Source organism: Podarcis liolepis (assembly GCF_965112155.1).
Source record: "Podarcis liolepis genome assembly, chromosome: 2".
Classification (NCBI taxonomy): domain Eukaryota; kingdom Metazoa; phylum Chordata; class Lepidosauria; order Squamata; family Lacertidae; genus Podarcis; species Podarcis liolepis.
In genome coordinates this window covers 67621149-67765327 of record NC_139555.1, presented here as the reverse complement: position 1 = coordinate 67765327, position 144179 = coordinate 67621149, and the positions used below count along the sequence as shown (strand labels likewise).

Genomic DNA, 144179 nt, shown 5'->3' with positions numbered 1-144179 from the left:
AGAACACTACTGTGAGCACATCAGAGAAGACATGTAGGATTTATTTGCTTGTTCATTTCAGCAGATCAATGTGATCTGGCTTCAACAGGAAACTGTGTTGTTGGGTCTATTTAACAACAACAACAACAACAACAACAACAACAACAACAACAACAACAACAACACCTTCATTGTCAATGTACAAGCTGTGTACAATGTAGTTAACCGAGCCTCCCCCCCTCACAAACACTCAATCTCATTGCGCTCTGTGTGCTTGTCGCACAACACACCAACCCCGAAAGTCAGTTGCACTATATTATTTTCCGTTCAGCAGCCTAACAGCCCACAGATAGAAACTGTTTTTTAACCTGTTGGTACAACTGATTATACTTCTATATCTCCTGCCCGAGGGTAGAAGATTAAAGAGGTGCTGGCCAGGGTGTGAATCATCCCTGAGAATTTTTCTCGCTCTCCTAAGGCAACGATCCCTTGCAATGTCATCTAGCGGGCTCAGGGGACAGCCCATGATATCATGGGCTGTGTTCACCACCCTCTGTAAAGACTTTCTGTCCATGGCTGTCAAGCCAACGTACCACACTGTGATACAATATGAGAGGACACTTTCTATTGTGGACCCGTAGAAGGAGGTCATCAATTGTTGTTTAACATAGTTCTTTTGCAAGACACTGAGAATCTTGCTTAATGTTTACTTTTTTATCCACACATTTGCCACTAACCCAGAGTCTTCACAAACAGATCAGTCACTTGTAAATTTGCATATGCCTGTCCCTTTGGAACTGGGTTTTTCTTAAGAACTTGAAATCAAGACAAATCAATGCACTTACGCAACTGCATTATCTGTGTGCACTGGGGTGTGTGGAATTACACAACCGTTTTTGGAAACCAGAATTGTGATTTCACTTTATAGGAATCTTGCCTTTGCTCATTGAGGCTGAAATTCTAGAATGCAGAGTTAATTGCTAATTAGTCCATGCAAATTGGGGAACATTGTACTGCTAATTCAATGAAAGTTAGAAGGCAAAGAAACAAAGAAAAGAGGTCTTGAGGTGAAAAGGTGGTTAACTCTTTTTCTTATTAAGTTAGACATCTGTCATCCCTTCTGCTGTATCTCTTGGTGGGCAAAGAAACACCAGATGAAGAGGCCACACACACTGGCTGCATGTTCCTAGCTAGGAGCATTCAGTTTTCCCTATCACTAGAGAATGGCAGACTGTTGGTGGATGGACTTTCTTGGCAGCACCTTCCAAAGAGGCAAGATCTTCCACAGGCAACAGCTAACCCTTTTTTGAGGTACATTCATGGAGCCACACAACCCAGGTATTATATATTTGCTCCCTTTTGTATAAAAAGCTTCATGAAAGAAAAGCAGTGGGCTTCACTCCCCCCCTTTTTAGTTAATTTCATTTAACATATCAAAATTTGACTTCCTTCCCCCTTTTTCTGCACTTCCTTAAATTTATTTTTTTCATATCTTCTGCATATCCAAATTCATTTAACTTGCTCATTTAATTGTCTACTGTAAATACATACTCCTATAAAACTGCAGGTTGTTACAATAATCATGCTAATGTTTGTATCTGTTTACAATTTATCTGTAAATATTCAATAAACCATTTCCATTCATTTATAAAAAGTTTGTTATCTTGATTTCTTATTCTTCCGACAAAGCTGCACTTTCCCCAGGGGAGTAAGCAGGGTTTTTTAAAGGCAGAGAAATGGGGAGAAATGCAAAGTTTGCATGGAGATCAGCCCCCTGGATAGATCCACAGGTCCATCTCTCCCTTTGCCTTAAGGAGACTAGTTGTTGTTAGTCAATTTCCTGTTGGCTTGATGCGGTGGTGAACTTTTCACTTAGACAATAGAGACACCTTCTAGCAGCACCCTCCACACATTGGCACCCAAAATCAAGGTGCTCGCTGGCGGAGGGGCAGGCTGTTACAGTGGTGGCGTTGGCTTGGACAACGTGTCTGGGCAAGGTGAGTCCCAAGCAATGAGCCGCCCACACACATAGACACTGCTCATTCCCCACTCACTTGATTCCTTTTGGTTTTGGCATCCTATTTCCCTGGAATAGAGACCAAGAAAAGGTACCTAACTAGGTAAACAAACGAGCAGCACCCAGCCAGCTTCTTGAAATTTATGATGCCTTTGCACACAACTGAAAGCTCATTCGTGCCTCTAATCTCTAGCTAAGTGTGGTGCTAAATGCTAATCTTTTTGAGGCTGCGGGCCAACACTTTTACAAATTATGCCTGTCCAGCTCAGCTTTCTTACTGAGTTCCCATAGTATCACATTCCTTAGATGATCTTTAGAGTGGTGCACTTGTACCCGTTTGGCCTGACTGTGGGAGAGAGCGAAGAATGTTTTTCTCAATTCCCACTTTGGTTCAGGGACTGCATACTGGAAGCCACTTTAAAGGGATTCCCATGCAGGAAATAGACATTCAGAAGGAAATAAGAGAGTCTGCAAGAAAACAAAAATAAGATGGAAGATTTATCGTTTTGGATTCTTTGTCTTTGTTTTTTCAGCCAAGGAGAAAGTATTGCTGCACAGAAGAACAAAATAAATACCAGCTAATTCTGAGATAGGCCCATAGACTCCCCTGCCTGCTCGCCCCAATCCTGCCTGCCCCTCTGCCCATTTTGGAGCACAGAAATCTAAATTTTACACCAGCTAAAATATTATTGGGAAGGAGCCATGCAGATGTTATTCACAAATTAAATTAATATTTGTGGGTGGATGCAGCACCATGGCAATAATATCCACTTCTGATGGACTTAGAGCTTATCCACAGTTACCTTTCCTCCACTCTTTCATTCTCTCTGAAAACCCAATCTTTCGTGGTCAATTGGAGCAAACCCAAAGTGTGGGTGTTTGCTCCAATTGAGCACTAAAGAGCAGGGCACCCACAATTCCTGGATGTAGTAAATGTTAGAATTTAATCAGTGCTTGGAATATTGAGATAGGCTGCCAGATGCTGGGTTTAGCAAAGTGCTAAAAGGCAGGCTGGACCAGTTCTTCTGTGCTCAGGAAGATGCCTGAGAGATAGGCCATTAAATAGCACAGAACAAAGACAGGGAGGTGTGGCATCCATGAGGCAAAGACTGTTTCAGGTGGGGGAAGCCTTCCTTGAGCAGAGTGCAGCATCCTGGCAACTGAAGTATCCTCCCTTCCCTTCATATTGGCATACCTTATGAAAGGCAGGTTTTTTTTCTGAGAGGGGGCGGAATTTAATTTTCTGTGCTGTGTGTCATTTCCAGTAACATTTTGCTCCCCTTCCACCTTCTGAGAAGTTAGGCTTAGGGGTAATGCGCTATGTCTGTAACAGAGTTGATGGGGGCTCATGCCAACAAATTACAAAACATGAGCCACTTTGCAATGATGCGCCAGCACCAGATGCCAACACTGCACAATTAGCCTTAATGCTAGAGCACAAGTTTGTGAAGGTATTTTTAATCCTCTGCCAGATGCTCCTCTTGTCTTGGGATAGATTTATCTCAACAGATGTAAAAGCATTTATCCCCCGTCTGCAGTGATTTATTGTTCTTTAATAAGAGGATCTGCAGTCCAACGTACGCTGCCGTTCTTTAGAGAACTGGAGTGCTGAACAAGTGCTGCTGCAGACTTGGACTTCTGAGTTTCTGTGAGACTTTCACCATGACAGCACAACCCTGTTTTCTTGGAATTAAACCTCACCAGGGCTTACTCCCAGGAAAGTGCACATAGACATGGCTTTCATTTATATCAGCTTCCTTCACTTGGGAGAGAATTCCCTCATTTCTAATGGCATTGCTTGCCTATCTGACACTGGATAGGTGAGAGAGGCCTACTCAAGTTCACTAACGGCAGTTCAGTTAACACATCGGACACTGCACTGTACTTAAAATTAGGAAGGGTAAAAGGGACAACTATAACCACCATTTTGATGCATCCAAACGTTTACCTGCATCAGCACAACCAGACACTTTCACCTGCCCCAGCTGTAACAAAACATCTCTCTCCCATATCAGTCTCTACAACCTCAGCAGGTGCTGTAGCTTCCCAGCAGTTTGACTTCATCCCTGGAAGTGCACTTTTTATTATTATTATTTTTTATGATATTCAGTTTTATATATTTCAGTAATTTTACAATCATTTTAACATTTCAAAACTTGACTTCCTTCCCCCTCTTTCTGCAGTTCCTTAAATTTGTTTTTTATATTTTCTGCATATTCCAGATTAACTTAATTTCCTCATTTATTCCTCTACTTTTAATATATACTCTTATAAAACTGCAGGTTAGGACAATAATCCTGCCAGTTCTTATCTCCTTACATTTTGTTTGTAAATATTCAATAAACAATTTCCATTCTTTTACTTAAAAAGTTTATTATCTTGATTTATTATTTTTTCTGGTAAGTTTTGCCATTTCTACATATTCCACAAGTTTTTGTATCCATTCTTCTTTGGCTGGTACTTTTTCTTCTTTCCATTTTTGGGCAAGTAACATTCTTGCCGCTGCAGTCGTATACATGAATAATTTTTTTTACAGTTTGGGTAGTTCTGTCCCTGTAATTCCCCAAAGGAAAGCTTCTGGGTTTTTGTTTTTTTAAAAAACAAATGTTATTTTAAACATCTTTTTCAATTCATTATAGATCATTTACCAGTAAGCTTTAACCTTACTACAAGACACATATGAATAAAAAGAACCTTCTTTCTCTTTATATTTCTAACACTTATTTGATTTATACATTCTTGCCAATTTACTCGGTGTTAGGTACCATCAGTATAACATTTTCATATAATTTTCTCTTAAGCCATAGCATGCTATAAATTTTACATCCATATTCCCAATCGTTCCCATGCTTTCATATCTATATTATAACCAATATCTATAGCCCAATGTATCATTGAGGATTTTACTTGCTCATCTTTTGTCTCCCAAAGTGCAGGGATAGAATAACTCTAACAGTGTATGGCAAATATGTAAAGGAGATAAAACACGTAACTTTAGAAATGATCTGATACTTACCAATAAAGTGAAGGGAAGTCTGAGGCTCGGTGGAGCCTAAAATAACTGTGTACCATATATATGACTCTTGTAACAGCTATGTTATATGCAACTTATGTAATCTAGATTGTATTTATGTATAATCAATGAAAATTAATAAAAATGTATAAGCAAAGTGCACTTTTCCACTGTCTCCCAAGACAGATGGATACCAACCAATGGATGCTTACCAAGGGTGTGATTTTGTGCATATGACAAGAGATACCAATGTTGACCAAATGGTCCTATTGCCAGAGTGGACCTAAAAATGCCTAGCTTCAGCCAAAAAGCAGTTAGCTAGATGGGGGTGGCTTGTCAAGTCACTGAGCATCAATTCTTACCTTTTCTGTAGCAAGAGGAAGGCCTTGGCTTTTGCCAAACACAGTCTGGACCTGGCAATCAACAAAGGGAGCTTAGGTGGGGAACAACAGATGATTGTTTTTCTCTGCTGTTGTCTTAAAAGGTTCCTTTATATGATGGTTTGTTATTTATGTTTTAATGTTGTTATAATACTGTAAGCTGCTTTCTGTGTCTACGGACAGAAAAGCAGGGGGGAAACCCACTCAAGTCTTCAAGTCAATGACAATAAATGGCACCTTTCACAGAGAATATGAGAGTTCTGAGCTTTCCAGAGCTGCTACTCATTCCTTACTATGCTGACTATCTATCTACTCCCAAGGTACTGTCACACCTTTTCAAACAGCCTTCCTCAGCTTGGTGTTTCATAGTTGCTTTAGTCTACCAGTTCCCAGTGTCCCTAACCATTGGCTTGGCACCAATTTAGGTTGAGTTGTTCTAGAATGACCCAAGCGGGGCATTGCAGGTGAAAGGAGTGAGACATGGGCCTTAAATGCTCTGGTTGAGTTTTCTCTGGTGCCATGTAAATGGACTACTATCTGGGACAAGCTCAGTCACGGCAAAAGAGGCTTAGTTACTTGCTTCCTGGAAAAGGATCCAACTTCCCTCAAGAACCTTGGGCATTGGCCACAACCCAGGACTTACTTAAAATGCAGAGACAGAGTCCTTTTGTGATGACTAAAAAGGGACTGACATCCACAGGCTCAATGGAAAAGTACTGATGCGCAAAATGAAAACCCCATTCCCAGGCCCATCTTCTGAGAATTGAGGAAAATATCCCACTTAAGAGAACAGAAGTCAGCTTTACCATTTGCTTATGGAATAGCTTCTGCTGACTGACTAGCTCCAGGAGGGGTGGGCAACCTTTCTTTATCCTGCCGAGAATAAAATTTCCCACGGGGAAAATTTCTGAGGGGCCCCATACCAACAGCCAGAACTGAGAATGGGCAGTTCCAAAAACAAAATGGTTCTGAATTAACTAACATGAAATAAGGTTTATCCTGCTTCAGTTTTCTTCATATCTACAACATATTAGAATTTAGAGTCTACTCAGAAGTAAGCCCCATTGGATCTTTTGATTGAATTACAAACAAACATACATTGAGTTTTATTTGTATTTGTTTAGTACAACACACCAGTACAGCTGCTGTTCTGGAAATCAAGTTAAAGGAATTCCTTTTTGAGTGTTGTGTACTGCATGCATGCACGCACGCACGCACACACACCATGGAACCCTGCCTCTCAGACAGCTGGGGGTTGGGGAGAAACATATTTTCCCAATGCCATGCAGTCAGAATAAAGGTCCACTCCTATTTTTTTTTAATCAAATACAATACTGCCCCTTCCTATTGTTCTGAAGATACAGAAGAAGAGTTTGGATTTGATACCCTGCTTTATCACTACCCGAAGGGGTCCCAAAGCGGCTAACATTCTCCTTTCCCTTCCTCCCCCACAACAAAGACACTGTGAGGTGAGTGGGGCTGAGAGACTTCAGAGAAGTGCGACTGGCCCAAGGTCACCCAGCAGCTGCATGTGGAGGAGCGGAGACGCGAACCCAGTTCCCCAGATTACAAATCTACCCCTCTTAACCACTACACCACACTATTGAAAGAAGAGAGGGGAAACTCTTAAAAGCCAGGAAAAATGTAAAGCAAAGAAACAGGAAAGAAGGAACTCTGATGTGATGGTATCAGGGATGTTCGGATGAAGCAATTTCTGCTGTGATCTGTTTTTGATAAGAACTAGCTGTTGTTTCTATTCTGCTTCAGTTCATTTCCACCAGATAACACTGGGACTAAGGAGGAGGAGTGGTCAGGTAGCCCATCCTCTGGGACGGTTGTAAGTAGGTAGGTAGGTAGGTAGGCAAGCAGGGAATGGCTGAGGGTGCACTGAAGTTGGTGGGGCAGTGACCCATTTGAACCTCTGTCTACATGGGTGTTGGTTGTCCACCTGTGGCTTGGCTCCTTGTACTGTAACACAGGGATATAAGGATAGCTCTGCTAGAGCTGATCAAGGTTCTGTCTTGTACAGCAACCCTCCAGCGATACTTTGAGGAAGCCACAGGGAAGGCATGAAGGAAACAGTCCTTTGCATTTGCTTGTTTAATCTGTTATTCCGAGACCTAATGCCTCTGGATCCAGAAGTTCCATTGAGCTGCCAAGTCTAACAGTTGCTGCTAACAAGTGGGTTCTGAAATAAAACATTGCAGTGGGGAATGCTCCTGTTTAGGATCCCAGCCAACTAGCCATGCCTGTTTCTAGGATACATTATTCTAATTTTCTGTTTCTCCTCAATCAACATGTCCTCTAAACATGGTCAGTCCTCACTGAGCACTCTTGGAATCGCCCCCTTTAGAATTCTAGTCCTTTCTTTGTACTTCTGCAAATGTTGGCATCCCCTCCCTCTTGTACGTAAGTGGTGTGTGGTTTTCCATCAGGCTGCCTCAGTGAGAGAGATGAGGAGCCAAGCTCATTCCATTCTGTTTGCCAAAAGACCAACTCCACCAGGCACTTCCTGCCCCTGAACTGCTTCTATGGCAGCTGGTTGTTATAAGAACTGTAAGAACTGGTACCTGAGTTTGCGTTCTTCCTCTTCCCTCCCATCCCCTTTTCCTTGTGTGTTGTGTTACTTACTTTATTTTAATTGATTATTTGTATGCCATTCTGACATACTCTTTGGCTAAAGAGTTGGGTAAAAATGCTCTAAATAGAGAGAAAAAAATCCTTGAAGAATAATTTATTTATATAGGCTTCTTTTTAACCTTTGCCGATCTTATCTGTGCTTTATTGACCATTGTTTTATGTGGAAGGGTGTGGTTGTTTTATTTAAGGAGATTTATATTTCCCCCCTAAATAAATAAAAATAAGCAAGAACATGCTATTAGTACATGGAATAGATCAGTCTATCCAACACCCTTTTAAAGATAAGAACGGAAGAGGAGCCAGATGATAAAACTGTTCCTTTCTGGAAGAGAAAGCTTTTCCTTTCCCAGTACCAAAGTGCAGAACATATTTGGATTTCATTGCCTCCGAACCATTAGGTCAGCCTGATTGATGGAGCAGCCGTGCTTTTGTTTATATATGTAAGAGTTGTGTTTATCTTGCATAAGTGCTTCTTATAAACATGGGAGCTCCAACATCTTTAGTCCCTTTTGTGGCTTTTGGATGCATTAGCTACATTGATTGGAAAATGCAAGTCTCTCCAGCTGTACTTTGGACAACTCAGTTTGCGGATGTAGAACTTTCATCCTATCAAGCCTACTGGATTGTATTTTGGCATGCACAAAGTCCCGCCCATCTTGTTTGTTTGCTAAGGAGTGAAAGAGCGAGAGTGTTTGTGAGAGAGAGAAAGAGAAAGAGAAAGAGAGAGAGAACTTGACCTCCCCAAACTTTTCAAAACTTTGAAAAGAGAGACGAAAAGGCCCATTTATTTTGCCAACCTCATTCAAAGGCCAAACTTTTCCATGCTTATTTTTATGTTTATTGTTTTGTAAATCATTGCCACAGCATGCATGCAAACAATTCTTTATCTAGTTGGTCCTTATTCCATCAACCTCATGTCTACTGAAAATTGACAAAGCAGTCAGGGTCCATCTTGGTTTCCAGACACCATGTTGAGCTTACAAGTGCCAGCAGATTCACAAAATCTTGTTTAGTCTTGCATGCTGAATGCATCCGACATGGATGCTGTGGGCAGAAAATAAATGGGAAATGTTGGCAAGAGCTCCCTTCTGCCTGCCTTCCATGACTATAGAGGGGTCATTTGTATTCCAAGCAGCAAGGAATATATATATATATTCCTTTTCTGGGAAAGAGATACTTCAGTACAATGAGATTTGCATTGCAATCCAATTTGCGTACAGCAGTACAGAGATGAAGCCAAGAACGCCAAGTTCTATCCTAATGTCGCTCTTTGAGATTTTTGTTAGTGATGCTTGCTGCCCATTACATTTACTGTGGTTATTGTAAGTAAGGCAATTTTGTTGTGATGCTCAAGATAAAGGGGTCATCTGTATTGGCATTTCTCCACTGCCTTAGGCATGCCCCTTGATTTATTGGCTGACCCATGCCAGAGATATTCCCAAGCTTCCCTTGCAAGCCCACCACAACTCATTCCCATTCCCCACTCCTTCCTGTCCCAAACTTGCCTGGCCATGGCAGGAAGGACAGGAAGGCTTGTGGTAGGTCCTCCGTGACCCACCTCCTTGTGGTGGGGCTCCGTGGCAAGTCCTCTCCACTGCCAGTAGGTAAATCAATAAGAAAGCTCCATCTGCATCATATTTGATCTGCAATGGCTCCTTCATGTATTGCCAAGTCACAACTTAATACCCCTGTGATGGACCGATTAAAACCCCATTGCCGTTTGTTCCAATTCAGCGCTAAAGAGTGGGTTTTCCCGGAGGAAAGTGGCCAGGCAAAGAAAAGTGTGGACGAGCTGTGATTTCAGTAAAGCCTCAAATCCCTTTGTGTGCAGAGGCCCTGTTAAAAGTTTAATTATAGCCCCTCTGTTACAATGCAGATGCTTCTTTTCATGAGTAGTAGCTGAACAAGCGAAAACATTAGAGGGGATAGAGACTGAAGGGTGAAATCTGCTGCTTCCTAAAAGCAGCGGCAGGCTCCTTCACCCCCCTTTCCTAATTGCATCGTTTAAATTGCATTCAAAGCCATCCTACACAGTAATTTTCAGAAGTGCTGCCTGTGGAAGGAAGGCAGGATGAAAGGCTGGGGTGACTCAGACAAAACGAGAGGCAACTTCCATTCCTTCAAGCATAATTCTCCTACTTTTCCCCTCCATTTAATGTGCCAGCTCAGTGACAGTGTGAGTTATATTACACTGACACCGAGAAAGAAGCCCATCCATACAGAAAACAGTAAAGCAAGTTCCTTGCTGGGAGTAGACACTGGGGCTGCAATTACTGAGGACACTTACTAGGAAGGAAGCCCCTCTGAACACACTCAGATTTTCTTTGGAGCAGGGATGGAAAACCCCTAGCCTGGGTACTTAATCTGCTACCCCCCATAACATACTGCTTTGGATGGCAACAAAAGGTGGAGGGAATAGAAAGCCTGCACTTGGTCAGACAGAATATTTTAAGTCTCTCCACTCAGGTCAGCACCCAGATGAATCATTTGCTCATCTGCAGCACAAAGAACCTGAAGAAAGGGGGCGCTGTGCACCTGTGTGTGTCCTGTGCTTGCATGTGCCATAATAATAATAATAATAATAATAATAATAATAATGTTATCTTTCTATTCTTGGCAGCTTCCAGCCAATTAAAATATCAAACAGAGTAAAACATATTAAAAATCAAATAGTTGTTTATTTCCTTGACATCTGATGGGAGGGAGTTCCACAGGGCGGGCGCCACTACCAAGAAGGCCCTCTGCCTCACTTCTTGCAGTGAGGGAACCACCAGAAGACTCTCTGAGAGCTGGACCTCAGTGTCCAGGCTGGAGACGCTCCTGCATGACAGTGTGTTGTAGCCGCACCCATCATTGGTCTGTGCCCTCTGGAGGCTTGGCCAAGACTGAAAGTGGCCTCAGGCCCAAAGGTTTAACCACCTCTGCTTTAGGGTAAGCACACATTAGATGTGCAATTGGTTCTTACACAAAGGGGAAGCCAGCCTGAAGAAAAAGGCAACAGAGTGCCCTTGGGTGTCACTTATTGGGTGTCACTTGTCTTAAGTGTAGGCCCTCTTTGTAGATAATTGTACCCCCCTCGAGACATAATGAATGTCCAGGGTTTCACACCCATCACTCATCACAGCTGGAAACCCCTTTAGTCATTAGTCTTAAGAAGATGTGGAAAAAAAGCAAGGTCTGTGTCCACTGACGCCACCACCCACCATGGTCTTCGCTGACGGAACCAGAGTATACAGCTCACGCACAGAAGGCATGCCTGCCAAGGGGAAGCCTGCCAAATGCACACCAGCTCTTCCAGTCTCCTGAAACCTGTGTTCTGCCACATGGGGAGTGCCTTTACCTGTTCAGCAGGGAGAAGAGCAGGGAAGAAGAGCCATTAGAGAAGGTGATGGGAAAGGGAATGAGAGCAGTAGCTCCATTCTCTCTCTCTCTCTCTCTCTCTCTCTCTCTCTCTCTCTCTCTCTCTCTCTCTGCATGGGCTTCATTGCACAGAGGCTAACGGAAGCTACAGCTTCTGCGTTTTGAGGTTTCATGTGGCAGCATAAGATTCATCCACTTGATTACAGGTGACTGCTTACACTGTTCAGAAAGTCCCTGTGATCCTCTGTAGAGACTTTTCCTTTGGAACAAGGAGCTGGAAAGGAGAGCAGAAAGGAGAAAGATCCATTGTGCCAGTCTCCTTCTCCTTGTGCGACATTGGCCTATTCAGTGCAACCTCTTGTTGTAGCTTGGAAGTTAAGGGCAATGAAGTTGCAGAATGTTAATGATGAATCAGTTATCAGTTGTAGACATCTTGCTTGTGGATAAGATCTGAAATTTTGATTTCTGTGTACCAGTCAAAACAGCATCTCTTGTATGCTTGCCAATACATGACCTTGTTTCTTGGGGCAAGGGGATTTATTCCTGTTGATACATTAGCACATTCTTGCTTGTTTTAAAGTCAAACTTTGAGCCTGAACTTCATTATTTAGTATCTAATTTTTGCAAGCCACCCTTTTAAAATAGTGATAGCAAGAAACGTGGCTGAAGCTAGCTCTCATGCTGGCAAATGCAGAGGATTCCAGAGTTATTTTGGGAATAGTTGCCAGAAACTGGTACAATGCAGACCTTGTGTCAATAACAAGTCTTGACATCATAGAACCTTGTAAGAGAGAAGCTCAGCATCTTCACCACCTGAAGATCATTGGCCATGCAGACTGGGACTGATGGGGTTTTTGTCCAGCAACATCAGGTTGAGCACCAGGCTGTGGAAGGCTGTGCTAAGATGATGGAGGTTTGTTAAAACTCAGCTATATGACTTGGCTTTCAAGGCATTCATTGCAAAAACCATCCTTTGCATGCATCATGGTGCAGCTGTCTCATATATGGTTGTAGTCAATTAAGTCCTACTACGAGTAGACACATTGGAATTAATTAATCAAAGTTAGCCATGTCCATTAACCCCAATGGGTCTACTCTGAGTAGGAGTAGGGATGAATACCACCCATGGTTTTCTGTATGTTAGAATAAAACCTTTGCAATCAAAATATGGATTTCAAAACAACAATGGCCAAGCTTTCTTGTCACAAAATCTGAAATTTCTGTCTAAATGTACAACATGGTTAGTTGAAACATAGGCATTTAAACATTTCACACTCAGTTTGCAGAGTGCTCTTTGCGCATGCTCTTTTGCATTTTCATTTTAGAAATTGTTCAGCCCCATTAGGAAAACAGCACAAGCAAAAATGATGCAGTTTCACCTCGTAAGTCATGGGAGCAACAATGGGAAGAAGGAAAGATTGTGGTCAGTTCAGAGTGGACCTGGCATGCAGGGCTTCCACCCCAATAACAATTTCTTGGAGAAAGTTTGGCAGATGTGTGAATTGGCTGCAGTTCTTTCAAAGGTACATAAATTTAACACACAGCCCTCCAGATGCATTTCAGTATCACCTGTTAAGCACTAACCTGCCTGCTTTTTTGTTGTCATGGGACATTAATGTTTGTTTCCCCCCACTGTGAAGATGCTGGAAGGAACTTCAAATGCTGCTTTCAGGTTTTATCAGCTCTGAAGCTTTGTAATACATGGGCACCACCTGCTGGTCAAACAGTATGTTCCTTTGATTCAGGCTGTTCATTTCCTTTAATTTCCTGCCTTGCAAAAAGATTGTTCATGTTCAAATGCTGAGTGAGTCTGACTCAGCACAATGCATGCAAAGTATATGATATGAAGCATATCAAGTAGTAGGGGATGGCCTGATGAGGTGGCACCTTACCTCCAGTTGGTTGCATTGCTGCTGTGTACAGGGAGATAGAGGGGGAAGGAAGAGGTGGTGACGAAGTTGGTGCAGTGCAAACCAGCTGGCAGGAGAACTGAATGGGCTCTGCCAGTACATTTGCACCACATCAGACTCACTACCATCTCGTTCCTCCCCCTCTTCCTCCCCATAAACAGTGGCGAACCAACTGACCAGAGGTCACCTGAGTGGTGAAGCTCCATCCGCTGCTGATATAAAGACAACCATGTTGCTCCTTGGTTCTGGCTGCCAGGAACCTGTGGGTTTTGTTGAAAATGTGGTGAGGCAGAACTGGGCTGCAAGCCCATCTTTATTTTCTTAAACCATGGGGGAAGCAGCCAGTGTTTCCCCCCCCCTTTTATTCCCAGATGAGACCTGAAGTCTCATCACCTCAGAGGGACTTCGCTTGCAATCTCCATCTTGAAACCCATTCTGTCAGCAAGACCTTATGGCTATAACAACCAGCCTTATTTTATTACTCCCATTTTGTCACATGACTCTCTTCTTTGTGTAACATCTTGCCTAATGAAGAATTCTGGAGAATTTTTGTATTTGGAGAGTGGTTGGGTTTGTCCTAATAAAGGTATTGTCCAACTCCAGGCTTCTCTTCGCAAACTCAACTGACATCAGCTGTGATGGGTTCGGGGCACCAGTTAAAAGCATATTTATTTGCCTAGGCTGTTGGTTAAGCTGGATGTGGAATTGGGCAGCTTCTTGTCTTGTTCAATGACTGTAGATGATGATCTTCTCTTTATTGGTTTTATGTAACTGGTTTTATTGTTTATTATGTGCTTAATTTTTTATATTGTAGCCTGTTCTGGGATTAATGAAGAGCAGGCTATGAATTATTCAAGTGAAGAAACAACAGTTTCTTTTATGGCAGTAAGTAAATGAAAAACATCTCACCAGATGGTGTGGGCAGCCCATTCCAGTTCTGTTGTGATTACAGACAAATGCTATGAAATATAGCCATCTAATTCATACAGTACCTCCTGCATGCAGTTCCATATTCAAAGAGGACTCGGCAGAAAATGTGTGTGCAAACTCTTTGTCATATAGTTCAGTAGAAGAGTGCCAAAAACTACCTATCAAGAATAAATACAATGACCAAACCAGATTGCTGCAATGCTGTTGTTTTACTGACAAAAAAATCTGGAAAATAGTAATAACAAGCAGTTATTAACTCTGTGCATCTTCATCAGAGAAAGCCAGGAAGACCACTCCTAAATTCTTCAGCAAAAAAAGTATGCATGTTCAACACTCTCAGCAAATTCCAGCCTTCTTAATTTTGACTTGTACATTCTTTTGCCTGCAAAAAAGGTATAAAACATACTGAATAGTATCTTTCATTTCCCAGGTCAAAGTTGAGATGTTGCCAAATCATGCCTTGTGAGAATCGGAGCATATGTATTTCAGATAGGCATTGCTAGACTAATGCATTTGTGCGATAATATGTTTTGACACCTGCTAGTGTTCAGGGCATGGACAACTTAAAAGAGATAGAATTTTACAATTTGGGCAGGATCTCACTTGCCAAGTCCTCATGAAAATTCACCATCATTTGCATGCAAGTTATGCATACGTCCCCCTCCCCACACACTTTGGAGCTAGAGAACTTCATTTCAAAATTCAGAGTACTGTGGCTTTCCACAGGAGAACTGTGTTTCCACTTTTGGTTTTTGAGAAATTCAAATAAGGTAGATTCACCTAAAATGTCAACAAAACCAACTTTCTCCCCCATCCTTATCCTTATTACTCACACATACAAATTCCTGTTGAAGTATAAATACTGAAAGTGACATATGCACAGGCATACATGGAGCTACTGCCTGCACAGACTCTGAAACAGTGAAAAGGCTCTTAAGGGAGACTTTCACTTTCTCTGTGTCAAATAAGGCCTGCCAACTGACCGAAAAAAATGAACTTGTTCCTTCAAGAGCAGCTATATGTTCAGAATTCACTAGATGAAATTCACATTCTTGAGAAAGAGGGAAGGGGAGACATTGATTTGTATCCTAAGGTGCCTTTCCATTCATGGAATGAGTCCTTCTGCAGATAGAAGGGATTTGGATTTCGTTCCTGCTAATTCAGGGATGGAGAATACATGCCCCTCCAAATGTTATTGGACTCCATCTCCCATCAACCTCAGTCACCATGGCTAATGGCCAGGGATGATGGGAAGTGCCATCCAATAACATCTGGAGAGCCACTCAATCCTTGTTCTAATAGAAAGAGGGAGACTGTTTTTGTTGATTCCTGCACCTTTGCAGTTCCTGAGTCACCTTCCATACTGCTTTGGAATCTCTCACAACCACCCATACAGATGTGCAGCAGGAAAAGGGAGTGCAAATTTTCAGAAAGTGAGTGTGGAACGTGAAAATTGGGTTTGTAGGTGCCAGCAATACCCTTTCTACTGGGCAGAACCCCAGCTTATTGTCACATGCTAATGTTGTTTCCTTCTCACAGAGAGCTGCCCTTAACAAAGCACAGTTCCCAGGATTCTTTGAAGAGCAAGTCCTCTGCTATAAATATGTGTTCGATATGCATTAAATGTATGGGGTGGATCTGCCTCTGATGTTCCCTTCAATCTCCTATTCTGTTCCTCACGATGCTTCTTCAGAACTAATGTTTCCATCTTGCTGTTGGGACTAAAAATACTAGGAGAACCTAGCCCAGAGATGGAAGGAAGTAGAAGTACCAACAAGAGAATAATGGCAGCCAAAGTGATGGAGTGTGCAGAGATGGTGAAACTGACGGGGAAGATCAGAAACCAGCAAGATCAATTATTTTTAAAAGACTGGAGTAAATTCTTAATTTATTTAAAAGACAGTTAAACAGTTGCAATCATTGGCAGGGATGTAATGACACTTGTAATGTGGAATTAAATATGGTAACTATAGATATCTAACAGATGGATAAAGGAAAAGGATGCAGAAAACTTAAATCTTAAATATGGAACCCATAGAGGGAGGGAAGGCGGTCCGAAGGTTCAAAAGAACCTTTTATTTTAATGTTTGAAATGGTTAAAGTTAAAATGTATAAAATCATGTGAAACCAATACAAAATGTTATATAAAAAAGTACTACAAGAACCTAAGTGAACTAGGCTGTATCTGCCATCAGGCTACATTGGCCAAATAGCCCACCTTTCAGCAGGACCCATTTAAAGAGGATAATCCAGCACTACGCCATATACCAGAGCAAGTAGCAATTTAAAGTATTTGAATTACTTTATGACTGATATATATGTTGCTGCTCTGTTCTGGAGTGTGAGTGTGGGTAATCTTTATGATGTGAGCGTTGTACCTCTTAGGGGATGCTTCTGTTCACAGGAGGGGTGACCACACAGATTGAAAGGAGGGATTTGAAGGTATCTCACTTACTATTTCTTTCCCTGTGGGACCTACTGGCACTCCTATCTACTTAAGAGGCTTGAAAGATGGCCAAAGGCCTAAAGAAAACAGGTTCCCTTGAAGAAACTAAGGGGTAAAGGAAAAACAGACACTTACTGATTTGTACTGCACAAGGTACACTCATTGGGATAGGTCACTTGGTCAGTGCCACAGACGGGATCAAAATTTCTAGGGCATCCTGGTGTTTCATAAAGTTCACAGGCTGGCTGTAGAATAAAAGCTGTACAGTTCAGTATCTGGAACAGCAACAATCGTTTAAATTTATATTCCTCAAAGTTGGTGCAAGACATTTTGCTTACTCGAAACGCAGTTACAAAGGGTGCCACTCTCCCGAAGTCTAGCCTTAGTACCCATGAACAGTACCCGAGGCAAGAAAATCTCACAACCACCTCCTCCCTTTCTGGCAGTAAAAATCCAAGAACAATACATTTGCTCCTCTTTCATGACACCCAAAATCAACTGCCCGAGGCAATTGCCTCACGCTACCTAATGGTAGAGCCGATCCTAGTATTCTTTAATAGAGGATGATATTGAAGAATGAAGATACTGGAGAATGAAGGTTAGGTTGAGGAAGCAGAGTGAAGAATGGCATAGAAATTTAGACATTGGCGTGATAACTACCAAAGCATTGTATGCTATGGCATTTGTTTCCCAGTAAAAGCTGCTGCCTTTTGCAGTTATCAATCCTAGTTTGTTTGGCAAGAGTTTCTATACTGCAGCCTTCCTCAACCTGTTACCGTCAAGATAATGTTGGACCTCAACTCTCATCAGCCCCAGCCAACATGCTTAGTAAAATATCTGTGTAGCTAGTTTATAGCAGCAGTGGGGAATATTTTTCCACTCATAGGACCATATTCATTAATGGGGGGTGTATGCTAGGGGTGCGTAGGGCCAGAGGTAAAAGTGAGCAGGGCAATGGATGAGACTCTTGCATCTGTGCAGTTGAATAATTCCCAAATATGATAAGGGTTCCTGGGCATATTCTGGGGATGGGCCTAGAGTGAGTCCTGGGGGTCAGATATAAAGGCCTGGGGGCCACATCCAACCCCAGGTCTTAGGTTCCCCACTCCTGGTTTATTGGTAAGGAAATACACAGAGAAACATAGCTAGGTGATTTCAGTGCACTCCTCTTGAAGGCAACGACAGAAGGTTTGGGTTGCCTGAATTTCAGCTCAGTACTCAGGGCAGCCATTTTGTGCTGGCATCCATGACTCTTTTATCAATGTATGTGTACCAGCACCTCATTTTCTACCCAAAAAAGGGGGGAAGCACTGTCAGTACATGACACATTGTATTGTTCTGACTTCTTTTATGTGGCAGTAGTGCATTTGCCATATATCGGCGGGGTAAAATTTCACCAAAGCAAGATGCACTGCACTTAAATAATCAAGACAACATTACCTCTCTTGCCTCACCGTTGCCACCATCAGTTTCTGTGTTGCCTAACAATGTGAGAAAAAACATTATTGATTAGAAATCCACTCTACTTCTAGCAGAGCCTGTAACCTCGGCTGGTTGTGTTATAGCTGCATCAAATCAGTCTAATTTTTTTAAACAACAACAACATTTAAATATTTAACAAAAATACATTCATTTGACAAGGGTGCATATTTCAAAGGTGGATCTAGGGGAACGTGACCTGTTCGGTCACACTGGGTGTGGAGCTTTTGGGGGAGCTGCAGCAGATGCCATGATATGAAGTCCAATGCAAAGCGAGAGGCAAGGGGGCAGATTTTGGCTTCACACAGGATGCCACTGAAATTTGAGATGTCAAGGTCTGCTGCTGCATATTTAGACCTTAAAAATAGAATGATCTTTAAATCTTGGATTTTTAAAAAAGAACATTTAATTTTGACTAATATAGATGTTTTGGTGAAGCAATTTCCTGTGATATAATGCATTTTTGTATGTTATTTTCACTAATGCACTTCCTTTAATGGAAACTGTCATAGTATATGAATTTTACACACACCTGGCTGGAGAACTGCAATACAAAATCTGGAGAAGATCTAATACGTAGATCTGGTTCCTTTTTAGTTCTCATCAAAGTCACTCAAATACCTTTTCTCTCTGTTCTTTTTTCCCTCAGCCTCAAAATGAGACTCTATCCCATCATAGAGGTGCATGTTTTCCTATACTCTCCTTTGTCAGGAGCATATAGGAAATCGACTGAACAATTATACTGGGAATTTTAGCATCTGCAAGGAAAAAGACATGAATTCTATGTAGCCCTTACCTGAGGAACAGAAGATCCCCACTGCAAGGAGAAGGAATATGCTAGTTATTTTCATTGTAGAGCTGCTTATTGATGTTAAAAGAATAATCCTTTTGAAGAAGCTATGTCTCAAGATTCCAGAAGAAACATTTTTATACGACCTGTTTGTGGCACCTCAGACTCCCCCTCTTCCTTGACGTCATTGTCCAAACAAGCGTGTGCTATGGGAAAGGTATTTTTGAAGGGAAAGAGGGTGGTGAAGTAATAGCCAACACAGCACAAACCACATGAGATAATTTGTCCGGGTGGGTTCAAAGATCTGTGTTGTAACGGAACTAGATGCTAGAAATCATGAATGCCAGGACACTTTAAGGAGCATATTCATATACAAGCTGCCACTTTTGAATGCCACAATAAGTAATTCAGACTATTATCTGTTGACTCTGCTTCATATCTCTAGCCTTGCCATAAACACATGCTGTAAGATTGAAAGGAACTGTATTTTACTGCTCTGTTTTATTGTCAACAGTTTATATGGCAGCTTTCTATTGACTCACCCAAGGCCATATTAAAACAGAAACAAATGACTAACAGCATTGGCAAGATTAAATATTAAAAGTTCTGATAACCGTGACAAGCCAAGGTGTTCTTTGGCATGTTTACTGTATTTTCATAGGCAGAGAGAATGCTCTTCTCAGGGCCGGTACCACCATGAGACAACCACCTCAGGTGGCAGGTGCAAAAGGCACAAGTAGTGAGCAGAGCTGTGTGTGACATTTGGCCTTCTCTTTGGCCCCTAATTTAGCCTACTGCCCTCAGATGCAGTGGGAGGTGCTGTCCCATTACAAGCGTTGAAAAAAGTGTTTCTCAAACCTGGGTCCTCAGCTGTTCTTGGACTACAACTCCCATCACCCCTAGCTAGCAGGACCAGGGGTTAGGGATAATGGGAGTTGTAGTCCATGAACAGCTGGGAACCCAAGTTTGAGAAATACTGATAGGCCCCACCATCACAATACATTTAAAGCACTATCATACTACTTTACACAGTCACAGCTTCCCCCAAAGAATTCTGGGAACTGTAGTTTGTTAAGCATGCTGTGAGTTGTTAGGAAACATCTATTCCTTCCAGGGAGCTACAATTCTCAAAGTGGTTTAGCAGTCAATTCCTCTTCCCTGGGAAGTCTGTGAGGGGAATAGGGGTCTCCTAACAACTTCCACACCCTTCTTTCACTTCCCAGGATTCATTGAGGGAAGCCATGACTATTTAAAGTAGACATAGTGCTTTAAATGTATGGTGCACATGAGATCTCAGTTTCGGCTACCAGCCTGGTGGACTTTGGAACATGGAAGGGGGGGTGCTGGAAGGCGCCATTTTGTCCTTTGCCTCAGGCAGCAAAAGATCTTGGGCTGTCTCTTTTCAAAGCTTCAGACATTACCACAGAGGAGTGTCTGGCCTGCAAAGGGAACATAGGGTGCCATTGATCTTTTGTTGCACCATGTGAAGCAGCCTTTGTTATCATGTGCCATTCTTCCTTGATGGAGGCAGCTTGGGATGCCATGAGAGAGCCAAGAGGGAAGCATAGACCAAGAGGAAAATATTTTGCGTTTTCCAAAGTATGACTTGAGCATACAAATGGAGAACACGTCCAAGGCTGCTAAGGACAGGAATGATTGAATATGGTTGAACAAGTATGAGAATATCCAAGAAACATATCAAGCCAGCAAGTGAAAAAGAATTGAGAAACAGAAGAAGAAACGGAAGGGTTGCAAGCCAACTGCTTTGCCAAGGCCAGATAAGAAGGAGGGTCTTTGTGCTCCACTGGAAGACCCCCAAAGAAAGGGGCAAAACACACTCCCCTAGGCAAGATTTCCAAAGCTAAGCGGAAGAGAGAAAAAGACATCTCCCATTTTTCCAAACAAAGGTGGGGTTGGGACATTAAGTGGGCCTCTGCAAATGGTAATGACAGGAAGACTTATATGGGAAGAACAGTCCTTCAGATATCCTTGTCATCACTGGCACTTTGAATTGGGCCCAGAAACATGTAGGAAGGAGATGTGGTTGTTGTAGCAGTGGGAGTGGCACGCTCCTGATATGAGCTCCATCTAAAGTTTCAGAACACTTTTCAAATACAGGACAATTGTAGTGAAGTAGTAGTTTCAATAAATAAACAAATCTATTGCTTTTTATAAGAAAAAGTATCAAAGCAGCTTATAACAAGTTAAGAACGCAAAGATATGGTAGAATAACCAGATAGTGGCTTAGGCATCTATCTCCAGGGCTAGATGTACCTTCCCCAGAAACAGGCATAACTAGACCTAGACTAAGCTAGGCAAAGGCACTTTTTGCCATGGCTATCATCCAGGGTTAAAGTTGGGTCTAGGACCCTAGACCAGGGGTCAGCAACCTTTTTCAGCCATGGGCTGGTCTACTGTCCCTCAGACCATGTGGTGGGCCGGACTATATTTTGAAAAGAAATATGAACGAATTCCTATGCGCCACAAATAACCCAGAGATGCATTTTAAATAAAAGGACACATTCTACTCATGTAAAAACAGGCTGATTCCTGGACCGTCCATGGGTCAGATTGGGCCGCATCCGGCCTGCGGGCCTTAGGTTGCCTACCCCTGCCCTAGAGTATGAACCTGTGTTTTCAAAGGGGTTGCTGAGCCACCCAGTACAGGCTAAACCACCTGTTTATAGACTCTGTATCCTCTGGAATAAGTTTCAGTTGATTAGCCCTCCTCCAGCTCCTTATTGATTCCATATACTGGCTCAGAATGCCCACAGCTTCTCTGAACTAGATGGGAAAGAAATATAGACTTGGGTGTCATTCACCTATCAGTCATGGGGGAGAAAATGGATCAAGTGAACCTCTGAATTCACACTTTCAGAAACAAGCTTGTTTTCTCCTGCTCTAGAGGGTAGGACTTAAACCAATGGAACTGCACGGATCGATGCAGCAAGTGGTAGACCCTGGCAATTCTGGAATTGCCCCTTCAAGAAACTCTGGAAGCAGCATTAAACAGTGCGTCCAAGTCCCATCCTGCCCAGGCAATGCAGACTCCTCCTTTCCAGTTTCTAGAGTAGGTCATTAGCTAGGGTTACCAAACCTATCCTTGTCACCAAGGATGAAGCCAGGCTGAAATGAATCCAGATGAGCTGAGAGGCTGCAACCATCAAGAGGTAGCCAGAACCAGGGCCTCTACAAAATAGGGGTTTATGAAGTGTAATCTAGAGTGTGTCATGGTATAGAAAGGACAGGCTAAAAATATTCACAAAGAGCAGGGGCAAATAGATCAAAAGCACACTGGGCCATATAGAATTGTCAAAGGCATTTCACTGATTTTACAATATTCAATCTTGAACTAGTTGCTATAAGACACAAATCATGCATAGACATTTGTAACGAATGCTTAACCACATAAGAACATAAGCAGATCCCAGCTGGATTGGGGCAAGGGCTCCTCATAGTTTGGTATCTGCTCTCACTATGGCCAACAAAATGCCTATGGGGTACCCACAAGCAAGACAAGACCTGAGTCCAGCAGCCCTTGCAGAGGTATTTGGCTTTGTCAACATGGCAGAGATACCACCTGCACATTTCACAGGGCAAAATTTGGAACAGGTAAGATGTAGGCAGAAGGTGGGCAGCCTATAATCCCGGTATAACTCGATTAGTTTATTAAAGTTGGCAAGAGATAAATGTGTCGGTTTGCAGCAGCCACCTAATAATCAAACACCCTATACAAATATTTGCCACCAGGTGTCATGTTATCAGCAGCTTAGCATCTAGAAAGGCTTCGTTCCCTTCCCTTTTTATTTACTATGCACCTGTGAAGTCCCCGTGAGTCCAATATAAGTGCAAGACTTGACAATAACACTTTGTTCTTCCTTTGAGTCTCGCCTTTCCGCATTCCCACCTGTCTTGTAGCTCTACCAGCATTTTAATCAATTTGGTCTAACTACATGGAAAAAGACATGGCAGGCATTTGTCTAGGAAATATTACAACACTTTCATTGTTGCTGTTTTTTAAAAAACCTTTTAGGTGTGCACACAAGGCGGCCAGGTCAGGGAATTAGGATTGCCAATTAGGATAAATGTCAGATTGTAGGATCAGGTCCTGGCGTCTCCAGTTAAAAGGGTCTTAGGATACAGGGGTGGGAAAGATCTAAGGCTTTGAAAGATGCTGTCGCTCACCGTGTAAATATTCCTATGCTAGATGGACTAGTGGCTTGACTATAAGGTATAAAACATTATAAGATAGCTTTGTATGAAAGAATAAAGTGAGGATAGTAGAACACACTTATTCTGAAAATTATCGAACATAAAGTTTCATATTCAAAAAGCCTTGCTTGACAGTAATCCTATTGCTATTATTAATAATGAATATTTTCTTTTTAAAAGTTGGAAACTCCACTTTTGACTAGTTCTGAAACATTATTTGGCTAACAGTATATCTGTGCTGTCTCATCCATGCAACAGGATCATGTTGGTTGGCTAATCAGTTAATTAGCTTTCCTACAGCCCTTTGATTTCTCTCTCATGAATCCCTAGAGAAGTGGAGATCAAAGCGTTAACAACAGGTGCTTGGGAAGACAAGACAGTTATTCTTAATTAGCTGAGCACAGAGCCATAATTGCTAAATTCAATTAGTGAAAGTGTTTGCAGAAAGGGGGTGTTCTCTGAAGCACAAAAGAGTGACTTAATTCTGCACTGAATTTTCACAGGGTTCAGCTTTCAGTGCTAAAATAATTGCTGTTCAGTTTCACAGTTGCTGCTTCAATTCAATTCATTAAAAAAAAAAGTTTCCTTCCTCCTGGAACTAGTGAGGTCATCACCATGTCACCAGTTTGGCTTGGCTGGGTAATGTCATCACTGAATACAAATGAATGAGGTAATTGCCCACAAGATCAGATTGCTGTCATCACCTGGTCCAAACATGATTGGTTGACAGCCTTTAGCAGTCAGCAGAGTGGGCGGAGCTGCATTACTATCCTAGCTTCCCAATGCCACATCTTGTTGCAAGTGACCAAGAGGTGGAGGAGCAAGGTGGTGGGGAGCTTGGTGTGGTGGGTTCAGCATCAGATACCATGGTGCCCAAATGGCACCGTGGTTTAAACCACTGAGCCTCTTGGGCTTGCTGATCAGAAGGTCAGCGGTTCAAATCCCTGCAATGGGGTGAGCTCCCATTGGCTCAGTCCCAGCACCTGCCAACCTAGCAGCTTGAAAGCATGCCAGTGCAAATAGATGAATAGGTACCACTGCGGTGGGAAGGTAAATGGTGTTTCCGTGGGCTCTGGTTTCTGTCACGGTGTTCCGTTGCACCAGAAGCGGTTTAGTCATGCTGGCCACATGACCCGGAAAACTGTCTGTGAACAAACGCTGGCTCCCTCGGCCTGAAAGTGAGATGAGCGCCACAACCCCATTGTTGCCTTTGACTGGACTTAACTGTCCAGGGGTCCCTTATCTTTACCTTGCTTGTAGGATGGAGGAGGCTGTTTTAAAAATAAACAAATAAATGCCACCAAAGCAGGAGGTAATCGTGCTGCAAACAGCTTTTAGAAAGGGCAGAGTTCCAAAGAAAGTGTGGTCATGGGGGGAGGAGAGAGCATACTGAACCTGGAAGGATGGTGGTGCATGGCAGTACCTGGGGGAAAAAACACACGAATAAAACAAGGCAATATATTTCACCGGGCGTGTCTTTGTGCCCCACTTTTGCAGCCAAGAAGCCTATATTAAATAGGAGGTAGTGTGTCCAGCCTTAAGCACACAGTCATTTAAATGATGACTATTTATGCATTTACATTGAGTGTTTACCAGCCAAATGAGATTACATGCCAATTTAGGAATGGAAGCATCATGTATTTACTGTACAGCACTTAACAGCCGGTGCAAAGTAATTGCTCTGAGTGAGGATTGATTTCAGAGAGGCCTCCTGGGATGCTGCTTGCTTGAAATGAAATAAAGCATACCGAGTCAGAGAAAGAATGTGGGATTGTTCAGTACTCCAGACTGCCTTTTTGTGTTATGGTATGAAAATAAGTTCAAAGAGTATCTTATAGGAAGGGAAAACAAGAGCAATGGTCCAGTGATCTATTCTTCACTAATTGATCTCATGTGCTTAAAGGTTTGCTAAATCTTGGTCGCAACAGAGATGGGAGAAGAGCTTCAGTAGCCAACTGTGACCTGTTTTCAGATACTTTACTAATAAAATAATTAGTTTTTCTCCTGACTTGGACCCTTTCAGCATAGGTTCTTTGGATATGCCCTTGGGAACAGTTTCCCCTGTTTCGATGGGTGCATTTCAGTTTGTGCATCTGAAGGAATACTCCCCACTTTATGTCATTTTAAGTGCACACCGTAGACACTTGGCAACTGAAGCTTTACATAGCATTTTCAACATCACAAATAAACTGCAGAGACTGGATTAGAAGGAACAAGATTTCCTTAGCACTGTGCTGCTAGTAACCTATATATAAAACTGGAACTAGTCAGAGTTTCTTCATTTCATTTCCCTGCTGGTGTCACTCAGAATTGTGTGAGGTGTATTGGTTGTTAGGGAAGTGATAGTACTTCTGGTGTTCCTTCTGGGGTAGTTCATCCACCTTTGGTCCCTACCCTGCACCTGTGGCTCCTAGAAGCTATCAGCATGTGACAGTGGCCACACGGGAATGGCTTTGACTGGCCAGCTAAACCAGGTGAGGTAGCCAATGGGTCTCAAACCCTCAGTGAGACAGGGACTTCCTCTGCATGCAAAGATAGACTCAGGTGGGTTAAGCAGATGAAACCAATAGTGGTTCAGTAGTCAAGAAGATGGTTTCTGCAAGGGCTATAGAGGGATATGAGGGGCTTGCCAACCTGGGAAGGGAGCCCATGTAGGAGAAGGAAAACTCTGATCCTAAACTCCTTGCAGGACATCTTCGGGAGAAGAAAAGGCTAGGAAATGGCATCCCAAAGTCAGTTGGGTGACACCACCTTCTGACAACTGCTGCAGCCAATCTGGTGCCAAACATATCACTCTCCTTTCCTTTGGACCATATCAGCAAGGCCAAGAGTGGGGCCTTGTTATCTGGGCAGCACAGGACCTCCATGCACACTGCCCAGTCTTTTCCTCCAGTGAGGTCACATCAGTGCTGCTAACACAGCAGTTTGACTTCACCCACCCACCCACCCACCCCACCAAGGCACACTCCACTGTTTCTCAAGACAGACAGAGGCCAACAATAATCAGATCTTCTTTATTTCCTTTCCCTATTGTTGTCACCCAGAACTAATTCTCCCCATGCTTTTAAATCGCTTTAGTTCCTGCTCACATCACATTTTACTGTTGGCATGTGATTATGCCAAGAAAGGGCTTGTGCAAGCAGGACAGCAGGAAATAATGGTGCACACTAGCTTCTCTTGTAAACAGGAGGTGGGTTTAACCTCATTACTTAAGCCTTCGGATGTATGCAAATGCCTTATACCAGGGGACACCAACCTGACTTCTAAAGGCACTAGTGTCCTTGCCAGTACTCCCTATATCATCTCAGTAAATATATGCTAAGAAATCCACAATGCATGAGAGACTACATTGAACTCACACACCCCTTAAGCATGCCCATATTTCATCAGATGCCAGGACTGGACATCTATCCTCCCTTTTGTTCTGAGCAGAAGCAAGGTGCAAAAAGGTGCAATGAACTTATCTTTATGAACGAGTGTGGCACTAGCTGATGTAGGCACCTCCCCAAGATGGAAGTGGCAAATGGCAGTGGCATACCTGCAACATTTTGTGGTCCTGTCTCTGCTTTGGCTTTTTAAGATGTGGCAGAGATTGGACATTATGCCACACACCTAACCTGAGGGATAGTTGGTAGAACAGCAGTCATTTTGTGACTGGCACCCACGGAGGCAGTAAGTTGTGTGTGCTCTTCTACGGTAATGCTGTGTATTTTCTCTCTGTGTGCATCCACTGGTATCAGCCAGCAACCAGCTGACCCATTTGCTTTATTGCAAGGAAAACAATTAAGTCATACCCTTTACTTTGAAGGGAACAGCTGCGCTGCTGCTTTTGCCCTTAGTATTTCTTTGCCTGTTTGATAAATGCTAAGCCCTTGGTTTTTTTGCAAGTCTCCAGAATCTGCCATTTATCACAATGCAATTTAGATTGTATATTTAGGAGACAAACATATTTCAGATCAGAAAGGAAGTCTAGATCAGGTTTCTCTAAACCTTTAAGATGTTCAGGTATTTCCTTCACTCCCCAAACCTTCAATCTTTCCATTTGTCTGGATATACAAAGGTGGGGGGGGGGAATATGAAGGTTCAGTGAAATCATTGGCCTGCTTCTCCTGGAGTGGAATCCAGCAGTCCCACCTGGCTACATCTATCCTCATTTTATGGAAGATTAAGGTTGCAATCCTGGCCTACACATACTTCCCCTGGGAGTAAGCCCAATTGTACCTCTTAGTAGTCAAGTATAGGATTGCCCTGCCAGAAACAAGGATTTGTTTTTTTTTTTTTAAATATATATTTATTAAAGTTTTTTTCAATACAAAAGCATATTACAAAAACAACATTAATTGTTTAACATCTTTCCATTATTGCTTTGGACTCCCCCACGCCTCCCGCAAACACTTACATCATTATACAATTGTTTCCAAACAAATTATCATTTTATCCAAATCATAATTTTGTTCCTTAACATATAATTTAATCTTAAATCTAATTTAGTGGTAGACAATCATTTCTATTCTGACATCCCGATCAACATTCAGCCAAGTTACAATACTTTTGTAAATAAATCTTAAATTTCTTCCAGTCTTCTTCCGTCCTTTCTTCTCCCAGGTCTCGAATTCTGCCGGTCATCTCAGCTAGTTGCATATAGTCCATCAGCTGCATCTGCCATTCTTCCAGAGTGGGTAGATTTTGAGTCTTCCAATTCTTAGCAATCAGTATTCTTGCTGCCGCTGTTGCGTACATAAAAAATGTTCTGTCTTTTTTTGACACACTCTGGCCGACAATGCCCAAGAGGAAGGCCTCTGGTTGCTTAGTAAAGGTGTACTTAAACACCTTTTTTAACTCATTATATATCATCTCCCAGAAGGCCTTCACTCTAGGACAAGACCACCAGAGGTGAAAAAATGTTCCTTCATTTTCCTTACATTTCCAACATTTATTATCTGACGAATGGTATATTTTGGCCAATTTGACTGGGGTCATGTACCATCTGTATATCATTTTCATTACATTTTCCTTCAAAGCATTACATGCAGTGAAGTTCAACCCAGAGGTCCACAACCTTTCCCAATCTTCAAACATAATATTATGCCCAATATCCTGAGCCCATTTTATCATTGCCGATTTAACCATTTCGTCTTGTGTGTTCCATTTCAGCAGCAAATTATACATCTTTGAGAGTACTTTAGTCTTAGGTTCTAACAGTTCAGTTTCCAACTTTGACTTCTCCACCTGGAATCCTACCTTTTTGTCATTTTTAAACACTTCTTTAATCTGAGCATAGTGTAACCAGTCTCGCACTTTGTCTCTCATTTTCTCTAAACTCTGCAATTTCCAATTGTCACCATCTCTTTCCAATATCTCCCAATATTTTGGCCAATTGGCCTCCATATTGGCTCCTTTTCGGGCCTTAGCCTCTAGGGGTGACAACCACCTCGGAGTTTTATTCTCCAATAAGTCTTTATATTTTGACCAGACATTAAAAACTGATTTTCTGACAATATGGTTCTTAAAAGCCTTGTTTGTCTTAGCCTTATCATACCATAAATATGCATGCCATCCAAATGCATTATTAAAACCTTCCAAATCCAATAGATCCGTATCTTCGAGAAGTAACCAATCTTTCAACCAGCAGAAAGCTGCGGCTTCATAGTACAACTTTAAGTCTGGCAGGGCAAAGCCCCCTCTTTCTTTCGCATCTGTTAATATTTTGAGTTTAATTCTGGGCTTTTTGCCCTGCCAGACAAATTTTGAAATATCTTTCTGCCACTTCCGAAAACATTCTGTCTTATCTACAATCTGTAGTGTCTGAAATAGAAATAACATTTTTGGCAATACATTCATTTTAATGACAGCTATTCGGCCTAACAAGGAAAGTTTTAATCTTGACCAACTATCCAAGTCTCTCTTGATTTCTGACCAACATTTTTCATAATTATCTTTAAATAAACTCAGATTTTTTGCTGTTATGTTCACCCCTAGGTATTTGACTTTTTTAACCACAGTTAATTCTGTCTCTTTCTGAAACCGTTCCAACTCGATATCTGACAAATTTTTCCCCAAAACCTTAGTTTTTTGCTTATTTAATTTGAATCCCGCCACTCGACCAAAGTTTTGAATCAGTTGTAATACTCTTTTCATACTAGATTCTGGCTCCTGTAATGTCAAAACTAGGTCGTCTGCAAATGCCTTAAGTTTATATTGTTTCGCTCCGACCTGGATTCCTTCTACCAACCGGTCCCCCCTGATCATGTTCAACAGCACTTCCAGAACCGAAATAAATAGTAATGGGGAAATCGGGCAGCCTTGTCGTGTACCTTTTTCAATTTTAAGCTCTTCTGTAACCACATTGTTGACTATCAATTTAGCCTTTTGCTCAGAGTATATTGCCTCAATCCCATTCTCAAACCCCCGTCCCACTCCCATTTCTTTTAAGTTCCCCTTCATAAATTTCCAAGATATATTGTCAAAGGCTTTCTCCGCGTCTATAAAAATTAAAACTGCTCTAGTATTTATGTTTGTTTGCAAAAGTTCCAATATGTCTATGATGTTCCTTGTATTCGCAAACATGTGTCTACCCGGGAGAAAGCCTGCTTGGTCTTTATGAATTATCTCACTTAAGACTTTCTTGAATCTACGTGCCAAAACATCTGCAAAAATTTTGTAATCCACATTTAAAAGGGAAATGGGACGGTAGTTCCTAAGTTGTGTCTTTTCAGTTTCCGACTTTGGTATCAATGTGATAAATGCTTCTTTCCACGATTCTGGCGCCTTCTTTCCCTCCATTATTTCATTACTGACCTCCAACAGTGGCTGTATTAAGTAGTCTTTCAGTGTCTTATAATAGTTGGAGGTCAGTCCATCTGGCCCTGGCGATTTGCCCTGTTTCAAACTCTGTATGGCCTGCTCAATCTCTTGTTGTGTTATTTTACCATTCAAAATTGTTCTGTTTTCTTCTGACAGCTTTGCTAGTCCATTTTTCTCCAAAAATTGTTTAATCTCTCTTTCATCTTGTGGCCCTTGAGTGTATAACTTTTTGAAATATCTCTGGAAGCACTTTCTGATCTCTCCAGGGTTCTGGATACTCCTTCCTTCAATCTCTAAATTTGTTACCGTGTTTAGTCTTTGTCTCCTCTTCAACTGCCAAGCTAGCAGTTTTCCACATTTATTGGCCGATTCAAAAGTTTTTTGTTTCATTGTTTTAATCTTCCATTCTATTTCCTGATTTATCAGCTTAGAATATTGGGCTTGATAAAGTTTAATTTCTCGCAGAATCGGCTGAGACTTCGGATTGGATCTTAACTTCTTCTCCAATTCTTTAATTCTTTCCAAAATTTTGTCCTTCTTTTCATTTTGTGATCTTTTCTTTATAGAATTCTGTTGTATCAAGAACCCTCTCATCACAGCCTTACTTGCGTCCCAGATAGTTCTTTTTTCCACCGTAGTGCTCATGTTGACCTCGAAATAGTCCTTTAAAGTTTTTTGGGCCTTCTTTACAATCTTTTGGTCTCTAAACAGGCCATCATTCATCTTCCATCTAAAGGAGCCGGTTGGGATCAGTGTCATGTCCATTCTCAGTGCATTATGGTCGGAGCATGTCTTTGGGCAGATTTCCACCTTTCTGATCTTAGGTGCCAGACTTCTAGTTATCCATATTTGATCGATTCGTGTCCAGGTCAGTTGGGCTTCAGAAAAGAATGTTCCTTCTCTTCCCAAGGGGTTTCTCACTCTCCAGATGTCAATCCAATCCATATTGTCAGTCATTTCAAAAAAAGTCTTAGGTAGTCTTCCTTCTTTAGTGATGTTTTGATTCTGTGACTTATCCATATTCGTTGATACGACCCCATTCATATCTCCCATCATGATGATGTTGTTGTAGTCCAGATAATCCAGCATAGTCTCATGCAGCTTCTTGTAGAAATCCGATTTTCCTTCATTTGGAGCATAAATTCCTAGTATCAAAATTTTTTCTCCTTGGTACTGTATTTCTATTGCCAAAACTCTTCCATTTTCATCTTTAAAAAGAAATTTTGGTGAAAGGCTCTCTTTTGCATAGATCACTACGCCTCTCTTTTTAACTATGTCCGAGGATATAAATTCTTGACCGAGTCTTTTATTTATTAGCACTTTTCTGTGGAGCCTAATCACATGTGTTTCTTGTAAACATATAATGTCCAATTGTTCCTTTTTTAAAATATGAAAAATTTTTGCCCTTTTTTCCGGACTGTTGCAGCCATTTATGTTCCAGCTCAGAAGCTGCAGAGCCATCCTGGATAAGTCTGGTTATTCTTGCTGGGGTGGTATCTTATTCTTTGGTCCTTTAGGGTCCGAGAGGGCAGGTTCCCCTGGAGGTTCGGGCGCTGGAAGTCCTAATCCTTTATGGAGGTCTTCTCCGTATGCTTCAAGAAACTTGTCTCTGTCTTCCACTGTTTTGATTTTAATCTTTCTCTCTCTGTAGGTAAAAGATAATCCTTGAGGAAACTCCCACCTGAAGAAAATTGCGTTACTTCTTAACAATCTTGCAAGTTCCTTGTAGTCAGATCTAAGGTCCAGCAGCTGTTTAGGAATATCCTTGTAGATCTCAATTCTGATACCCAAAATGTCCAGTGACTTTTCGTAGTGCAGGCCCAAAATCTTATCCCTTTCCTCCTTGGATCTCAATATTATCAAACAATCTCTGGGCTTCTCTCTCCTCCTGAGTCTTCCAAGCCTGAAAGCAGATACTATTTTAAAGTCTTTTTCCTCTAACTTCCAGAATTTGGAAAATTCTGGCCCAGACAACCTGCAGCCTATCAAATTGCATCATGGTCACTCAGAGGCGAAGGGCTCACCTTCCTTCTGCTCTTTGTGCCAAAGTGTGCTTACCCTCAGACCATAATAGTTGCTGATGGACGTATGGAGATATGCAAAGAACAGCAAAGGTATTAGCTACTGAGAATTAAGAGAGCCAGGTATTAACATCACCAGGAGATGGCAGCAGGTGAATGAAAAAGAGATTACAGTATTATATTTTGAAAATATACAATGATCCATGCAAGTCAACAATGAAACATGAAACATTTGTACTAAACTGAACACAAGCTATCATAAGTTGTGCTTCTGTTTTTGGAAGTCTTCTACTTTCTTTGTCCCTGTAAATTTTCCTTTCCTATATGCTTATTCTGAAGGAAAGAGTGGAACCATTCAATCCAGCATCTAGTTCTCACAATGACCAACCAGATGTCTTAGGAAACCTGCAAGCAGGATCTGAGCGCAACAGCACACAAATATGTAAGCATTAAGGCCCTCAAATTCTTCTCCAGCCTGGATTTTACTCTGGTACAGTGGTGCCTCGCAAGACGAAATTAATTCGTTCCACAAGTTTTTTCATCTAGCGAATTTTTCGTCTTGCGAAGCACGGTGTAGGAAAAGTTTTGGAAAAGCTTCAAAAATCACCAAAAACCTCAAAAAAGGCTACCACACCGCGTTCTATGAGTTGCTCCTCGAAGTCAAGTCGCAACTGTATTAACGGTGTTAAGAAAAAGGAAACAAACTTGCAAAAAACGCAAGACGTTTTTGTCTTGCGAAGCAAGCCCATAGGGAAATTCGTCTTGCGAAGCAGCTCAAAAACCGCAAAACCCTTTCGTCTAGCGAGTTTTTCATCTTGCGAGGCATTCGTCTTGCGGGGCACCACTGTAATCCTGCTAATGCTGCAGAAGACAGATGACCTTAACAGATTGGAGAACTGGGTCCAAACTAACAAACTGTATTTTATTAGGCACAAATATAAAGTTCTACACTTACGCAGGAATAACCATCTGCACAAATATAAGATAGATTGCCAGTAGTACAAGTGAAAAGGATCTAGAAGCCTTAGTAGATCACAACAGAGTGATGTAGCGGCAAAAAAGCTAATGCTGTGCTAGGCTGTATCAAAAGAAGTGTAGTGTCCAGATCAAGTGAAGTAATAGTACCACTCTATTGTGCCTTTATCAGACCACATGTGGAGTACTGTGTCCAGTTCTGGGCATCATTTAATAAGGATGTTGACAAACTGGAACATGTGCAGAGGAGGGTGACCAAGTTGATCAGGGTTCTGGAAACCAAGCCTTATGAGAAATGGTTGAGGAAGTTGGGTATGTTAGCCTGGAAAAGAGGAGACCAAGAGGAGATATGATAGGTATTTTCAAATATCTCAAGGGTTGTCACATGGAAGATGGAGCAAGCTTGTTTTCTCCTGCTCAGGAGGTTAAGACCCGAACCAATGGATTCAAGTTACAAGAAAGGAAATTGAGACTAAACATCAGAATACCGTCAGACCTTTTTGACAGTAAGAGCTGTTTGAAAGTGGAATGGACTCCCTCAGAAGGTGATAGACTCCTTCCTTGGAGGTTTTAAAGCAGAGGCTGGATGGCCATTTGTCATAGATGCTTTAGATTCCTGCATTGCAGGGGGTTGGACTAGAAGATGCTTGCGTTCTCTTCCAACTTACAGTGATTCTGAACCAGAAAACAATCCCCCATCCTGCTAGTTCCCAAACCCACCCATCTCTCTTGACCCCCAGAAACTGCTTCCCCTTTTGACCCAATCTGACAGTAGCAAGCTGGAGGAGGGGGGTATCTCCTGCCTCATCTCTTCAGGGTCTGGCATGTTGCTGCTACTCAACACACCAAACCACAAACAGCTCTTGGGAAATGTAACTCTCCCAAGGGCTGCTGCCATGTCAGCTGACCTTGGGCAGGGGAAAAACATTGCCCAAGGTGGACTTCTGGCCTGACATGCTGCCATGTATCATGTGAATATCATGTGAATATTCAACATCAATATTAGCAGAAGAGAAGTGTGAGAGTTGTTGAGAGCAAGTTTGCTTCAGCGCTAAAATGTCGCTCTCTGGGTGTTTTAATTAATCAGTTAAAGAAAATAGCCACTTATCTTGCAAAGTGAAGGAAAGAAAATCCCCACATTTCAACAACAGATTACACATAAATTATTATTATTATTACAATTAATTTATTAATTGCCCTATAAACCACCATCTGAAGGCGATTGCCACATAATATAATTTAAAACACAAATATAATAAATGGACATCTGTTTTCCCTTGCATCACCCAGACCCAAAACCACGCTCACATATTGCTGCCTCATGACCCGATGGAAAATGACTAACACTGGTTTATATTAGTCCCTCTGTGTGTTCCTCTGTTGTTACTTTACATCCCAGTTCCCGCCACCACCTGCCAGGAATTGCCTTGCAATCCCACCCTTTCAAGTGGTTGCTTCCCATTCCGAAAGAATCATTTTCCAGTTTCTGCTAGTCAGCTGCAGATTCCTCCATCAAAGCAAACAAGATGGGATAAACAGGATGTGGTGAAAGCATCAGGACCCTTGTCAAGAAGGAAGGATGTTGAATCAGCACCCCCTTGTTTGCGTTCAGCCTTCCAAGGCACACCTAAGCTGGCAGAAAATATGGAGACAATAAATTAATTCATGGCTGTGTAATATCCATGAGAAAACAAACACTGACCTACACCTGCTGTCTCTATGCAAACTGCTGTTGAAATAAATGCTTTAAACTGCCTTTATAAGACTAAGAAAGTGGAAGGGATTCCCCAATGAACCCCATCCACAGAAGTCCCCCTCTCCTTCCCTTGCACCTCCTGAAATTAGCATGGGGAGCTGGGAATATCCCCATCAGAGCATGCAAGGGGAGAGAGATTGTTCTAGCTGGCATTTCTGGCTGAAACGCTTGCACAGGTGGAACATTTGTACCAGGGCAACATTAAATTCCACCCACTGTCCTTTAATATAGAGTAAGAGATGGTTGAGACTTCAGGTTCCCCAGGCCATGATGGTTGCAAAGTTTTAGCACGTTGGTTTCCGTGTCTTTGATTTTCCTAACCCAACACACCCAACACCAACACCTACAGGAAAGGATAGAAATTGCCATTCATTAGGACGCAAGCATTAAGACCCAAACCCACACTTTCTCAGACCCAATAGGATATTGAGCAATGCCTTTCCCAACTGCAATACGGTCGAAACAGTTTTCATCTTATGGTTCTCTGAGCCAATCATGTGGGGTTTACTTTCCAGATATATGATATATGTTGTTCATGATCCCGACCCTTCCAGATTAGAATGGGAGGGAGTGTGGAGGTGCAGGAATGGCACTGTATATGGCACCATTGTCAAGTTTATGCATCTTTATGATATAGGACCATGGAGTTGGAGGGTGGGTGGTTGGCCTTTTCATCATGGGGGTTTCTTTGCCTGGCTAGAGACACACCAGAAGGGATGACTGATTTCTATCTCAGAAAGACTTTTACACAGCCATCTAATTCCTTCCAGTAATGCAGGGTAAAGGGTAACGCAGTTGCACAAGTGCATTATTTTTACTTGATTTCAAGTTCTTATGAAAAACGTAGGAAAACCCCAGTGCCAATGGGACAGGCATATGGCAAATATCTCCTGATGGATTTCTTTGAGCTTATCTGTGGAGGTTCTGGGTGGGTGGCAAATGTATGAATTAAAAAGTAAACATTAAGTAAGATTAATGAGACCTGCCAATACTGCCAGATCACATCAGATCATTGGTCTGATGAAATGATAAAGTAAATAAATAGTACACCACATGCCAGCTGTGCTCATGGTGAAGTCCTTTTGAAACACGAGAGGAAGGAAATTTGTATTATTATTGCTAGTAGAAGTAGCAGTGTCTATACCACTTATATGCCAAAATGGCTTCTAAGCAACTGACAACTATAAAATCGAAACAGAATTAAAATGCACAATAAGCAGTCTGTTAGGTCATTAAAACATCCTTTATTAAAATCTAAACTAAAACAATCAATTAAAAAGCATAACCATTAAAAAGTTTAAAAACAGATAAAACAGATTGTGGAGGAATGTGAAATTCAAAGGAAAATGGCATCCTGATCTATGTGTGAGTTCGTGAGTTGTGGATCAAATCAGTTTTTATCAGAATTCACCCCCAAAATATTAATAAATGAATTCCTCAAGTATCCTTACCAGCTATTTGATTGCTCAAAACTCACCCTTTCTTCCAAAACATACCACCCTAAAGAGAAAAGATGTGTGGTACCTATCTTTTCTATCAACACACTGTTGGCACATATCCCCATGGGTGCAGAAACTAAACCCTTCTAACAATGCATAGAGCATTCCCTCCAACATGTTGAGGTGAAAAACCAGGATGCGTTCCTGCATGAGTCATGTGACCCACGCAAAATTGTGGCCCCCAGAAAAGTGCTTTCTTTGGGGTGAGATGGCAATGCCCCAAATGACTGCCATGCTCTTGCACACAAAAAAGGAAAAAGGAATGTCCCACTTTTGCTGGGATAGCTGAGGGGTATGGTACAGAGACTTGCTAGTCCCAGATTTAGTAGGACTAGCAGAGAGGAAATGGCCTGTAGTCAAAAGAGGCAATCAGAACATTACTATTCTGTGAATGGTTGTTTTTCAATAGCAGGCACTTCCTCTCAGTCGTATGCAAATTGGTTTCCAGCTGCTTTAGCCTAAAAGGAAATACAATGAATAAAGAGTACTTAAGCAATAATACTGGGCAGCAAGGCCCACCCCACATTCCCAACCCAATCCATGATTTAATGGGTATCATTATAATTAGAGTATATTGTTTTCAGTTAAAGTCACAGAAATGTGATGCATATAATGGGTGTTTACTCTTCTTCTCTCATTTGACAAAGCAATTACAAGTGTTTTGAAGCTCAGTGGGTTAGCAATTTTCTCTTAGAATTGACTAGAATAGCTGGTGCACTTGAAAAATAGCCATTAACTCAGGCAATATCCCACCCACAAACTGGGCAGTTATTAAATACTGAGAACTGTGATCAACTGGCAGACAGGTCATAGGGACCTAGATGCCCCTCTTTCCCACAGCCCACCATCACCAGAGATCTGGAAACCATTCCCTATTTGAATGCCTCTTCAGGCATTAAGGCCCAAGTCTGGGGGAGGAGGGTGCCCTATTCCGTGCATAGCTGCTTGACCTATGACCAAGAGTTGGAAGGACCAAACTACAATTTGAGAGTAGTTGGCTGAATGGCTTAAAAGCCACCTCACAATTAGGAGACTCTTGACTTAAAAACTTCCTCACAATCAGGAATCCTGAGAGTGCAGCGTTTCAAATCTTTGGGAACATTTAGCTGAATGCTCTTAGAAGTCTGCTTCTGACCTTCCCAGTCAAGTCGAGAAGGTCAGGATTGAGTGTGCCCTCTGCATACAGGGATCTTGGGTGTAGGGTTGGGGTGTGAACCCCTCCTTGGAGCAACAATAGACTGTTTTTATAGGGTGAAGATAGGGCAGGGATATGGGGGACTTATGGTCCTTCAGTTGTTGCTGGACTACAACAGTTGGCCATGCTCTCTGGGGTTGATAGGAGCTTGAGTCTATCAACATCTAAAGGGCCAGATGTTCTCATCCCTGGATTAATGGATAGGCACAGAAGACCAACTCAAAAGACCAGGGATGTGATTTAGGAAAGCCAGAGAGGGTTATCCAAGGACAGAGGTAGCAATGGCCACAGGGGTTATCAAGTCCATTCCTACCACCATTTAGATAATGTATCCCAAAATAATAATGATAGATATGAATCTAGCTTCCTCTTGGCTCCTACCAGTTATCATTAAACAAGACAGGCAAGAAACTCAAGGGGAAAGCTTGAGCTTCTGGAGCAGAAGGGAGTGTGGATGAGAGGGAAGCAGAGATGCAATTGCTGCATTAAAGACAGCTTCAGTTGTGCCTGATTTCAGTTTTGATGTTTTCAGGGTTGATTAGTACAGTAATGTTAATTACTTGCAAACAGCAACCATGCAAATATAAATAGCAATTCATGACACCTCATTAAGGCCAGTCTCCTAAGTAAGGCCATCCCATTCAAGTTTGGAGATACTGCAAGTGAAGCACAACTGGTTGCCCCCCCAGCCTTTAATAAGAAATGTGAATGGTAAGGGGAAGGTGTGGCCCCATCTGCAGCACTCTGGCACTTGCACTAAGTGATGGTGGCATCAGGCAATGAGCCTGCAGTCCTGCTGCACAGGTGCTGTGCATCCTTGGAGTTTCCACCTGGATGGTATTCGAGTTAAAAGCAGCTTTAACATTCACAAGGTCCTTCAGCAGAATCGAAATTCTCTTAAGAGGTAAGTTGAGGATGATCTAGGCTGCAGCTATTGCAGTTAAGAGGACAGGCTAACCCTGCTAGAAATGATGGTTGGAGGGAACCCCCCGCGAAAGAAAGTGAAGGTGAAAAAAGGCCACTTCCTTCCCCTCCAATGTACCATGCTGTGTGCAGCCTCTCTCTAGCAGTTTCCTCATCAGTGGAACTACGCTTAACTTGCCTGGGGTGTGGAAAGGATTAATTAGTTTGAGTTAGTAAATCACTTTGAAGATTTAAAAGTCTTAACTGCTAAGCATTATTGCTATTAATTATTAGAGATGGGTGGTGTCTGATGACAGTACAGAGCATGCCAGGAATGCACTTCTAAGCCTTTCCTTTCTCTGAAATGTTTGAGGTGAAAAGTTTCATCACAATGAGCTGGATTGTTGCACTTCAGAGAAGCCGTGAGGCTCAAAAGAGTGGGTCCTGGTGGTTGGACGAGGGAAAGTACAAGCTTAGTGTTCCACTCAGTGGGACTGTGCCATTGGACACTTAATGGGTCCTCCCTTTGGAAGAATAGGAATGGCACAGAATTTTATTTATTGATCTTGTTTAATGAAATGTACATGCCACTTCATTGCAAGGAAACCTCTAAGCCAGTGTTTCCCAAACTTGGGTCTCCAACTGTTTTTGAATGACAACTCCCATCATCCCTAGCTAGCAGAACCAGTGGTCAGGGATGATGGGAATTGTAGCTCAAAAACAGCTGGAGCTCAGATCTAAATCAGCGGTTCTCAACCTGTGGGTCCCCAGATGATGTTGGACTACAACTCCCATCATCCCTGAGCTCTGGCCTTGCTAGCTACGGGTGATGGGAGTTGTAGTTCAACAACATCTGGGGACCCACAGGTTGAGAAAGGCTGATAACGAAGTTGAATTAAAGACATGACTTGAGCCTAATTGACTTCAACGGGAATGAAGTTCAACTAACTTAGTCTGGATCCAACCCAATGACACTGAAATAGTATAATGAAAAGTATGTCTGTAAAAATGTGAGCTGTTTGTATTCATGAGCAACTATGAAGGCAGCATTGTTTGAAATGGCATTTATAAGGCAGATACAATGCCATCTTGCACAATGAGGGATTCTCTGTCAGGGGAGGAGTATGTGAATCCATGTGCCCAAAGCTGGAATGTGTTTTGGGATGTGAGTGACACATCGCAGATGGAGGCGGTAGTAGTTAAGAGTTGCAGTTAGCATGGGTGTGTGTCTGCCTACTCGGTCTTACTTAATAGGCTACAACATTAAGCAATATGTGAAGCAGGCTCTCTAAGCAAGTGAGTTGCCACCAATAGAGCTGTGATGTCTTTTAGATAACCTAGAAATGGTCCAAGCTGTAACAAGAGAAAACAACATTTTTTTCAAGGCATGTAGAATTCAAGGCACCACCTTGTTGCATGTGTTGATCTTGCCCATCACAGATGGCTTGACGCTCATCATCAGGTTAGCAACAAAGGAAGGATCATCCAATAATTAGATAGCAACCGCAGAGTCAGGAGACCACAGGCATTTGATGTGGACACACCCTTGAACCTTTATATATCTATAAGTCTATTGCTTATGATGGTTTCACCCAGCAACTATGAGACTAGCTGTGTCCCAATGACTGCTTCATTAGTAACAAAGCTCAGACTCCTTACTTTGGAGAGGTTTCTCTTTGGGAATTAGGTGTATTCTCCGTGGCAGAACACATGTATTGTTTGCAAAGGTCCCAGGTTCAATTCCTGGTGATTCCTGGAAGGGCTGGAAAAGACTCCAGTCTGTAAACCTGAGGAGCTGAAGTCAGTGTAAACCAGTGTAGACTACAAGTCCCATAATCCCTAACCACTGGCTGTGCTTGGTGGTGCTGGTGGGAGTTGAGCAATGTCTGGAGGGCTGCAGGTTCCCCAATTTCGTGGGATCTGTTTTGATAGCAAACATTTGGTTGGGGCGTTTCTCTGAAACTCAAGGCAGCAGAGAGTCTGTCTGAAGTTGGAAGTGGTTCCAAGCATAGTATTTCCCCAATCCCTAATCTCTTGCTCTGCCCTGCCATGCAGGTTTCACTCTCACTTCTTAGCTAGTAACTCAGGAGTCTGGATTTCATCCAGTGTCAGCTGCTTGCAACACAGCAGGTATGCACCTGTGCAGCCTGCTTGCTGCTTTTTGTCATGTCAAACAGACACCTCCGTAGTGATGAACCTCCTAATCCCTCTCTGAAGTGTAGCTCATCTAATTTCCTACAAATTCCTCCTCAGCTTTCCCCCCTCATCTGTCTCAGCCACCATGGGCAATAGTCAGGAAAGATGAGCATTATATAGGGGTGTGCAGCCCACAAGATTAGTCTTGTATCTGTGCTTTAAAAACAAAACAAAACTGATCTCTTTTTGATTCACTCTATGCTGTTTCCATATGGATCTGGAATTTGGGCTCTAAACTGCTGTGTATAAAAATAAACTGTGCCCCCCCCCACCATACATTACAATAGGGAGTCTAAAAATGGCTATAATCGTCTCTCTTTTTGACCAAAGTGAATGAAATTTACAGGCATGGGAAACTCTCCAAGTGGATTAATCCTGACAAATTACAGACAAATGAACCCAGGGGCTTTTTGTGGGTAAGGTAAAAGGGATTCGCTACCCTCCATAATCTTACCTGTCTGGACCCTTCTGGACAGGAAGGGTTATAAAGGGCTTTCTTCTTGGGCCGAGCATTTGTCTGATTAGCAATGATCTTTCTGGTGCATTTCTCTTATTCCTTAATGCTTCCTTGGGCATCTGCCTCCGGCTGAGTCCCATCAAGCTGTAATACTGGCTTTCATACCAGAAGTTAACCTAAGAAATGGGCCTTTCCTTTTCCTTTATCTGGCTCCAATCCCCCCTTTGACTCTTGTTTTCCTTAATAACAGCTTAGAGTTACATCTAAATCTAAATCATGGTTAATGTTAACTGGCTTCCCTCTTGACTGGGGTTTACAAATGCAGCTCAAACCCTCATTTGAAATTGGGGCCAGGATGAGATGCTGGATAACAGTAGCCATAGGTAGCACTGGTATGAAAATAATGCTAAAACTACAGCTCAGGCAAATATCTGTCCATTCTAAGTATTGACACAGGGGTGTTAAAATCAACACAAATATAAAGATATGTAGCTGCCTTGTCCAAGTAGGTCCCTCTAACCTATTAATGTCTGTTCTGAATGACAAAGTTGTGGCAGAGTCTTTCCTTGGGATCTTTTAAAGTGCATTAAACATGAGGCTCCCTGCATCTGTTCTCCAGCTGATCTGAGGTCCCACTTGCAAATTCTGTAACTTTAATATCATTTGCATCAGCTAAGAAGATAAGGAGACAGACACTGACAGGCAGACGGTGAATTGTCTGGGATAAAATGGGAGCAAATTTACATAGGCGGCCTGTTCCTGCTCCCAACCCACTGGAATTTTTAAAAACTAGAACACCAGTGATTGAAATTGAGGTCTTCTGCATGCAAAGCATGTCCTCTAGCTACTGGTCTATGGTCCCACCCAAAGATTTGAACCTGGGGCTTCTCAGTTCACACTCTTAGTAATCTAAAGTAGAGTGAGTAGACAAGGGTGGAAGATTAGTAAGGTGTGGTGGAATGTGTAAGTAGGGAACTGAGATAAGTGAGCAGGTGGCATGATGGGCACAGCTAGGTGGCTGGACGAAGATGACTGATGACTCCATCTCCTTGTGGCTCCTGCTCAGTGGCTTTAAAATCAGCTGCATCAGCTGGAAATGGGGAGACAGGGACTGGGAAACAATGACTCAAGTCTGGACTAAACAAAAGGGAACAAATTTACATAGGCTGCCTACTCCTCCTCCACACCCCCTGCCTGTGTCCAGAGAAAGGAATAAGGGTGGGCGATCAATCAATTAACTTTGTGAGCTATGCAGCAGAGACCAGGAGTCTGCACTTAATGAAAACAAGGAAGTATGTAAAAAGGAAAGAGCATAGAGTCAAGTGTAAGAGACAGACAGGTGGCGTTGTCATGGAATTTTACTTACAGTGAATTTTGAAGATTGCTGCTTGGGTAAAACTTTGGAGGAGTTTCTCTTGCAGTAAAAGATGATTATAAAAAGCTTAGAGCAGGGGTCTGCAACCCGCGGCTCCGGAGCCGCATGTGGCTCTTTTACACCTTTGCGGCGGCTCCGGGGCGGATACTAGTGAGGGGAGGAGGTGCATTGTGCACCCCGACACTCCCCACTGTGGCGGGCGCTGTACTTGCTGTGACGTCGCATGGGGGCGGTGTGTGCGTTAGTCACGCACCGTCCTGACGTCACCTTCCCACCCGCTGTCAGATCGCGGCTCCGGAGATATATTTGTTTTAAATGTTGCAATGGTTTTGCGGCTCCCAGTTTTTTCTCTCTTCGGAAACGGGTCCAAGTGGCTCTTTTTGTCTTAAAGGTTGCAGACCCCTGGCTTAGAGGAATCTTTCCAAGGGTTCTGCACAATTTGGAGATATCTTTAATAGTGAGATGTGGACCCAAGGGCCTGGAAGTACAATGACACACATGTACATACACACAATACAGTAGATCACGGCTGTCAAACATAAGAGCTACATGTCTTTTCAAGTCCTTTGAGGTCCCTTAATGGATGGAAGAGAGGAATCTTGGCTGCTTTCTCATCTCTTCCACCCCAGGCATGTGCAAAACTAAGTGAAAGGAGAGTGTCCCAATGGCAGTGGAAATGGTAGGGCAGGTGGGGCTCCACCTCTTGCACTCTCACCGCTTCAGCCAGCTGCTTTACCCCATCACATGGATGGGTTGGTTCTGATCAAGATATTTTGCAGAGTATCAACAAACAACATACTGTACCGTAAGGGAAATACTGTAAAGGACATAGATCTGCAGCAGTTTCATGGGGGAGATCTGGGGTAGTTTATGGAAAGGACCCACCAGCACAAGCTGAAGACATTTCGCTGCCTAAGGTGAAATACAAGAAGGCACCTGCTTGAAGATCATAAGAATGTAAACGGAGCCCTACTGGATCACACGAAGGCCCATCTAGTCCAACATCCTGTTCCCACACTAGCCAACCAGATGCCTATGAGAAGCCCACAAGGAGCATATGAACACAGCAGCATTCTCCCCAGCAGCTGGTATTCAGATGCTGGAGGGAAGTACATCGCCATTGTGACTAGTAGCCACCGATCACCTTCTCCTCCATAAATTTATCTAACCTATCTTTAAAGCCATTCAAGTTGTTGACCATCACTTGTAGCTCATGTTGTGGCAGTGAATTCCATAGTTTAACTCTGTGTGGTGGAGATAGTCAAGCTAACAAAACTGGTAGTCAAATGGTTCATCACCACTGGAGAGGGAGCAACACCCTCTGTTGCTCCTGAGGAGAGCAGGCTAACTTAAGGGGTACAGAGCAGGTCACAAAGCACACACAGCTCTGCCTCCCAACACCTTGCTACCACTCTCCACCCTTCAGCAACTGCTGCCTGAGGTGGCCGCCTCACTCTGCCAAATAGTAGGTTTGGCCCTGGGACCCACTTTCCTACAGAAAGTCCCGGACACTTCCACTGTCTCTCACAGAATAAAAGGCAGCTTGAGGATTGGAGAGAGTATTAGCTCTTCCACTACCACCTTCTGCCTCCACCTCTTTGGCCCCTTCATTGCCAGTGTGAATGCACACAGTCTGGGGTCCCAGGTTTGTCCCGGGGTACAGTACTCACATGTCTTGTCTCCGACATTGTGCGCTAGACAAACACCACTTTCTTGGACTGCTTACAGATGTGCAAGGAGCAGCTTTGTACTGATGCAATCAGAGTCCATCTAACATGACCGGCAGCCATTACTGAAAGTCCCAGGGGGCAATCTGATATATGCAAGTCATGCTCTTTTCCTGCTGTGCCAATGTTATACCATGCAATTGATCTTGGTTTTGTAAATGTAGATGTTTTAATTATTGTGTCACATTTTATGCTTCCCACTGCCCTGCGCTCTTTAAGGGGGAAGGACAGTATATAAAAATGATTAATTATCATCTTCATCCTTTTCCTTTCAAAAGACTTTCTCAGCCTGGTTTTCTTTGAGGAACCATATTAAACATGAGATGAACACGATTCCTAACATGAAAACCACATCCTTTCCTTTCAAAGACACAACTGGCCTCTTTCAATAACAAGGAAACTGCTGAACTTCTTCCCCCCCCTGCACTTTCTTTCTTTAGAAGACCTACAATATGATAGCTTAAAATCCTCTATTGAGGTATATTGAAATAACTTACAGTGGTGCCCTGCAAGACGAATGCCTTGCAAGTCGGAAAACCCGTTAGACGAAAGGATTTTCCGTTTTAGAGCTGCTTCGCAAGACGATTTTCCCTATGGGCTTGCTTTGCAAGACGAAAACGTCTTGCAAGTGTTCCGATTTTCCCCCGCTTCCCCCCCTTTTTCTAAGCCGTTAATAGCCTTTTAGCCGCTAATCCGCTAAGCCTTTAATAGCCGCTAAGCCTTTAATAGCCGCTAAACCGCTAATAGCGCTAATCCGCTAATCCGCTATTAGGGTTGCTTCGCAAGACGAAAAAACCGCTAGATGAAGAGACTCGCGGAACGGATTAATTTCGTCTTGCGAGGCACCACTGTAATTGGAATCTCTGATATAGCTGGTGTTCACATTTGACACCAGCTGAAAATTACATAAGAAAACCTTTTCTTTCTAGGAAGAAAAGGCCTGGCTAATTTCATCTGATTTCCCCATACTCAAACTCTAATAAATTGTTATGAAATCAAAATTAAAAATTAAAAAATAAAAGAATGCTCTTCATCTGTTTCCACAACACTTTCCCAAACCAAAGCTTTTTCTCCAATGGCTGGCTAACACTGTGAAGAATATTCTGGAAGGCAATGTGAAACCACAACATCTGCAACATATGGTTGCTAGCCACAAACAATATGTATTGTATTAAAATGAATGTGAAGATGAATATTTTAGTTAAACCCATATGATTACTTTCCTCCCTTCATTACTGGGCAGTGAGTGGGCTCGCACAGTGGTTGCCTCAGCACTTGTGATCAAATGAGGCTGTAAAAACTCCACCCCTGAAATGCATGATCTCCATTTTATCTGTCATGAAGGTGACATCCTGGTTAAGCAAAGTCAGTAGGAGGTTTGGCTGTGAATGTAATTAAGTTAGGCTTTCCCCTATAATGTATGTTTCTCCCCCCCCCCCAATGCATTTTCTCATCAGAGCAATAAAGGTTCTTTCACAATGAATAAAAAAGATGAGATGTGAAATTCCCATATTGCAAGGAAGCTCTGAAAATGCTTCCCTTCAATACTGGGACCATGTGACTCATGCGAGCTTCCCAGCAGGTGCATCACCGTTGCTGACCAGGAGGGGTGAGGCAGTGGGCAGGCCAGCATGGTGCAAACGCACCAGCAGAATAACCTCCCACCACCTCACCCCTCTATCTTATGGGAAGCAACCACGAAGCTAGCGTAGCAGTTCCACCCCATCCAGTGAGCTGCTTCTGCTCACCTGCTCATTCTTTTGTGGGAAGTCAGTTGCATATTCCTAATCCATGTCCAATAATAATAATAACTCAGATTCCTTCCCCTGGAAAATTAGGAGGAGAGCAACAGAGGGAGAGGAGAAGGAGGGAGGGAAACACAGAAGATATGGGTTGCATCCGGAAAAGTCATCCCAAGGATGTTTGTCCGCACAACTGGACTGCCTCTCCTCTTCCACTGAACCTCCGCACCCACCCAACCTAATCAACTCTAGAAGGCCTGAGGAAAACCCAGTTCAGTTCCAGCAGGCAGTGAACATAAGAGCCCATCTAGTCCAACATCATGTTCTCACAGTGGCCAACCGGATGCCTGGGGGGAACCCCCCAAGCAGGCTTTGAGCACAAGAGCATTCCCCCCCTGTGGGTTCCAGCAAATACTATTCAGAGACATCACCGCCTCCACGACAACTGTGGTGCGTTTAGTAAATATTAGACTTCAGACTTAATGGATTCTCTTGTGTTTTAATGCCACTCAACATTGAGTCTGCTTTTCACTCTGCATCATTGATTGTCCGTTTCAGTTCTTGCCATTGTTTCAACAGCTTTCACTGTATCGTTCTATTGCGATTGTCCACGCAGCGTCATAAATCTGTATATAAAACATTTTCAATAACTAATTGAATAAATCAAACTGTTGGGATTTCCCAAGGTCTTAGTTTGAGGATCACTGATAGAATGTATGTGACTCACTTTGAAATTTGAATAATACTCTTTAAACCATAATAAAGGGTGAACTATTATTACTACTTATGTAAACATGACAAATGTTACATGAATATACTCTGCACGCAGTTCAATATAAAAGTATGACCAACAGGCTGTGACATGTGTTTGTTACACTGCTCATGGATTTATTAGGACCTCTTGATGAAGATTGTACCTATTCATTTCCGTAAGCCTGATCTTATTTCCTGTCCGCATAAACCTTATTGTAGACTTATGATTCTGTAGGTATATTTTGGTATATTTTTCATAAAGAGTTTTGGCCAGGGCTAGTTTTTGGGGGTGGGGGTGGGAAGGGTAAGCAATTGGCCAGCATTGTATATTATTTTCATAAAATCGCATTCAAGCCATGTATTTCTTCCCAAAACATGTGTTATCCTAGATGTGATCTTGCCCCAGACTGCTGCAAGAGAAGTTAGTCAATAGTACATTCAGAATACAATCACAGCTGGAGAGAGTTATGCAATATGTAACCGTTGGGTATTTCTGGGTCTGAAATAAATTGGTGGCCTTAATCCAGCTTTTAAATTGAGTTACTTCCATTATATCCATTATATCTTGAGCTCTAGATGTAAGATTACATGGCAAGATGTTGTCTTCTTTCTTGAAGAAGGCAGCACCTTCCATTGAGACTAGTTAGTCAGCCAGAGGTTAGTCCCTAAAGCCAACACAAAAAGACAATAGCCTGGGGATCAGAGGGCAATAGTTGTAGCTAAATTAAAATGGTTTAATCTCAGCACTTAATTGCATCTTGCACTGGAGTCAGACACTGGGGGTGAGGATGTCTCGCTTGATAATAGCTCAGGTGTGCCAAAGCTGAGTGTAAGCTGAGGTCAAATAAAGGTAAATAGATACCAGGAAGAAGCAAAGGACCATTACTAAATTGTTCAGACTAGATGAACAATTTATTTTCCAAATAAATATTTACAAACATTCCAAATCTATGGTGTGATTCCTCATGTTGACATTTGGCGCTTTTAATAAAAATTCAAAACATGTTGTTTAAATGTAAAATCATTGACTCAGAAGTAGAATTAAAATGTTTTAGGCTTGTTGATATCTCTTGGTGGTTTTTATTAAATTAGCTATGAAACTGCATGAACTGTCAGCTATCAAATACTGCTCACCATTGCATGTGATCTACTAATACAATTAGTGGCAGATGAAGATGTTGGACTTTCTGGAGCTGGCAGACCTTACTGGAAAAATCTGCGATCAGAAGGAGGAGAAATATCAAGAAGATTGGAAAAAAAATTAAAGATTATCTAGCTAAATATTATAATATTTTATAAGTAGAAATACTTGTAAGTATTAAATTGGCCTAGGATTTAAGATATGTGGAATTGTGTAATATTATGGATTGAGAACATGATGAAAAGTAAGGAAGTTAGTAATTTCAATTAGGTTATTATATTAGAAAATGAATATTGGAAAATTGCTAAAATGAGACTTAATGAAAATCAGTCAGGAAGGATCTGAGGAAGTCACTTAACAATGGATATTAGGTTGGACTTGGATTGGAAGAAATTTTTTATGTTTGTTTGTTTTCTATATGCTTTGTTTTTTCTGTGTTATGTTGTATCTGTTAAAAATATGGAAAATTAATGAAAAGAAATTTTGGGGGGGAAACTAATACAATTAGTTACACGACTGCCCTCAAATATTACCTACTGCTCCATTCTGCTGCAGTAGTCAAATATTGGCAAGTATGATATAGCCATGGTTTTCAAGCGATATCCTGGATAAATTATTTGGAATCTTGTCAGTGGTTCGTTGAAAATAAACAGCTAAGGAAGAGCTTGCCCATAGCTACTGATTTACCTCTATAACATGAAGCCACAAGGGAATATCAGGGGTGTGAACCAGTGTGGTGTAGAGCAGTGGAGTAGCGTGGGTTGTCAGCACCCGGGGCAAGGCAAGTAATTTGCGCCCCCTAACCCGTGGATATGCTCCCCCTAACCCGTGGATTTTCGCCCCCTAACCCTAACCCCCAGATGTTGCGCCCGGTGCGGCCGCCCCCCCCTGCACCCCCCACGCTACGCCACTGGTGTAGAGTGTGGTTGGATTGTTGGTTCAAATCCCCTCTCAGCCATGAAACTCACAGAGTGACTTTGAGCCAGTCTCAATCTCTCAGCCTAAACTACCTCACAGGGTTGTTGTGAAGATAAAATAAGGAAGAGAAGAACCATGTATGTCTTATTGATCTCCTTAGAGGAAAGGTGGGATATAAATGTGATAAATAGATTCTAGCTTGAACACTCAGTTAAAACTTGGCGAGACAGTGAGACCCAACACTGATGCTCATGAAAACCACTGATATACAACTGAAAGGCAGCTATCACAAATAGTAAATAGCAGTGTATGTTGACTACTAAGCACCATTAAGTATCAACTGTCAGATACCAAATATTGAAATAAACATCACTGGCTGTCAAATACAGGCATCAACTATTCAAAGACTTTAATAGTATGCAGACACTAATTTTTTTTTGGGGGGGGAATGATTTGTAAGTATTATTTAACACTTAAAAATGCAAAGCTATACATCTCACATGCATAAAGACTAATCAACTCAACTCTTACAACATGGCTATTATGTTCAATGCTACAATTTCTCTCTATCTAATCTGGTTCCAGTATTGTACAGATTCAAAAGGATCTCTCCTAGCTCCAAGGATGGACATTAAAATAACAAATGCAGTTCAAAGTAAGCAAGTGTAAATTGAAGCAGAATAAGGCAGAATAAATAAACCCCAACTTCTCATTTACATTGAAAGTGATTCACCAGGAAAAGAATCTTGGTTTTGTGGTGGAGAGGTAAATGAAAATGTTGACTCAATATGTGGCTGTTGTGAACAAGATGAATTCAGTGTTGGGAATCATTAGTAAAGGATCTTTTCTAATCCAGGTAGCGTATGGATCTTCTCTTTGCACAGCTGCTTATAACACATGAACTCACCCCCAGACGTGATTTTCCAGATTCTTCTTCCCTCCAAATTTCCATAGGTGGAAAGTGAACTGTTCTCCATGCTTTCTCCCACAAAATCCTGTTTGTTGTTAACATATCAGTAAATAGCCATCATCACACATACGGGGAATACTTAATGTCAAAAAGTATTAAAAACATTTTCCAGGACAAATTTTGTTTGATTCAGCATTAATATTGGTTAGATTGCAATTTGTCTTCCAGAGGTGATGCATACAATCCCATTGACACTGATATGTGGTAAATCAGTCATTGGAAAAATATGTCACACATTACAATTTAAAGCTTACTTTCAGGCAAATTTAGGGAGGGAAATATTTAGGGAAATATAGATGGTTGCTTAGGCTGGACTTGGACACTGCTGAACATGCAGCTCAATACCTCCTCCATCTCTCCTTTTTCTCCTTTCACCTCCTCCATCTCTCCTTTCACCTCTGGCAACATCAGCTATTACAAAATGTGTGATTGATATCATTAGGTAGATAGCACTGGCAGACAATGAAGTTGAACCAGGGGTAGAGGCAAACTGCACCATGTTGATTTCATGCTGCATATTCTGTAATAGTAGGTAGATGTTACAGAGAAGGGAGGGTTGCTGTTTTCGGTGGCAGACACAGAAGCTCTGGAATATCTAGGTCACCAGCACATACAAGATACATTGTCATATTTTGTAGAACCAATCACCTGAACTTCACATTAGGCAATAAAACCTGAGAAACTATTATTACTTTGACCTATTGAATACCCCACCTGTGGTGTATGATCTGATTAATACTTACTCTAATCATGGCCTAGAGCAAGGCTGAAGCCTTACACTAGGGATAGTTAACATGGTACCTTTCAGGTATCGTTGGACTCCAACTCCCATCAGCCCCAGCCAGCATGGCCTATGGCAGGGGTCAGCAACCTAAGCCCCATGGGCCACAAGCAGCCCACTGGGGTCGTTTAACCAGCCCACTAGCCGTCCCTGAACCAAGCTGCCAGCTTGGCGAGTCCCTGCACACTGTGCTAAACTGGCGCAGCATGGTGCGGGGACTCGCTTCCGCGGTGCTGGAAATCGCGCCTGTGCATGCACAGAAGCCGGAAATTGCATCTGTGCAGACGCAAATGGCAGAAATCACAAGCATGCATGCGATTCAGCCCACAGAAGGATCTCCGCTGGAGTGAACCGGCCCAGGTGAGGTAAACCTTGCTGACCCCTGGCCTATGGTCAGGCATAATGGGCTTTGTGTTAACAGAGATGCTGCCTTGGCTGAATACAAAAGCACTGCGACAGAACTGAGCGTCTCTGAGGATGGGTGGGTGGTTACTTGAGATTAAGAATGGCAAATACACCAATTTTGGTTTCTCTCAGTTCATCATTTTTCCAATCTTAAGCACACTTCTCCACATTTGCACATCAGTTTGCAAATCATGGGTGGAATTCAAGGTAGCACTAAGCGCAGGGAATGAGGTCTGCTTGCACAACGGGGCTTTCCACTTCTCCTTCCCCCATGTGTCCTCTAAAGGTGTTGCGTGGTTCACCAAGACTCCAGAGCAGATTTAGGAGTGTGAGGGCACATACAGGGAGGAGGCAGGGAAGTCCCATTGTACAAGCAGACCTCAGTCCAAGCACACAACTTAACTGAATCCTGCCCTCAAAAAAAGTCCTCATAAAATTCATCCAAATTTTAGTGTGACTTCCGCCTAATATACACATATAGGAATTTTGCCTAATATACCCACTTACACAAAACAATTTTCCTTAGTATAGTGCACTTTCATGTGTTATTTTCATTAATATATGCTTTTTATACAAGCTTTGTCCTAGGAAATGCATTTTTGTACACATTACTTACATGGAATATTGCACTTCAAAATTCAGAGAAGTGCGAATTTTGAAGAAAGGCTGTTATGACTTGTTTTGGAAAGTGTGAATTAGATAAATTTGCTTTTAAATACAAACTGATTTGAATTTCTCCACCATACCTACTTGACAAAGGGCCTTTTCAGTGGTTATGATCTTAGGATGGAGCTCCCTCTCTTGGTGCAATCACCTAGAGAGACTATGCGAGACAATATCTGTTACATCTTCCAGGGCCATTTTTTATTGCGGTTTCTACACTAGGCCAGAGGCACAGGGAGTTGCAAGTGGAAGGAAGCAGATCTTTTCTGGATGGTTGAAACAATATGGGAAGTGGCACTGGGGCCTGCGAAAGGAAGGTGGAATCAGCATTTTTTTTAAAAAAAAAAAAAGATCTCCCCACTTCCTCCTGTGAACATTGTTTTCCTACCCACCCTGTTCTGCCATTAGAAGGTTTTGTTGGATCAGAATCCTTTCGCTTTGAGGCAAGGGCTGTTGCTCAGTGGCAGAACATTTGCTTTCCATGTAGAAGGTCCCAAGTCCAATCTCTGGCATTTCCAGGTATGGCTGAGAGAGAACCTTGTCTGGAACTCAGGAAAGTTAGTTTGGACAATACTGAGCTAGATGAAGCAATGGTCCAACTTGATATTTGACAGCTAGTTATGTTCCATGAAGAAAAGGAGAAATATAACTCATAACCCAAGCTAATGAGTCCAGTTTAGAAATAATGTTTCTCCTCCAGTAATCTGAAGTGGGACAATCCATTCTTTCACCTCAGCGCTTTATCCCTTCAGTTTTGTCTCATTCTGTTGTATGCATAGACTCTACCAAAATCTATGTCACATGGTTCTCCAATCACTTTACTACACTGTATATTTTCATTTCATTTCTGTTCTGTTCAGAAACCCAGACCCTTGGTGTGACTTTGCCATGCCTACATTTAAATGGCCCAGTTCTTTGACTAGCTTTGGGAGTTTCTATAAGTAAGTTTCAAAATGGCTGTACAGCACTCCAAGACACTAAGAATAGGGTGTGGTGGCGATACCATTTTCTGAGACTTGCTTATATACAGATTGAATACACCTTGGCTTTCTGCCACTGCTTTAGATATGGTGATTGGCAGCTCAGCCTACACAGAGACCTGCACACAAATGATTGTTTTGTTTAAGGAGGTTTTCCATGGATAAAGCACACATGATTGTGTAGAGAGGCAACCAGCGGAACATTTTCATTTGCCTTAAGGAGTGAATTGATCACACATGATGTTCCACAGCAGGACATGGAAGGGGAGAGGAAGAACAGTCAGTTTCTTATCTTTTAGCTTGTTATTCACAACACTTCTTCCCAACACCATGACGTTAAGTTAAGAGTCAAGGGTAGGCCATGAGAAGCAGAAGTAAAAAGGAAGAGTCATCAGCACTTCAGAAAAGTTGCACTAATAAAAAGGAAGAGTCATCAGCACTTCAGAAAAGTTGCACTAATTCACACACACAAAAACTTATCTCCTTGTCAGACTGTGCCAAGTGGCTCCAACCTCACAAGAAATGTTCAGCTAAAATTCTCCCCGTTGATGAAAGCCTGTCATTTTAGCCAATAGGTGATACACTTTTCATTTCCTTGAGGGGAAGGGGATAAGATCTAAAAAGGATCAAGATCAAGAATGGCAGAATGTTTATATTCTGGCCAGTTACCACTTCTCAGAAGTGCCCTCTACCTGATGTTCTGTGCATCATGCGTAAAATACCCCAAAGCGCTGGGAGGATTGTGCAATGCCATGAATGGAATGCAATCCCTTCTTAACCCCCACAGGCGATCAGTTTACGCCCTGAATTATGAGATTTTGATTACTCTTATCTAAGATACAGATGCTGTAAGATGCAATGAAATTAACCCACTCTTGCAAATGAGTCGGTAGTCTCCTGAGGCAGTGAATATTGCACACTGTCTAGATATTGCACTGATTTTTCTCAGAAACACTTATGTTTCATTCAAAGCTGTGGCTGACTTTTATTCACAGGCATGTTCCAAAATTAGAGTGCCCCTAAACATTTTTAAAGAAAAAAAACTGGTTCCTCAACAAGCTAGGAATACACACTTTATTTCTGCTTCAACAGATATTGTCTCCCAGCTGAATCAGAACAATATTGTATATATATATTATTTTCCTGCATGGGTTTAGAATTAGTATGGATTTCTTTGGTATCCTATAAATATGATGTAAATGTAAATATGAAAACAAACTATTTGGGCATCTTTGTCTCATCTCCATAGAATTTTGTGGAAGAATAGCATAGGGATGTATCATCCTAGTCTAGTTCTCACTGTTAGCCATTAGTACCTTGTAAAATATAATGTTACAGGATGTCCCTGGCATGTTTAAAGCCCATAATAATGCTGACTTACATATTTTCCTGAACATCACCCCATCTCTGTCTCCATCAAAAATTGCATCACTCTGAACCAATAAAGTTGCAAATGACTGTTGTGAATTAGAACATGACAGTAGCCAAACCAAAATTAAAGTAGCATGAATGAACACTAATCAGTGGTTTTGCCTTTATTGGAAAGCTATTTTTTGCATGAAATCTGGATAGTAGGGGGCATACTCCTTAAGGCAAACCAGATTTTGGAGTGGTTCGCCACAACTGTAAGGTTGCTTCTGAACCTGAGTTGAGCTGATATACCATATGATTTGAACTTCTGCACATGGTTGCCAATAATCTGTGCTCATCAGATTCACCACCACTGATGATCTCGGAGTTTGACAGACTAGTTCAACCACATTGAAGAGGTTGTGTGATTTAGTTCTAAGAAATTATATTTTACATGTAATAAGGGGACTATCTCAGATCTGGCTATCTGGTCCGCCCCCTACCCTTCAGCACAGAAAGCCTGCTCTTTATAGCTGAAGTGCAGCAAATGACAATTCAGGTTTTCAATGGATAGCTGTTTGCTCCAATTCAGTGGCAAAGAACAAGTTTTTGCAGGGAAAGCTCCGGAGTGAAAAAAAGGAGAACTAGGATAGGGAACTTTAAATTGTAGAGGAAAGTTAAGTGTAAATAAGCCCTTACTGACAGTGGCTCTTGGGGGTTTCAGACTGTTAGAATATGTTACAGCAGGAGCTCCTAAAACAAGGTTAAACACTTTTCAGTTTAGCTAGGTACTGAATGCAATGCCTTGGCATCCACACCTTTGCAAGGGAGGAAGAAAACCAGAACAGCTTGGCCCCACCCATGTGACTCCCCTTTGTTCCACCCATGTGGCCTTATTGGCCCTGCCTATATGACCTCCTTGGCCACAGGCCACCCCACAAAGTCCAGGGGCTACCAGCTGCCACCACAGGTAATGTCTGCAACATGATGGTTGTGTGAAACCATGGGGGGCTGCTTCCCACCATGTGCTTGTTCTCTTCTTTATTATCACAAAGTATTCCCACTAGAAATTTGTGTGGCAGACCACAACTCTCCATGCAGGTGAGTTGCAGTTGATCTATAAAGCACACTGTTGTAGCTGAAACAGATCATTGTGCAGAGCAGCTGCCCCACCAGCGCTATTTTGTTCATGCCTTCAGAATGCCATCACTTTGTTTGATCCTGTGAGGAATGAAAGAAGTAAAGGGAGTGAAATTTGTTGGTGAAAGGAGTGTGCCTCCTTCCAAGCTGGGCAAAAATACAGTATGCGCCAGGGAAGAAAAATAGAAATTCAATTAGCTCTCAGCAATCAGAGAAGAAGAAGAAGAAAAATCAATGCTGGTTGCCAATGCACCTTTTAAAAATACAATTTTTAGATTGATCAGAAAGCATAGAGAGTTGCTATGGACAAAATTATATATAAGGATTTAATAGCCTTACTACTGGCTGCAGTTTGTCTGGAATTAGCCAAGCATTGGTGGTACAAAACTCCATTTTTGTTGCAGTGGTAGACCAAGGTCTAGGGCACAGCACTGGCTGAAAAACTTTAAAACTGAGTGTGTAGGGGAGCCAAACATAAAGATTTGTTTGCAAATATGTGTTATCCCCTATGTCTCTGGACAACATGGACTTTTGAAACTTCCAGAGACACAAAAATCATTTTGGTATTATTTTTATCTGAAGTATTTGTGGTCTTAGCCTTATTCCAAATGAACACTGGACATTGTAATACGAGCTGGCGTGCATCTTTTTCCTATGTCAGTTTGAGCTTCCACTGGATATGTTTCACGATACAGCTGGTGTAGACTAAACTTTGAAACTCACTGGAACAGCAGTTTCTGAATATATTTCCATGCCAATGTTCTTCCACAATGGTATAAAGTATTGTACATTTCAACATAACAGCCCAAATTCTCATTTTTCAGTTATTCACAAGCTTGGACAGCAAAAGAAATGAAAATTGCACAGTGAGCCTCACCAGTTGTGCACTTAGCTGGTATTTCAAAACAGTGGTGATAGCTGTCAGTGTAGGAACCTGGAAGATAAGCAGATGCCATCCAGAAAAACATTTGATCATATTTATCTGTTTTTCAAATGGGAATAATACTTGGAGAGATCCGATATAGATTAGTTAGAACTTGGAAACCAGGAAGCCTTAAGTGCTATTATTATTGCTGTCATCATCCAAAGGCACTTAGACCAAACCTTGAGACATTCATCTGTCACTATTGTTCTCCTGATTCACATTTTCCCCAAACAAAATCAGCCATTCAGGAATCCTGCAAACAGCAGGCTAACTGAAGGGTGTATTGGTAGCTGGGATGAGACTAGCACTGCAATCCTGTCCTCGAGTTATGCCAGCTGGATGAAGATAGGCTTGCTCACTACTAAATCTATTGTACTGGTGGAACAAAAGGTTACAGCTGTATAATAGATTCTGTTTTGTTCCACCAATAATAGGTTATGCCAGAGTAGAGAGACTATTGTGCTGGCAATAGTCCTTTTTTTAGCCTACCTGAAGATGCTGAGAATTGGAACCTGGGAATTTTGTATGCAAAGCATGTAGCTGAACTCTGTGCAGAAGCAATTTGTAAAGTCTGAAAAATACTGTCATGCTACTAGACTCACTATTGTTATATTTGAGAGCTCCCAGGTAGGAATGTAATTCCTTATTAGCAACATTATTAGCTTGGAGTTGTAGCCAACTAAATTCTGCTCAGACTCGCTGAAACTAAGGGCCCCAAGTTAGTCATTTCTACCAACTTAAATGGGTCTACTAGCATTGAATGCAGCCCACAAACTCCAGCAATGCTGAGCTATTCAGATATTGCATCTGGGTGGCTCTGTTTGCTGGTAATAGAAGTATTTTTATACTGCCCTTCAGATACTGTCTCAGGAAGGTCTTTGATTTGAGCATACCTCTTGGATGCAGCATCCTACAGCCAGGATGCTCTGCTGCTGATGAAAAATGAGCTGACCGATTGGTAAATGTCTCATTTTGACAAAATCCAGGGTGTGGCTCCCAGCCAGTCCCATCCTGATGAAAGTTATGTTGAAGGAATCATTAGAATTCAAACCAACCCTCATCAGACTGGTTTTCGTGGCTAATGATGGCTGTTCTGAAGGTTATGTCACAAGGAAGGCGGAGAAACCTGTCTCCTATATGTACATATGCAATCAGAGCTTCATCTGTGTGGCTTCTTGTGAGCAATGAGCTAAGAGAATCAAAACACGTTTACCACCATTATCCTTACCATGAAGGTAGCAGGGGTCTTTGTGGCCCTGGCACTTTTCAGCCACTTTGAAGGTAAGCTACATTTGTTATAACCAGTGTCTGTGGCGGGGGATGTGATCTTTGCCTAAGGAGTGGGCACTATGTTTTCCTTTAAAACTAATGATAACTAAGACATTACCTAACAGGAGAACTAGCTTATTTGAAGAGAAAACTGAGGAAAGCCAAGATGATTTATGGAACTGGTGGTGGGCATACCTTTGTTGTTGTCAAATACCTTGAAGGTTTGCAAGTGAAGAAGGTAGAGAGCTTCCTTGTTTTGGCAAAAGCAATATCTATTTTCATCTATTTTGCCTTTTGGGTGGACAGTTCAAATGGACTGACTGATGAAATGACATTCTTTTGTCAAAACGTGGTTGAGTGTTTGTATCCATGCATAGGGCAGACTTGGAATTCTTCAACTCGTTCAACAGAGTTGACATTAAACAGGAATGAAGATAAAGATAGGGTGATTCTGCAGAGAGAGAGAGAGAGAGAGAGAGAGAGAGAGAGAGAGAGCGCAAATATGGACCAACCAATCAGGGCTCAGTATGGCTGTTATTGTATGTATATATAAATAGAATTCTGCATTCATTGTCATAAAATCTAGAGAATCCTGCCATCTGCAAGTAGTTGAACTTAATGTGTCTGGAATTTCCCCCCTTGCTCTTTGAGTTGTTTATCCCAATGTCTATCAGTGCCTCTTGGGTAAGTTATTATCAGCTGGTTGATTTGCCAGAGGAATTGCAGAAGCAGTGGCTATAAGTAGCAGGATGTAACAATGGACAGCACTGGACAAGTCAGGTAGACTGATAGTGATCCAGTCTGAAGGACCTGTCACTTCCAGTGACATGCAGATTGGACATTCTGTGCTAGTTTTCAGTACAACTTGATTTGCTTTCAGTTCTCATTGGCATCAGGGGGTGTCTGCTGTCTGTGGCCTGTGGAGTCTCCTTATCTAGCAGACTTGTGGTGTGGAGGGGGGCAGCAAATTTCTCAGTGCAACCATTGCATCTTAACCGCTACAGCTTCCCAGGTGGTCCCAAAATTGTGGTAAGTGGCAAGATGTGCCCATCACAAAGTGACTTCAGAAGGAAGATATCTTGACATTATTAACTGGACCAGCATAGGTCACCTCTGCTCCATGGACCAAAGTGGAAACAAGCAGTGGCACCAAAGATTGCTTACTGAGCTGGGGTGTTAAGGAGAGATGGTAATCTTCAGATCTGTGGTTTAGTTAGGGCAGGGATGAGGAACCTGTAGCCCTCCAGATGTGGGTAGACTTCAACTCCCACCATCCCTTATTATTAGCCACACTGGCAGGAAGGCCACAAACTCCCCACCCCTGAGTTAGGGTAATAATATTTCATATAGAGAGCTCCCTGCTTTATATTGACTTATTGCTGTTGGCATCTGTCTGTCTTGATGGACAATGGAGAGAACCTTTGGGGCTGAAGTCAAACTGCTTCATTAGCAGCACCGAAGTGAACGTACAGGGTGCAAACCTGGGCAGTGTGTATAGAGGTCCTGGGCTGCCCAGATGACAAGTCCCCCCTCTTGGCCTCGCTGATGTGTTTCAAAGGAAAGCAGAGTAATATGTTTGGCACCAGCTGCAGGAATTGCCAGAAGGAGGCATACAAGGCCCCATCAAACTGTCTTATGGACTCTACTTTGGATTTGTGTAGGGTTTATGCCTTAGCCTTTTCTTCTTCTGAAGATATCCCACAAGGCAGCAGAAGTTTAGGATCAGAGTTTTCTTCTTCTAGATGGGCTACTTTCCCAGGTTGACAAGCCCCACCTGCCCCTCACTTCCCTCTACATCACATGCAGAAACCGCCTTCTTGACCATTAGACCCTCTATTGGTCTTGTCCACTCAATCCACTGCAGTCTGTCTTTTCATGTAGAGGAAGTCCCTAATTCACTGAGGGTTTGAGACTCAGCAGCTACGCTCACCTGGTTTAGTCAGCCAGTCGAAGCCATTCCTGGGGTGTGGCTTCTGTCGCATGCTGACAGCTTCTAGGAACCACAGTGGAGAGCTAAGTGCAGGGTGGGGACCAAAGGTGGACTAACTATCCCAGAAGGAGCATGATGTGTCCCCCACCACATGCAATACCCCTCCCCAAACACCCCATATATTGACTAGGCTGCTTTATATGAAATACTAGAATAAAACAGTGTAAGTTCCATTAAAAAGAAATGTAAAAGGGGAGAAAGGAAGAAAAAGAAACAAAAAAAGAGGCTGTACGACATGCTGTTCTAAATATCTAAATCAGTTTAGTTAAGGACAGTATTCTAGGCTTGGATTTGGGTTGTAAGATGTTTCTGACAAATGTTACATTAACTAATCCTTGTTAAGAACTTCATATAGCTCAGTCCCAACATTTTGAGAACCACACAGAAATATCGGCTCTGGATCCATTCCAGTCCGGCTTCCGCGCTGGTCATGGGACTGAGACGGCTCTGGTTGCCCTAACAGATGATCTTCGTAGACAGCTGGATCGAGGCGGGTCGGGGCTGCTGATTCTTCTAGATCTGTCAGCAGCTTTTGACATGGTGGATCACGAACTTCTGGACCACCGCCTTGCCGAAGTGGGGATTCAGGGCACAGTCCTTCAATGGCTGCACTCGTTTCTCTCTGCTCGGGGACAGAGGGTGGTGCTTGGGGGGGAATTGTCATCACGCCACTCCTTGGTGTGTGGAGTACCTCAGGGTGCGATACTCTCCCCGATGCTTTTCAACATCTTTATGCGCCCCCTCGCCCAGCTTGTTCAGAGTTTTGGGCTGGGTTGCCATCAGTATGCCGATGACACCCAACTCTATCTGTTGATGGATGGCCATCCTGACTCGGCCCCAGACACACTGACCAGATGTTTGGAAGCTGTGGCTGCATGCTTACGTGGGAGCCGGTTGAAGCTAAATCCTTTGAAGACAGAGGTCCTGTGGCTGGGATGGGGCGATATGGGATTGGGGGGCAACTCCCATCTCTTGCGGGGGCGCAATTAGTGCCAGCACCGTCCGTTAAGAGTTTGGGTGTAATCTTCGACACCTCCCTTTCCATGGAGGCGCAGATTGCAGCTATAACAAAGGCGGCATTTTTCCATCTCCGCCAAGCTAAGCAGTTGGCTCCTTACCTCTCTCGCCCTGACCTAGCCACTGTGATCCATGCGATGGTCACCTCCAGACTGAATTATTGTAACTCGCTCTACGTGGGGCTACCCTTGAGACTGACGCAGAAACTCCAGCGGGTGCAGAATGCTGCAGCGAGACTCCTTACAAGGTCTTCGCTGTGAGATCACATTCACCCGGTGCTATACCAGCTGCACTGGCTCCCGGTGGAGTACAGGATCAGGTTTAAGGTGCTGGTTTTAACCTTTAAAGCCCTATACGGCCTAGGACCCTCGTACCTACGGGACCGCCTCTCCTGGTATGCCCCACAGAGAAACTTACGGTCTTCAAATAAAAACATCTTGAAGGTCCCAGGCCACAGAGAAGTTAGGCTGGCCTCAACTAGAGCCAGGGCTTTCTCGGCTGTGGCTCCGATCTGGTGGAACACTCTGTCACAAGAGACCAGGGCCCTGCGGGACTTGACATCTTTCCGCAGGGCCTGCAAGACAGAGCTGTTCCACCAGGCCTTTGGCCAGGGCACAGCCTGACTCCCTCCCTCGGCAATCTTCGTGGAGCTCTGGCCCAATGGTTGCCAGTGGCTTGAATTAATTAATTTTATAATGAATGATTTTAGAATGTTGTTTATGCTGTACTTTTGTACTGTTTTATTGTTGTTAGCCGCCCTGAGCCCGGCTTCGGCTGGGAAGGGCGGGATATAAATAAAATTTATTATTATTATTATTATGAATCAAGGAATTTGCAGTTAGTAGTATTATATAATTAGCTAGTGGGCAACCAGCCCAATGCACAATCTCATTAAATAAAAGTGCTTACATTTAGCACAGTTCCCATTAAAAGCCATGCTCAGGACTGTGTTTCCATAGGTGCACCATCATCATCACTTGCAGAACGAGGAGAGACCTATATGATCATGATGTGCACAAAGTGTCACTACAAGCGACAATAAGTAACTCAGGCAAGCATGTGCCTCAAAATTATAGAAAGCAGTGAAGGAATGGGTTTCTGTGTAGTAAGTTTTAAAACTGTTTCAACCCCCCCCCCTTGTTCTTTCAAAAGAGAGCACTTTTAAATGCGTAAAACTTGAACTGTTCAGCAAAACCATAATAAGGACACAACTGCATAAACAGTTCTCTCCCTTATCAGTTTGACGGCAAGACTGGCCTTGACTTTACCAGTAGAACAGACACAGACATATCTTATGTCCTGGCCACAAATGACGCAGAGACCCAAGTCTGGGACTAACGCCAGAACATGTTCTCGGAAGTAGTGACCTCTTGCTTCAAGATAGGAGTAGGAACAGGAATATCCTTTTATGGTCAGGAGTGCAGGAAGGAAGATCCTTTTATGGTTGAGAGTACCAGTGCAGGAATATATGTGATGTCAACCTGCGTACGTAGGCCGACGTGGTTGGGCTCCTAGGGGAGGAGTGAGAGGGTGCCTGGAGGATATATAAACTGCACGAAACCTGTCATTTCTTCGGACTTGCTAGGGACTAATCACGCAAGTGCCTTCTGCTATCTGGAGAGCAGAATAAACTCTTTCTTTGAACCAACTCGGTGTCATTTTGACTTCCTTCCTCCTGTCCCGGAGCAACGCAGACCCAATCGGTAAACTCCAATAAGGCTACAGCCGGACTGCAAGCCCAAACCATATTTATTGAGAAATAAGTCCCTCTGATTTCAGTAAGGTTTATTTCTAATACTTAGGATTACAGGGTAATTCAGTGTAAATAATTTTCACATCAACCCAGCAAGTGTGTTTTGTGCAAGCAGCTGGTCTGAGTTTGCATTATGAGGCTCACCTGACCCCCTTTGAAGTCCACTGGTACATTTGGTGTGGATGGCTATGCAGCTCTCTGTCAAGGACCACTAACCTTATGCAAGAAAGCAGAAGGCTATATGGATCAAGGAAATTCAGATTAACTGAAACATCTCCTTTTTAAAAAGTAATTTTTATTAAAGATTTTCTTGGTTTACAAAAGTACATGCATTTGAAACGCTGAAACAAAGAAAATCATCAAACCATTAATTCTAGCATACAACATCTCCATGATTGGTATTATTAATTGTATTATAATTTGGTATTGTTATAATGAGGCTATTATTGGATTGCTGTAACTGAAAACTAATAAAAATTACTATCAAAAGTATGTGCATTGTCTCTTTTTCAGGTTGTAAAGTCTTTTCTATAGATCAGTTACATTTGTTACGAGATGTTAGTGTTGAGTACAGTATAAGGTAGGGGAAAGAGAGGGGGGGAGAGTGCGGTGGTGAAATTTATATTTTTTTAATAGTGGACGTGTGGGGTTTTGTGTCAGTGTCAACTGGATACAGTAGGTTCTCTTTCTATTCGCTTGTTACATTTCCTTTGTAGTGAGAGGGATTGGGGGACAGGGTGTAGTTGGCTGTCTGTGGTTGTCTGTAGTGGGGTTTGTTTGCATTTGTGAGTGGGGAGGGTTTGTTGGGTCACCTAACTGTAACCACCTCTTTGATTGAGTCGTTGTCTTTTTAAAACTTGAATTTGTACAATGACAATGCAAGAATTTACAATCTGTGTATTTTTGTTGCAGGTGTTGCCAGTCAAATGAGATACCAGGTTAGTTCAGACTTTTCTCTTATTTTTCCTAAATCAGGCCGTGTACATTCACTCATACATTTAAAACACCCCACCAAGAATTCTGGGAACTGTAGTTTGTTAAAGGTGCTGAGAATTCACTTGCATTTGGTAATGATTTTTCACGTGTTATTTGTGAAATGAATAACATTGCTGGAGTTTAACTGTTGCAGTTCAGCCAACATCTCTGTTGCCCAATATTTCCAAAAGGCTTGCAACGTAGGACAGGATTCCCCCCCCCAAAAAAAAAGAAGAAGGCAAAAATGCACCTGGAAACTACATAATAGCCTGGTTAATACTGCCTCCTGGCAACCCATCTTCCCCATTGCCCAGTCATTGTGATCATGCTTTCTAATCAATGGAGATCCTTTTGGGATTCTCTGGCTAGATTGCATTAAGAAATCCTGGTGGATTCTTAGTGCTACTCCCCAGTCTCTGACCAATATTAGTAGGTTGGAGGGTGAATTAATGCTCTATGGGGCCTCCCTGCTCTAACCAACATGGAATAGTGGTAGAACTATCCAACATGGTGGCACATGTTTTTTAAGGAGCATATGGCTTAGTAGAAGGGCATACACTTCGCGTGAAGAAGGTCCCAGGTTCCTTCCTGGCATATTCAGGTATGGTTAAGAAAGACTGAAACCCTGGAGAGCTGTTGCCAGTCATTGTCAACAACGAGCAGCAGTAGACAGTGTGGTGGGGCTATGCCATCCACTTGAACTCTATTCAGCTGAGTTGCAGAAGGGAAGAATGTGGTGGTGGTGTGGTGTAAATGCGCTGACATAGCACCAGATTGCTTCTGTTGGTGTGTTTGCAGTGCACCAGTCCCACCATTGCCATACCCAACTCCACCACAACCTTGACTGCTGGTGAAGAATAACCAATGTGATGTGCTGTTGGACTACATCTCCAATGATCTTTGACCATTGGGCATGTGGGCTGGGGATGAAGGGAGTTGGAGTCTAACCACGTTTGGAGGGTATCACTTTGGCTAGTTCTGGTGTAAACGGTACTGAGCTAGGTGGACCAATGGTCCAGCCTGGTCTAAGGTAGCTTCCAGTGTTACACTAGCATTAAACACAAGGCTTACAGAATCCCTGCCTCAGCTACCTATGACCATCATATTGAAATGCCCAGGTAACAGAGGGCTCCATCTATCTGCAAGTTCACCTTCACTCATTTTAATGAGATTGCAGTGCTGAACCTCTTGGTGGATTGTGTCCAGAGTTTGACTATCATCTGAGCTCCATTTTTGTTACCACTCCCCTCCAGAAATGTCTAAAATTTGAGTGGGATTTTCCATTCAAATGAAACAAACATTGAAACTCAGTGACAGAGCAAGCGAAAGCGAAAACTAGAAGAGGGTTACATTCCCCACCTTCATATTACTCACTTCCATTCCATATAAACATACAGAACTGAAGCAATTTAAGGATTGCAGAAGCAGAAAAAGGCAAGCAAGCCTCATTAAGCGTTCCTTTATCCCTTTAGGAGGGCATGTGCCGTGAATTCCAACCATTTTTAGAGGATGGGAATTTATACTGCAACAGAGATATAGACCCTGTTTTCGGTCCTGATGGCAGGAGACATATGAACAAGTGTGTCATGTGCCGTGAAGTCTTGTGAGTATTAGAAACAACCACTTGTTTCAGAGATGCTAATGCCATGATGAGAGCTGTTATACTGGTTGTTTCCCCTATGTCTTCTCCTACAGACAATTTCCTAGTTCCATCTCTATGGCAGAAACCCCTTGGCTGAGGCAAACACTGCAACTTATAACCCCCAGAACAGAGAGGTCAGTTTCATGCCTTGCTGTTCCCCCAGGCCATCAAGATCAACACCAAAAGTGGATCCAAAAATCAAGGCCATCAAGGCAGCAGGGAAGATCTAGCACACATTAGAAATCACACAGGGCTTTAGTTTCAATGCATGCAAGATTCCTTCCATGAAAGAGAAGCTATTCGGATTTAGTGAGCAGGAGTCTGCATCAATATTAAGATGAGACCTGTGCTCATTCCCTAAGATTCATTTCAGATTCGGAAGGTGCTCAGGGATGCGTGGTTTAATCAGTCTCCATGAATATGATTCTCAGCAATACAAATGGGCTCTGAAATATCCTTTTCATACCAGTGGTTTGTGTAAATGGCCATCTAGGCAATATTTCACAGAAGGTTGGCAACACTTCAGTACCATCAAGTTGTATCCAATGCTGCCCATGTACATGTAGAACAGACTTCCTCTTTGTACAATGGGACTTCCTTGCCTCCTGTGCATCCACAAAATCTGCTTGGGAGGACTGAGAAATACTCTGGGGCAAAATTTGGAAGTGTATGGGGAAACTGCAAAGAGAAGGAGAGGAAAATGAAGTCCTGGTACATGAGAGGAAATCTACTGGTGCAACAATGGTTTCTGTCCATTAAAATGAGTAGGACAAATTAGTTATATGAGTAAGACTGATTGATTTTAATGGGATTTCTATGAATTGGGGCTAGAAATGATTGAAGGCACTTGTTATCAGATCCTATTTAACTACATCATGGAAGACTCAATAGAGAAAAGTCCTTAGATTAGAGATTCTAAGCAAATAACATTCCTTACCTACTTTACGTCTTGATTTCTTCTGTTCTCTTTTATGTGAGCAGTTCTCTTGCATTCCAAGAACCTCTTGTGTGAAAAAAGATTGCGGGGTTTGTATTGAACTTTATATCACCCTACACTAAAGTGTTGAACCATTTACATTTTCCATTCATAATTTCTTCTCTGTTTTTGTTTATTATCTTCATTAATAGGAGAAGGAGAGCAATTGCTGGTTGGCCCAAAAATCCTTCTTCAGCAAAGGTGAGGAGAAATTTTAAAGCTATCCAATGGCATCTAATAGCGTTGATTCCATTAGTGTTATAAGGAGGAAAACAATTTTAGATTATTTCAGGAGTTTGAAGGAGATGGAGAATAACTGAAAATTGCTCCTCTTCTTATGTGGCTTTACCATCACCTGAGCAACGTTGTTGGCTACAACCTACAGTTCTTGCTAACAGTGCTATCCTGTGCAAACTTCCCTGGGAGTAAGTCCCAGGATCGTATTTTCATGCTCAGGCACAGAGAGCCCGCCACCTGGTGCCTCACACCATGTATAAAGATACACAGACCTACATTCATGGATCCAAAAAAGGAAAAAGGGGGGAAAGGCCACAACTGTATTGATTACAGATGTAGGTGATTTGTCTCAGGCTCTGGGTGATTTCCCACTTGGTCAGCCTGTCTGCTTCCTGCTTCCTAGGGCATCCATTCCAGGAAAAGATTGCCCTATGGTTTCCATCAAATAGAAGCAGCCCATGGAAATTGCCTGGGGAGTGCTATGGTCCTCAGCCCCCCATCTGGATTTATGGACAGAAACACCTCTCCTAGGGTTCCTTTAATGGGATACCCCAATTCCTGGAAGGGGAAGTTAAAGCAATATACTCCCCTTATGAGTAATTGCTATGAATCTGACCTAATGCTTTAACCACTAAAGTTGTGATGATTGCTGTGAGGCAAAAACCGCAAGACCAGCCAATTTGTCTGGATATAAAATTTCTTCCTGCCCCAAATACAGCAACCAAAAAATTACATAGCAAAGTGATTAACAAGGGTGGGAGACCAAAAGGGTGACTGTAGTGCCAAGGGAGAAGGCGGGCCCCTTTTTATCCTGAAGAAGAGGACCCAAGTGGAAACCAGCACAAAGTTTCCACCTGACTCTGCTCCCCCCTGCTGCCACCTCCTAAAGCCCATCCATGATTGGCCAGTTATTGTGGGTGGGTAAATTTGGATTTCCCCATGGCAGAAAGGTGAGAGGAATTTCTGAGTAGACATGTGCAGGATTGCATGGGAGGCATGAAAAATGGTATACCTGAAATATGAAGATATTATGTGTTTAAGCCCTGCATTTGACCCAGTGGCTTAGCAATTGGTTTTTGCTTTTGTGCTGGAGATATCAGACTTCATTGTCACTTGGATTGTAGCCCAATCTAATTTTACTAAATGAGATTAGAGTTACAATGCTGATACTATATGTAATTATAGTGAACCGACTTCTGGAACAGAAATTGCACAAGTGGAGACCTGCTACATTTCATGGAAATTCGGGATGGTGTCCTCCTCCACAGCACATTGCTGGTTCACTAGAAATATGGTTCAGGAAGAGTTGATTTTCATCATACACCCTCTGGCTGCTTCTTATATGTACAAATATGCTTCATTACACCAACAGTAGCAGTTTCCATTCTCCTTATGTTTTATCCTTACAACAACCTGGTAGGTTGGCCTAAGAGATTGTGATGGGTCAAAGTCATCCGGTAAAGTTAACCACTCACCAGGAATTTCAACCCAAGCATCCCTGGTCCTAGCTTAACCAAAGTGTGAGGAACTTGGGGATGGGGCCCTCCAGAAGTTGCTGGACTACAACTCCCACGATCATTTAGCCATGATGGCTAGGACTGGTGGGAAATTGAGTCCAACAATATCTAGAAGGCCACAGGCTCACCAGCCCTGCTCTAACCATTGTACCACTCTGATTCTCCAAACCTGTTCCTGCCTGTGAGTATTAATAGCAATCCTAGTTTCCGGTTTGGCTCCAGACATGGAGGGCAGATAGAACAGATAGAACAGTGCCCCCCCCCCAAAAAAAACCACACGTTATCAGGTATGGCTTAAAAGAAGTAAGGCTCATTACTTATCTAAAGAAGGTCTTCATGAGACCATTGAGTCCAGGGTCTAAAATTATCCAAGTTCACCCACTGCAGGGTCTCATTGAAAACCACAATTGAACCGTTACTAGTACTATGTGTTTTGGTTTCTGACAGGCCCAAGTTAGTGTGCCATGGTGAGTTTGTATCTTTTCGTTCTTGTGTTTCCGAGACTGAAATAGTAAACTTTCCAGGGCGGGTCCTGGGCTGCCTTCCCTGTTTGGAACATTCCAAGCACGTTGTTGGCACTCAATTACTGCTTAATGGGGTAATAACACCCAAGAGCGCTCCAGCTAGGGCAAGGTGTGGGACCAGGCATAAGCAAGCCTTAATTGCACCTTGTTTATCTTGGCCAATCCATTTCTTGCACACCTCTTTCTCTAGGCAGCAAATCTTGTCATTGACAGGCTTTTCTTTCCCAAATGATATCTTTGTTTCTTGGTCAAATTGCTTGGCTTAATTCGTCATCATAATGCTTGCTTCTGTGTGACTTACACTTGTGCAGGTTAGACTTCATAAGGTTGTGTCTAGCATTCCAGTTGAGAGGGAAGGGTTCAGAGGGAGAAGCTGCTAAGAGAAAGGGTGGGAGAAGGGTAAAGCACAAACTCTGCTGCTTTTCCCATTAAGTTTGTTTCCTCCCAGGAGCAGAGGAAAAGACGAACACAAGCTGGCAGCGTGGCAAGCAGTTCTGCTGTTAGTGTGTCCACTATATTTTTGAAATCTAATGTGTCTAACATATTTTTAGAATCTTGCTTAATATAAAGTCCAAAATAGACATTACACATCTACAAAGAAAACAGAATCTCAAGTGCTAGACATAATGTATTGGCTATTAAGCACATTTGCTGTATTGATTTATTTACATGGGAAAGAATTCTGGGTGCACAATTCCCCACTGAAACCAATGCTACCATTTGGTTGGTTTTGTGGCACTTTAAAGACTAACACATTTATGACAAACACAAGCTTTCATGGACTGTAGTCCACTTCATCAGATGCATCTGATAAAAGAAACATCTGATAAAGTAGAATGTAGTCTGCAAAAGCTCATAACATCATAAATTTGTTAGTCTTTAAGGTGCTACAAAACTGCTGTATTTGCTGCAACAGATGAACACAGCTACACCTCTGGAAACTTTCAGGTTTGTGCTCATTCTCTTAATTACTTCCAAAGAAGATTACTTCCAGGGGGCTTCATTCCTCATAAAAGACTTATTCCATTGGGTTTGGTTCAGTTAAAAGTGATTGAACATTCTGCTGATCACATGATTTTCTAAGGGACCTTAAACGCTGGATATGGGCATCCTGTTGATGGCTCATGATGAACTTTATCTTCAGCGAGACTTCAAGGAGGAAAATTGATCTTCTTCTTCCACTGTAGGATAACGACTGCAGTGAATATTGGCCTTATTTCAGAGATGGGTCATTTTCCTGCACCAGAGAGAATAATCCAGTTCGCGATGCTTCTGGCAAGCAGCATAGCAATAAATGCATAATGTGTCTACAGAAGTTGTGAGTATGCCGTAATATATTTGCTTTTTAATTATATAGGGCCTCTTTGTCTGCAACAAAGTAAAACTTTATCCATTGTTTCTTGCAGCAAAAATGGAGGTACGATGAATTCTGTTGGAAAGGACCAACCACAAAATGGAAAAAATGAGGTGAAACAAAGCTTTATCCAATTTTTTATCTGGCCATTTACATTCTGCATTTCTTGCCCATGGTGACCAAGAATGAGAAGAATCAGTTTTACTCCAAACAGGTTCCAACTCCGCTCATCCAAGGTTTTGTTGCATCCTGCACAGACATGCAGAGTTTAGCCTCTTGTTCCATATGCAAAAGTCATGTGTGTGGTAGAGTACCGCATTATGCACAGAATTAGGAAGTCCTCCCTGATGTTCCACAGGTACCTCTTATGCAGCACATTGTTAATTATGGAACTCACTGCCACAGAAGGCAACAATGGCCACCAACTTGGATGGCTTTAAAAGAGGATTAGACAAATGCAAGGATGAAAAGGCTTTCAATGGCAACTAGCCATGATGGCTATGCTGTGATTCCATGATCAGAGGCAGTAATGCTCCTGAACACTTGTTGCTGGAAATCACTGGATGGGAGAGTGTTCTTGTGCTTGGGTCCTACTTGTGGGTTTCCCACAGGCAACTGATTAGCCACTGTGAGAACAGGATGCTGGAGTAGAGGGGCCATTGGCCTGATCCAGCAGGTTATTGTTATGTTCTTATATTGACCTGCATTATCTCTGCCCAAATCAGAGAAACTACATTTGCCTGTAATGTCATTTTAAAAAATTGCGTTCAGCATTTCAGTCATTGGATTAGCTTTTAATGATTTCATTCAAAGCTAGAAAGTGGTAGACTTCAAGGTTATATTTCAGGCCTAGCCAAATTCATATCTGCATTAATTGATTATGTTCATCCCTGGATAACAGTTTTAGTCCATAAAGAGGTTATCTTAATATGCATAATGTTTAAAATACTATTTCACATTTGAGGGCAATGTCCATTTTCAAGATTATTTTTATCTGTAAGCTGTCTTGAGTCAGGTATAAATGATGATGATCATGATGAAGTTTTATATTGACTATAATGGAATGTGAATTATGCCCATGCTGTAATTAAGCATGTTGGGGAAAGTGAGAGAGAGAACTTTTCAGATCAGCTGCATCCAGATCAATTGCATACTTAGAATCTACCTTTCAATGACTCATAAAGAAGAAATAGTTCAAGGAGACTTTAATGAAAGGTCCTCTACCTATCTAACTGAACAAGCAAACAAAATAGTAAAGAACCTTCCAGATAAAAGTTGGTTATTGCATGAAACTTTTTTTAAAAAAGAAAACCCTTATACTTACCTTCCTTTTAACCTGTTTTGAATTGGCAAAGTCAGTTCATCCTCATAGATTTATTTATTTATGTTTCATTCACTCACTTTATCCTTGTTCCATCATGTGGACCCAGCTAGGAGAGGATACAGGTTGTCGGTGCACATGTTCACATCATTCTTTTGCCTTCATTAAAGCTAAAGAGAATCTATATGAAAAGTTTCTCGCTGGTGAGATGTCTAAGCAAGACCAGTTCATGAAACAGAATTGAGGAATCAAGGGCAGGCCCTTTCTTGCCAGCATTCCAGCCACCTTTGTTGGCTTTATTCACTATTGATTGAAAGCATGTTGCAACTTTTTAGAAGTTTTCATCATGCTCCACAGCAATTGATGCAGGGACCTGAGTATTCTCTGAATTGTTCTGGTGCAGTTGTCTGCCTGTGATCTGGTAAGGTGTTGACAGTATTTTAAGCACATTGTTGGGAAAAGTGGGGGAGATCGCTTTTATCATCCAGATCAATTGCATGCTTTGAATATCCCTGCTAAAGAATGATAATTAGGCTGGCCGTAGAGGGCAACACCCAACAAATGTTTCTAAGACAGAGGCACTCAGGATTCCTCTGACTAACACCTCCGTCAGACACAAGGTAGTAGGTGACATGGTTCACCCTGTCACACCCTGACACCATCTGTGTCTGTGTGATGCATTTGCTGTGAATGAAGATCCTCCAGAGTTTCCAAAAATCAGACCAGCAAAGCAAACCATGTTCTTTCTCTGCAGAGGAATGATGGATGCGATGAATATCGATCAGAGATGGGACCCAACGGAGAACTCACTTGCACCCGTGAGAATGCTCCAGTGCGGGATGCAACTGGCTACACATACAACAACAAGTGTATCATGTGCTCAGAGAAATTGTGAGTGCTCTAACTCAAAGATGAAATGATGTGCTGTCATGAATAGCAAACTTCGGCATGTAGGGTACTCTCCAAAGTTTATGGGCAGTCATTGAACACAAGAAGAAATGCCTTGTGTTTAATGTATAAAGTTTATGTAATGTTAGCTATTTAGGCCAGGGTTTTATCCCCAGGGCCACATTCCCCAGCGGGCAGCCTTCCGGGGGCCACATGCCAGTGGTGGGTGCAACAACTGGTGTGACTTTTTCCCTAGGCTGTTGACCAGCCATGCAATGTCAGAGGTTTCCACATATACTGTTTTCCATCCAGGCAAGCAAGGGGCATAAGAACAGTCAGCTAAAACCTCTTGAGGAAGATGCACATTTGAAGAAGGTGTATTAGTCCTTCCTCCCTTCACTAAATTTGCATTATAAAAAAATTGGCCAGCCAGCACGACCAATGGTCAGGGATGATGTGTGCCGTAGTCCAGTAGCATATGGAAGGTGACAGGTTCCCCCCCCCCCCAGGATCTAGGGAGTACCAGGTTGGTATAGGTTGCAGTATACCAGGTGTGGTCAACTTTTGTCCTTCCAGGTGTTGCTGAAGTACAACTCCCATCATTCCTGACCATGCTGGCTGGGACTGCGGGGAGTTGTAGTTCAACAACATCTGGAAGACCAAAGGTTCCACATTTCTGATATATTAAAACAAAGCAGCTGCTCACTTCTTTGTATATGCCTGTGGGTTTGTTCTCTCCTTATGTTTTCATTTTTGTTTTACTGTCCTTGGTTTTCTTTTCTTCTTTCAATCTTCTCCTGAATGTTCAAGTTCTAACAAGTGTTTGAACATAAGAACTCCAGTTTCCAATTCCTGTTACTCACGTTGTTCTGCATTCCATGCCTCTTAGCAAAAAAGAAGTCCGAGAAGGCAGGATCGTTGGAGGAGGAAGAGGAGGAGGCGGTGGTGGTGCTGTGGATACTTATGGGAACAGAATCGTTCAAGGGAATTTCAACCCAGGGAACAGCAACGAGGTGAGGAAAAATGTCGGGCAAGCTGCTACCTGAGCACTACTTTCCTACTCAAGAAAGGGGATGCTTTATCCTGTCTCTGATACTGTGCTATAATGTTCATCACCTAGAAAGCATGATTGGGAAGAAAGATAACATTCTCATAGCAAATCAGAAACATGAACGTAAAACATCCAGGCTGAGCTCGTTCCAAAGGCTTTAACAGCCTGGGATAACATAGTAGAAAGCAACATGCAAATAATTTCTGAACACAAGCCACAGCTTCTGTGTGGTGTGGGAGTTGCCTGATAGGTATTGGTAGATCAGAGCCAGGAAGACAGCAAATCCATGATTGCAACATGTCATGGAGATGGCTCAATCACAGAGAGGTCTCTGATGTTAAAGAAGAATGCCATGAGATGGAGAATGAAGGAAGCTCCAGATTTATAGGGTACGATCTAGGCTGCAGTGCCAGTCCTGAGAATCCAGCTGGGCCTCAGAGTTAGCTCCTTGGTTTGAACAACTTGTTAGTGGTCTGAGGAGGATACTTCCCCTGAGTGCTGCCTTAGATCTAGCCCAGCTTTCAGTAATATTACTTACAAATTAAATAGCCAAACAAGTCAAAATTATCCTTCCTTTAAGGAAAACCATTATTAGAACAATAAAAATATCAACGAAAGGAATAACTATAAACCAAACGAGTAAAAACATCCTACAGAGATAACCACACAAGCAATGAAAACTTGCTTTCACACATGACATGTTGGCATTTAGGTTCTAATGTGCCAAATATGTGGGCCCTAGTCCAGCTTTAGTCACACAAAACTAGTGGCCTTTGTTGGGGATGTATTATAAAGAGATGCTTCTGGACAATTCGGTAATGTATTAGCTGGGCTTCCCATTGTTGGGTCAGGCTAGTGGTCTTCACATTGTTTGCTTACTAATTAATTATGCTTCATTTAGAAGCGTTTATATAGTTTCCATGAGACTCCCAGTGGTTTCCTAACCAGGCTCTGATCTGGCCCACATCCAATCATGAACGAGTCATTCCCATCCATGGGGTGGGGAGCTTACACATGTTAAACGTATCCCTAATCATGCCCATCAACAATTCATATAGACCAACCAGAGATATGATTAGGGTGGCCATGCATCTTGCTTTAAAGAGGACAACTCTCTATTTGAAATGCTAACAGAGGATAGCCCTCTATTTGAAGGAGTCCTCTGTTTGAAGGGCTGTCTGGTCCAAGCCTGGTTTAAGGATGAAGAACCCTAAGGGAAAGCAGCAGAGACCTTGAAGTTACCACCAACAGTTAGCAGCAGCTCACCTGTTCACAGCCTTCATCACTATGGTGAGATGTATTTTCATTTGAATTTGCATTAGCCAGCCTGTCTAAATTTGCATTCATACATATAAATCAGTACATGCTAATTTTATTCATATCTTTGTCATATTTTGGGGTGATGCATAAGTGGCCACCCCAGAGAGGTGTCTTAAATTGTAAATAAACAGTTCTCATATTTTTAATATAAGGCTTTCATGATTTGACTAACATCAGCAACTGTTTAAGAATGAAAAGAAAAGATGCAATCTCTCCTCATGGTTTTCAATGGGAAGACCATTCATTAACCTAGCTCTGCAGTAAAAAAAACAAAAAACAAAACAAAACAAAACTCCTTTGTCTCAGGATAAAACTTTCTATTTTGCAGCCAACAGGTTTTTCCGACATGTTAAGACATGTAAGAAAATCCTTTTGAATTCACTGGGGCTTACTTGTGAATAAACAAGGTTAGGCCTGTGTTGTGAAGCTTGAATGGTGGCCCAGAGATTATAGCTGCGAAGCCCTTCCACATGTTAGGGGAGCCAGTACTGTGTGCTACATTAGTCCTGTTCAGACATTCAAACACCTGTGTAATGAAACATGGAAGAGGAGCCACACTCCATAGGCCCACCTCTGACATTGCATGCACTGAGGAGTGACACATGTATAATGCAGATATCTGCAGAGGAAGGGAGGGGTTTGTGTATTCAGCTTTACATACAGAGACCCCCCCTCCTGCAGATGTTCATGCTGCATTCACAGATGCCAGAGGGGTTACCTGGTGTGCATGATGTCAGTGGAAGGGTTTCTTAGCACATTGCTGTACAAGGGACCTCAGAAGACTGGCTGAACAGGGATATTGACATGCAGGCCTGCTTTCTCACTCTTTCTAGGCAGGGACTGATTAAGAAAATTGTTCTTCCATTGCATTATGTGCATTACGTATCACTAGTCTCCACACTCTTTTCTTGTGCTAGCTGCTTTCAATATGGGAGGATTGCCAACAGTTTCGGGGGGGTGGGTGGGGTGGGGCTGCAACGCAGTGGCATTGCTTGGAAGGAGCCACAGAGGCAGTTGCCCTGGGAGCAAAATTCTTCGGGGCGCAAAATTTCAACACCCAGTGCTGCCTCAATACAATTGCATGCTTCCGTCTCTGGGTTCCATTGAAAACGGCTTCTCCAGGAAGTGACCTCTCCAGAGAATGGAATGACTCTTATCACTGTAGCTGTGATCTCCCAGGTGACACGGATGCCGTTAGGCCAGTGGTTTTCAACCAGTATGCCGCGTCACCCTGAGATGCCTTGAATGATGGTCAGGAGTGCAGCTGGCAACACTGGCCTCTGTCCCTCTTTCCTCCCCTCCCTCCTCTGATGCCCTCTTGCATCTCTGCCTCCCCAAGGCTTGTGTGGCTGTTTGTTGCAGCAGCCCTGGCTACAAGCTCCACAGGCGAATGATGCTTCTTGGGCTAGCCAGGGGGGTGCTTCCCAGACCCCTGTGGGGCAGTGTGCGGAGGCACCTCTCTTTGGGGCAGGGTGGGCAGTTCAGAAACCAGGGGTGACAACCCTGGCTGCCCAGAGGACTCCCAAGTGGAGGGGAGAGGAGAGGAGGCTGAGGGGACACTCTACAAGGGAGGGGGTTCAAAAAGTGGTGAGGGGCCACTGGTTGTGTAGGCAAGGGATGACATAGCTGGGCTCCTGAGCCACACAGGGGTGCTGCAGAAAGAATGTACTTGGTCAAGGGAGCTGTGGGCCCCAAAAGATTGAAAACCTCTGTGTTAGGCAGTTGAATGTGCATGTGTACTCAATCCATTTCGCTTGCTCCCACCCCCTGCTCCATGCTGCCCTGAGCTCTGGCAACCCCCGCTATGCCACTGGTGCAGTGCCAAAATCTCTGATGGTGCAGGTTCCAATCAATGCAGTTCCAGCAAGGTGGTTTCAAATACCATGCCTCCTCTGGTCCAAAGAATCACGCATGGTGCCTCTTTTTGTCTTGCACCAACTGGTTCCAGTTTGACAAAATCTGGTGGTTCAAAAAATTGGCCCTCTTCATGTTTTAAAGAATACATCATTATTTTGTAACACCCAAATTACAAGACATTCAAGCATAATGACCCCCCGTTTTCAAAGCACCGTGTTGCATCTCATTGTGATCCTTGCCTGTCACTCAGATGTATCAAAATGTAAGAATGTAAGAAGGCATCATTTCCTATTCTGCCCTGTATGGTCACACGCAGCATTGCTTCTGTCTCACTGCAGTTTGTCTGTCACCAAATACTATGGTACAGTGGTGCCCCGCAAGACGAATGCCTCACAAGACGAAAAACTCGCTAGACGAAAGGGTTTTCTGTTTTTGCGTTGCTTCGCTAGATGAATTTCCCTATGGGCTTGCTTCGCAAGACGAAAAACATCGCAAGACGAAAAGACTCGCGGAACGAATTCTTTTCGTCTTGCGAGGCACCACTGTATTTGTATCACTGTCCACTGTGGTAAAATTATGTAATTTATGTAAATTACATGGTCATTGCATGATTCCACGCCCTTCATTTTGATATGAAGGAAACACAATGCAAATGGAGGGAAAACCTAATCATTTGTGCACTGAAAGCAACAACATCAGCAAATACTGATAGTATTTCCTGGGTGGATTTCTGTTCATATGTGGATGAGTAAATGAACACCAGCAATTTACATATCTCTTTTCATTTCCAACTGAATTTTCTAATATCTCTGCTCAAAGGTCTGTCTCTTTCTCTGACGAGGGCTTGATCCTTTGTCTTCCACAAAGCACATTCCTGACTACATTGATTGTTCCAGAAACTTCTTGTGGTTCCAGACACTTCTCATAGTTCAGCATTGCTGCATCTTTCCTCAGATTTGTCTGCATCACCCAGGACAGGCAATAAGTGGACTGATATCCTCATCAGTACTTGCTGTAACCTCTGCCTTAGGATTAATACTGTGTTTAATTGTTTTGCTCTCCAGTTCCCATCATTTTATTTAATACTGTAATGCTTGTGGTAATTTCTGTCACTGAGCCTTTCTTTAAAATGCTACCAGAAGTGCCAGCTCCAGCTCAGCAAGAGTTTGTGAAAAGAGAAAAGAGTGTGTAAAACCAAAATATGCACACATTCTGGCTATCCCACAATAGTGATCACACTAGAAACAACTGTCATAAAGTTTATTCTCCGCTGCCTCAACGCTGTGAATAGTTCATTATCAAAAAGTGAGGTGCATTCCAGCTCAATAGCATTCTGTGACAAAGTGGGCCTGGTGAGCTGCCTGTCAAGTCGGAGAGCCCTCCTCTTTAATCAAATCTAGAAAGGGATAGTGGGGGGGGGGAGAGAAAGCACACCTTCACTGGCAGTTGGGACTTGTCAGCTGGGAGAGAAGATAGCCTGAGAGAATGGGAGGGTGGGGTGGGATGGGGGGAAGGAGAGGAAGAGGGAGAAGCTAAGCTAGGAGATTCCTTCTAAACCTGTCCTTGTCACACTTGCAATGGATCTAACCCACTTATGATTCTAATGATGGGAATAAGGTAGTTAGAAATGTTAACAAATCTGTTTCTATTGGACTTGAGTTTAAGTACACCATCTGAGCCCTTGTTTTCCATTAGTTCCATTAGAAAGTGTTGTGCCTTCATATTGCAGAAACTTTTTCTTGTGTCCTTCCCCATGACCTTTGACCTAGCCTATTTTGTTCTGATTTATATGAGTTTAAGGGTGCACGATCATCAGTGGCGTAGCGTGGGGGGTGCAGGGGGGCCGGCCGCACCGGGCGCAACATCTGGGGGATAGGGTTAGGGGGCACAAATCCACGGGTTAGGGGGCGCAAATCCACGGGTTAGGGGGTGCAAATTACTTGCCTTGCCCCGGGTGCTGACAACCCACGCCACACCAGTGACGATCACCACTCTCTTGATGGAAAAACTCTTGTGAGCTTAAGGGTCCAAGATCACCACTCTCTTGATGGAAAAGAGTAGATCTCATCTGCACAAACCGTGGTCTCTCTCTCTCTTTTTGTGGTCTCTCTTTTGTGAACAAGAAAAGAAGTCACCCTCTTATCAAACTTGCTTCTTCTCCATTGACAGAAAAACTGCAATCCATATGGAAAAAATGATGTAAATAATCCTTGCCCCGCAGAATATCAGACTGCATCGGGGGATTACAGATCATATACCAATTGTGGAGGGTGAGTATGCTTGACATGCAAAGATCTGTGTGATAGCAGTTATGATGCCAAAGTGGGAGTTTATCAGTGCTTTGCCACAATGAGGTAGTTGGGTTGCAAATGTCTGACCAAATATTCAGGTACCCTGGGCATGATCTGTTGGTTTCTCTTAGGGACAACGGCTTTACTATCTGAAGTGTGGAATCATCAGTCTGTTGCTAATACTCAGCTCTGCCTTTTCTTGGAAGAGATCCAGGAATTTCAGTTCTAAATGAGTGTTTGAAGGCTGTGGTGGGGTAAATGAGGTTGAACAGGTTTAGACTGGATCCACAAAAGCGATACATATAGATGCGTTCTTCCTTTGCCTCTGGGTCAAGTCCGCAGACTTTATTGTGCTCCTGGACCTGAGCTTAATGTTGAAGGCTCAAATAGTGCAGCAGTTAAGACCACATTCTGACAGAAAAAATACTTGTAGAGATGAGATGGGTCAAATTTCATATAATCATAGAATTGTAGAATTGGAGGGGATACTGAGGGTCATCTAGTCCAACCCTCCTGCAATGCAGGAATCTCACTGGACAGATGGCCATCCAACTTCTTCCTGATGATTAGTAAGAATCTGCTTCTAACTTGAATCCATTGGTCAGGTCCTAGCCTCCAGAGTAGGAGAAAACAAATTTGCTCTATCTTCCATGTGATAGCCCTTGAAATATTTGAAGATCCAGGCTTCTGTAATTTGTGACCCTAACTGGCTTTGGATGTGCTCCAACCATGGTTTCCTTTAAACTTATACTTCTAACCATGAGTTCTAGAAACATTCATTTTAAACTACTAACCTTGCAGCAAGAAAGAATTGTTGGATCAAAGAAAACGCCATGTCATCCATGTTCTTGGCAGGATCAGATCCCACAGGAGAGAAGGGCAAGGAAGACCAAGTAATACAGGCAGCAAGTAATATTTGGCGTTCTGAAAAATATGCCATTGTTTTGTATGTAGCAGGTGCTGGATGAGATTGTGCAAGAATGTCCCCAATCAGATCTAACAGAAATTTCAGGTGTCTGTTTGTAGGATCGATTCCAGGGAGCTAGCAATGGAAGGAGACATTTGAGGTTAATGCAAACAGACTGGAATATCTGGGGTGGAAAAGGAGTAGAAAGTGAGATTGAGAAGGGAAGTGAGATTAGGCATATAGCAAATGTCACAGCAGCATTATATAAACCTATGATGTATTCACAATTGGGAGTAACAGCTATAGTCTGGTTATACTGTCAGAATGGATATTGCATAGTGGAAATGGTATAGAAAGAGTAAGTAAATTGATAAAGAGTAAAACATGTCAACAAAGGCTTCAAAAGAAATTGAGGCTTTTTAGTTCAGAAAAGGATAAGAGAAAATATTGTCCATCTCTCAGAATAGTAGATCTTTCAGTTACACTGATCGGCTGGCAGTTCTACACAAACAAAAGGAAGCACTTTGCTTCTTCCTGTGACGCCTAGTAATTAAGTTGTTGAATTTGTTGCCACCGGATGTTGTGGCGGCTACTGACACTTTAATTTTTTTAAGGGTTAGAAAAACTTATGTGACTTTTCTTCTAGGGCAGGACAGTCATCATACTACAATGAAAATTGTAGGAAAGGGCCCTTCCGCAATAGGCAGAAGAAAATTGCTGTTGGGGACAAGAAGGTAAAAATCACCTCCTAATACAGTTCGTTATTGGTTACATTACTTATTAGATTTATATACCACCTTTTCCCTGAGGAGCTCAAGGCAGTTTATATGGTTCTGCCCCTTCTCAATGTAGCCCCACAACAACCCCATGAAGAATCTTAGGCTAAGAGATAATGACTGGCCCAAGTCATCCAATGAGCTTCAAAGCTGAGAGGGGAGTTGATCCCTGGCCTCCTTGGTCCTAGTCCAATCCTCTAACCACTACTCCACAACAACAGAATAAATCCTTGTCACAAAGCAGTAGTGGCTATGTGGGCACTCCAGTAGGGACAGAAGGATATGGTGCCCCATGCTTGTACTGTTGCTAAATAAAAATGGTCTATGTGCCCAAGTACAAAATAAGCTGTGAGGAGTCGTTCTGCATTTAATGCATCACTCACAACCTGGCTGTGGTACTCCATGCTCTGGTAAATCCCAGACTGGATTATTGCAATGCATTCTACATGGAGCTGCCCTCGAAGATGGCTTGGACACTTCAATTGGTCCAAAATGCAGTTGCCAGATTTCTGACTGCGTTCCATCTAGAACTCATATAACCCCTGTTTTAAAACAGCAACAATGGTTACCAGTTCATTTCTAGGCCCAATTCAAGGTGCTCATGCTAATGTTTAAAGCTCTAAATAACTTTGGCCCCAAATATCCGAAATACTGCCTCCTTCCCTACACCTAAGCAAAGAGGCCCTCTTGAGAGTTCCACCTACTTCAGAAGTTGGGGTGGTGGTGATGGCCTGGGAGAGGGTATTCTCTGTACAGCCCATAAGTTGTGGAATTCCCTCTCCACAGAGGTGTTTCTCTCTTCTTCACTATATATTTTTCAGTGAATGTTGCAGATGCACATCTATACCCTGGTCTTTGAAAACTTATATATATTTTAGAACCCACTAAATTTTGTTTTAAACTGTTTTTAATGCTGTACTTTATTTTTCTGCAGCCCACCCCAGGACCTTCAGGAGAAGGGCAGGTAATAAATATAATAAATGTTGTTGTTGATGATAATATGTGAACTTCAGTGTTTGCATATATTTGTGTATTTATACATCACATTTCTAATGTTTCAATTCATATATATATATATATATATATATATATATATATATATATATATAAATTTATTTTTAAATTATTTTTAATGCTGTACCTTATTTTTCTGCAGCCCACCCCAGGACCTTCAGGTGAACCGAAGGTAATAAATATAAGGATGCTGTTGATGATGATGATGATGATGATGATATGTGAACATCAGTGTTTCTATATATTTGTACAACACTTCTAATGTTTCAATTCCCACAGTGGCTTGGAATTTAAAGCCAGCTGATTCAGTACGAAGCCAGTGCTCCTGGGTTTTTGACTGTCTGCAGGGAAAACATCAGAAGCCGCAGATCCTCCCATTATAGCAATATAATTCTGAGAATTCCTTAAAAAACAAACAAATGCTATTCTCTACTGAATCTGGGAATTCCAGTGTTTTCTGAGGTCAAGCCAGAAGACTCTAAAGTACAAAGGATACACATAAATGTATATTTCTCCTTGCATCATGCTATATGCAAATAACTATGTGAGTTTCTTTCTTGTACAGTATATGTAGAAAGACCAAACTCACGTTTGCTCTGCTTGTCTGTTCATAATAAAAAAAAATCCTTCTAGTAGCACCTTAGAGACCAACTAAGTTTGTTATTGGTATGAGCTTTTGTGTGCATGCACACTTCAGATTCTTCATGCACACGAAAACTCATACCAGTAACATACTTACCGGTAGTTGGTCTCTAAGGTGCTACTGGAAGGAATTTTTTTATTATGTTTCGACTACGGCAGACCAACACAGCTACCTACCTGTCTGTTCATAATTACTCACGTACCTTCAGGCCTGCACATATAAATACACCTCCATGAATATCAGGAAAGTATGTTAATTTGTTGGAATGAGACATTGCCCTCTAGTGACTGGAAACAAACAAAACAGTTACATCAGCTACTGTTTAATAAATCCCTTGTTACAAGAAAGCGCTCCTGCGGCTGTTCCTAAATATATGGTTGTGTAAATGAAAAGAACAGATGGATGAGCCTTTCATGTGGTATGCTCACATATGTATACGCTCACAGTGATCAACACAGGTATTGTTATTATTATTATTATTATGTAGTAGATGAACAGGAAGGGAGATATCTTATAACAGAACTGATCCTTCATTCTGACAAACTGACTCAGGAATGCACAGGGTACTCTTGGATGAGGTGGCAGGTAGATACGTTGATTCTCCTGCCTTGGGCAAGGAACCTGTCAGTAATATTAATATTAATAATAATAATAATAATAATAATAATAATAATAATAATAATAATTTTATTATTATGTATACTTCGCCCATCTGGCTGGGTTTCCCCAGCCACTCTGGGTGGCTTCCAACAGAATATTAAAATTACGATAAAACATCAAACATTAAAAACTTCCCTAAACAGGGTTGCCTTCAGATGTTCTAGAATGTCTTGCTTTTATTGAGCAGTTCTTATCTAGCTGGCACTACACATCAGATCAGTTCCAGCTTTTTCTTTTCTTTTCTGCTGTTTGTACAGTGCAGGACTTATATTCAGTTTCTTTCTGTATTGTTCGTCATACCCATCCCTTTGGGGGTGATGGTATGGAGGGATGATCTGAGCAAAGGCTATCAAAGAGGCCCCAAAAATGATTGAGAAGAAATTTGACCATGAAACACCTCACTATAAGAGCTGTGAGCCAATGGAACAATTGTTGTTGTTGTTGTTTGTACCCCACCCATCTGACTGGGTTACCCCAGCCACTCTGAGCGGCTTCCAACATATATAAAGACATAATAAAACATTAAACATTAAAAGTCTCCCTATATGTATTTTGTCAGTCCTAAAACATTTATGATTAAGTAAGTTACCTTATACTGTAGCATGTTATCTAATTTACTTATATCTATTTTCTCCTTCCAGCTGGACTGTGATCAAATTCTAGCCGATATAAAGAAGGAAGGGACTTCGTGCAATGCTCTGTGGTCTCCTGTTTGTGGCACTGATGAGAAAACATATAGCAATAAATGTTTCCTGTGTTCCGCAATTGTGTGAGTATTAGCAGTTGCTCTGGGGGCATTGCAAATGCACTCTGACTTCTAATTGTGTTTACTTCATAGCAAACTACCCAACATCTTGGTGATTTTCCAATGACGTACACAGAGATCAACAAGATCCCAATTAAAGGAATGACAGATAATTCAGGATAATGGCAATGCTTATATGGATGCCATCTTTGTCATCATTCATTGGAAACCCTAGCTGTGTTTAATGATCACCTAGCCAAGAATTAAGATAGGATTTAATTCATAATGGGATGAGTGAATGAGGGTGTGTGTGAAAGAAAGGGAGAGAATTCCTCATAATCCTAACACACCTTGAAAGAACAGTGAGGCCAAACTGTGACAGCAGGTATGAAAAGCGACTGCCTCGTGTTCTTTATTAATTGATCAGCATCTCATCATAAAAAGCATATATATCAGTAATCAGGTTCCTCAAGAGTGTCCAAAGCTGTTGTGTATAGATTCTGCTTCCTCCACAAGAGCTGGTTCACACAACCATTGTGAGGTGCATATTGGTGGACATTTAAAAAGTCCACACATTCAGCTTTGACATCCTGAACTTATCACACAACACCCAGGATTCAGCTTTTGGAACATGATTTGTGTGTGCATGATTTTTAAAACATTGGCAGTGTAGCCCAAAATTGAAACCTGCACTTACTAGCAATTGCTTGAGTGACTTGCCCTAGTCTGAGAATAACTGTGTTTAGGGATTTCAGGCACCTTTCCTATGAGTGTTGTGCCCTTGATAGTTATGTGAAAAGATCCTCAAGCAGTTCTCTCAATACTTGGAAGCAGCATATTAGTTAGGTAGCATGACACACTGAGTGATGCTGAGGATTGTTCTGCTTGTTTTGCTGATTTTAATGTTGTTCAATTATTGCTTGCATGCGACTAGAGGAACAACCGAAAACAACACACAATAAATACAATATAGCACATAATGCAAAATAAATCAGGGTGAGTGCAGTTGGGGTGTGTGTGTCTTGGGGTGGTACCAGCAGTCAGCCAGGCTGGGCCGTTGTTAACGGTTCCATCTTCAACTCAAACATATCTTAAATCAATAGTGTATAGCCCTGCTTTGGAATGCCTTGGCTAAGCCATCATGTGATTCCTCTCCCTAAGCATGACCATTTTGTACCTTCTGTCTATATGTTGTCTTATATCTGCTCTCCACATAGTCTACCATGACTTGACCATCGGGCTTACTCACTTTAGGGGAGTGATAGGGGAGCACCATATAACATTTATTCTACTATTTCTAGGAAAGCTGAAGATACGCTTGTGCTAAAGAACGAAGGTGAATGTCAAGCTGGTCATATAAAGGTGAGACACTGAATAATTTGAGGGCAGGGCTAGCATTAAATGATCTGTTGATTCAAATGGAACTACTAAAGCAGGGATGTCCAACAGGTCGATCGCGATCCTCTGGTCGATTGCTGGGCATCCCTGGTCGATCCTGATCGATTGCCTCCCTCCCGAAAAGCTCAACAATTTTGGTCAATACAATGGGTAGATCACTGCCAGGGTTTTTTAAGTGGGAGTAGATCGCAGTCTCTTGGAAGTTGGGCATCCCAGTACTAAAGGAATGGTATCTGACTAAGTGATTCTCAGAGTAAGCCCATTGAAATCAATGGAGTTAAGTTAGTCAAGACTAACTGGGTCTGTTCTGAGTGTGACTTTGTCAGATGCCACCTTAGGTTTCCAGATATGCCAAATATCAGTTTATCATTGTCTTTTCCAAACTTTAACAAAATATAAGGTTAATCAGCCGTGGCGACTGGGAGGGGATGACTGAGTATAGTTGTCTTCTCCAAGTGTCCATTCTAGTATTTTTGCTGCTGTTTCGTTAGGCTGACTGCAGCCAATACCCCCAAACCAGAGGGAAAGTCCTTTGCAAGAGGAGAAGCCAGGAGGTGTGTGGAACAGATGGCGAGACATACGGCAGTGAGTGCATGCTCTGTGACAGAATCCTGTGAGTAAACCAAGCCTGCCTTGCCCATAATAATATTGAAAGGCATACAACTTTTTCATTAATTAAACCGAAATGCATATTCCCACCAGGGGTTCTCATGTACTGAAGTGGCCAGCAGCAAAGGATCCTCTTAACTCAGCACACACATTCATAGTGGAACCATTCCATTTTTACTTTCAACAGAATTGTGGGGATTACAATAAACTCAAAGTGGGCTATTTTAATCAGAACTGTTGCATTTTCCAGGTGTGTGTGGTGCTTCTTAAGGTATCCTGATTCATAAAAGATGTTTCTGCGCAATGCTTAAAAAGGAGCTAAGAGAACCATCAGCAACAGATTTAATGGCAATGTTTGTACTGAGACAGAAAACAAACTCTTTCTCAACCTTTGCAGCAGATTATATTCTGAATTATTTTTAGCATCACATCTAATCTGTGAAATGTTCTGTGACCTTACTATGAAGGCCTTTCCACCAGTGAAGTTATTAGGGCTGTATGTGTGTTCACACTAATCTAGTCTTTCTCCTTTTTTTTTAGGAAAACGAAATCTGAAATTGGTATAAAAAATATCGGACCATGCCCTAAGGTTTGTTCTGCTCTTACTATATATAGATTGACAATGGACACCAGAAGTTTATAATAATAACTCTTCATCATCCCATTTATTGTAGCCATAAAACTGAAGGGGGAAAAAAAGAGGTTAGCAACTGTGTAAAATGTGAACTGGTCCTCTCAGCACTGGGTCAGTTTCTGTCCTACCTCTTCCGCCCTTGTGTCAGGACTCTTGCTTTGACACACACACCCCAGTTGATGTCATTTTGATGCACATGGGACTTCAGATGTGTAACACCACCCTCTCACTATGACTCTCTTCCCAGATATAAAGGCGTTCAGGTTGCCAGAAAGCTTTAGGAAGAAAGCGTGACAAAGGTAAGAAGAAGCAGCCAAAGTCACATGGCTGTAATGAGGGAGATGAGGGCTATTACAACAACCAAACACTGCAGTGACTCGCAGTCTAAGGAAGGAAACAGATGTACACCCAGTATATACATGTCTCTAAACTCACAGTTGCTTAAATAATGGGAATGTAGAGTAAAGGCATGCAGGCACAGGAGAGGATTGGGAATGATGAAGAGAGCTTAACCTTGTTGCTGTGTGGTGGTTAAGAGACTGTCCAATCAGGAGGTCCTTGTCATGAACTCATTAGATGGTCTTAGGCATGCGAAACTCTCTTGGCTTCACTCCCTTTCACCCATCAGTACTACCCAGCAACAGTGGCTCCTGTTTTAGTGGCACCAGGAAAGCAGTGGCTTTGAAACTCCATGTTGTCCTAGCTCAGTCATAATACAAAACAAGAAATTTCACATTGGCTTTTTGTTATAGCTTGATCCAAAGCACCAGGTCTGCAATCACTTGTCTCTTTACTTAGGATTAAGCCTCAGTCAGACATCATTTCAGATGCTTCCAGAACCAAATTCACAGAGCCAGAGAACCCAAGCACTCTGTTCCACATGCAAGAATTTAGGAACTTATGAGGGGGCTCCTTTTTCCACATACAGAAATGATGACTGCTTTGGAAATAACTGTGGCAGTTCCATGTGTCTCCCAGAGAATATCCCTCTCTCTGCAGACAATATTAGAAATTTCTGTGTACTGATAACTGAAAATTTGCCATTTTATTGACATTCAGATATCAAATTGATCCACCTCATCCAAGCCTTGCATTTTTGGTGTGTGTGTTTTTAGAGCCCCTAGGTTGTCGCAGTATTTAATATGTGTTCCTATTGCCCCAGAGAATTTAGGAATGTGGCTTACTTTTATTTTTTACAAATAATTTTTAATTATTTTCTTAAAATTTCTCTGCGAACAATTGTGAACTGTCAATATACTTTGCAGGAAAAAAATTACTATCAGAAAATAATGCTGTTTAAAGTTCAAAGATCATTGGCATGTTTCCACCGGCAATGTTCAGCCTCTTGAAATTGTGAAACCTTTGCAAGACAATCTGCTCCACAATGCAAGCAACAGATAGCATAGATTTCATATCAAAGTGATTTACCCAGTGCTTTTTTTCTGGGGGTATGCAGGGGTACCCCTAAACATTTTGTGAATCTTTGTACTTTTGTCCATTTACTGTATTTATTTTCCCCAATTTGAACTATAAAATGGTGATTTTCTTGAGTCAAAATGAGAGTACCCCTAAACATTTTCTTAAAAGCACTGGATCCACCTAAGTACATACCTAGTATAGTTTGTTATCCTAGTAGTAAACTTCATAAAGTTTTATTTAGATAGATTTTGTCCTCTCAGAACCTCAAACTAAATTCATTCTGTTTTCCCCAGAGCAAGTGATGGAAGAATTGGCCTTCAGAATCAAGGGAACTGCTGCATTCCCAAGTGTTGCAAAGCCTGCCTTCATACTATATTCAAGGAGCTATCCCATGACTATAGTACATGGGCAACAACTCTGCACTGTTCTGCATGGGGACAGGGTAACAGACCTTGATGACCCAGTCATCAGACGGACTCTTCCATTGGCTTCCTTATTGAGTTTCATTCTTCCAACTTCCATGGATGCTCCAGAACATTTTCTCACCTCCACCAATCTCACTGAGTTTCTTCAATAAAAAAAAACTTAAGAAGATCTCTGCCAATCATTCCCTTTGGCCATGTTTAAGAATATATTGAATGTTAAGAACATTTTTTTGTCCTATATTTTCTCAGTAGGAACAACGGGTAAGTTAGTTGATTGGCAGTAGACTGACTTCTTAACCTTGATTTGATTCAAATTTTATTGTGCTTAAACCCAGTGAGGGTTTTACTTAACAAATAAAGAGATGTCCAGATCCCTTAATAGCATCCTTTAGCACACTAAAACCTTGAGTGGCCATATCTAATTATCAGGCATGATACCAACTACAGATGCAGTATACTTTGTGACTTGAGTAAGTCATGCCCTTCTCCATTTTTGTTTTCTTTACCCATAGCAAAAATCCAGACTTACCCACCCCACAAGGCTGTTGTGAGGTCTAAGTGGGTACATTTATTCATATACGACTTCTGCCAAGTCATAAGTGTTAGTTGCAAAACACTTAACATTTGCAGGCATCTGACTTTGTATGGTATGCTCATGCTATTTTCTGTGGCCTCCTCAACCAAGCTCCAGGTGGGCATAGGATGGCTCCCTAAGTTGGCAATGTGGTTGCAAACCCTAATATAAACAGTACAATTCCATTTAACACTCTATTTTGTTTGTCAGAATCAGCAACAGTAAACAATGGGCAAGCTCATAGGGTTGAAAAGAAGGCGGGGGAGAGAGAGAGAGAGGGAGAGGTGGATGCCTCATTGATGGTGCAGTCCTATACACACTTATCTAGGAGTAACTCCCACAAACGTCAATGAGACTAACTTCTGAGGAGATGTGCAGAATTGCAGTGTAAGAGTTGTGGTGTTGTGTTGTTCTTTTGAGGACATCACAACATTCCAAAACAGAATTATGCTGACACCAGCATTGGTTAGGTGTGCAACGATGCTGTATTAAGCTATTGAGTATGTGTGTGGTTGAGTGGGGAACTGAGGGTAATTTACCTAGGTCTTTTTCTGGGCATTTTGGCTAGAGCCTGCTGTATTGTAATCACCTTTTATAGCAATATTGCTATAACGTATTTCTCTAGTCCATTTACCTTTCATGTCAACCACATCATTGTAAATCACTCTGTTAACTGTCACAGCTGTGTATTTTTCCCCCAGCTGAGGTTTTGGGCTGGTAGTTGGAGCGAGTCTTTGGTATTCAAAGTTGGCTTCTGGATAGGTCTGGTAAAATGGCATGTATCACTTTTTGTCCAGTCATTTATGCGCATGTAGCCATTGACACTATGGTGGTCTTTGCCAACCTGGTGCCCTCCAGATACTGGCTGCATCTGACAGGACTTGTACAGTAGTCCAAAACATCTGCAAAGGCTGCTCTATAGTCATTAGACTAACATACAGCTTATGGTTTATTCATCATTATTATTCTCCATTCCCCTCTAGCTCTGTAATCTCAATATTATATGTAGATATTTTCTTCCAAAATATGTGTATGTAAAATAATATTTGTTTTTTGATGTTTCTAGAGCTAGATTTTTAAAAATAATAATAATATTTACCACTGTAATATAAAAACACTGGTCTGATATATTTTAGGTAGAAAAACAAGTCCTTGCTTGGTCCTTAAAACACCCAAGGCACAAGCCCATGACACAAACATGTGTAAAATGTGCATAAACTCATTTCTATATGTAGATGCAAATTTCAGCTGACTCTCAGAGGGAAAGCTCCTTTAAAAGCAACTCCTTCAACAACAACAACAACAACAAAAGATTAAAAAAAGCAGGATAGCCAAAACCCAGGTCTGAGGCCCCTACTCTCTAACAATGGCAGGTTGATCACTATTAATAGCTTTAGGGCATTTTTGGATCTAGATTCCAAAAAACCCAGGAAATAATCCCCCCTCCCCTATTTTGCTCCCTTTCGCTTTTCTTCTTCTATCCTTTTGGCCCCTGGTCCAGCTTTGTCAACCACAGTACTAGAAACCTCTAAGGAGGTGGAGAAGGGGTGTTAGAGAGGAGGGAAGATACATCACTCATGCCATCAGATAAGCAAAATTGACTGGCAAGCAGGAGTTACTGCAATACAGAATACTGGGCAGTTGCATCTCTTCTTGCCTCCACAGTCTAAGTCTCCATTTAAAAACTTGTATGGAACATTGCATCTAACACACTACTGGTATTTTCAAGACTGTACAGTTCAGTTTCTGAGCTGGATATGTTGGGAAATTGTGGTGAAAGCCGTGAGATTTAGGCATGCTGTTGTTTAATTTATGGTGGTGCCGCAAAGCAAATATTCCCTTAGTTCATACTGAATCGTGGTGTGTGTGTGATATGAAGTTATATTGGCAGAACATTGTGATTTAATTTTCTTTTAACTGTGATGGGGACTGTAAATAATCCCTCTTGTGACAGCCTTCTTTGTATATTTTGGCAGAGATCTTGTGCATCCTCTATATTTCTCAGCTGAATTTTATAAATGTGATGAACGTGGCTGCTGGTCTCCAGCTAAGGCACTGGCAGTCAAAGTAGTGCTCTAAGTAGTTTTCTTATCTTATTGGTGTATGTGTTCAAATACTTTTAAGTGTTCTTGTTCAGATGCTTACTGAAGTTGTGTGTTGTGTCATTAACTGTTCGATTGCTTTAAGTGCATGGATGCCAAGAATCCATGAAGACATAGTATGCTGCCTTAAAATTATATATGAAGAGTCATACACTTAAAGTTTGTTTTGAGCCCCAGAAATGAACTGCATTCACAGTCCTTTCTGGTTCCTCCCCACACTCTCAGCTTCCTTCACTTCAGCAGTATAGACTGGGCTGTGGGGGAAGTCATTTTGTTGCAATTGTTAAAACAACTGGAAGTCAGAAATCATTCCTGTTGCACTTGGATATCAACTAGAACAAGCATCCCCAAACTCTGCCCTCCAGATGTTTTGGGACAACAACTCCCATCATCCTTAGCTAACAGGACCAGTGGTCAGGGAGGATGGGAATTGTAGTCCCAAAATGTCTGGAGGGCCGAGTTTGGGGATACCTGAACTAGCATATTAGCAGATCCCCAACTCTCCACATTCCTAGTCTAGATTGGCTGTTGTTGGCATCCAACTGTCTCAAGAGACAATGGAGTGTGCCTCTGGGGCTGAAGTCAAACCGCTGCGTTAGCAGCACCAAGATGACCCATGCAGTCCTGTTATGGAAGTCTACATAGACGGCAAGACCCTTGGGCTCACTGATGTGGTCCAAAGGAAAGCAGATAAATATGTTTGGCAGCAGCTTGGCTGCAGGAGTTGCTGGTTGAGGCGTACAAGGCACCATCCAACCATTTTAGGGACTCCACTCCAGATTTGTGTAGGGCATAGTCCTTAGCCCTTTCTTCTCCCAAAGATATCCTGCAAAGGAGCAGAGGTTTAAGATCAAAGTTTTCCTTCTCCTAGATGGACAACCTTCCCAGGTGGACAAGCACCATCTGCCCCTCATTTACCTTTACAGTACATGCAGAGACCTCCTTCTTAACGGTTGGATCCACTATTAGTCTCATCTGCTCAATCCGCTGGAGCCTGTCTTCGCATGCAGGGGAAGCTCCTACTTCACCAAGTGTTTGAGACCCATTGGCTACCTGCACCTGGTTTAGCCAGCCAGTCAAAGCTGTTTCCCAGGGTGTGGCCACTGTTGCATGTTGACAGTTTCTAGGAGCCACAGGTGAGAGCTAGTTCTCCAAATGTGTCCCCCCACAAGAGGTAGTACCCCTCCTCCAACACCCAGTACACCCCAAGGTTAGGTAACAGACTCATAGATCAGGGATGGAAAGGTGCTAAATTGGGATATACTGGTTTATCTCCACAGTGGTGGTCATAACTACAACAACTGTGCAATTGCTGCTTCCTAGCTCTGGTCACCAGATCATTTGTTTAAGAAAAAGAAAGAACACAGGGAGGGGGGTCTGAAAGAAGGAAAACCCATCTGTATGCCTATGGTCTCCCAAGCACCTCATCTCCCAAATTTCAGTTATCCCCAGGTCTCTGGAGCCCACTAGATACTGTTTGACTCCAGCTCCCATCAACCTCAGTTAGCATGGGTTGTGGTTTGAGATAATGAGAGTTGTAATACAGCAACATGGGATGTTATTAGCAATGAATATTACTTCTAAGTGGAGTGTGTTAGATCAGGGATGGGGAACCCATGGACCTCTAAATGTTGTTGGATTCCTCTTCCCATCAATCTCAGCCATCATGGCCAATGATAGGAGCTTATGGGATTTGTATCTGGAGGACACCAGGTTGAGGAAGACTGATATAATATGTGTTTATCTGGTTCAGCAGTCTAATTTCCTTTTTCATGATCATCAAAGTAAAAGAGCTATGTGTTCCAGTGTTTTGCTCAGGATAACTCCAAATGACCTTTGAAACCAATTCAGAAGATTTATTATAATCTAACCTACAAGCAATCCATTTTCTTTCCTAGTTGAAAGTTCAGAATTTATGACAATAAGGAGTAATGTGGCAGATGCTCATGACATACCCTTGGCAAATATCTAAACCAAATAATTGTTTTACCTTCAAACCACACCATTTGATTTCAGTTCCTCCAGGAGAACCACTTGAAGGAGATCATTGTTATATCTCTTACACCACAACCATGTTGACCTGAGAACATCAAATAAAGCACTGCTTTTTTTTTTAGCTAAGGCTGAACAAATCTGGAGGAAGATGATAACTGATGTCACCAAAGCTTAGAGACTGCCCAGACCAAATGAATCCTTTAGTTCTTTAACTGACAGATGACAGATGTCTGCTTCTTTGCTTGCTTGCTATGCCATGGCCATTCATGGTTTGAATTCATGGCCATAAGGAGGAGCGAGGGAAGATGACAGATCCTTTCTGGAGGACAGGATAGCTAATTGTTTAGTTTGGAGTTGCCAGAGCTTCATCTGGATAGACAAACTTGTTTCCTTCAGAATGTGAACTCACCAATGAGCTTCTCTATGATCTGTTATATTTATTTATTTCGTAAAATGTTTTTCGTAAAATTGCTTGATTGTAGAAAAACCTCAAGGCAGTTTACAAAAAAGGGAAAACAATAAAATGATCACTATTATTATTATTTTTTTACAAATGTAGTATAAAACATTCAGAAGGTTAAAACTGGAGTAAAGTAAACTAAAAGAAATTAAAATTCCTACAAACTTTCTAAACATCTGAGTAGGCTTGTCTAACCAGCCACAGTTGGTAAAAGGCACTTCTAGCCACTGAGGCCACCTGAGCACCCCATGACAGAGCTGGATGCAGAAGCAACACCCAAACTCCAGGCCTGCTCCTTCACGGGGAGTGTTCCAATGGACATGACAACTACCGTATTTTTCGCTCCATAAGACACACTTTTATTCTTCCTAAAAAGTAAGGGGAAATGTCTATGCGTCTTATGGAGCGAATGCGTGGTTCCTGGAGCCGAATTGCCCAGGAACAAAAAGCAGATCATGCTTTTTTTTTGAAAAAGGCAAGTCGGTGTTGAAACAAAGCTGCTGATCGTTTGCCAGTCGGGGAGAGAGATAAGGGATGCTAGAGATAAAGGAGGCTGCCTGGGAGGGGGGAGGTAAAGACAGCAAACTTGCAAAGGGGGGAAACAGGAAGACTAAAGCAATAAGGAGAGAAATTAGAAGAAAAGGAGGAGCAAAAAGCTGCTCCAGCTAAGGAAAAGATACTAAGGCAAACAAGAGGGGAGTGAGTGTTGAAAGGAAACAGCTGATTGGTGGGATCAGAAGAGAGATAAGGGATGCTAGGCTGCCTGGGAGGTGGGAGGTAAAAGCCCATGGATCCTCAGGATTTTTGCATCGGGTCACTCCAAATTCACCATCAGATCACATGTCTGTGGCCACAGCATGAACCACAAAAAACATACATCCACTGTTTTGTTCAGAATTTTTTTTTCTTGTTTTCCTCCTCTAAAAACTATGGAGCGAAAAATACGGTACTTACCCACAGTGTCTCTGTCTTGCCAAGATTCAAGCTCAGCTTGATTTTATCCATCCATTTCATGACAGTATCCAGAAAATTGCCCAGATTCAGATCTTATGGAAAATTGCACAGCTTCTCCAGATTCAGATCTTATGGAGAAGTAGAGCTGAGTGTCATTGGCATACTGGTGACACCTGGTCCTGAAAATCCTAATGCCCTCTCCCAGCGGATTGATATTAAATAGCACTGGAAATAAGATCCATTCCAGCACTCAATAACATACCCCCCAAGGGGCTCAAAAACACTATCAGTGCTACTCTCTGGGACTAAGTCATGAAGACAGAATTGGAGCCACTGCAATACAGTGTCCCCAATCCAGGAGGATATAATTGGTATCACATTGAAATAAATGATGCTGCTGCATTGGGCAATCCACACCTAATAACACAGTGCCCATTTCTGATTAGCACTGGAGCTCCACTGAAGTTATTTAATTTAACTCAAAAATAAATGCAGTAAGCAAGCAGGAGCAAACGTTTTGCACTGCAACATCCCCCTTAGTACGCAGCATGGTCAGTTTGCAGAGGCAGCACATATGTACCAATACATGAAGGGTGGGTGGTGTGCAAGGATGGTCACTTCATCCAGCAGGCAGCCAAGTCCAGTGACAGGGGGATTCGGCAGAGGGGCATCAGAGAAGGGCTTCTTTGCAGGCCTCCAAGGGCTGTCTGCAGACCGCAATCTTCAAATTACTGAATTCTGAATTTTTTAAAAAAGCTTACAAGCAGCCTCTTTTTAATTAATGTTTCAGAGGTAGAGATGAATAAATATGTGCGTTTTGGTTCCCCTCAGCTTCTTCTTTTCCCCACTCTTAAAATCAGTTGTCCACATTGTCACATACGTTTCAAAGAAAATGTCTACACGAAAAATCACCAGCATTTTAGTGCAAATCTGTCCTAAAATGCATACTTTCGTATGCAGTTGCCCCGGCTATAATGCATTTTCATGACTATGTGATTTTAGATGTGCACTTTACCCTAACATGGATTTTTATATGCATTACATGGCTGCAGAACTGCCCTGAAAAATCCTGAGAAGGGTGACTTTCCAAAGATGCCTGTTTTCCGGCTCAAATCTTGCTTTACAAAGTGTGGTTTAGGTGTGCTTGCCTTTACATGCAAACTGAATGGAACATCTCCCTCAACCCTAGTTGGAGGTTTCACTTGATGAATTGCTATTGCCCCCAAGACCTACAGATACCGGAAGCTTGCAGTTTGATTAACAAAACCATTGGAGCAGCTCGAATGTTTTTTCTGTTTTCATGCCTTTTCATTCTTACTGACAGAGAATTTCAACCTGCCAACCTCAACAAATATTCCCATTTGTTTGCAACAACAAAAGACTGGGAGGGTTGCTTTAGATTAGAATCTGCATTCTGGATCTGCACACATGCATATAAATACCCAGTTGCCTTACTGGAACTATCTCTTTTACTGGGACTGGATGTACAGTTGAATAACTGCCTCCACCATGAAGACAGTAGGTGTATTTGTGGTGCTCTTGCTGGCTCTTTCTTTCCTCTCAGGTAAGCACCTTTTGGTAGATCAGAAGTTGCATTTCAGGCCCACACAATGGGTGCAAAAACATCTCTCGTTCATCGACTGAAAAGAGAGAGAGAAATCAATGGGATTGCACATTGTTATGCAATATTCAATGGGATTGCAAGCCAGAAATCACTGGATTGTGTCTACTGGCTCCCTAGAATCTTCTCCAAAGCCTATGGTTGAGCCTTGGCAATGTAAATCGTGTTAGGAGTGGGGATTATGAAATGGGATGAATACTCCATCTCCCATCAAGAGTTTATAAAATTTAGATGTGACAATTTCTTTTCACCCGTAGAGAGAAAACTAGCTGTGAGGGACAATGATTTTGAGAGAATGGGATTCTTTCCACCTACCTTTCTCTGCCATTGCTTTTTTGGGGGGTAATAATTATATTAGTTTTCAATTACAATCCAATAATAGCCTCATTATAACAATATAATTCAGAATTTGAACTTTCTCTGCCATTACTAATGGTCATCTCCAGGGACGCCTTTTCGTTTAAAAAAAAAAGGATGGGAAAATGTTGCAGAAAACTCTGTGCAATGTAAACTTTAGCCCACAAATGTGACTTTTCCTTCTTTCCTGCTTCATCCTATTTAGTGCTAACATCCCCATATCCTATTATGTGCCATGTGATGCCCCTTTTGTGTTAGCTAACGGCACCAGAAGCCAATAAAGAAATTCTAATTTGGAAGCACTATTTGTCTGTTACTTTGCATCCTTTCCTTTACAACATGAAAACACACTACTGGGCCAGAGAAGAGTGTGATCTGCCTAGGACAATGGTAATACAAAAAACAAACAAAACCAAAGTTTGCCATTCCTTTTTGCCTTGGGCTGTGATCTTGAATAGAATTAAAGTCCACAGAAAACAGTATAGCATACTGTGCTTAGGATCGTAATACAAAATACTCTGGCAGAAGTGCAGGCATATTCATTCATTCAAAAGCATTAATAACTCACTTAATATTTTTAAAAAAACACCAAGCAATTATACAAGCTGCTACAATTCTGCAAAAGTGTAAAACAGATGTGGCAGCACACGGTGCAGAAACCATTTTTCGGGAAACTTCAGTTACCTTTACAGTGAAATCTTTCCCATATCTACTTAGAAGGAAGTTTGACTGAGCTCAGTGGGGCTTATTCTCCTTCATTTATAAGATTGCAGACTTTGTAATTAACAACTTGATCTCAGTTTCCTTCAATGACTGTGTATTTTTTTGTGTTCATGTGTGATTTTTTATCTTAGGTGTTGACAGTGACAGTGGAAGTGAGGTGCGTTCCTTTTCCTTTTTCCTTTTATTGTGCTTTACATGTTTTGTGGCAGTTGTATGAATGCCTTGCTCTGCAAACAAATGCTTTCCAGACAAGGCTTCTCAGCAAGGCCACCCCACCCTGCTCCCAGTGCTCCTCCAGTCAGTAGTATAGCATGGGGTGGGGCACAGCAGCAGCAGTTGCCCCAGACACAAAATTTGTTAGGGGCGCATTATTTCAACACTTGGTGCTGCCTCAATACAGCTATGGGCTTCTGTTGTAAACAGCTTCTCCATGTGAGCCAGGAAGTGACCTCTCCAGACAATGACTCTTCTTTTCTTATTATATATCTATAATTTTCTCCAAAAACCTAAACATGCTTGGATGAATTTATTATAGCTAAAATGTGGGAAGAGGTAGGAGGATGAGGGAATATGTCACAGATATTATCACAGAACAAAGAGGTGCACACACTTTGAAAAAATAATAGTTCATGTTTCTGACACTCATGCTTAGTACAGAGGTTCATTTCACTGTGGTATCGTGGTAGAAATTGTGAGTAGACCAAAAACTACCTAATTCACACTTCTCGCAGCAGTAAGTGAACCAAAAACACAGCTAGCATTAGAAATTCACACTTCCCCCAATTTTGCAATGCAGTTCTGCAACCCGAACTGTGTACAAGAATGCATTTTTGGGGAAATTTGTGCATTAAAATGTATATAGGAGTGAAAATAACACAAAGGTGCATTATATTAAGGAAAGCTGCTTGCAAAAACTGAAGGCAAAATTGTCTATTGTGAGAAATTTGCATGAAAATGGGAAAAAAATTGTGAGGATAAACCTGTAAATAGATGCAGAAATGTGGATTGCTTAATTTAAGTTTGGGGGAAAATGAGAGAGGACCTGAAATGAGCAAATTTGTATATGCCTAGTCCTCCTAATTCACAGATTTATAAAATGAGGCAGCTCTCTTTTGTGGTGGCCTCTGTCCTGGACCACCAAGTAGAACCACCTAAAACCAGCCTGCAACAAGGGCACATCAAACTGTTCCATTGAATCATATGCATCTTGCTGTGGAAGAGCTAGGCAATATTGCTGAACATCATAGTTACGGTATGTATAAATGGAAAGGATTAGATACGACCCTTGTTTTTCCCAGAGGCTCCAGATTTAATAGGGGTCAGCAAACTTTTTCAGCAGGGGGCCAGTCCACTGTCCCTCAGACCTTGGGGGGGGGGGGCTGGACTATATTTGGGGGGGGGATGAACGAATTCCTATGCCTCACAAATAACCCAGAGATGCATTTTAAATAAAAGGACACATTCTACTCATGTAAAAACATGCTGATTCCTGGACTGTCTGCGGGCCAGATTGAGAAAGCGATTGGGCCGCATCCGGCCCCCGGGCCTCCAGAAGATGAAAGAATGAAGCTGCTAGGATAAAAAAATGATCAGCTGATGAAATATTTCTTTTACAGGTCAATTGTGAAAGATATCTAAGGGTTCCGAGACCTGGTGGTGTAACACTAGCTTGCCCAAGCATCTTTCTCCAAATCTGTGGCACAGATGGCAGAACTTATACCAGTGAATGCAAGATTTGCCAACACAACCTGTAAGTGTAATAGATATATAGAATGCTCATCTTTGGGTAACAAAGAATATGGAGGAGTAGTAATAAAATGCAATAGAAATTGCCTCCTCCTCCACTTTTATCCCCTTCTGGACTGCATGGTGGCAGTATGTGTACTGGAAGACTTAAGAGGGTTCAGTAGGGTAAAAATGATAGGGTATAGCAGGAGACAACATTGTGAAATCCTAGAGGAAACATTGGAAGCAGATTGTGGGTAAACTGAGAAACAACATGATAATGTCTTAGGATCAGAAAATAAATATGGGAAAGGTTCTATTGTGGCCTTAGTTGCCCCAGGGTAGGCAAAAGATTGATTAGGATCTACTGGTGGATCTCTGAGTGACTTGTAATACATCAATAAGGATTTGGAGTCCCAATTGTTTAGCAATAGAACAACACAAATGCTCCCCCTGATCTTAGGCTTCTGGAAGACAAGGAAAGCTTGGGAGGGGAATACTAGGAGTGGATTTCTGTGAAACTGGACTGCTTCCCCCACATACACTGTTTTACACTTGGTTCTCATAGGTGTAGGATGTATTTAAAAAAGAAAGTACAACACTACCTCACCCCACCACAGCATTCATATGTAAAGTCTTTTTTTTACCAGCAGAATGTAAAAAATGGGTTTACTTGTTGAGTTCCACATTCCTTCTCTCTTGTTTTTTCAGAGAAGCTGACGACAATGTTGGCAGGATGCATTATGGAGCTTGCAAGAGGGTAAGAAAAAAATGTTTAAAAGATTATGGGTAAAAAATAAAAATAAAAAAATTCAAAATAGCTGCTTTATCATGATGATAGAATTACCATTTTGTGAATTCAAAGAGAAGACTTCTTTTATTTGTACAGAGCAAAGTTTCAGCAAGTGTAATTAATGCACCCCATACTTCCTTCCTTCCATCTTTTGTTATATAAAAAACCCAGTGCAATCCATCTAGATAGCTCTGGTAGAAAAACCTCTCAGCTTTCTCTTCTACCAGTGAAATGAAGAAAGTGACTAATGATGAGCTTTTCTTTCTTTCTTTGTAGAAATAATGAGGAGACTCTTACCTTCTGGCATTTCAGAGAATGTTAAGTGCTGACTGATTATCCAGGAATCATATAATCATATAACAATGAATGGGACCTCCTAGTCTAATCTCTCTGCTACATCTCAGGACCATTCACCCACTAGACCCTCATAGATCATCTATGCAAGCAGCAATAATGAAAGAAGACTAGAATCCAAGGATTCACGTGTCATCTTACATCTGTATATGGGGGCTTTTCAGACTCTCAACCAACAACAGTCTCCCCAGCTCCCCAAAAAGGTGATTGAAGGTCATTATAATCTCACTAGGGTATAAAAATCTACTTCCAGAAAAGACCATCAGGAATGTCATGTACACACAGAAAAATGCTTTGCGTACACATGCTGACCTCTTTGGATCCTAGTCAAAGATACTTGTTCAAAATATTGGTTTCCAAATGCTAACTTGTGTACCTTCTGATCATCCAACATTACAATTTGAGTCGTATTTAATGGTGTCTTTCCAATGACAGAAGGCTCTTTAACCCAGTAGGGGCTTCCATCAGCAAAACAGGAAATGAATGCCAATTTTTTTCAACCTCCCACCTCACCCTGCAACTCCCATCACACACACACTCACACACAAGTATCTGCTCCAGGAGTTAGGAGAGGTAGAAAAAAAGCTGCAAGATTCAGGTGGAGTCTGAATCTTAAAATATCTCCTCCCCTCCCATTCCACAATGTTGGATCAAAGAGTCTTCCATCAGCAGAGGAACAACATTGGATACGCACCTTTAAATTTTGTTTTGTGTGAACAATGATCTCATATTCAGATTTTGTTCCAAAATTTTGCTACTGATCTGCTGTCATTTACAGATAATCCACAATATTACCTTAATGATTTTTGACAGTTCTTTACTTTCCCCTATGTTTGCTTGTTCCATAATAAAATTTCTTGAAGCAAATTCAATGGCTGTTTTTCATGAATCTGGTTGTATTTCAGAAGTTATTACCCCAGATGGGTCATAACTTCATTTGATTAATTAGCAATTGATTATATTGAGCTTCCTGAAGAAAGGTGATTTGTAACCCCATCAAATCCACAACATGAATTAAGGAAAGGTCTCGGGGAAATTATTCAAATAGGACACCTGAAAGCCACTGAAAATGAGGGGAGGGAATCATTGGATAGGCTACAGGCTCAGACCCCTTTCACCCCGAAACATATCATATAATCCAATTTTTCCCATGGTGATCACAGTCATTCCATCATTGGCTTCAGCTTTTCTGCTTGCATGCTGAACCTCCCAGTTCTAACCTTTTCAACACATGCAGGCAATATGAAACATTTTAGGCCTTAGTGTGTGTGGCACACATGGACCCTGCCCAAGCTGAACACTGCTTGTTAGCTGTGTGTGATTGGGCTTCACAATCTGCTTGTTTCTGAAGTCCCAGGTAACCCAGGTAAACAAGGAATTTGAATGAGCCACAGGTGGGCTTGCATGCATGACTGGCAGACTGTTTTGGCAAGGTGGGCATAGGTGAAGAAGAAGATACAGGTTAACTCCAAAGGTGTCTGAAATTCACTGCTCTCCATTTTTAGGAGAACCACCAGCATTATCAGACCCTTAGAGATGTTGTTTCCAGTGACCTCTTTTTCCCAGCCTGACTCCAGAAACTTCAGGCATAGCTTGCCCCTCTCCCCATTGGCCAAGAGGCTGGGGGTGGGGAGAAGATGTATTCTTTCTGCATTGCTGGCTTACTCACAAAGGTAGCATAGATAAATTAAATTTCTTCCTACGTAATAAGCTGATAGGAATGATTTTTTCAATATTATTTTAAAGATTTCTCCACACAAAAACAAATGTGATCTATACTCTTCCTTGTCCCTGCAAATTTAGCTTCATTCCAAGGTGACTCTTGGAAGAACAAAGGTTTAACTGGTATTTGACAAATACATAATCTCATTTTATTTATACAGTTCATTAATGAACCATTTTGTAGACTTTGGCACCAGAGAGCTGGCATACGGACCGGTTGGTTCAGGTGTGTTTGCTTTGCGTGTTCCCATCATTGTATATGCTGTGTAATTCCCTTGTATTTCAGGCTCGGCTGCCTCTGTATGCTTAGAGCTACTGTGCTTTTCAATTGGAGGAAAACATGACAGCTTCCAGAATCAATCACCATGCAGCAAATTCTTTCCCACACACGTTCACAAACACACCCCTATGGTCAGTCACTTTTTCCCCCAGCCTCCACCCATTTCCATAAAGTCAACACTTTCTTACCCTTCCACCTGCTCCTTCACATAAGAGCTTCTGCCAATATTGTTATGAGTTTGGAGTGTTAAGCTGGTTGCCAGACTCCTCGAATCCCTGAATCTAGCAAGTGCTAAAAACTAATCAAGGAAGCTTTTAATGAGCCATTAAAAGGGATCAAGGGGTTTGGTGGGAAATGGGAGGTGGGTGGGGCCTCTCCCTCAACTCACAAATAGTGAGAAGGTGAAAAGCTGGAGTTGAGAGTTTTGGGGGACTGTGAAACCAAGAAACCAAGCAGTTTTGCCATTACAGTGGATATAGAACTCTCGCCAACAAATTTGTTTTGAAACAAAATGAAAACAAAAAACAACCCCCTGGACTTCTTGCAGTATAGAAAATGATGAAAAACACGTGGGAAAGTGTGAAAAAACCAGTGCGTTTTTTTCTAGAAATGTAGTTAATTAAGAGTGCTGGGAACTGTATCTCTTTGAGGGATTAACTATGCTTTCCCAGGATTCCTTGGGGGAAGCCATGTGCTTTAACTGTATGGTACCATAGGAGCCAACTCCTAGGGCCCGATAAAATATTGGAGGGGCCAGGGCCTCACCAAAGTTAATGGGCATTGCCATTCAAATGGTTTCTGTGCACTGCATCATGTGACTGATTATGCGGGTCAGCGCTTACCCCCCCCCCCAATATTTCATTCAAGTTGGCACCCCTGTACGGTGCGGATGGGACTTGTGCAGGATGAACACTCAGCAAAAAAAAAAGTCATCTGGAAGTAACCTATCAATTGTTGTTTTTCTTGAGAAACTGTTACAAGCTGTCTAGCCATTGTACGGGCCAGCCATTTGCTAACAAGCTGAGCACATCTGCTGTGTTAATATCTCCTGGGGCAGTGCATATGTGGACACTTTTTTAAACACCTACCTCAAAATATGAAAGTTTCCTAAGCCAATAGTAACATGAGGGAGAAGATTTGGTATGCAAAACAAACCAATGCATATACGTCTGTGTGCATGCATGTGACTAAAGTGTTTGAAACACTTGTGGTCAGTGGAGTACTCACAAGGATTCATCTGGAACCCAAATTCTCAACCTGATCAAGGCAAAAACACTGGGCTTTAGGCAGGATTCATCCAAGGGCTTGTGCTTGCAGAATGAGGCCTCCCGCACCCTCTGCACCTGTGAAACTTGCCAGGGAGTAGGTTGGCGGGGGGGGGGGTTGCAAAGTGTGCAGGGGGAAAGAGGAGGGATCATTTTGTCTGTTAGGTTCACTAACAGGAAAACTTAAGAATACACACACACACACCTTGATCCAGCAACAGCACCCACCATCTTTAAGATTTGCCCTCCAGATGAAGCTTCTTTGTGAGAAAGAAAGAAAGAAAGAAAGAAAGAAAGAAAGAAAGAAAGAAAGAAAGAAAGAAAGAAAGAAAGAAGACAAGCAGGTGCAATCTTGCACATCTGGGATCCCACATGCAACACCACCTGATGGACCAAAGTTTCAGAAGCTATGCATACATTTGCCATGTGCATCTTTTGCAGCTCATGGTGCAATGATGACATTGCTGTTGCAAGTCACAAGAAAAGAGGTACAAACAAAACGGTTTCACAAATGATGAGACCCTTTTGACCACAGGGCAATACGAAAGAACAGCTTTCCCAACATCTTAGTACGGGGGGGGGGGGGGAGGAAGAGCCTTATTGGTTCAGCATGTAAGATATAAAATAGATATGGTAAAGGTTGTCCTAGGAAGCAATCCAAGCACATTATATACATCAAGCACACTTATTCTATCCAATAGTTTTGAAACCACAGGTGTGAAAAGCATGCACCAAGAAAGCAAGATCTGATTGACAGGAGAAAACAAACAATGAATGTATGGCAGGGGCATATTGGATTTACGTTGTTTGAGGCAATTTGCTTCTGAATACAAGTTACTGGGGAAAAAGCAATTGCTGTTGCCCCCAGGCCCTGCTTGCAGGCTTCCATAGGCATCTGTAGGTACACTGTGAGAACAGGATGCTGGGACAGATAGGCCACAGGGACAATCCAACAGGCCTATTCTTATGTTCTTAGTAAACCATATTTATTATGATGAAAGTATTGCCCCAGCATATTCTCCTCATTTTTCCTTGGAAATTCTATCTGAAGTTGCATATTCATTCTATTGAGAGCACAGTGGTATGCAAAGATCTTGCAAAACAACTGATACTTTTCAAAAGAAGGAAAATGCAACCAGCATGCTCCAGAAATACAGATCAGATGAGTCTTTTTTACAGTTGTAAGGCAGTCTGGAAACATGAATTCTGCCTCATCTCCTTCCCAACCATCCCAGCACCTCTCTCCATCCCACATGCCTTTGCTTATCAGCCACCCATGAATAGTCCACACCAACATGGCATCTCCATCCAGCATACTAGCAGTGGTGTTGCAACGGGGGGCGGTGTTAGTTTCTGTTTGCCACTGAGCAGCTGCTTAGAGTCACAGGACTCTGTTTGCATTCCAGAGACCTTCCAGACTGCTGGAAGTCTCATGGGAGAAGGGAGACGGATGTGACGTACTGGTTTCTCTGTTTCCTTTGTTCCTTTGTTTCAGTTGGTCTCTGCTTTCATAGAGAGAGGATGTATATTTCTTTGCTGTCTGCGTAGTAAGAAATAAAGCATAGCGATGTAGCCATAAATCTCATCACTTCCGCGTGCTGCTTTGATTCTCTGCGGAATCGGAACGTGCCTGGAAGCCTCATCAAAGGCTCAGGTCATTAATTATTCATCGGAGGTGATTTCGAAGGCTCGGCCGGAAGATGAGCTTTATCAGCTTGGCCGAGTCGAGATTCTGACAGGCGGCTCGCCCTGGGTTCCACATCCAGGAGGGTGACAAGAAGGCCCCCTACAGGGTGCTTGCCCTGCCACCCCAGCCTGGGCAGGGTGGTGCAAGCAGCCATCGCACCACCTCAGCCGCATGTGTACGGGCCAGCTGCAAACTGCTATGTACAAGGCATGTGCGGTGTCACTACGTACAGCACATGCATCATATGTAGTGACACCGCACATGCGCCCAATGTAGCGACACCCCGCCCTGGGTGTCACAACGCCTCCGTTCGCCCCTGCATACTAGCAGCTCTCTAGTCAATTTCCCTCTAGGTTTGTGTTTGTTTTAGATTATACCTCTTGACAGGGCTCTTCTTCTCAAAACCCTCTCCAGTTTTGAACAGTACAAATGGTATGTCCAGAGCCTGTAAATGTTGAGGTGTGTGCATATGAGCCCATGGGCAGAAGTGGAAATTAGTACAGTACATGGTAGCTGGAAGTGGGGCCTGTGGGTATGATCTCAATAGTTCCTCCATGCCTCCTTTTTTGATCCCATTTCAACATCTACACACAGCTACTTCATTTGTGGCATTGAAAATAAACACTTCTCAAGGAACCAAGTACCATGTATCCAGCTCACTTTTTAAAGTGGAACAGTTGTGTGTGTTTTTTAATTTAAAAAAGTTCCAAAAAAACACACCAAAAAGCAGAGTTGTTGATTGGCATGAAGAATGGGGCTCTATTTACTTCTGAAGCAGTGAAATTATATCATTCATCTCTGGAAACCAAAGCAATGGATTGTTATAAAGTGAACTAAGCATGTTATTGTATTTTAGCTCATTTTTATTCAATTTCTTTCTGTGTTTAATATTTTATCTTTGCTATGTCTTATGGTCTAGAAAATAAACTACCAAGCTGGTTACCAAATGTCTCTTGCATAATCCTCGGTTGCGCACTGAAAGGAAAGTGTGAAAGTTGGTACAGGACACCACAGTCCTTTGTAATAATACATTTCCAAATGTAAAAAATTCTTGAAACTGGGAGATTTCATCATCAAGGCCACTGAGACTTCTTTATATGCACGGGAGAGAGGTTAGATCTGACATGAGAAGCCTCTGCTGCTTGGAAGAGAACCAAGAGGTCAACAGATCCAAACCCAGCAGCACAACCATGAAGCCAGGCAGCTTTTTCCTCCTCACTCTGATGGTCTTCTTTTTGTACTCAGGTGAGTCATATTTCATATTGTAAAGGTTCCCCTTCTAGAGAGATTTGCATTTTGAGACTCCCATTATATGTTCCATCTCAGAAAGGAACATAATGATGCATGGTTGTTTTCGAGGTTGCTTCCACATGCTGCTGCTGCTGCTGCTGCTGCTACTACTACTACTACTACTACTACTACTGCTAATACTAATAATTTATTGATACCCTGCCCATCTTGCTGGGCTTCCCCAGCCACTCTGGGCGGCTTCCAACAAAATATTAAAATACACTAATGCATCAAACATTAAAAGCTTCCCTAAACAGGGCTGCCTTCAGATGTCTTCTAAAAGTCTGGTAGTTGTTGTTCTCTTTGTCATCTGGTGGGAGGGTGTTCCACAGGGCAGGTGCCACTACCGAGAAGGCCTTCTGCCTGGTTCCCTGTTACTTGGCTTCTCGCAGGGAGGGAACCGCCAGAAGGCCCTCGGCGCTGGACCTCAGTTTCCGGGTAGAACGATGGGGGTGGAGCCGCTCCTTCAGATATACTGGACCAAGGCCGTTTAAGGCTTTAAAGGTCAGCACCAACACTTTGAATTGTGCTCAGAAACGTACTGGGAGCCAATGTAGGTCTTTCAAGACTGGTGTTATATGGTCTCGGCGGCCGCTCCCAGTCACCAGTCTAGCTGCCGTGTTCTGGATTAGTTGTAGTTTCCGGGTCACCTTCAAAGGTAGCCCCACACAGAGCACATTGCAGTAGTCCAAGCGAGAGATAACCAGAGCATGCACCACTTTGGCGAGACAGTCCGCGGGCAGGTAGGGTCTCAACCTGCGTACCAGATGGAGCTGGTAAACCGCTGCCCTGGACACAGAATTGATTTCAGGAAAGGTGCCGGAAATCCCTAAACACAGTATTCTCAGTCATACAAACAAATAATAAATACCGTAAATATGGATTGACTTTATAATGTTCATGTTCTTGGTGTTTTGGTTCTAGGTGCTGCCACTGAAGCAATAAATGAACGAGTGAGTGCTAGTTATCTATTTTTATGCTATTTCTCTTTAGTTATTTAGAGTTAAGCTTTGTGATACTGCAGTCCTCATGGATTTTTATTTTATTTTGATATAGAGTTAAAAAATACAGGTAATGCGCATACAGAACACAAAGCAATCACTAAAAGAATAAAGACACATTGCATTGGTCATAGCTTTTAAAACAGAGGAAGTGTTTAAGCGACTTGTGTTCTACTCTGTTATAATTTTTGCAGGTGGAGCTCAAGGCAGTTAACAAATAATTGAATAATAATTGGAGTTAAAGTCTATTAGCTAAAACAGGCTTCCTCAGCCTCGGCCCTCCAGATGTTTAGAGACTACAACCCATCATCCCTGACCACTGGTCCTGCTAGCTAGGGATCATGTGAGTTGTAGGCCAAAAACATCTGGAGGGCCAAGGTTGAGGAAGTCTGAGCTAAAACATGAAATAAGATGCAAAGAAACTTACAAATGTCACATTGGTCACTATAGAATTCCCCTTGCAGTCTAAATGTCAAGGAGGGAATAATTCAACAGTGTCATTTACCGGTACTTTTTCTGCAGGAATATTGTCGTGGGTATCCCAAAGGAGCATGCACCAAGGAGTTTAATCCCCACTGTGGCTCTGATGGCATCACCTATGACAACAAGTGTCTTTTCTGCAATGCATATATGTGAGTATACATTTCACTTATAAAGTACAAATTGAAAAGAGTGAGCAGAGCTACTTTGTAGGCAGCTCAAAATTTGTAAAATATTTGAAGGAAATGCTACAATTAATAAATCCCTGGTGTGGCAATAATACAGTTATTGCAAAGGTAATAATGACCTAATACAGGTGTTGCCCTAATTGTGGATTTTGGAAGTGTCAACTCAGTTGGGGGGGGAATGACATAAAATGACATTTTTAAAAGGAGAATATTTCACAAAGTGGTTTTGCAGCAAATATATACAGCAATAATTAACTTGCCTTATTTAGCTATCACGGTGCCAGGTGGGGGTGGTATTTCAGGTTAGTTCACATTTTAATGCAAAATTACCTAATTTACATTTCACAAACCAATACGCAAACGGAAACAAAGCTATCCTTTAAAATTCACGTCTGTAAATTTTGTGATGCAGGTTTCCAGCTTAAGAAAACTGCAAAAATGTGTAAATTGGGAAAACAATACAAAGTTTTGAGGGGGCAGGAGTTTGCACAAAAATGCTCTCAATTTTTATGAATGTCACAGATTGATTCAGTAACATGAGGCACTAGATTTAAGACTTCAGAAATAAGAAAATGAGAGAAACCCAAACTGACATATTGGTCCATCTCTACTCATCATTGTATTATTTCTGTTTACGGAGTAATGATGAAGCATGCATCTTTTGGATTATCTCACTGAGTTCCTGGTTTTGTCTTTCCTTCATCAGCGCAAATGGAAGAGTACTGAGACTGAGGCACCTTGGAAAATGCTAAAGACTAAGGAACATCTATGGAGGGAGATGTCCCTTTCTCTTCATGCCGCACTCATACCATCACCACAAAGAAATATATTCTTCCTTCTTCTTATACTTTGCATTGCCAGCTAGTGAATATCTTGCAAGATCTTAATTTGATTAATCAGTAAATAAGCTAAGCAGCATTATAAGTCTTGTATTGTTCCCTTGGAACAAACATCTCTCAGTATATTTATTTATGTTCTGTTTGTTTAGCCTATTATCTAATTTTTTTAAAAAAAATTAGCCCCCCACTTTTCAGCACCATGCAGAAAGGTAATATATTTATGGAATTTCGGGGACAATATAATATTTGGAAGTTTGTTAATAATTACACACACAAAGAGTAAAGCTAAATGCTCAGCTGAATTTACTCAACATGAACTATAACACTTCAGAGTGTTAGATTGCCTGTTGATATGATTTATGCTCATGCAAGCATGCATGCATGCACATGCGTGCGTGCGTGCGTGTGTGTGCGCGCACGCACACACACACACACACACACACACAAACACTACCTCCCTGCTGGTAGAAAGCCAGCTCATTAGGGAGACATCTAGGGTAGACCCCTTCTCCCTAGTATTCATTGACCACCAATTCATTAGGGCGAATGGTGCCAACTTTAGCCTCCTTTCCCCTGTCTGGCTTCTTATTTACAACCATCCAGCAGATGGTTCCACTTGTGATTGGCTCCAGATCCATCAATTGTTGGTTTCCCTGTTTTCTGCCCCATCAGTTCCAGTGGGAACCAGTTCCCACTGCTGGCATGCTGCTACACACCTATGAGCAAGAAGCATTCTTCATGGGAAGACACTGATGCTGATAGGCTTCCCCCTTTGAATGGGGGTTGGACTCAATCACATATAAAGTTGGGACAGTAGTGTGTGCTCTTCTACCCTGTTCTGATTGGTGGATAACCCTCCAGGGGAACCTCACCCTGAGTCAACTTGGAACTGGGAGGGGTGAGAGTAAATGTGTCCCCCTGAGCTACTTGCAGGAACAACATTTTTAGAACAGTCTTTCCATGTGCACCAGGGGGACTATCCATCTTTTATTGCTAATATTACTGCCTATCATTGTGTAGCCAAAATGGCAGCACACATATTCAACCAGCAGATTTGGGGGCATCCTGAGTTTTTCGGACGTACAGAACATCTGAGGTGAAGGGGAACCCCCTAAGGTGAAGACAAATGGCCCAAGCATGCCAGTGAGCAATGGAGGCTGGTCTATTCAGGAAAGCAGGGCACGGCCTCACCAACCTCAGTCTGCACTCACAGCCCCCATCTTCCCACCTTCTTACTTACAGTCAGCCCAGGGTTGTTATTATTATTATTTATTCAACTTATACAGCGCCCTATACCTAGAGGTCTCAGGGTGGTTCACAACAAGACCACAACATATAAAATCAAACTAAAAGCAATAACCCAATTAACACCTCCCCCCCCCAAAAAAAAACAACACACCACAGTCTGAAAGGGTGTTGGATGTCAATAAGCTCAAACAAAGGCCTGGTTAAAAAGGAACATTTTTGCCTGGCGCCTAAAGGTGTCTAAATGAAGGGGCCAGGCAAACTTCCCTGGAGAGAGCATTCCATGGACGGGGAGCCACCGCAGAGAAGACAGCTGCTCACGCCGCCATGAGCCTCCGCGGGGTGACTTCTTGTCACCCCTGCAGGCACGGAACCGGGGTGTACCGCCCTCACCCCCACCCTGTTGCGACGCCACTGGTCAGAAATGCACACACTTCAGCTTAACCACAGGTTACTTTTCAAATCAGGTGGAAGCCTATTTCAAGAGAAAGAGCCTTATGTCTCAAGATATTACAGGATACATATGGATTGGACTAATGTCATGCATACTCAGCTTCACACACCAGTCATGAAGAATACTAGAGCCATACTAAATAGTAATGTGTACACAGCCTCAATTTCCTGGACAGAGAGAGACTTTCTGAGGTCTCTCTAAGAGCTGTATGGAATTGGGAATATAGAACTTGCGTTGGTCTCAAGTTTTCCAGGCCAAATTGCCCACCGCAGTGCTATCTCTACCTCATGCTAGGCCTCATCCTACTATCTCAAATACATCATTTTCTTGTTTCTCTGAAGAAACAGTCTCCCAAAAAGTATTTGTTCTATGTCTGTTGTCCACATTTGTTGTTCACAGTTGCCTGGCAGTAACTCCTGAATTATTGTTCTCAACATCCATGGCCGTGTGTTATCTCTTTCTCTCCCTCTCTGCTTTCCCCCACTTGCTCAAATCTCCTGACATGTATGCTACTGTGAGTGACACTTTCTCAGAAAGAATAGAATATTACACTGGACAAAAATGCTTTTCTTCCTGAGGTTAAAGCCCTAAACCCTACACAGACCCTCAAATATACATGAGCCGGGTATTGAAAGAGAGAACAACCAAAAAAGCAATACATTCCATGGCGCAAAACGAGACATTATAGGAGAGATCAGAACACTACATCGTTGCAGGTTAGAAATCTTTAATGGCAAATCAGACCTTCTTTTGCAACATTTGCTATTAGAGTATAAGGCAAAGAGGTCTCTTGGAAATCTGTCAAGTTCTCAGCACATTCCAAAATTTTGGAGCAGCAGAGCCCCTTTGCTCTTCCTGGAAAGAAAAGGGTAACATATATTAAAATTATTATTGTGGATAACTAGAATCATAAAACAAAGTTATATAAGGTTTTGGGTTGTTTTTTTAAAGAACAGCTCTTAGTTTGAGAAATGCAATGACTTGCACTCCATCTTATCCCCTAGAACTGCTTCCCACTATGCAAAAAAGGAACATTTTGGTTCCTAATGTAAGCCACATTCACCACAGAAAATCAGTCAGAATTCTGACTAGTAAAATCATCCCATCTAAATAAACACAACAGACATTGCAACTGGAACTGTCAATATGAGCAGCGTTGTTTCGGAATACCTTACTTCAGCAACATCTGCACTATGCAGAAGTGTACTTTGTTAAAGGTCCTGAGAAAACCCCTATTCCCTTCAGAGAGCTACAATTCCCAGTGAATTCCTTATTCCATGGAACTCTGGGAATTGTATTTCTGTAAGGGGAATAGAGTTTCCTAACAACTCTCAGCTGCAAACAGCAGACTACACTTCCCAGGATTCCTTAGGAGAAACCATAGTTTAAAGTGGTATGGGTGATGTCATAGTTGCTTGACAGGAAAAAACTTCAAAGTATAGTCTGGATGGAAGCATGATTATGAGACCATATTTGTAACCCTTTCAACTGACAAAAGTGAATCAAGGAATCTGGATATGTGACTATATCCCAGCTCTGGAGAATTCTTGGCATTGTTGTTACCGTTGTTGTTACCTTGCACATCCGAGTTGGTTACCCCAGCCCCTCTGGGAAGCTTCCAACAAAATGCAAAAACACAGTAAGGATATATGTAGGATGGCTTACTTCTCATCCTACCAAAACTTTCCCAGTGTCATCATAAGTAGATACGGAACAGCTTAGAGGTTTTGAATACAGTCATACCTTGGGTTACAGCCACTTCAGGTTGCCTTTTTTGGGGTTACAGACCGCTGAAACTCAGAAGTACCAGAACGGGTTACTTCCGGGTTACGGCGGTCGCGCATACACAGAAGCTCCAAATCACAACTCACGCGTGCGCAGACGCGGGTTGCGAATGCTGCGGGCTGCGAACGTGCATCCCACATGGATCACATTCACAACCTGTATATCTTTCTCTTCTATCATGTTATCATCACTTTAGTTATTTTTCTATCAAAAAATAATTATTATTTCTATACGTACAGGGCATGAATGCAGAAATCACACTGGTTGCTATAGTTCTTTCCATCGGAACCGCAGTGAGCCATATAATTCAATGGGCACATGAGATCATTTGGGCTAAAGTTCTTACAATAGTCCTGCAAAAAGAAAGGGATTCTTAATCTGTCACCTGTTAAATAAAACTAAGTTCCACTTTACAAAAGAAATAGTGATGTACCCACCAAACTTTTACATTTGCTCACCAGTTCAACATAACTTCTTTTTTAAAGTGCAATTTGTATTCAATTTTGTAAAGTCATACATATTTGCAACAAAGAAACAAAAACCAAAAAAATGAAGAAATAGGAAACACAACAGTCATAATTTTATATGCATTATATTAACTCAAATAAATATTTTGGTTCAAATGAAGCATGCTCTTTGTTATTTCAGTATTCAATAAACTTTGCCCAATTCTGTCTAAACATACTAAGTTTATGCCTTCTTTCACTCTTGATACCTTATAAAAAATTCCACAACTTCAAAAATGAAGGGTTTTTTTGCTTCCAGTTCTGTTAAGAGAGGGATTGATACCTGCCACTCCCGATATCTAGAATAACACAGTCATGCTGCTTACCTGAATCTGAATACATTGACCTCCATACTTCACAGCCACATTCTTGTTGGATTCCCTGCGTAAGAAAGAGAGAAAAGTTGACAAATTCTTTCTTGTAGTTCACATTATTAAAACAAACTATGTTTAGCTCTTCAGAACTGCTACAGACAAAGCTTGACTGAGCTGGCTCTACAATTTGTATCCTTGAGCTCCTTCATCTGTTGCAGATCCTTTGTCCTCCTGCTACACAAAGTTATTGGGACTCCTGCTAAGGAGCCAGTTTCACTTTATCCACAGCATGTAGGCCTGGTTTCATATCCCTAATTAGCGTTGGTGGTTATTGGATTGCATTGCGCCAATCATCATTTATCATTCTCTAGATAACCAATCATTGGACAGTGAGGTTGGTCTCATGTAAGCCCCTATGGAAGCTTGGAAAGAAGGTAGGGTGGCAAAGGACCAAATACAATAAATATAATGAGATATCATTATAAAGAATGATAGTCATTGTCCGTTGCCTGGGGGGAAATGTTCAGTATCCACATTACTTACAGGTTTTGACGACAAAGATCACATTTACTGACATAAGTGTTGTCATCTGTTCCGCAGACTGGTTTAGCCATTTTGTGGCAGGCCATGACTCCTTTCGCTTGCATGAATTCACTGCAATCCATCTATAAAATAAACATGTAGCATTTTTTTGTACCCAGCAATCTTCCATATAATTACCTCTGACATTCATTTTTCCAGTTTTGTTTTGTTTTTTTAAATTCTAAACATGGAAAAAGAAGCTATTTAGCTGTATTTTCTTCTCTGTATAAAGGCGGCTTGTGGTTGTCCCTAGAATCATAGGGGCAGGGGGTTTTGGGGGCAGGGGAAATCCAGGGCTAGAGCATCCTCAACCTGTCTGGCTTCTTCTTGAAGGCCTCCAGCCTTCCAGCCTTCTCAGTAATTCATTCATTGTTGCGCTGCCATTACCATCAAGTAGTTTCTTCCAATTTCCCACTAAAACCTATCTTCCTGTAACTTGAGCACATTCAGTCTAGTGCTGCCTAGTTCTCTGGGGCAGCAAATTGTAAATGAGGCTTGATCCCATTATTCCCAGAAGCTAATAACCATTTATTCTCAGGCCCATTTCAAGGTGCTGGTTTTAACCTATGAAGACTTATATAGCTCAGGGCCCTAATATGGTACACGTTATGGAACACCTTTCCCCATATTAGCCTGCCCATGCCCTGAGGTCAGCATCAAGACTCTTCTCTATGTGCCCCTCTGGCAGTTATCAGGAAGAGGGTGGCAACAGGGGTAAAACTAGGCTTCTCCCAGGTCAAAGACCCAGTTTGGCAAAAAACAACAACCCAACCCCCCCCCCCCAAAAAAAACCCCATGCACATTTTGCACACCCACAGGCTGGGAGCCTCAGTGCTGCTCCTCTGGGGGCTTCACCCAGGGCAAAAAAAAAATGGCTCCACACACAAACACCGTAGCTATGGCTCTGGGTGGCAACAAAGGAGGCTCATGTTGCACAAGTACACAAGCGTGTTTGGAGTGTTGTTTTTCTTTGCAGACGGGTGTGTGTGTGTGTGTGTGTGTGTGTGTGTCTGTTTCTGTCTTTGGTGGTTAAGGACTGCAGGGGTTGTCTTTATAGTCTGATTACCTTGTACAGTGGCACCTCAGTTTTTGAATGTCTCCAGTGACAAACGTTTTGGTTTTCGAATGCTGAAAACCTGGAAGTAAATGCATCCGTTTCTGAACATGCCTCAGAATTCGAACAGCTTCCACTGAGGTACCGCTGTATTTTTCTCAATTTTCTCTATTAAATTTGGAGACCGCCCTCAGTTTTTGAACATTTCAAAACTCGAACTGTCTTCAGGAATGGATAACATTCGAAAAAGAGGTACCACTGTACCAGGAGTTACTTTTAATTATTTCGTTTTGATATGTATTATATTTTACAGTTATCTATAGATTATTTTGAGATGAAAAGTGATTCATAAGCTTAAGACATTTCAATTCCCTCCAAATCACACGACAATTTTGCCTGTTTGGTTCTGCAGGTTCAATTTCTCACCACAAAACTCTTTATACCTACCTTTGGACATTCTCCAACATGCTTCTTACCAACAAGTTTGGTTTTTTCCCTAAATAAGAGAAGAATTTAGGGAACGTTAGCAATCAATTTCCTGTATTCTGGGCTAATAATACAAATAATAAACATTCGTTGGCACTAATAGACCTTGCAAGTCACAGGCAAATGCCCCATTGAGCTAGTTCTGCTATGTACCCTGCTGACAGTCAAAGTGATGAAGTAAAATATATGTGGCATATGGATGGATAAATCCAGTGCTTTCTTCTTCAGTTCCTCATCTTTCCAGTCTTATGCTTAATTCACCCCATTTCCACATCTGTTTGAGTTTTTAAAAAACTAAGTAAATAAAAAATCTTATGGAATTCCTTTTTGCATGCATTTTATCCTAATACATTTTTGTATGCCATGTTGCCCAATGCGCATTTGTATATGTTATTTTTAGCAATATTCATATTTTATGTACATTATTTTTAATATACAGATGTTTGTACATATGTTTTGAACAATATCTGTGTTTTGGATCACATATTTTTTTGGGGTGTACAAATTAGCTGGAAGTACATTAAAATATGAACTGAATGGCAGAGAGTAGAGAGTAAGTTTAATGTCATGTTGTAAGCACACTGGATTTACACAGAGATCACTGAGGACTGAAGCCTAGCTGGTTACCTTGGCCCAGAAATAATCTCTCAGTCTCTGGCTAACCACAGGGGAATAGTGGTAAAATGGGAATGGTCCCATGTAAGACATGTCCCCATCTTGGAAGTGGGGTGGGATGGGAAAGGGACAGATAAAACAAATTGGGTGAGACATCATTATAACTAATGGTAGCCACGGTCTGTTGCCCAGCAAAGAATCTTCTGCATCTGCGCTACTTACTGGTTATGGCGACACAGTTCACATTCATTGGCATAAGTGTTGCCATCTGTACCACAGACTGGAAAATAAATCCTTGTGCAGCTTATTAGTCCGTTACCAGTTGCCTGGAGGTGTTGGCTGCAATCCAACTATAAAAAGAAAACAACAACAAACATTATATGTCTACACAACGGTTTTCCTTTATATAACTTTTCAATGCTTTCATCCTTTAAAGTTTATAACCAATACACAGGAGAAAAGAGGGTACCTTATGAATCTACCTTTCCTTTTTACATTCCCCGTTATTCACAAGGAGGAAGCATGCAGAAGACTGAACCAAGGAAAAATTGTTGAATAAATTTCTCAAGTGTGGACTTGCCTAGGGCATCATTGTACAAAAGGCACCATATAAAAACTGAAACTTGGAATATATAGAATAGCCAGACAATTCTGTGGTGGAATCTAGACACATGTTTAAAAAAACGCAGTGAAAATGCTTTTTTAAAAAATGTTTTGAAAAATATATTGAATTTGCCATAACTCACCATCACCATCTAGTATCACATTTGCATAATGCGCTTTACAACACACTTAAAACGTTTTGTTGGCAGCCGTATAGCCGAGTCCTGTGTGTAAATAAAATGTCTTCCCTGTTCCCAAAGCATTTTGAATGGGGGAGAGCAATGGATTGGTCTTGCTAGTGCAGAAGAAGAAGAAGAAGAAGAAGAAGAAGAAGAAGAAGAAGAAGAAGAAGAGGAGGAGGAGTTTGGATTTGATATCCCGCCTTTCACTCCCCTTCAGGAGTCTCAAAGCGGCTAACATTCTCCTTTCCCTTCCTCCCGCACAACAAACACTCTGTGAGGTGAGTGGGGCTGAGAGACTTCAAAGAAGTGTGACTGGCCCAAGGTCACCCAGCAGCTGCGTGTGGAGGAGCGGAGACGCGAACCCGGTTTCCCAGATTACGAGACAACCGCTCTTAACCACTACACCACACTGGCTTCCTCCTGCCCTTCCCCAACCCCAGCAATCACAAAAATGAAGCATTACTCAGAGAGAAGGTCTCACATCCCACTGAAATGAGTGGTCATATCGCTGCTAATAACTGTGCTCTTCCACAGCTCTCCTTCACTATAATTGCACTGGAGAACTGCTGTATGTGTGTTTATGTGTCTGCTTTGTTGTTGACAAGGAGCAGTGAGAACACCAGCATTTCCCACTTACACTTGAGGAACACAGTTCAAATTCTTCTCCATCTGCCAACTTGCAATTACAGTTTTATCTGTATTACACAACCAACTGCAGAAGCTGTAAGGATAATACGGCATTACTCACCGTGTTTGCCTGAATGTCTTCGTCCCCGAAGACTCCTGAAAGGAGACCAAAAACACATGGATGCCATATCTGAGCTCTCAAAAATTCAGAAGGAAATCTCTAAAGAGTACTTTTTATGGATTTGTAAGTAAGGGAATTTCAGTGGGACACCTTAGCTTTCTTCTACCCTTTCATGGCAGGCTGCACCTGCCAAAATTCCCTCTTAAACTAAATATTTTCTTCCATATCAGGCCAGTCATCTGAGCAATATAGAAGACTTTTTCAGAATGTCAGCAGTAATACTCTCTCTCTGTGTCTCTCTCACTCTTTCTGCATAACTCACCTGTGAGGCACCAAAGTGCCAGAGCAACAACCACAAATGCACCCATTCTTCACTGAGCACTGAATGCACCAATGTTCAGATGAGATGATTGTCTTGTAGAACAACTTTACCAGTAGGATATCAGATGGACACGTGCAAGCACCTCTATATATATGCACAGGAGTTTACTTTAGATTTCTTCATTGTGAAAGACTTGGCACTCTAAGGACAGTTTCATAACATAAGGAGTTGGCAGTCTGGGGGGATTCTTTCCACACCCAAAGAATCAGGACAAGATGAAGGCAGAAGGTAGAATGGTCTTCTCACCTAATTTACTGTTCATATTTGCTTTTCCTGCCACCAAGATAAGATGTACAGTTCCTTTATTTACTTTATCTTTTAAGAGAAAAGCAACTGGAGTGGGGCATTTGTTCTGAAGCCATTCATAAGTCTTTTCCCAATGAAATGAAATCTTCTGGGAGCAGGGAGAATTCACTGTTAGAAAAATGGTTTCTGAGGTAAACTTTTCTCTTTATCAGTGCAATGAGCACAACAGTGATAAGAACATATTGTCTAATCCAGTGTTTCCCAACCACTGTTCCGCGGCACACTAGTGTGCCGCGAGATGTTGCCTGGTGTGCCGCGGGAAAAATAAAAAAATCCGAAAGATTTTTTTTTTTTAAAGTCAAATTTTCGATTGGGGCGCCGTCACTAGATGACCCCTGGGGTTCCCTCCCTCCCTCCCTCCCGCTCTGCGCCTCCCTCCTCCTCCTCCTCCTCCGGGGAGGCCCTTCCTGGCTCTCGGCCAAGGCTTGGCGGCTGCCACTCACTCACTCGCTCGCCCACCCGTCCCTCCATCCCTGCACCCGGCCTCTCCCCCTCCATCCCCGGCGCGGGGGCTGCCGGGATCCGTAGTCCCCTCGCCCTTGGGCTCCGCGCCTGCGCGGGGTGCACAAACTACGTTTCCCCGCGTGACCTGGCGGGCCGGGCGTTTTGTTTGAAGCACTCTTCTCCCGGCCATGGAATGAGCGCAGCGGCGGCGGCCGGGCAGGCAGGGGCTCTTCCGCGCAGACCCCGCGCAGCCTGCCTGCGCCCCCGCGGAGATCGGGCAGCAGGATGGAGCCCGGGGATCCCCACGGAGGCGGAGCGGCGGAGGCTGCCCCCCAGGTAGGGCTGCGTCGGGGGGGGGTTATTTTTGCAATGCTGCATCCGCGCCGGAGGGGACGCATCGGACCGCGGGGAGACCCCTTGGCAGGCGTGCAAGGCAATGCATGCGTGTAGGCGTTGCATGGAGTGCAGTGCAATGCAATGGCAACGAGGCGCCCTGCATGCATGCATGCAACTTCCACCGGCGCTCCGGACTTGGCAGGTGAGGGGGGTCCCCAGTGGGCGGCAGAGAGAGCCGGGAGGGCGAAGGGGAGCCGGGGGGAGCAGCGCTGCTCCCCGAGCCGAGCCCGGGGGGAAACTTCGTCGTCGTTGCGCCGGGTGTTGGAAGCGGAGGCTGGCAGGGGCCCCTCACCTGCAAAACCTGGTCGCCTCTCATAAATTTCGTGCATTGCATTCATCGCGCGCTTTCTCCTCCAAGGAGCTCCCGGGGGCGCGCGTGGTTCTCCCCGTGTTATCCTCGCAACAACAGCCCTGCGAGGTGGGTCAGGCGAGTGGCCCAAGGGAGCACCCAGGGATTGTCCTGGCCAGGTGGGGTGATTTGAACCCTGCTCTCTGCCCGGTCTTCGTCCTCATTTAGCCCCCACATGTGCATGACTGAGGTTTTCCCCCCTCGTCTTGGCTATGGTGTGAGTCTGTGCTGTTAATTAATGGGGTTCTGCCTTCGGAGAAGATGAGCCAGCCCTCAAGGAGGTGATTATGTAATTTGCTAGCAATTCATGTCCCTCCCGGCGTGACGCTGCGCGCTGACGTCACGGGGCTGTAATGGTGGTGTGCCTCGAGATTTTTTTCATGAAACAAGTGTGCCTTTGCCCAAAAAAGGTTGGGAAACACTGGTCTAATCCTATTACAATCTTGGTTGCCAGGGCTGCTGATGTCTCCTCTCCTGCCCAAAGTTCAGCAAAGTATTACAGCTGACTAGAGGCTTTTATATGGAGAAAGAAGAAAATTGTAATCGATGGTTAAAAGAACCAGGCTTTTGGTAAGAATTCATTGCTCAGTTGTTGAAGGAATCCAGAGATGAATGTGTATTCAAGGGTTGTATTCGCACAAGGATTTCCATGTGATCTATGGAACTTTCTCTCACCTTCCTCTTCCTCTGTGCCCCTCCAAAATCATCACTGGAAGGTGGGTTGAAACACAGAAAAAAGATTTTTGGATTTGGAGGGAATGGGAAAGGAGAGGAAATCCCGCAAACAGAAGTACTTGAGCTAATGGGACCACTTTGTTGGATACAACTCAGTCTCAATGATGGGCCATAGCTCCCTCATAGCAGAGGACTTGTTTTGAATGCCAGAGGTCCCCATTTCAATTCATGACATCTCCAGGTAGGAAAAGACTCTAGATTTAAACACACAAGAGGCATTGCCACACAAAGAGCACAGTACTGAGCTAGATGGACCAGCAGTCTGACTGGATAAGGGAGCTTCCTAGCAAACGCAAGTAAGTGCTGCTTTTGTGAGGGAAAGACATTTTTCAAGCACTCAAAATGCATAGTAACACAGGAAGCTGCCTTACGCTCAGGGCCGGCCCACCGATGAGGCGAGCTGAGGTAGCTGCCTTGGGTGCAGGAAGCCTAAGCAGTGGTGCTGCTAGTGGTGAAATGGCGGCAATATGTCACAGATATCTCATGAGATCTCATGGAGCGCATTGTGAGATGGCCACAGCAGTTTTGGGACCATAGTATGGGAGGCTTTGGTGAGGATGGCACTGCGGCACCTTCCCACTTTGCCTCAGGTAGCAAAACCAGTCCACAGAGGGTCCATAGCCTGTCAACTTTCTCCTCCTTAGGCTCATTGTTGCCCTTTTAGAACTCAGCAGGAAGGATCAGTGGACCAGACTTAGTTGGCTTTGGCTGTCATTGGCTCTTCCTCTGCCTACTGCTGGTCTTCCTGTCTTCCGCCAAACACATTTGCCCCTTCTCCTCTGCAAAGCTACACCACTGCAGCAAAACTAACCCTTGCTCTTTCACATGTGGCTATCCTGAAAAGGCAAAGAGGCATGTGGTTTCACTCATTGTTCTCTGGGTCTACCTACCATTTCATCAATAGGACTTCAGTGAGTAGAAGCACCTGCAAGAGGCCTGATATGAAAAATACACTGAACCCACCATAGTGACCAAAGCTAGTTTTCTCATGTGAAGGAGCAGGAGAAAGGATAAGGAAATGTTGGAACTACGGAAGTGAGTGGCAGCTGGAAAGAAGGTGTCTGACAATAGTGGTTTGTTTGAGAATGTGTGAGAGAAAGGATTTGATATTTATGCTGATTGCTTCAGGAAACTGTTATGTTTTCTTTCAACAAAAAAAGTACAGTTGCTCTAAGGATGCAGAAGCAGCCCAACCTGAAATACAAGGGAATTACACAGCATATACAATGATGGAAAAATGGAGAGGAAACATATCTGAACTAACGGGTCAGAGTGCCAATTCTCCAGTGCCAAACAAAATAATACGATGCAAAGAAGCTTACAAATGTCACATTGGTCACTATGGAATTCCCGTTGCAGTCTAAATGTCAAGGAGCGAATAATTCAACAGTGTCATTTACTTTTTCTGCAGGAATATTGTCATGGGTATCCCAAAGGAGCATGCACTAAGGAGCTTAATCCCCATTGTGGCTCTGACGGCATCACCTATGACAACAAGTGTATTTTCTGCAATGCATATATGTGAGTATAAAGGTAAAGGTAAAGGGACCCCTGACCATTAGGTCCAGTCGTGACCGACTCTGGGGTTGCGACACTCATCTCGCTTTACTGGCTGAGGGAGCCGGCGTACAGCTTACGGGTCATGGGGCCAACATGACTAAGCCGCTTCTGGCGAACCAGAGTAGCACACGGAAAAGCCATTTACCTTCCCGCCAGAGCAGTACCTATTTATCTACTTGCACTTTGACGTGCTTTCGAACTGCTAGGTTGGCAGGAGCAGGGACCGAGCAACGGGAGCTCACCCCGTCGCAGGGATTCGAATCACCGACCTTCTGATCAGCAAGTCCTAGGCTCTGTGGTTTAACCCTCAGTGCCACCCGCATCCCATATGTGAGTATACATTTCACTTATAAAGTACAAATTTTGCATTAAAATGTGAACTAACCTGAAATCCCACCCGCACCTGGCACCGTGGTAGGTGAATAAGGCAAGTTAATTACTGCTGTATATCTTTGCTGCAGCACCACTTTGTAAAATATTCTCGTTTTAAAAATGTCATTTTATGTTTTTTGTTTTTGTTTAAGTTGAGTTGAGACTTAGCAATTCCAAAATCCACATCAGGGCCACACCTGTATTAGGTCATTATTACCTTTGCAATAACTGTATTATTGCCCCACCAGGGATTTATTTATTTTTTCTTATGGGCCAATATGTCTGCGAAATATCTGTGAAAATGGAAGAAGGATTCATTGTAGCATTTCTTTCAAATATTTTACTAATTCTGGGCTGCCTACAAAGTAGCTGTGCTCACCTTTTCAATTTGTACTTTATAGTACTTTACTATTTCAATTTGTACTTTATAGTACAAATCCCTGCTTTTAATAGTATATATTAACGGTAGACATATTGGCCCCTAAGAAAAATAAATAAATCCGTAATGTGGATTTTGGAATTGCTAAGTCTCAACTCAACTTAAACAAAAAAAATCTGACATAAAATGACATTTTAAAAAGGAGAATATTTTACAATATGTGGTGCTGCAGCAAAGATATACAGCAATAATTAACTTGCCTCATTCACCTATCATGGTGCCAGGTGGGGGCAGGATTTCAGATTAGTTCACATTTTAATGCAAAATTACCTAATTCACACTTCACAAACCAATACACAAACTGAAACAAAGCTATCCTTCAAATTCCACGTCTTTAACTTTTGTGATGCAGTTTTGCAGCTTTAAAAAACTGTGCAAAATTTTTTATATTAGAAAAACAATACAATCAAAGTTGGGGGGGAGTGTGCACAAAAATGTTGGCATTTTTTAATGAAAATGACAGATTGATTAAGTAATATGAGGCACTAGATTTAAGACTGCTGTTATGTACTGAGTTGAATAGGATCCAAATTGCAGCAGTCTGATTGGTCCTAGAACAATAGGATTTAGAATGCAGCAGTCTGATTGGTCCTAGAACAATGCAGCAGTATGATTGGTTGGCAGGAACCACCCAATCCTGCTCCAGATAGAAGTGAATCCACAACCTGATTGGCTTACAGTAGAATTCCGGAATTAGCCAATCATGTGCAGCCCATTGTGTAAATAATGTATATAAAGCAGATACTGTGAGGGGACTTTCATTCATTCCTCCTCACCACTATGAGCTGAATAAAGAGCATGAAATCACTTTGCGACTGCAGTATATTTCAACTGCAGAAATAAGAAAATGACAGAAACCTAAACTGACATATTGATCCATCTCTACTCATCTCTACTGTTCCCCTCAGTAGGGAATCCCCTATCACCACTACATGCCTCCTCTTAGGTTTAGTCGGGGTTCTTCCGTGAGCTGTCCATTCCAAGGTCGCCTGCACATTCCCTGAGGACTGACTTTGCTGCTCGTATTCATATACCTGATCGACTGTAATGAGGGAGAGATCCTCAAATGGAGTCTGCTCTTCGTCTTCCATGCTAGGGGAGAGGACCTCAAAGCGATTGTGTATTTCTAAACAATCAGAGCGTACCCTGGGCTTCCTTTGAGTCAGGTTTCTCCATATATCTGGCTCCTGTGTTGGTGAACTAGCCTCCTTCTCAGGGGAGTCCCCTGTCTCCTCCTTGGTGCTCTGTTGCTTCCAAGAAGAGCTCCAGCTCTCTAATTCTTTGGAGAGTACCCCAACAAACGTTTGAGAACCCCAACAAACGTTTGAGAAAGAGTAGAAGAAAGTGATAAGGCTGTTGATCTTCACACACACACACACACACACACACACACACACACACACACACATATATATGGGGGAAGGGAGCGGAGATGGGGAACGGAAAATATGCATTTTATAACATTTAGGCTAGGTATTAGTTAGTGGCTTGCAATGCAGTGAGGTTGTTTCTTCCTGCTGCATTTCAAGTCACAATTTTATGTTGCTGTACACACCAGAGAGGGGGAGGGGATACACATTAGTTGTTTGGTTTCCTCACAACAGAAACTCTCCCCTAAACTCCTATTCAGTGAAGCTGTCACCTGAACATGCAATGTATGTCTGAAATGCACACATTTCAGCTTAACCACAGCTTGCTTTTCAAATCAGGTGGAAGCCTATTTCAAGAGAAAGAGTCTTATGTCTCAAGATATTACAGGATACATATGGATTGGACTAATGTCATGCATACTCAGCTTCACACACCAGTTATGAAGAATACTAGAGCCATACTAAATAGTAATGTGTACACAGCCTCAATTTCCTGGACAGAGACTTTCTGAGGTCTCTCTAAGAGCTGTATGGAATTGGGAATTTAGAACTTCCTGTTACGTTGGTCTCAAGTTTTCCAGGCCAAATTGCCCACCCCAGTGCTATGTCTACCTCAAGCTAGGCCTCATCCTACTATCCCAAATACATCACCTTCTTGTTTCTCTGAAGAAACGGTCTCCCAAAAAGTGTTTGTTCTATGTCTGTTGTCCAACATGCCTTCACATTTGCCTGGCAGTAACTCCTGAATTATTTTTCTAAACGTCCATGGCCATGTGTTATCTCTCTTTCTCTCCCTCTCTGCTTTCCCCCACTTGCTCAAATCTCCTGACATGTATGCTACTGTGAGTGACACTTTCTCGGAAAGGATAGAATATCACACTGGACAAAAATGCTTTTCTTCCTGAGGTTAAAGCCCTAAACCCTACACAGACCCTCAAATATACATGAGCCTTGTATTGAATGAGAGAACAACCAAAATAACAATGCATTCCATGGCACAAAACGAGACATTATAGGAGAGATCAGAACACTACATGGTTGCAGGTTAGAAATCTTTAATGGCAAATCAGACCTTCTTTTGCAACATTTGCTACTAGAGTATAAGGCAAAGAGGTCTCTTGGAAATCTGTCCAAGTTCTCAGCACATTCCCAAATGTTGGAGCGACAGAGCCCCTTTGCTGTTCCTGGAAAGAAAAAGGTAACATATATTGAAATTATTACTGTGAGTAACTGGAATCATAAAACAAAGTTATATAAATTTTCTTTTCTATTTTAAGAGCAGCTCTTAGCTTGAGAAACACAATAGCTTGCATTCCACCTTGTCCCCTAGAACTGCAAGGGAACATTTTGGTTCCTAATGTAAGCCATTTCCGCCACAGAAAATCAGTCAGAATTCTGACTAGTAAAATCTTCCCATTTAAATAAACACAACAGACATTGCAAGTGGAACTGTCTATATGAGCAGCGTTGTTTCGGAATACCTTACTTCAGTAACATCTGCACTATGCAGCAGCGTACTTTGTTAAAGGTCCCTTCAGAGAGCTACAATTCCCAGAGAATTCCTTATGCCATGGAACTCTGGGAATTGTAGTTCTGTAAGGGGAATAGAGTTTCCTAACAACTCTCAGCTGCAAACAACAGACTACACTTCCCAGGATTCCTTAGGAGAAACCATAGTTTAAAGTGGTATGTATAGTCTGGGTGATGCCATAGTTGCTTGGCAAATCAAGGGTCGATCAGTAACACAGACACCATATTTTTGTGAGAGTTTACAAATTAGGAAAAAACTTCAAAGTATAGTCTGGATCAGGGGTCAGCAAACTTTCTCAGCAGGGGGCCCTCAGACCTTGTGGGGTGCTGGACTATATTTTGGAGAGAAAAATGAACGAATTCCTATGCCCCACAAATAAGCCAGAGATGCATATTAAATAAAAGGGCACATTCTACTCATGTAAACCACACTGATTCCCGGACCATCCGTGGGCTGGATTTAGAAGGTGATTGGGCCGGATCCGGCCCCTGGGCCTGAGTTTGCCTACCCATGGTCTGGATGGAAGCATGATTATGAGACCATATTTTTATGCCTTCAACTGACAAAAGTGAATCAAGGAATTTGAATATGTGACTGTATCCCAGCTCTGGAGAATCACTGTTGTTGTTGTCGTTACCTCACACATCTGAGTGGGTTGCCCCAGCCACTCTGGGCAGCTTCCAACAAAATATAAAAACACAGTAAGGATATACGTATGGTGACTACTTCTCATCCTACCAAAACTTTCCCAGTGTCATCGTAAGTAGATACGGAACAGTTTGGAGGTTTTGAATATATCTTTCTCTTCTATCATGTTATCATCACTTTAATTTGTTTTATAAAAAGAAATAATTATTTCTATACGTACCAGACATTAATGCAGAAATTACAATGGTTGCCATAGACCTTTCCATCAGAACCACAGTGAGGCATAAATTCCATGGTGCAGTATGTTCTATCTGGGCCAAAGTCCTTGCAATAGTCCTGCAAAAAGAGTGGCATTCTAAATCTGTCAACCTGTTAAATAAAACTAAGTTCCACTTTACAAAAGAAATAATGATGTACCCACCAAACTTTTACATTTGCTCACCAGCTCAACATAACTTCTTTTTTAAAGTGCAATTTGTATTCAATTTTGTAGAGTCATACATATTTGCAACAAAGAAACAAAAACCAAAAAATGAAGAAATAGGAAATACAACTGTCATAATTTCATATGCATTATATTAGCTCAAATAAGTATTTTGGTTCATGTGAAGCATGTGCTTTGTTATGTCAGTATTCAATAGACTTTACCCAATTCTGTCTAAACATACTAAGTTAATGCCTTCTTTCACTCTTGATACCTTATTTAAAAATTCCATAATTGCAAAAATGTAGGATTTTTTTGCTTCTGATTCTGTTATGAGAGAGATTGATACCTGCCACTTCCAATATCTATAATAACACGATCATGCTGTTTACCTGAATCTGAATACATTGACCTCCATACTTCACAGCCACATTCTTGTTGGATTCCCTGGGTAAGAAAGAGAGAAAAGTTGGCAAATTCTTTACTGTAGTTCACATTACTAAAACAAACTATGTTTAGCTCTTCAGAGCTGCCACAGGCAAAGCTTAGCTCTTCAGAGCTGCCACAGGCAAAGCTTGACTGAGCTGGTTCTATAATTTGTATCCTTGAGCTCCTTCATCTGTTACAGATCCTTTGTCCTCCTGCTACACAAAGTTATTGGGACTCCTATGATTCTGCTAAGGAGCCAGTTTCACTTTATCCACAGCATGTAGGCCTGGTTTCACATCCCTGATTAGCGTTGGTGGTTATTGGATTGCGTTGCGCCAATCATCATTTATCATTCTCTTGATAACCAATCATTGGATTGTGAGAATACAATGGGATTGGTCTCATGGAAGCCACTGTGTAAGCTTGGAAAGAAGGTGGGAGTGGAAAAGGGCCAAATATAAAAAATATAATGAGATTTCATTGTAAAGAATCATAGTCATTATCCGTTGCCTGGGGGGAGATGTTCAGTATCCACTTACAGGTTTTGACGACAAAGATCACATTTACTGGCATAAGTGTTGTCATCTGTTCCGCAGACTGGTTCAGCGATTTTGGGGCAGGGCATGAGTCCTTTCGCTTGCCTGAATTCACTGCAATCCATCTATAAAAGAAACATGTAGCATTTTATTGTACCCAGCAGTCCTCTATAAAATGTCCTTTGCACATTCATGTTTCCAGTTTGTTTGTTTTTTAATTCTAAACATGGAAAAAGAAGAGTGGACTTTCAATCTACCATTTCCTTTTACATGCCTTTTTATTTCACAGGAGGAAGAAGGAACATATGAATCACTAGACCAAATAACATTGATAGGACAAAATTATCCAGTGTGGCTTTTTTTTTACTGAAAAGCACAGGCATCCTGATTTCTTGACATTAGTATATTTTCTGACAATCTAATTCAAGCCTGTTTTTATTTATTACTTGCGTATATTATAAAAAAAGGAAAGTGTACCAGGAATAAAACTTACACCTTGGGCCTTTGCTGTTGTTTACATATTGTTTCCCAATTCTGCACATGGGGAAATGTCTATCACATTCTTCATATGTGCAAAGCAAACATTTTGCACCCCACACAGATTGGGTTGGTGTGGGATGCAGTTCTGTGCGCTTACACAGAGAGCTCTTAATGCCCACCCCCAAATTCTCTCTTTATGTAGTAATGGCAACCTCCAGCACATTCGTACCCCTAATGTCCATGTTTGATGTATTAACATAATGAACCGCACTGTTATCCACCATCAGTAATTGATTTGGATAGCTATTTAGCTGTATTTTCTTCAGTGTATTAAGGGGGCTTGTGGCTGTCCTTAGAATCATTGGGGGGGTTTTTTGGGGGGGGTAATCCAGGACTAAGGCATCCTCAACAAATGATCGTCTAGCCTCTGCTTTAAGGCCTCAAGCCTACCACCCTTCTCAGTAATTCATTCATTGTTCAACTGCTATGACCACCAAGTAGTTTCTTCCAATTTCCCACTAAAACCTATCCTCCGATAACTTGAGCACATTCAGTCTAGTTTTGCCCTAGTTCTCTGGGGCAGCAAAGAACAATATTTACTTCTATGCCAGAGTCCTTCAAGGATCTGGAGTGCTATCACATCCCTCATCATCTCCAAGCTAAACCTATCAAGTATTCTTTCCATTTGTCCTTCTAGGACCTGTTTTCCATAGTGCTGATGTTCTTAATTGCCACCCTCTGAACCTGTACCAATTGAGTTACATCATTCTTAAAATGCAGATACAGTATTCCAGATGAGGTCTATGTGGAACTGGCAAAGCTAACAGCGAAAATAACAGATCAAAATGATGGACAATTTATGGTAAGGTTACCAGATTTTTTTTCAATGAAGCTGGGGACACTTTCAACTTCAGTAGGAATGGTAGGATTTTGTCAGGGGACTGATTGGTAAATCTGGGTACTGTGGCCAGGAAACGGTGATGTCTGGTTACCTTAATTTATGGAAGAGTGGAAGCCTTTTGGGGATTATTTGAAAAAAAATATCATGACCAAATGAAATCGAGGCCAGGATTTGAAATTTGAGCAACAGGAAGAAAATGATAATACATGAACTAGAGGAATATGTATTAGATGCAAAGTGAGATATAATAAGGGAATATGTATTAGATGGAGCATGTGATATTATGCAGTATGTGGGAGGAAGGCTTTAAAAACAGCTTGAAAGCAAAGGTGAGAAGTCAAATTATAAGAGAAATGTATAACAAATTTGAAATTAATTGGTTAAAGTTATGAAAATTTAATAAAAATCTTAAGGAAAATAATAGTATTTCAGATGAAGTCTGATTAGTGCTGAATGATGTGAAACTAATACTTCCAGCTGCTCAGAAATTATGAGAAATTATGATTCTAATAAGGTAGCCGAAAACACAGTAGTTTTGGGGGGCACTACATCACACTATGTGCTACAGTTCTAGCATGGGTTTGCTCAGAATCATACATTAGGGGTACAAATGTGCTGGAGGTTGCCATTACTACATAAAGAGAGAATTTGCATCCCTACTGAGGAATCAAGGCAGATGGACTTGCATGCAGTTTATGGGAAGCCAAATACCTTTTAGGAATTTGTAAATGAGGATTGATCCCATTATTCCCAGAAGCTAATAGCCCTTTATTCTCAGGCCCATTTCAAGGTGCTGGTTTTAACCTATGAAGACTTATATAGCTCAGGGCCCTAATATGGTACACGTTATGGAACACCTTTCCCCATATTAGCCTGCCCATGCCCTGAGGTCAGCATCAAGACTCTTCTCTATGTGCCCCTCTGGCAGCTATCAGGAAGAGGGTGGCAACAGACATAAAACTAGGCTTTATTTCTCCCAGGTCAAAGACCCAGTTTGGCAAAAACAAAAACAAAAAAACCCCATGCACATTTTGCACACACACAGGCTGGGAGCTTCAGTGGTGCTCCTCTGGAGGCTTCACCCGGGGCAAATAAAAAAGGCTCCCCCACACACATACCGTAGCTATGGCTCTGGGTGGCAACAAGGGAGGTTCATGTTGCACAAGCACATTTCCTTCACCCCAGGTCTTTGGAGTGTTATTTTTCTTCTTCTTTGCAGACATGTTTATGTGTGTGTCTGTTTCTGTCTTTGGTGGTTAAGGACTGGAGGGGTTGTCTTTATAGTCTGATTACCTTGTACAGTGGCACCTCAGTTTTTGAATGTCTCCAGTGACAAACGTTTTGGTTTTCGAATGCTGAAAACCTGGAAGTAAATGCTTCCGTTTCTGAACGTGCCTCCGAAGTCGAACGGCTTGCACTGAGGTACTGCTGTAATTTTCTCAATTAAATTTACAGACCGCCCTCGGTTTTTGAACATTTCGAAACTCGAACTGTCTTCAGGAATGGATAACATTCGAAAAAGAGGTACCACTGTACCAGGAGTTGCTTTTAATTATTTTGTTTTGAGATATATATTGTATCTTGCAGTTATCTATAGATTACTTTGAGATGAAAAGCAATTAATAAGTTTAAGACATTTCAATTCCCTCCAAATCACACGACAATTTTGCCCATCTGGTCCTGCAGGTTCAATTTTTCACCACAAAACTCTTTATACCTACCTTTGCACATTCTCCAACATGCTTCTTACCAACTAGTTTGTTTTCTTCGCTGCGTAAGAGAAGAATTTAGGGAACTTTAGCAAACAATTTCCTGTATTCTTGGTTAATAATACTAATAATGAACATTGGTCAGTGCTAATAGACCTGGAAAATCACAGGCAAATGCCCCATTGAAGTGTCAGGAGGGGCATCCTACTCACATGTAAGACCCTGGCAGTGACACATTGTTCTCTCCCTCCTGGCGGTCATTCGGGAGACTCAAAATCTTTCTCCAGCCCGAACATCACAGTGACTGATGCCAAGAAGCATCAGCACACTTCAGGAACTGCAGAGTGTTGGCAGTTTGCGTTACAGACTCAGCAGCACAGCAATTTGGCTAAACTACATTTATCTCCATCACTTCCCACTATGTGGAATGAAAACACCGTCATGTGATAAAAAACAATCCCATGACTGCAAGCATGTGACAAGAACTAATTCTGCTATGTACCCTGCTGAGAGTCAGAGCCATGGAGTAAAAAAATATGTGCTATAGGGATGGATAAATCCAGTGCATTCTCTCTCTTTTTTTTTTAGAAAGAAAGTGCCGGTACTCACCACAAGGTTGTTGTACAGAAAGTGCCACACTTTTAATATTTGGGTAGTGCATACCCTTGAGTACCCCCAGGAAAAAAAACCCACTGGCTAAATCTGTCCATTTCAGTTCCACATATTGCTTACTTCACCCCATTTCCACATCTGTTTGAGTTTTTAAAAAACCAACTAAATAAAAGATCTTTGGAATTCCTTTTTGCGTGCATTTTATCCTAATACATTTTTGTATGCCATGTTGCCCAATGTGCATTTGTATATGTTATTTTTAGCAATATTCATATTTTTATGTACATTATTTTTAATATACAGATTTTTGTACATATGTTTTGAACAATATCTGTGTTTTGGATCACATATTTTGGGGGGATGTACAAATTAGCTGGAAGTACATTAAAATATGAACTGAATTGCAGAGAGTAGAGAGTAAGTTTAATGTCATGTTGTAAGCACACTGGATTTACACAGAGATCACTGAGGACTGAAGCCTAGCTGGTTACCTTGGCCCAGAAATAATCTCTCAGTCTCTGGCTAACCACAGGGGAATAGTGGTAAAATTGGAATGGTCCCATGTAAGACATGTCCCCATCTTGGAAGTGGGGTGGGATGGGAAAGGGACAGATAAAACAAATTGGACGAGACATCATTATAACTAATTGTAGCCACGGTCTGTTGCCCAGCAAAGAATTTTCTGCATCTGCGCTACTTACTGGTTATGGCGACACAGTTCACATTCATTGGCATAAGTGTTGCCATCTGTACCACAGACTGGAAAATAAATCCTTGTGCAGCGTATTGGTCCGTTACCAGTTGCCTGGAGGTGTTGGCTGCAATCCAACTATAAAAAGAAAACAACAACAAACATTATATGTCTACACAACAGTTATCCTTTATATAACTTTTCAATGCTTTCATCCTTTAAAGTTTATAACCAATACACAGGAGAAAAGAGGGTACCTTATGAATCTACCTTTCCTTTTTACATTCCCCATTATTCACAAGGAAGAAGCATGCAGAAGACTGAACCAAGGAAAAATTGTTGAATTAATTTCTCAAGTGTGGACTTGCCTAGGGCATCATTATACAAAAGGCACAATATAAAAACTGAAACTTGGAATATATAGAATAGCCAGACAATTCTGTGGTGGAATCTAGACACATGTTTAAAAAAACGCAGTGAAAATGCTTTTTTAAAAAATGTTTTGAAAAATATATTGAATTTGCCATAACTCACCATCACCATCTAGTATCACATTTGCATAATGCACTTTACAACACACTTAAAACGTTTTGTTGGCAGCTGTATAGCCGAGTCCTGTGTGTAAATAAAATGTCTTCCCTGTTCCAAAAGCAGTGTGAATGGGGGAGAGCAATGGATTGGTCTTGCTAGTGCATAAGAAGAAGAAGAAGAAGAGGAGGAGGAGGGGGAGGAGGAGGAGGAGGAGTTTCGATATGATATCCCGCTTTATCACTACCCGAAGGTGTTTCAAAGCGGCTAACATTCTCCTTTCCCTTCCTCCCCCACAACAAACACTCTGTGAGGTGAGTGGGCTGAGAGACTTCAAAGAAATGTGACTGGCCCAAGGTCACCCAGCAGCTGCATGTGGAGGAGCGGAGACGCGAACCCGGTTCCCCAGATTACGAGACAACCGCTCTTAACCAGTACACCACAATGGCTTCCTCCTGGCCTTCCCCTACCCCAGCAATCACAAAAATGAAGCATTACTCAGAGAGAAGGTCTCACATCCCACTGAAATGAGTGGTCATATCGCTGCTAATAACTGTGCTCTTCCACAGCTCTCCTTCACTATAATTGCACTGGAGAACTGCTGTGTGTGTGTTTATGTGTCTGCTTTGTTGTTGACAAGGAGCAGTGAGAACACCAGCATTTCCCACTTTCACTTGAGGAACACAATTCAAATTCTTCTCCATCTGCCAACTTGCAATTACAGTTTTATCTGTATTACACAACCAACTGCAGAAGCTGTAAGGATAATACGGCATTACTCACCGTGTTTGCCTGAAGGTCTTCGTCCGCGAAGACTCCTGAAAGGAGACCAAAAACACATGGATGCCATATCTGAGCTCTCAAAAATTCAGAAGGAAATCTCTAAAGAGATTAAGAGCTGCACAATGGCTTCAAAAGATTATAAACAGATGGGAGAATGATCAGCAGTTGGTATACTGAGCACCAGCCATTTCATATGATTATAAATGTGTGCCTCTAATCAGGTCTATAATATTTTTCCTGTTCTGGGGATGGGTAGATTTGTCCATGTTGCTTCTATTAAGAGGTGTGAATTAAGTAGGCGCACTTCAAAATGCAAACCAAACCAAACCTCTCTTCCATCCTTACTTATGGCCATACCTAGGGGATCACAGGACAGGGTACCAGTACTTTTTATGGATTTGTAAGTAAGGGAATTTCAGTGGGACAGCTTAGCTTTCTTCTACCCTTTCATGGCAGGCTGCACCTGCCAAAATTCCCTCTTAAACTAAATATTTTCTTCCATATCAGGCCAGTCATCTGAGCAATATAGAAGACTTTTTCAGAATGTCAGCAGTAATACTCTCTCTCTGTCTGTCTCTGTCTGTCTCTCTCTCTCTCTCACTCTTTCTGCATGACTCACCTGTGAGGCACCAAAGTGCCAGAGCAACAACCACAAACGCACCCATTCTTCACTGAGCACTGAATGCACCAATGTTCAGATGAGAAGATTGTCTTGTAGAGCAACTTTACCAGCAGGATATCAGATGGACACGTGCAAGCACCTCTATATATATGCACAGGAGTTTACTTTAGATTTCTTCATTGTGAAAGACTTGGCACTCTAAGGACAGTTTCATAACATAAGGAGTTGACAGTCTGGGGGGATTCTTTCCACACCCAAAGGATCATGACAAGATGAAGGCAGAAGGTAGAATGGTCTTCTCACCTAATTTACTGTTCATATTTGCTTTTCCTGCCACCAAGATAAGATGTACAGTTCCTTTATTTACTTTATCTTTTAAGAGAAAAGCAACTGGAGAGGGGCATTTGTTCTGAAGCCATTCATAAGTCTTTTCCCAATGAAATGAAATCTTCTGGGAGCAGGGAGAATTCACTGTTATAAAAATGGTTTCTGAGGTAAACTTTTCTCTTTATCAGTGCCATGAGCACAACAGTGATAAGAACATATTGTCTAATCCTATTACAATCTTGGTTGCCAGGGCTGCTGATGTCTCCTTTCCTGCCCAAAGTTCAGCAAAGTATTACAGCTGACTAGAGGTTTTTATAAGGAGAAAGAAGAAAATTGTAATCGATGGTTAAAAGAACCAGGCTTTTGGTAAGAACTCATTGCTCAGTTGTTGAAGGAATCCAGCTATGAATGTGTATCCAAGGGTTGTATTCACACAAGGATTTCCATGTGATCTATGGAACTTTCTCTCACCTTCCTCTTCCTCTGTGCCCCTCCAAAATCATCACTGGAAGGTGGGTTGATACACAGAAAAAAGATTTTGGATTTGGAGGGAATGGGAAAGGAGAGGAAATCCCGCAAACAGAAGTACTTGAGCTAATGGGACCACTTTGTTGGATACAACTCAGTCTCAATGATGGGCCATAGCTCCCTCATAGCAGAGGACTTGTTTTGAATGCCAGAGGTCCCCATTTCAATTCATGACATCTCCAGGTAGGAAAAGACTCTAGATTTAAACACACAAGAGGCATTGCCACACAAAGAGCACAGTACTGAGCTAGATGGACCAGCAGTCTGACTGGATAAGGGAGCTTCCTAGCAAACGCAAGTAAGTGCTGCTTTTGTGAGGGAAAGACATTTTTCAAGCACTCAAAATGCATAGTAACACAGGAAGCTGCCTTACGCTCAGGGCCGGCCCACCCATGAGGCAAACTGAGGTAGCTGCCTTGGGTGCAGGAAGCCTAAACAGTGGTGCTGCTAGTGGTGAAATGATCTGAAAAGGATATACCAAGAACTCTGGCCACAACTTTCAATTTAAGGAATAATTCCTACTCAAGAGTTGAGATGAAAAACGTGTATATACTGCTAAGAATAACAGTTTGAAGCTAGTAGTAAATTTAAATATAACATGTAAGTATGATGGTTTTAAAGTAATAGTAAGTTTGGATACAACATTTAAGTACAGAAATAATGTAGTTTCAAATATGCAGTGATATGGTACAAAGGTACATGAAATGCAGGGCGGTTTACAACAAGACCACAACATATAAAATCAAACTAAAAGCAATAACCCAATAATCCCCCCCACACACACACAAGTACCACATTCAAAAAGGGTGTTGGATGTCAATAAGATCAACCAAAGGCTTGGTTAAAAAGGAACGTTTTTGCCCAGTGCCTAAAGGTGAGATGTGGACACCAATGGAAACACCTCACGCATTGCTTTTATGTGGGACTGGAATGCCCAGAGAGAACTTATGGGAATCATAGAATCATAGAGCTGAAAGAGACCACAAGGGCCATCAAGTCCAACCCCCTGCCAAGCAGGAAACACCATCAGAGCACTCCTGACATATGGTTGTCAAGCCTCTGCTTAAAGACTTCCAAAGAAGGAGACTCCACCACACTCCTTGGCAGCAAATTCCACTGTCGAACAGCTCTTACTGTTAGGAAGTTCTTCCTAATGTTTAGGTGGAATCTTCTTTCTTGTAGTTTGGATCCATTGCTCTGTGTCCGCTTCTCTAGAGCAGCAGAAAACAACCTTTCTCCCTCCTCTATGTGACATCCTTTTATATATTTGAACATGGCTATCATATCACCCCTTAACCTCCTCTTCTCCAGGCTAAACATGCCCAGCTCCCTTAGCCGTTCCTCATAAGGCATCGTTTCCAGGCCTTTGACCATTTTGGTTGCCCTCCTCTGGACACGTTCCAGTTTGTCAGTGTCCTTCTTGAACTGTGGTGCCCAGAACTAGACACAGTACTCCAGGTGAGGTCTGACCAGAGCAGAATACAGTGGCACTATTACTTCGCTTGATCTAGATGCTATACTCCTATTGATGAGGCCCAGAATTGCATTGGCTTTTTTAGCTGCCGCGTCACACTGTTGGCTCATGTCAAGTTTGTGGTCAACCAAGACTCCTAGATCCTTTTCCCATGTACTGCTCTCAAGCCAGGTGTCACCCATCTTGTATTTCTGCCTCTCATTTTTTTTGCCCAAGTGCAATACTTTACATTTCTCCCTGTTAAAATTCATCTTGTTTGTTTTGGCCCAGTTCTCTGATCTGTCAAGGTCGTTTTGAAGTGTGATCCTTTAGTTCTTTAGATAGCCACCCTGGCTTCTTTAGGCACCTTCCGTCTCATTGGTATTGTCTGAAGTTGTGCTTTTACTATCTCCCTCTTAACAAACTCCCAGCCATCATGAACTCCCTTTCCTTTTAGTATTACTGTCCATGGGATCTCACCCAGCACTTCCCTAAGTTTAGTTTTATGAAGTCGGCTTTCTTAAAGTCAAGAAATTGAGTCCTAGTATGCTTGGCTGCTCCTTTCCGCTGTATAGTTAACTTCAGAAGAGCATGATCACTCACGCCTAATGATCCTTCCACTTCTACCCCACTAACCAGGTCATCAACATTGATTAGGACCAGATCTAAAATGGCTGTTCCTCTTGTTGCTTCTCCCACTTTCTGGACAATGAAGTTGTCTGCAAGGCCAGTGAGGAATCTGTTTGACCTTATGCTCTTGGCTGAGTTTGACATCCAACAAATATCCGGGTAATTGAAGTCCCTCATTACTACTATCTCCCTTCCTTTTGCATGCTTGGCCATCTGTTCCAGGAAGGCATCATCTATGTCCTCTGTTTGGCTTGGGGATCTATAATAAACTCCCAAAATGAGGTCACTGTTATTCTTCTCTCCTTTAATTTTGACCCAAATGCTCTCACTTTGGCTTTGAGGTTCTAAATCTTGGATCTCTTCACAGGTATACACATCCCTGACATATAACGCCACTCCTCCTCCTTTCTTGACTGGTCTGTTTCTCTGAAATAGATTGTATCCCTCCATTATTACATTCCAATCCTGGGACTTATCCCACCAGGTTTCAGTGATGCCTATTATGTCATATTTAGTTTGTGTACCAAGAGCTCAAGCTCATCTTGTTTATTTCCCATGCTTTGCGCATGAGTGTACAGACATTGAAGCCCATTAATCATTCCTCCGTGTCTCTTATTTAAGGATTTTTTCCTCCCACCACTAGGTCTGCGTGCTCTTTGCTCCATTTGGTCTATGGCATTTGGATGATCATCTTCATCAATTGATAGACTCCTACCTTCAGGAGCACTGTCTCCCTCCCCCACATTAGTCAGTTTAAAGCCCTCCTGATGAGGTTTCTGAGATTTTTGGCAAAAACATTCCTCCCAACCATTGTGAGGTGCAGCCCATCGCTTGCCAGAAGTCCATCTTCAAGAAACTGCAGTCCGTGATCTAAGAATCCAAAACGTTCCTGTTTACACCATTTGCGAAGCCAGCTGTTCACTTCCACTATTTTTCCCTCTCTCCCTGGGCCACGGCGTTCAACTGGGAGGACAGATGAGATGACAATTTGTGCATTTAATTGCTTCAATTTTCTGCCCAGAGCCTCGTAGTCTCTTTTGATCTTCTGGAGGCTATTGCTTGCAGTGTCATTGGTTCCCACATGAACCAAGAGGAAGGGGTATTTGTCAGTGGGTTTTATGATTCCTTGCAGTCGTTCAGTTACATCTTTGATCTTAGCCCCAGGGAGACAGCACACTTCCCGAGACATCTTGTCAGGCCCACAGATCACTGCTTCTGTTCCCCTCAGTAGGGAATCCCCTATCACCACTACACGCCTCCTCTTAGGTTTGGTCAGGGTTCTTCCGTGAGCTGTCCGTTCCAAGGTCGCCTGCACATACCCTGAGGACTGACTTTGCTGCTCGTCTTCATATACCTGATCGACTGTAATGAGGGAGAGATCCTCAAATGGAGTCTGCTCTTCGTCTTCCATGCTAGGGGAGAGGACCTCAAAGCGATTGTGTATTTCTAAACAATCAGAGCGAACCCTGGGCCTCCTTTGAGTCACGTTTCTCCATATATCTGGCTCCTGTGTTGGTGAACTAGCCTCCTTCTCAGGGGAGTCCCCTGTCTCCTCCTTGGTGCTCTGTTGCTTCCAAGAAGAGCTCCAGCTCTCTAATTCTTTGGAGCGTACCCCAACAAACGTTTGAGAACCCCAACAAACGTTTGAGAAAGAGTAGAAGAAAGTGATAAGGCTGTTGATCTTCACACACACACACACACACACACACACACACACACATATGGGGGAAGGGAGCGGAGATGGGGAATGGAAAATATGCATTTTATAACATTTAGGCTAGGTATTAGTTAGTGGCTTGCAATGCAGTGAGGTTGTTTCCTCCTGCTGCATTTCAAGTCACAATTTTATGTTGCTGTACACACCAGAGAGGGGGAGGGGATACACATTAGTTGTTTGGTTTCCTCACAACAGAAACTCTCCCCTAAACTCCTATTCAGTGAAGCTGTCACCTGAACATGCAATGTATGTCTGAAATGCACACATTTCAGCTTAACCACAGCTTGCTTTTCAAATCAGGTGGAAGCCTATTTCAAGAGAAAGAGTCTTATGTCTCAAGATATTACAGGATACATATGGGTTGGACTAATGTCATGCATACTCAGCTTCACACACCAGTTATGAAGAATACTAGAGCCATACTAAATAGTAATGTGTACACAGCCTCAATTTCCTGGACAGAGACTTTCCGATGTCTCTCTAAGAGCTGTATGGAATTGGGAATATAGAACTTCCTGTTATGTGGGTCTCAAGTTTTCCAGGCCAAATTGCCCACCCCAGTGCCATGTCTACCTCATGCTAGGCCTCATCCTACTATCTCAAATACATCATTTTCTTGTTTCTCTGAAGAAACAGTCTCCCAAAAAGTATTTGTTCTATGTCTGTTGTCCACATTTGTTGTTCACATTTGCCTGGCAGTAACTCCTGAATTATTGTTCTCAACATCCATGGCTCTGTGTTATCTCTTTCTCTCCCTCTCTGCTTTCCCCCACTTGCTCAAATCTCCTGACATGTATGCTACTGTGAGTGACACTTTCTCGGAAAGGATAGAATATCACACTGGACAAAAATGCTTTTCTTCCTGAGGTTAAAGCCCTAAACCCTACACAGACCCTCAAATATACATGAGCCTGGTATTGAATGAGAGAACAACCAAAATAACAATGCATTCCATGGCGCAAAATGAGACATTATAGGAGAGATCAAAACAATACATGGTTGCAGGTAAGACATCTTTAATGGCAAATCAGACCTTCTTTTGCAACATTTGCTACTAGAGTATAAGGCAAAGAGGTCTCCTGGAAATCTGTCAAGTTCTCAGCACATTCCCAAATGTTGGAGCGACAGAGCCCCTTTGCTGTTCCTGGAAAGAAAAAAGGTAACATATATTGAAATTATTACTGTGAGTAACTGGAATCGTAAAACAAAGTTATATAAATTTTCTTTTCTATTTCAAGAGCAGCTCTTAGTTTGAGAAACACAATAACTTGCATTCCATCTTGTCCCCTAGAACTGCAAGGGAACATTTTGGTTCCTAATGTAAGCCATTTTCGCCACAGAAAATCAGTCAGAATTCTGACTAGTAAAATCTTCCCATTTAAATAAACACAACAGACATTGCAAGTGGAACTGTCAATATGAGCAGCCTTGTTTCGGAATACCTTACTTCAGTAACATCTGCACTATGCAGCAGCGTACTTTGTTAAAGGTCCCTTCAGAGAGCTACAATTCCCAGAGAATTCCTTATGCCATGGAACTCTGGGAATTGTAGTTCTGTAAGGGGAATAGAGTTTCCTAACAACTCTCAGCTGCAAACAACAGACTACACTTCCCAGGATTCCTTAGGAGAAACCATAGTTTAAAGTGGTATGTATAGTCTGGGTGATGCCATAGTTGCTTGGCAAATCAAGGGTCGATCAGTAACACAGACACCATATTTTTGTGAGAGTTTACAAATTAGGAAAAAACTTCAAAGTATAGTCTGGATCAGGGGTCAGCAAACTTTCTCAGCAGGGGGCCCTCAGACCTTGTGGGGTGCTGGACTATATTTTGGAGAAAAAAATGAACGAATTCCTATGCCCCACAAATAACCCAGAGATGCATATTAAATAAAAGGGCACATTCTACTCATGTAAACCACACTGATTCCCGGACCATCCGTGGGCTGGATTTAGAAGGTGATTGGGCCGGATCCGGCCCCTGGGCCTGAGTTTGCCTACCCATGGTCTGGATGGAAGCATGATTATGAGACCATATTTTTATGCCTTCAACTGACAAAAGTGAATCAAGGAATTTGAATATGTGACTGTATCCCAGCTCTGGAGAATCACTGTTGTTGTTGTCGTTACCTCACACATCTGAGTGGGTTGCCCCAGCTACTCTGGGCAGCTTCCAACAAAATATAAAAACACAGTAAGGATATACGTATGGTGACTACTTCTCATCCTACCAAAACTTTCCCAGTGTCATCGTAAGTAGATACGGAACAGTTTGGAGGTTTTGAATATATCTTTCTCTTCTATCATGTTATCATCACTTTAATTTGTTTTATAAAAAGAAATAATTATTTCTATACGTACCAGACATTAATGCAGAAATTACACTGGTTGCCATAGACCTTTCCATCAGAACCACAGTGAGGCATAAATTCCATGGTGCAGTATGTTCTATCTGGGCCAAAGTCCTTGCAATAGTCCTGCAAAAAGAGTGGCATTCTAAATCTGTCACCCTGTTAAAAAAACTAAGTTCCACTTTACAAAAGAAATAATGATGTACCCACCAAACTTTTACATTTGCTCACCAGCTCAACATAACTTCTTTTTTAAAGTGCAATTTGTATTCAATTTTGTAGAGTCATACATATTTGCAACAAAGAAACAAAAACCAAAAAATGAAGAAATAGGAAATACAACAGTCATAATTTCATATGCATTATATTATCTCAAATAAGTATTTTGGTTCATGTGAAGCATGTGCTTTGTTATGTCAGTATTCAATAGACTTTACCCAATTCTGTCTAAACATACTAAGTTAATGCCTTCTTTCACTCTTGATACCTTATTAAAAACTTCCATAATTGCAAAAATGTAGGATTTTTTTGCTTCTGATTCTGTTATGAGAGAGATTGATACCTGCCACTTCCAATATCTATAATAACACGATCATGCTGTTTACCTGAATCTGAATACATTGACCTCCATACTTCACAGCCACATTCTTGTTGGATTCCCTGGGTAAGAAAGAGAGAAAAGTTGACAAATTCTTTACTGTAGTTCACATTACTAAAACAAACTATGTTTAGCTCTTCAGAGCTGCCACAGGCAAAGCTTAGCTCTTCAGAGCTGCCACAGGCAAAGCTTGACTGAGCTGGTTCTATAATTTGTATCCTTGAGCTCCTTCATCTGTTACAGATCCTTTGTCCTCCTGCTACACAAAGTTATTGGGACTCCTATGATTCTGCTAAGGAGACAGTTTCACTTTATCCACAGCATGTAGGCCTGGTTTCATATCCCTGATTAGCGTTGGTGGTTATTGGATTGCATTGCGCCAATCATCATTTATCATTCTCTTGATAACCAATCATTGGATTGTGAGAATACAATGGGATTGGTCTCATGGAAGCCACTGTGTAAGCTTGGAAAGAAGGTGGGAGTGGAAAAGGGCCAAATATAAAAAATATAATGAGATTTCATTATAAAGAATCATAGTCATTATCCGTTGCCTGGGGGGAGATGTTCAGTATCCACTTACAGGTTTTGACGACAAAGATCACATTTACTGACATAAGTGTTGTCATCTGTTCCGCAGACTGGTTCAGCGATTTTGGGGCAGGGCATGAGTCCTTTCGCTTGCCTGAATTCACTGCAATCCATCTATAAAAGAAACATGTAGCATTTTATTGTACCCAGCAGTCCTCTATAAAATGTCCTTTGCACATTCATGTTTCCAGTTTGTTTGTTTTTTTAATTCTAAACATGGAAAAAGAAGAGTGGACTTTCAATCTACCATTTCCTTTTACATGCCTTTTTATTTCACAGGAGGAAGAAGGAACATATGAATCACTAGACCAAATAACATTGATAGGACAAAATTATCCAGTGTGGCTTTTTTTTACTGAAAAGCACAGGCATCCTGATTTCTTGACATTAGTATATTTTCTGACAATCTAATTCAAGCCTGTTTTTATTTATTACTTGCGTATATTATAAAAAAGGAAAGTGTACCAGGAATAAAACTTACACTTTGGGCCTTTGCTGTTGTTTACATATTGTTTCCCAATTCTGCATATGGGGAAATGTCTATCACATTCTTCATATGTGCAAAGCAAACATTTTGCACCCCACACAGATTGGGTTGGTGTGGGATGCAGTTCTGTGCGCTTACACAGAGAGCTCTTAATGCCCACCCCCAAATTCTCTCTTTATGTAGTAATGGCAACCTCCAGCACATTTGTACCCCTAATGTCCATGTTTGATGTATTAACATAATGAACCGCACTGTTATCCACCATCAGTAATTGATTTGGATAGCTATTTAGCTGTATTTTCTTCAGTGTATTAAGGGGGCTTGTGGCTGTCCTTAGAATCATTGGGGGGTTTTTTGGGGGGGGGGTAATCCAGGACTAAGGCATCCTCAACAAATGATCGTCTAGCCTCTGCTTTAAGGCCTCAAGCCTACCACCCTTCTCAGTAATTCATTCATTGTTCAACTGCTATGACCACCAAGTAGTTTCTTCCAATTTCCCACTAAAACCTATCCTCCGATAACTTGAGCACATTCAGTCTAGTTTTGCCCTAGTTCTCTGGGGCAGCAAAGAACAATATTTACTTCTATGCCACAGTCCTTCAAGGATCTGGAGTGCTATCACATCCCTCATCATCTCCAAGCTAAACCTATCAAGTATTCTTTCCATTTGTCCTTCTAGGACCTGTTTTCCATAGTGCTGATGTTCTTAATTGCCACCCTCTGAACCTGTACCAATTGAGTTACATCATTCTTAAAATGCAGATACAGTATTCCAGATGAGGTCTATGTGGAACTGGCAAAGCTAACAGCGAAAATAACAGATCAAAATGATGGACAATTTATGGTAAGGTTACCAGATTTTTTTCAATGAAGCTGGGGACACTTTCAACTTCAGTAGGAATGGTAGGATTTTGTCAGGGGACTGATTGGTAAATCTGGGTACTATGCCCAGGAAACGGTGATGTCTGGTTACCTTAATTTATGGAAGAGTGGAAGCCTTTTGGGGATTATTTGAAAAAAAATATCATAACCAAATGAAATCGAGGCCAGGATTTGAAATTTGAGCAACAGGAAGAAAATGATAATACATGAAATAGAGGAATATGTATTAGATGCAAAGTGAGATATAATAAGGGAATATGTATTAGATGGAGCATGTGATATTATGCAGTATGTGGGAGGAAGGCTTTAAAAACAGCTTGAAAGCAAAGGTGAGACGTCAAATTATAAGAGAAATGTATAACAAATTTGAAATTAATTGGTTAAAGTTATGAAAATTTAATAAAAATCTTAAGGAAAATAATAGTATTTCAGATGAAGTCTGATTAGTGCTGAATAATGTGAAACTAATACTTCCAGCTGCTCAGAAATTATGAGAAATTGTGATTCTATTAAGGTAGCCTAAAACACAGTAGTTTTGGGGGGCACTACATCACACTATGTGCTACAGTTCTAGCATGGGTTTGCTCAGAATCATACATTAGGGGTACAAATGTGCTGGAGGTTGCCATTACTACATAAAGAGAGAATTTGCATCCCTACTGAGGAATCAAGACAAATGGACTTGCATGCAGTTTATGGGAAGCCAAATACCTTTTAGGAATTTGTAAATGAGGTTTGTTCCCGTTATTCACAGAAGCTAATAGCCATTATTCTCAGGCCCATTTCAAGGGCTAATTTTCACCTATGAAGACTTATATAGCTCAGGGCCCTAATATGGTACACGTTATGGAACACCTTTCCCCATATTAGCCTGCCCATGCCCTGAGGTCAGCATCAAGACTCTTCTCTATGTGCCCCTCTGGCAGCTATCAGGAAGAGGGTGGCAACAGGCGTAAAACTAGGCTTTATTTCTCCCAGGTCAAAGACCCAGTTTGGCAAAAACAAAAACAAAAAAACCCCATGCACATTTTGCACACACACAGGCTGGGAGCTTCAGTGGTGCTCCTCTGGAGGCTTCACCCGGGGCAAATAAAAAAGGCTCCCCCCCCCCACACCGTAGCTATGGCTCTGGGTGGCAACAAGGGAGGTTCATGTTGCACAAGCACATTTCCTTCACCCCAGGTGTTTGGAGTGTTATTTTTCTTCTTCTTTGCAGACATGTTTATGTGTGTGTCTGTTTCTGTCTTTGGTGGTTAAGGAATAGAGGGGTTGTCTTTATGGTCTGATTACCTTGTACAGTAGTACCTCAGTTTTGGAACGTCTCCGATGATGAATGTTTCGGTTTTCGAATGCTGAAAACCTGGAAGTAAATGCTTCTGTTTCTGAACGTGCCTCAGAAGTCGAACGGCTTGCACTGAGGTACCGCTGTATTTTTCTCAATTTTCTCAATTAAATTTACAGACCACCCTCGGTTTTTGAACATTTCGAAACTCGAACTGTCTTCAGGAATGGATAACATTCGAAAAAGAGGTACCACTGTACCAGGAGTTGCTTTTAATTATTTCGTTTTGATATGTATTATATTTTGCAGTTATCTATAGATTATTTTGAGATGAAAAGTGACTCATAAGCTTAAGACATTTCAATTCCCTCCAAATCACATGACAATTTTGCCCGTTTGGTTCTGCAGGTTCAATTTCTCACCACAAAACTCTTTATACCTACCTTTGGACATTCTCCAACATGCTTCTTACCAACAAGTTTGTTTTTTTCCCTGAATAAGAGAAGAATTTAGGGAACATTAGCAATCAATTTCCTGTATTCTGGGCTAATAATACTAATAATAAACATTGGTTGGCACTAATAGACCTTGCAAGTCACAGGCAAATGCCCCATTGAGCTAGTTCTGCTATGTACCCTGCTGACAGTCAAAGCGATGAAGTAAAATATATGTGGCATATGGATGCATAAATCCAATTCTTTCTTCTTCAGTTCCTCATCTTTCCAGTCTTATGCTTAATTCACCCCATTTCCACATCTGTTTGAGTTTTTAAAAAACTAACTAAATAAAAAGTACATTAAAATATGAACTGAATTGCAGAGAGTAGAGAGTAAGTTTAATGTCATGTTGTAAGCACACTGGATTTACACAGAGATCACTGAGGACTGAAGCCTAGCTGGTTACCTTGGCCCAGAAATAATCTCTCAGTCTCTGGCTAACCACAGGGGAATAGTGGTAAAATGGGAATGGTCCCATGTAAGACATGTCCCCATCTTGGAAGTGGGGTGGGATGGGAAAGAGACAGATAAAACAAATTGGATGAGACATCATTATAACTAA

The 144179-nt window shown here is 42.1% G+C and overlaps 6 protein-coding genes across 7 annotated transcripts; 3 read left to right on the top strand and 3 right to left on the bottom strand.

Annotated features, from left to right (window-relative positions):
* Positions 1–14419: 14419 nt before the first annotated feature.
* LOC310700863 (trypsin inhibitor ClTI-1-like) lies at positions 14420–19152 on the bottom strand. The gene is made up of 4 exons (XM_083490818.1): positions 18951–19152; positions 18116–18156; positions 16811–16920; positions 14420–14611 (listed from the first exon to the last, which is right to left on the bottom strand). The coding sequence occupies exons 1-4, from the start codon at positions 19003–19005 to the stop codon at positions 14566–14568; spliced, it is 252 nt and encodes an 83-aa protein (XP_083346944.1). The 5' UTR covers positions 19006–19152; the 3' UTR covers positions 14420–14565.
* A 37818-nt stretch (positions 19153–56970) lies between these two features.
* On the top strand, positions 56971–87205 carry LOC310699842 (serine protease inhibitor Kazal-type 5-like). The gene is made up of 18 exons (XM_083488458.1): positions 56971–57113; positions 62774–62799; positions 64309–64439; positions 65607–65655; positions 68920–69050; positions 69139–69199; positions 71162–71298; positions 72185–72308; positions 77693–77793; positions 79368–79455; positions 80432–80461; positions 80654–80683; positions 82456–82583; positions 83861–83921; positions 84449–84570; positions 85107–85155; positions 85448–85499; positions 86913–87205. The coding sequence occupies exons 1-17, from the start codon at positions 57062–57064 to the stop codon at positions 85451–85453; spliced, it is 1326 nt and encodes a 441-aa protein (XP_083344584.1). The 5' UTR covers positions 56971–57061; the 3' UTR covers positions 85454–85499; positions 86913–87205.
* Positions 87206–94583: 7378 nt separating this feature from the next.
* Positions 94584–99555, top strand: LOC310695996 (trypsin inhibitor ClTI-1-like). The gene is made up of 5 exons (XM_083481066.1): positions 94584–94693; positions 95962–95987; positions 97447–97580; positions 98267–98315; positions 98625–99555. The coding sequence occupies exons 1-5, from the start codon at positions 94639–94641 to the stop codon at positions 98628–98630; spliced, it is 270 nt and encodes an 89-aa protein (XP_083337192.1). The 5' UTR covers positions 94584–94638; the 3' UTR covers positions 98631–99555.
* Positions 99556–104656: 5101 nt separating this feature from the next.
* LOC310699898 (serine protease inhibitor Kazal-type 6-like) lies at positions 104657–120262 on the top strand. Of its 2 annotated transcripts, XM_083488574.1 has the most exons (4): positions 104658–104901; positions 105871–105899; positions 106470–106579; positions 107322–107533. In XM_083488574.1, the coding sequence occupies exons 1-4, from the start codon at positions 104754–104756 to the stop codon at positions 107365–107367; spliced, it is 333 nt and encodes a 110-aa protein (XP_083344700.1). In that variant the 5' UTR covers positions 104658–104753; the 3' UTR covers positions 107368–107533. The 2 variants fall into 2 exon arrangements, with proteins under 2 accessions (XP_083344701.1, XP_083344700.1); XM_083488575.1 differs by lacking the exons at positions 106470–106579; positions 107322–107533 and adding an exon at positions 120052–120262 and having other exon boundaries at positions 104657–104901.
* Positions 109864–116466, bottom strand: LOC310699885 (double-headed protease inhibitor, submandibular gland-like). Its single transcript, XM_083488552.1, has 8 exons — positions 116351–116466; positions 116029–116063; positions 114718–114845; positions 113842–113890; positions 112302–112423; positions 111771–111825; positions 111176–111291; positions 109864–110008 (listed from the first exon to the last, which is right to left on the bottom strand). Exons 1-8 carry the CDS (start codon positions 116394–116396, stop codon positions 109963–109965), a joined length of 597 nt encoding a protein of 198 aa, XP_083344678.1. The 5' UTR covers positions 116397–116466; the 3' UTR covers positions 109864–109962.
* A 3058-nt stretch (positions 120263–123320) lies between the features above and the next one.
* On the bottom strand, positions 123321–132389 carry LOC310699886 (ovomucoid-like). Its single transcript, XM_083488553.1, has 8 exons — positions 132273–132389; positions 131654–131688; positions 130353–130480; positions 129052–129100; positions 125953–126074; positions 125377–125431; positions 124781–124896; positions 123321–123565 (listed from the first exon to the last, which is right to left on the bottom strand). The coding sequence occupies exons 1-8, from the start codon at positions 132316–132318 to the stop codon at positions 123520–123522; spliced, it is 597 nt and encodes a 198-aa protein (XP_083344679.1). The 5' UTR covers positions 132319–132389; the 3' UTR covers positions 123321–123519.
* Positions 132390–144179: the final 11790 nt, after the last annotated feature.

Coding starts and splice junctions, on each gene's coding strand:
- LOC310695996 (XM_083481066.1), top strand. CDS start 94,639: ATGAAGACAGTAGGTGTATTTGTGGTGCTCTTGCTGGCTCTTTCTTTC. Junction 95,988..97,446: donor ACAGTGACAGTGGAAGTGAG/GTGCGTTCCTTT, acceptor TTTCTTTTACAG/GTCAATTGTGAAAGATATCT. Junction 97,581..98,266: donor AAGATTTGCCAACACAACCT/GTAAGTGTAATA, acceptor TTGTTTTTTCAG/AGAAGCTGACGACAATGTTG.
- LOC310700863 (XM_083490818.1), bottom strand. CDS start 19,005: ATGAAAATAACTAGCATATTCCTTCTCCTTGCAGTGGGGATCTTCTGT. Junction 18,157..18,950: donor GGGGATCTTCTGTTCCTCAG/GTAAGGGCTACA, acceptor TCACATTGTTAG/GCAACACAGAAACTGATGGT. Junction 16,921..18,115: donor GCAACGGTGAGGCAAGAGAG/GTAATGTTGTCT, acceptor TTTATTCTACAG/CCAGCCTGTGAACTTTATGA.
- LOC310699898 (XM_083488574.1), top strand. CDS start 104,754: ATGCACGGGAGAGAGGTTAGATCTGACATGAGAAGCCTCTGCTGCTTG. Junction 104,902..105,870: donor GGTCTTCTTTTTGTACTCAG/GTGAGTCATATT, acceptor TTTTGGTTCTAG/GTGCTGCCACTGAAGCAATA. Junction 105,900..106,469: donor CTGAAGCAATAAATGAACGA/GTGAGTGCTAGT, acceptor CTTTTTCTGCAG/GAATATTGTCGTGGGTATCC.
- LOC310699886 (XM_083488553.1), bottom strand. CDS start 132,318: ATGGGTGCGTTTGTGGTTGTTGCTCTGGCACTTTGGTGCCTCACAG. Junction 126,075..129,051: donor ATGTTGGAGAATGTGCAAAG/GTAGGTATAAAG, acceptor TTTCTTTTATAG/ATGGATTGCAGTGAATTCAG. Junction 124,897..125,376: donor GTCAATGTATTCAGATTCAG/GTAAACAGCATG, acceptor CTCTTTTTGCAG/GACTATTGCAAGGACTTTGG.
- LOC310699842 (XM_083488458.1), top strand. CDS start 57,062: ATGAAGGTAGCAGGGGTCTTTGTGGCCCTGGCACTTTTCAGCCACTTT. Junction 71,299..72,184: donor ATCATGTGCTCAGAGAAATT/GTGAGTGCTCTA, acceptor CATGCCTCTTAG/CAAAAAAGAAGTCCGAGAAG. Junction 83,922..84,448: donor GTCAAGCTGGTCATATAAAG/GTGAGACACTGA, acceptor CTGTTTCGTTAG/GCTGACTGCAGCCAATACCC.
- LOC310699885 (XM_083488552.1), bottom strand. CDS start 116,396: ATGGGTGCATTTGTGGTTGTTGCTCTGGCACTTTGGTGCCTCACAG. Junction 113,891..114,717: donor GAACTGTGTCGCCATAACCA/GTAAGTAGCGCA, acceptor TCTCTTATTTAG/GGAAAAAACCAAACTTGTTG. Junction 111,826..112,301: donor GATCTTTGTCGTCAAAACCT/GTAAGTAATGTG, acceptor TTTCTTACGCAG/GGAATCCAACAAGAATGTGG.